The sequence below is a fragment of the Gigantopelta aegis genome, chromosome 4 (assembly GCF_016097555.1).
Source record: "Gigantopelta aegis isolate Gae_Host chromosome 4, Gae_host_genome, whole genome shotgun sequence".
In the NCBI taxonomy this organism is placed as follows: domain Eukaryota; kingdom Metazoa; phylum Mollusca; class Gastropoda; order Neomphalida; family Peltospiridae; genus Gigantopelta; species Gigantopelta aegis.
In genome coordinates this window covers 4,427,667-4,543,262 of record NC_054702.1, presented here as the reverse complement: position 1 = coordinate 4,543,262, position 115,596 = coordinate 4,427,667, and the positions used below count along the sequence as shown (strand labels likewise).

At 35.9% G+C, this 115,596-nt stretch overlaps 4 protein-coding genes and 1 long non-coding RNA gene across 7 annotated transcripts; 2 read left to right on the top strand and 3 right to left on the bottom strand.

Annotated features, from left to right (window-relative positions):
* Positions 1 to 5,856: 5,856 nt before the first annotated feature.
* Positions 5,857 to 28,556, bottom strand: LOC121372518 (glucose dehydrogenase [FAD, quinone]-like). 2 transcript variants are annotated; one of them, XM_041498874.1, is made up of 13 exons: positions 27,858 to 27,891; positions 27,251 to 27,364; positions 22,426 to 22,577; positions 20,425 to 20,633; positions 20,023 to 20,212; positions 19,168 to 19,296; positions 17,944 to 18,068; positions 17,265 to 17,432; positions 15,358 to 15,508; positions 13,515 to 13,666; positions 12,762 to 12,933; positions 12,014 to 12,236; positions 5,857 to 6,279 (listed from the first exon to the last, which is right to left on the bottom strand). In XM_041498874.1, exons 3-13 carry the CDS (start codon positions 22,571 to 22,573, stop codon positions 6,144 to 6,146), a joined length of 1,803 nt encoding a protein of 600 aa, XP_041354808.1. In that variant the 5' UTR covers positions 22,574 to 22,577; positions 27,251 to 27,364; positions 27,858 to 27,891; the 3' UTR covers positions 5,857 to 6,143. The 2 variants fall into 2 exon arrangements, with proteins under 2 accessions (XP_041354808.1, XP_041354809.1); XM_041498875.1 differs by lacking the exons at positions 27,251 to 27,364; positions 27,858 to 27,891 and adding an exon at positions 28,403 to 28,556.
* A 10,827-nt stretch (positions 28,557 to 39,383) lies between these two features.
* Positions 39,384 to 61,393, top strand: LOC121372083 (glucose dehydrogenase [FAD, quinone]-like). Its single transcript, XM_041498346.1, is given in 14 exon segments — positions 39,384 to 39,464; positions 40,835 to 40,952; positions 41,809 to 41,960; positions 43,908 to 44,113; positions 53,026 to 53,177; positions 53,463 to 53,671; positions 53,991 to 54,180; positions 56,025 to 56,149; positions 56,782 to 56,949; positions 57,540 to 57,570; positions 57,573 to 57,632; positions 59,597 to 59,742; positions 60,565 to 60,728; positions 61,193 to 61,393. Coding segments are annotated over 14 exon segments (1,938 nt in total). The 3' UTR covers positions 61,329 to 61,393.
* Positions 61,394 to 61,824: 431 nt separating this feature from the next.
* LOC121372516 lies at positions 61,825 to 70,834 on the top strand. Its single transcript, XR_005957938.1, has 3 exons — positions 61,825 to 62,056; positions 68,134 to 68,319; positions 70,457 to 70,834. It is a non-coding gene; the product is annotated as an uncharacterized LOC121372516 (long non-coding RNA).
* Positions 63,047 to 78,642, bottom strand: LOC121372515 (glucose dehydrogenase [FAD, quinone]-like). Of its 2 annotated transcripts, none has more exons than XM_041498870.1 (12): positions 78,554 to 78,642; positions 73,619 to 73,780; positions 71,964 to 72,172; positions 71,619 to 71,808; positions 70,856 to 70,984; positions 70,401 to 70,525; positions 69,597 to 69,764; positions 69,061 to 69,211; positions 68,086 to 68,237; positions 66,564 to 66,735; positions 65,835 to 66,057; positions 63,047 to 63,283 (listed from the first exon to the last, which is right to left on the bottom strand). In XM_041498870.1, the coding sequence occupies exons 2-12, from the start codon at positions 73,764 to 73,766 to the stop codon at positions 63,130 to 63,132; spliced, it is 1,821 nt and encodes a 606-aa protein (XP_041354804.1). In that variant the 5' UTR covers positions 73,767 to 73,780; positions 78,554 to 78,642; the 3' UTR covers positions 63,047 to 63,129. The 2 variants fall into 2 exon arrangements, with proteins under 2 accessions (XP_041354804.1, XP_041354805.1); XM_041498871.1 differs by having other exon boundaries at positions 63,150 to 63,283; positions 65,819 to 66,057.
* Positions 78,643 to 80,656: 2,014 nt separating this feature from the next.
* Positions 80,657 to 112,247, bottom strand: LOC121372078 (glucose dehydrogenase [FAD, quinone]-like). Its single transcript, XM_041498340.1, has 11 exons — positions 112,100 to 112,247; positions 111,307 to 111,515; positions 109,572 to 109,761; positions 108,888 to 109,045; positions 108,075 to 108,266; positions 106,891 to 107,058; positions 106,188 to 106,338; positions 85,804 to 85,955; positions 83,062 to 83,233; positions 81,825 to 82,047; positions 80,657 to 81,432 (listed from the first exon to the last, which is right to left on the bottom strand). The coding sequence occupies exons 1-11, from the start codon at positions 112,245 to 112,247 to the stop codon at positions 81,297 to 81,299; spliced, it is 1,899 nt and encodes a 632-aa protein (XP_041354274.1). The 3' UTR covers positions 80,657 to 81,296.
* Positions 112,248 to 115,596: the final 3,349 nt, after the last annotated feature.

Here is a 115,596-nt window from a genome sequence, read left to right as displayed (position 1 = left end):
TTTAAGCAAATAACTAAAACACCTAATATGCTATAAATACCGCAAAAATACAAAGAAATCGTAAATATGTTCAGCTTTCATTGTCATTAAAAGAAATTCTACATCTTAACTACTGATCAAGAAAAACAGTTTTCCTTCATTATCTCGGCTTTTTAAAAATGAATTTTGATGCACTTACGTCCTTCTGGCTCTCACGCGACGACATGGCTCTGTAATGAGACCGGTGTGATGTTTCAGGAGCACAACAACTATAATAATATTGAATAAGATCGGAGGTCGAGGTCGATATTTATTTTTGGCACTCAATAAAAGATCAAATGGGTCTCAAAACAGTGGCATTGTTGTTTTATTACATGAATTAATCGTACTCCCTCCAATTATTTTCGTGCTGGGGTGTTGTTAACATTCATTCATTCATTCACTCGCTCCAATTATAACTTAATTATAGAGTTCCTAGTGTGGTTCGTCATTACAAATGTTGATAAATGCAACACTTTTTAAATGTTTTTTAAGACAACGTATAATTTTTGTGTGAATGTGTGTACGCTGATAATATAAATATCACAACCATGTTCTAAACTACTGGATTAGCAATACTATTTACTTACAATGACCAGCTTAGATTCAATGAAATAATTCGTGACAATTACATTCGCAAGTATCCTGAATATTAAAACATTTAGCTAAACTGGCCTGATTCCCGTGGAAGCGTGTTTACCTTCATATGTAAATGGATTCTGCTCTTGCAGACAATTTGGAAAATACAATTCTATTATCTTTTAACATGCAATTCCTCGCATTCTACAAACACAATTCATAATGGTAAATGTAAATAATGGGTATATATATATATATATATATATATGTATATATACACCTATTATGAGTAGAGTATAGTGAACCAACACTGGAAGTCAAATTGTGGGCACATAAATGATATAATATGCGGTATCACGTAGCACTGACTTCGATATGTCTTCTGTTCAACAAAGATAAACATTTCCGTTTCTATGCAATTTTGGTTTGACACATATTCTCACACATGTATGATATACTTACAGGAGTCGTCTCGTCGTAACCACAACAGGAAAAATAGAACGTTGACAAAACTCCAGTTGTTTGCCCTTCGTTATCTCCGGACACTTGTGTTGAGGTGACCTTGACCGCACTAGCTCAGAGTACTTTACGCTCAAGGAAAATATTTTTGTATATCCATGACGTTGATTATTATGCAATCTGACCTTGAACGTGTTGAAACTGCCGAAAATGGCATGACCTACATCACGCAGTACCAATATAATAGAGGTACATTAATATCTAGTAATTGGTTTTATGGCACATAAATATACAGAACTTCGCATACGTTGTTTTTGCTTCCTATTTATTGCACGAGTTTATTTTGCGTAAGAATATATACCACGAGACTGCGTAGCGGTCGAGTGATATGTTCTCTCGCAAAACAAACGAGAGCAATAAACAGGAAGCGAAAACGACGTATGTGAAGTTCTGTATTTATTACATACCTTATTTTATGTTTTACAAAAACGGTTTTTAATTTAACGTCATAACAACTCTTTGTTAATTCTATGATCGAAGCTTCTTTAATGGATTTATTTAACGTTAAGAATCATAATCTGCGGCAGCCTTGTGTAAAGTTGCAAATACGATATAACGTCATTTGTAAATCATATATGACGTATGTAAATAAAAGGCACTAACTGCAGTACAAAGAAAAAGGGAATTCACCATTTAAAAGTTCCAGTCCAGATTTGGATGATTTTGTGATTTTAGGACCTCCTAATTCTGACATTTGTAACAGTAGCTCGAACATGTTTCTTGTGCAACACTTTGGGAGTCCCTATTAAAACAGGGAAAACTGAGACAGCTTCATCTTCAATGGTTTTCCTAGGAATTGAGTTGGACTCTGTAGCAATGGAAGCCAGGTTACCAATTGATAAGATCAAAAAACATTGGACAAGTTATCTCCAGTATGAAATTTAGAAAGAAAGTAACCTTGCGCGAACTTCAGCGAGTTATAGGACTTCTACATTTTGCATGTTGTGTGATAGTCCCATGTAGGCCCTTTCTACGACGGCTAATTGATTTGACAAGGGCATTACAAAACCTTCCCTCCACATCCGCCTAACTACGGAGGCTCCTTTAGACTTGGCAGCATGGGACTTGTTTATTCACAAGTTCAATAGGAAAACTATGTTTCTGAATAGACTTTCGTCTAACTGAGAAGATTCACTTGTTCTCAGATGCAGCTGGTTCTCTGGGTCTTGGAACTATTTTTGCTATCTACTGGTTCTGTGTAGAATGACCAGGTTGCACTAAAGGCTATGCCATTACTCTGAAAGAACTATATCCAGTTGTGTTGGCTATTGACGTTTGGGGGGCCATTATGGCAAATTCGTGTGTGCTGTTTCATTCTGATAATGAGGCAGTCGTTCACATCAACAAAATGATGTCAAAAGTTCCATTAATCATGATACTTGTTAGGTGTCTTGTCTTGGCATGCATGTGTTGTAATATCTTGATGAAAGCTGAACATATTCCTGGTCTTTACAATACATTACCTGATCTTCTCTCCCGTTTACAAATCGAGGAATTTCTGAGGCGTGCACCTCAAAGAACCCACAACGGTGGACCCCCAATTACGTCATGTCTGGTAAAAACGGCAACTTTCCTCCTGGATGCGGCTATAGCTCCTAATACAAAGCAGGTGTATAGTAATGTGGTACGGTCATTTACTTCTTTTCCGAACAGGTTTTACCCAGGGTACTCCATAAAAACCTCAACCCTTGAAATCATTATGATGTTTACTTCATTTTTGTTTCAGAAAGAAAAGTCACCTAACACTATCTCCACGTATTTGGCATCATTATAATACATCTTCAAACTTAATGGTCTGTTAGATTTACCAGGACATTTTTAGTAAAAACGATGGTATGTGGTGCCCTTCCCCATATTGCTATTTCATTCTATCAGTGGAGACTGTTTGAATCCATGTTTCTTTTGTAGAATTGGGGAAATCACAGTGTGGTCGTCTGACTTGACTGACTTGATCATGTTAAAAGATATAACTGTAAACTTGGGATCAGATCAAGTGGTTCTTTGTATGTCAAATTTTAAACAATTTCACAAACAAACTGTTTTCTGCAAATTCACAAACAGCAGCTTTCAAAATGGTGTCTCAAACTTACTGGAGTATCTGCGTTTAAGAGGTAATGCTGCTGAACCATTGTTCTGCTATTGGGATTTGTAACCCATTCGTCGTTCTGAATTCTGTGCAGTATTACATCCAACATTATCCTTTGTCAAACTAGATCTCACAATCTATACATCTCAGTTTTCGGATTGGTGCTGCTACTACAGCTCATATGTTGGGGATCTTGGAAGGAAGGAAATGTTTTATTTAACGACGCACTTAACATATTTTATTTACGGTTATATGGGGATCCTGGATGCCCAAATAAAAATAATGGACCATTGGCATTCGGACTCCTATATATGGTACATCAGAGTACCATTGTTGTCGGGTTTATAGGTGGCTTCTGGCACTGGGGATTATTAGTCAATCTTGGGACTGACTAGGGCAGCCTGCAGAGTTGGAGCTGTATATTTAATTGGACATTGCTATCACGTTAGTATATTTTTGCAGAGATAACAGGTTGGGACTGATTGAATCTAATACTTAGCTGATTTTTGTAGTCACAAATTGGGGCAGGTTCTGTTCTTCTCTCGGGACTGACTGAGGCAGCCTGCAGAGTTGGAGTGGTACACTTAACTGGACTTTGTTATCACGTTAATTAATTTTTGCAAAGATATCGGGTTGGGACAGATTTAATCCAGTAGTTCACGTGTGTTTTGTGGTCACACATGGTTGCAGTTTGTTTTTCTCTCGGGTCTGACTGAGGCAGCCTGCAGAGTTGGAGCGGTACACTCAATTGGACTTTGTTATCACGCTAATTAATTTTTGCAAAGATAACGGGTTTGGACCGACTGAATCCAGTAGTTCAGACGATTTTGTAGTCACGTATGGGTGCAGGTTCGGTTTCTCTCTCGGGTCTGACTGAAGCAGCCTGCAGAGTTGGAACAGGACATTTAACTTAACTATGTTATCAGATTAATTAAATAACTTAAAGTTCACAGGTTGGAACTGACTGAGGCAGCCCAGCATGTTAATTTTTTTAACAAATTGTTCTCACATAGATACGGTGAGCTCATGGATTCGTGTTATATGTGTTAGTTGGTTTATTCTTTTTCTACACTGCCTACATTTTGTAGTTTTTGCAATATTTTGAATGTAATCAGATTGTGTTATGTTCTACTACGACTGTATGGTTCATGAACCATGGTTGGCGACCAGTGGGGTGTCGTGTTGTCAGAGTATACAACATGAGTTTGTGGTACTTTGATTTATGTATCTGCCACGTGTGTGTGAAGGAACTAGTGTTGTCAGAGTATACAACACGAGTGGGTGGTACTCTGATTTATGTATCTGCCACGTGTGTGTGAAGGAACTAGTGTTGTTAGAGTATACAACAGGAGTGGGTGGTACTTTGATTTATGTATCTGCCACGTGTGTGTGAAGGAACTAGTGTTGTCAGAGTATACAACATGAGTGGGTGGTACTATCTGCCACGTGTGTGTGAAGGAACTAGTATACTTTTGCATTACATAATGGCAGGTTGTACTACCAGTACTGTCTCAAACATTCCTATTAACTTGTTTGTTGGTTTGACTGTATCTACTACCAGAGGCATATTTTGGGTGGGGCACCTTTGTGACCTTTTTAGGCCCCACCTTCGCTCTTTTTAGGTAGTACTAAACCAAATAACTTTCGGCTGGGACAAAGTTCGAGGTGTACCGAACTTTTGATAGAGAAGTTAACACCACAAGTCTTGTGACTGGTGATAAATGTGAGTGTGTTGGGTGTAAAAAAAAAAGAAAAAAGGTTTCATCTGGGAAACAAAGATGTATGCAATTTCACTTCATCTAGTACCACTGTGTCAAGTAGCCGTGTGTTTGAAACATTAAAACGCGCAGCTCCAGCTCCTCACACTCTGGATCGACGACTGACAAAGGATAAAGGTGGCGCAGAACTATTCACAGTAATTAATCCATTGTTCATCACCGGCAAGACTGATGATGCAAAACATATCAAATACATTAAAATATTCATGCATAAAAATAACAGCCAGTTCCTTGTAAAATCCAAAATGTAACACCACGTCTTGACCTGTGGGTCATCCTTATTGGATGTTTCAATAGTATAAATTAGAAAAAAAAGTAAATCAAATTATTGGGATGTATTTTTTTCTTGGGGTGTAATTAGTTCCAAGGTATACTATTTACACTTCATCAGAAAAAATTATATTTTGGTCATTATTCAACTTCAAATGAATGCATCTTAAAGTTGCAATTCGGGGGTATATGCATTATTTATCTACTTAAAGGATCATTCCTGAGTTTGCTGCATTGTAAGATGTTTCTTACTAATAAAATATTTCTACGATTAAATTTACATATTAAATATATTTTCTTGTTTCGAATATCAGTGTCTGTACATTCAATGTGTTTCTGGTCGTCTTAATATTTGTAAGAAGCCCAAACTGGATTTGGTCTTCAAATAATTTCGTACGTACGAAAAAAAATAGTTTAGTACAAAAATTAGAACAATCAGAATATACATGTAATTACAATCGTTAAAAAGTATCTTTTAGTCCATAACATCTTAAAAATTGCAGCAAACTCAGGAATGTCCCTTTAACAGTGGCCATGTTTTTTATCTACATCGGTGAGATTCTGTCATTTGTTATAAATTATACAAAACAAATAAGTAGATTCGTATAATATTAAAGGATTCCTAATTTAGGTGTTTAATCAGATTGTAGAGCTTAGAATAATGTACAGCATTTGTTTTAGTGCAATATGTGTACGTTTGTTAATATGTCTGTTAAGTGTAAAACAAATATTGGTGAATACATGTTTTAAAACCATATTGTGTATGAGATACATACAGTTTTCTAGTGTGTGCGTGTGTGTGCGTGTGCGTTTGTAATACTGCTTGGGTAGACTTCATTAACACTTGTTGGAATCTCTCAACTGTAATGTTTGTCTTATAACGTATGTTCTTGTCACACAGAGTTCTTTCCCTTGATCAGATCAGCTGCCTTTTCTCCAATCATAATGCTAGGAGCATTAGTGTTTCCGGAAATGACGTTGGGCATAATGGAGGCATCACCTACTCGCAGTCCCGATATACCTTTCACCCTGAAATAAACAAATATATATTTCTAAAGCAGAGATACGATGCATTTGAATTTCAATCCTTCCTTTGAAATAAGGCTATTAATACAATATAGGAATGGAACCAAGGGAGGGGATGGCGAGTTCGGGTGTACACCGAATTAATATACCGCGGCCTTTAATATACCAGTCGTTGCCACTGGTTTGTATAGATAGAAACGATCCTTGGACCCAACGTATTTCAGACGAGCTCGCTATCTCTGAATCATATCCCACCAGGATGATGACCCACCGCACTGCACTGTGAGATTCCAATTCAGAGAGGACTGAGCTGTTTCGTAACAAATGACATTCTCATCAATTTGCTCATCCACTGAAATAAGCGAATAAAACAGACACGGCCGTACCTGTCCTATAGTAATAGAAAGGAATGGTAGTTAAAGTTTGTTTTGTTTAACGATACCACTAGAGCACATTGATTTATTAATCATTTGGTAATTGTGGCATATAGTCTTAGAGAGGAAACCCGCTTCATGTTTCTATTAGTAGCAAGGGATCTCTTATATGCACCATACCACAGACAGGATAGCACATACCACGGCCTTTGATATACCAGTTGTGGTGCACTGGCTGGAACGAGAAATAGGCTAATAGGCCCACCGACGGCGATCGATCCCAAATCGACCGTGCATCAATTGAGCGCTATGTCACGCCCCAGAAAGGAATGGGTCACAGTCTTATAATACATATTCCAAGCAAACAAAGAGGCGCTTTTAAACGATCGCTACTTACGTTCTTGCAATCTTATTGCATTACGATATTTTCTCTATAACAGTCCACCCATTAGTATCTCCTCTGTCAACACCACAATTGGTCAAATGCCATGGTATGTGCTTTTCTGTCTGTGGGAAAGTGTATATAAAAGATCCCTTGCTGCATAAGTAAAAATGTAGCGGGTTTCCTCCGATGACCGATGTTTGACATCCAATAGCTGATGATTAATTCATTAATGTGCTCTAGTGGTGTCATTAAACAAATCAAACTTTAACTTTATCTCCTCTGTGTCAAAGTTCGAAGTACATCCAAGTTTTGATGCAGCATTTCCTCCTGCTATGTGCCAGTGTTGAACAGGTGACATGTGTTAGTTTCTGTGGTGAGTAAATTCTTGTAATTTGCTTAAACTAGTATCACTGTACCAGCTACTACCCTGCATAACACATGTACAGGGTCGTACTAAAATTAAGACATTTGTTTTTGGATTTGGTAATTATGGACGTTTCCTTATATCCCTGAAACAAGGTGCATTAGGCTCGATTTAAAGGACTAGGTGTTGTATTTATGTTTTTATGTTAATTGACATAATGCATATAGCAGCTATATACACACGTCATGTTACTACGGTCGTGTTTGGGATTGTATTTATGTGCTTATGTTACTTGAAATGATCCATATAGCAGCTATATACACACGTCATGTTACTACGGTCGTGTTTGGGATTGTATTTATGTGTTTGTTACTTGAAATGATCCATGTAGCAGTTATATACACACGTATATACATGTTATGTTACTACGGTCATGTTTGGGATTGTATTTGGTGTTATACCTAAGGACAAAATAGGCTAAAGCGGCGTCCTCATTATGCGATTAGTCGCACCAACTTGTCGCATGCAATTTGTTGAAGCGACTCGAATCGTGTGTGTGGGAAGACGTTATGTCATAACATTTGATGACATCAGTTTTAAAATATTTTGCGAGAAATGTAAGTGCTTACAAATTTCCACTGAAATAAAGAAAACATGAATGTAGACATTTACTGATGGTATTATGTAACAACTCAATTACTGATACATCTGGACAATAATAGGTTTTATGGACCCATGAAATCCAGACATTTTGACATGTTTATAAGCAAATGAAAAAAACACGGAAGTGACAGAACGGTTGTACTTTAATGTGATTTGATTGGCTGAGAGCGTACGATTTGTCGTGAGACATATAACATGTTCTAATTGGTACGATTCCGACACGACTTGTCGTGTAAGACTAAAATCGTTCCGATTTGGGAATTCTCACAGTACGATTCAATCGCATGCGACAAATCGGTACGACTGATCGCGTAATGAGAACGCCCCTAAACCAAGTCCATAGAAACCGGACGAAAATGTACGTTTTAGCCCAACCAACTTAAGACTGTGGTGCCCCCCCCCCCCCCCCCCACACACACACACTCAACTAGAGGTTGAATGAATGAGTGAATGTTTAACGACACCCCGGCACGAAAAATACATCGACTATTGGGTATCAAACTATGGTAAATGGAAACAGAAAGTGACGATCAACATCAACATAAAAATTCAACAGTTAAATTAAAAAACAGTGTAAAGAACTGTGTAAAAATACAAATATCACAGATATATAATATTAAAATTTCGAATAAATAGAGGTTATTACCAGAGTGTTTTTCGGTATCGTCAATATCATATATTAGGAATAAAAAACCTCATTATCATATAATATCTTACATTTTCAGTGCAATCAAAGTATGTGATATTTTTCAGATGACATACTTTAAGAATTTGATAACTTTGCAAATTAGATGCAAATTAGTCAGGTCTTGGCACTAGGTTTATTGACATTTAAGCAAACGTACTTGGGTGACACTCCATGATTGACGTATGCATTCATAGTCATCAAATAAAAAGATTTCAATGTCAGTTTGACACTGAAAGCTGTCCAGCGTTCAGAAAACAAAAAACGTTAGGCATAACTTTATTTTGATGTAAGGACATCCACAATGACGTCATTCGAGTTTGACGTCATTTCTATTCCAAAATACACCGCGCCACATATTCTTACGTCATTTGAATATCTAGTAATGGCAGAACGGAATTAAAGTTGCGTGAACTGCTTACAAAAACATGTTGTATTAAGCTTGAGCTTATATGATAAAGAGATTATTACCCTCGTGTATTTCGGTATCGTCAATAGCATATATTAGGAATAAAAATAATGTATTATGCTCGCCAGAGGCTCGCATAATATAATTTTTATTCCTAATATATGATATTGACGATACTGAAATACACGAGGGTAATAACCTCTATGTATCACGTAAAAACTGCCATAAAAGTTCTGGATGGAATCGAAATGATTCCATCACATTTCTTTGTCCAAGTAAATCTTTTCGAGTTGCTGACAAATACTTACACTCCACCAAAATGTACACTGAGGTGGAGGTCCTTCTTCAAAAGAAATGAATGGGTCAAGTAAGTATGACCGATGCGAGCACGACACAAGACTATTTCATCCTTCCTGCACTGTTTATAGGAGGACTGCCACTCTCCCAAGACTGGCTTGATAGCATGAAGTTTGTACCCAACCGCACCGTCTCAGTCATGTTGCCAAGTCGAAAAGATAAATTTATTGATACTATATTTAAAATCAGTATAAGGTACACCAACCATGGCTTTAGGCAAATCCAAAGCAGACTTGGCAGCAGAATCTGTCTTTTCATTACCCCTGATGCCAACATGGCTGGGCACCCAACAAAATACAATATGTTTATTGGCAATAGATAAAAAGACACTCTTTCGTATCACCATCCGAATTAAAGGATGGTCCAGCTTCATATTGCGTAAAGCTTGGAGACAAGAAAGTGAGTCGGTAAAAATAATAAATTTGGATGCACTAGACTCCTTGATTTCTTCTAAGGCTTTAACGACTGCCCAAACTTCAGCACTAAATATTGATGCTGAGTCAGGCAATCTCATGGAAAGTATTGTGTCTGATGGAAAAACTGTAGCACAAGCCACAGAATTCCCATCCTGTGATCCATATGTATAAACAGGAATGTAATCACGGTACTTGTCTTGAATTTCCATGAAAAACTGTTTATACACAACATCTGTACGATCTTTCTTCAGATGTGCAAGATCAAACACAATGTTAGGTGGTGTAAAATACCAAGGTGGTAAAGCAAAATATGAAGGAGTTTCCAAAATGTCATTTAAATCAATGTTGGAAAGCAACAAAAAAAGGCTTAATGCGAAGACCAAATGTACGAATAGCATTTGGCGTTGCATCAAACAACTTCATATATTTGTTATCAAACACCGCATCGTGTGTAGGATGTTGTGGTAAAGAGTTAATCATGGTAGCATACTGCAGAGAAAGCTTTGCACGTCGAGCACCAAAACAAGGTTCGTGTGCATCAACGTACAAGCTATCTACAGGAGATGTTCTACATGCACCAAGACATAGCCTAAGTCCCTGGTTGTGTATAGGATCTAGCATATGCAAGTAAGACCCATATACAATGCATCCATAATCTAGTTTAGACCTCACAAGAGATCGATACAGACGGAGCATAACCTTTCGATCTGCTCCCCATTCTGTATTACCACTAACTTTTAAAATATTAAGAGCTTTCAAGTCCTTCTTTTTAACATCTTTAAGATGGGGCACAAAAGATAGCTTCCTGTCAAATATAATCCCCAGAAATTTAGTTTCCTCCACAACTGGAATTGGATTTTTGTCCAGAAACAATTGTGGATCTAAGTGGAGACCTCTTTTCTGGCAGGTATGCATACAAACCGTTTTTGCCTTTGACAATCGAACGCCATTTTCAGCTGCCCATTGATGAAGTTTATTCAAACAAAGCTGCAACTTACGTTCAATGATACTCATATTGGACGATCTATAGCAAATCTGAAAATCATCGACATATAACGAGCAATCCACACCAGGTGTTAAACTCTGGGTGATGCTGTTAATATTCACAGAAAATAAAGTTACAGACAGGATGCTACCTTGAGGCACACCCATCTCCTGTGGGTGAATGTCAGACAAGTCGACCCCAACCGGATTTTAAAAGATCTATCTCTTAAAAATTAAGATATAAAAATAGGAAGTCGATCTCTAAGGCCCATGCCATGGAGGTCGTTTAAAATCCCATACTTCCACGTGTTATCGTAAGCTTTCTCCAAATCCATAAAACACTGACACCAAGTGCTGATTATGGATGAAAGCCTCCCTACAAAACGTTTCAAATCTAACAAGATGATCAACCGTGCTACGTCTAGATCTGAAACCACATTACACGTTAGTAAGCAATTTGTGGGATTCAAGATACCATACAAGTCTACGATTGATCATTCGTTCCATGGTTTTACAAATGCAACTTGTCAAAGCGATAGGGCGATAACTAGTAGGATTAGTTGGCATGGGAATAGGAATGATAATTGCTTTCCTCCAATCAAAAGGAAAGTCTCCAGAAATCCAGATGTTATTAAAAATATTCAAAAGAACCATCAAAGATGATTCAGGTAAATGCTTTAATAACTGATAATGAATTTCATCTGGTCCTACTGAAGTATCATGGACTCTACGAAGAGCATCCTGCAATTCCTCCATAGAGAAATGCCTGTTGTATACTTCAGCATTTTCGGATGAAAAATTAATGGACTGCTTTTCAGCTTTAGTTCTGACAGATGTAAATTACTAGAGGTTGTGCACCTCCACTCCAGATATAGTTCCAATGGGCCTGCTCACTCAATCGAACAATGGAGTGGGTGGAGCATACATACAAATAAAAACATAATATTGATGCTGAAAGCTCACAAGCTTTAGAATTCGGTTAGATTTCGAGAACATGGTATGGGCCATTTTTAACTAAGAACTTCTTATCATTTTTATAAGTGGTACAAAATGTATCAGACATTATCCCCAAACTTAAGGCCGAAGACAATCTGAGCTACCTGAGTTGAGGGTCGACTACAGTGGAGGGGTCTGTGAGCTCCCCCATTTTGCAGGTACCAGTGTGGTGGAACGCAGTTGTAGTGATTGACCTGACGTAACACTGCCAGTACTCGTCAGAGTCGTAGGTGTACTGACTACACGTCGGGACCCTCGTCGTGTCCAGTCGGGCTCCGATATCTCTCAACGCTTTAGTCTTCAGTAGTTTCTGCAATATTCGAACACCTGAAAACGAAGAGATTATTTAATGCTACTCAATGCTCTAAAATAGTTTTATTTCTTCTCTGAGTGCCTACTATCCTCATACAAGTTAAATGTGACTAGCTAGCGAAATAGAAAATGATCAGTGTGTAGGTGTCAGCTTTAAAAGTTAGGAAATCTGAAACGGAAGCTACGTTTGATTTATGAAAACTGAGCGTTTCGTGATTTTAAATAGTATAGACACGGCATCACTCCTATAAACTTAGAAACAAGATTCGATTGTAGTTATTCCGTTATGTTATGTAAGTAAACACGCATAAAACGTGTCTACGGGGCAGATCCAGTATTAGGTGGTCTTTAGAGATTGTTCGGCTTGGACGAACTAATAATGGCACATCTGACCATATAGCATCAGTCTGCACATCTCAAACACAACTCTATCTTCAAGAAACCTAGAACATCGGTCCTCATCAAATAATACATTTTGCTACAGAAAATCACAGGCACAACCACTTTTTTAATAAACAAATACTCTCCACCTTTATTTACCTCTGTATATAACCATCATGTCCTCGGTCTCAGTGAGGTAGTTGGGTTGCATTAATGGATATTCAAACGGATTCGAGCTCTGTAGACGAAGTGTGCCGACACTCTGAGGTCGTAACAATACAGAAGTAACATAAAAGCCTTCACCTTCGTCCCATTTCATCTGCTCGCCAACCTATAATAATATACAGTTTTAACAAACGACAACAACGGACAACTGAGGTATGGGATAATCGGTTTTCGGGAAATGTTCGGGAAATCTTAATATTAGTTTATAACATAAGGATCAATTTATAAAATAACATATCTGATTGGTTGAACAATTTCCACCACAGATCTGATTGGCTGCACAATTTACGCAACAGAACTGGTTGGCTGAACAGCAAGGCTGGGCATGGTAACAATAGATTATGCATGATACAAAGGTCATTGGTTATTTTTGTCACTGAATAAAAATTAGCACTGTAAGAGTAACATTCTTAGTCAAATTGGATATCGCAATCAGTGGCGTAGGCGGGGGGGTAGGTGGGGGGACGGGGTTACACACCCCTATCAAACCATTTTAGTTTTTAACTGTATTAAATTTTATAGAAGCATACATACATATATAATGTGGGTTGGCCCCACCCCACCTCACCCCCAATATGGGCTGCTCCCCCTCCCCCCAGTATAAAATCCAGGCAACGCCAGTGATCGCAATTAGTGTTCCTTGAGGGAAATATTAACCATACTATTACAAGGCAACTGCGCTGATACCTTTGAGTCCAGGTTATAGATCTGCTCGATATTTGTTCTTGGTGGCAAGCCTACAAGCATGTTGCATTGCACATCGGGATTTCCATATTCCAAGTCATTCTGGGTTCTAGCAAAACCAGTGAACTCCAAACCAGATGGGGTTGTGCGGTAACCTATAAATTGAATAATAAATTGTCCATGCTATCTGTGCCATTTAAAAAGATATTTTATTCAAATGAAGGTTTTCATAGTAGAAATAATTTAGTCAAAGAAATTTAGAACAGTTGACAGATAAACATATTAATTGTCATATTTGTGACTCCTCTACAGATGTGATATAACTGAACATGTGTCTAGAATATGACAAACATATTAATTGTCATATTTGTGACTCCTCTACAGATGTGATATAACTGAACATGTGTCTAGAATATGACAAACATATTCCTTGAAAAACCTCTGTCTAAGCAAATTACTTTTTTGTTTTAATTGGGGAGAATATCACCCGGTCCCCGGGACATTTCGCTTCAAACAGTCTATAACCGCCCACCGTGCGTGATTTCCAACACACGCACATAATATATTGGAGATATTAACATGATATTTTAGATCGATATAGTGATGATAGTGTTTCTTTTATTATACGCATCAACAACAATATAACTTTGTAGCGCATTTCGTCATAAACAGTCATATATACACGGAATGCTATATTAAGTATAAAGAAAATCACAGAACACTGTAGTAATAGTGATTGTACCACGCTTACGCTGTTTTCACATTCTCACATATTTATGCAAAAAGAAAGAAAGAAATGATTTATTTAACGATGCACTCAACACATTTTATTTAGGGTTATATGGCGTCAGACATATGGTTAAGGACCACACAGATTTTGAGAGGAAACCCGCTGTCGCCACTTCATGGGTTACTCTTTCCGATTAGCAGCAAGGGATATTTTATTTGCGCTTCCCACAGGCAGGATAGCACAAACCATGGCCTTTGTTGAACCAGTTATGGATCACCGGTCGGTGCAAGTGGTTTACACCTACCTATTGAGCCTTGCAGAGCACTCACTGAGGGTTTGGAGTCGGTATCTGGATTAAAAATTCCATGCCTCGACTGGGATCCGAACCCAGTACCTACCAGCCTGTAGACCGATGGCCTAACCACGACGCCACCGATGCCGGTCATATGTATGCAATGCATGTGTATAATCGCACATTTCTGAAACCCCGCCTCTAACTGCGCCAATTGCCTTCATCGCGTCACTTGGGGCGCGGTACAAGTCAGGTACCGCATATTTGATTGGCAGTCAATAGACCATCGTCGTGTGACACTCGGACTATCGGCTGTTAACCAAAATAACGTAAGTGTACAAATAGCCATGCATACCATTCTTAAGATAATACAGTAACTTTAACTTCGTACACACACACATGATAAAGGCATTGGCGGTGATCTTCCGCGTATATGAGATATCAATTTAAAGACATCACATATCGCACATGGTTTGGACCCGGACACAAAAACCACATAGTCAAATGAAATGAGCACCACAGAAGCTGGTTATACTTTGACGTAAAAATTAACTTCCGACGTCCAAGTGCTGTAAATACGTTTTGGTTGGGGAAAAAAATTGTAATATTCTTTTAAGCCAGGTTTTGGATGAAATGTTAGGAATACAATACTATACTCGTATCAGTTATACATTATATTATTATTACATTTCGTATCCAACTTCCTTTTGCTTCTTGTAAGATACATCTAATGGTATCTAGCGGTCATTCGTGGAGTGTGTTCCGTGTATACACCAATGCTAAACAGTGCAGTTATATTATTCCACGTATACAAACAAACGCACCCGTTTTGAAAAGATCATACTGTAACTTGGTCCACGGATTAGTTAACTTTTGTGTATTTGTTGACAAGGGCTGGTCTATGAGAACTCTGAGGAACGTCATCACGTGATCTTGAAGGTTGTCTCCCACTGGCAAATCAGCTACCACAGGGATCTACGTGACAAAGCAGTACAAACATATTTATCAGAATCTGTGAAACAAAGCAGCATAAAGACGAAACAGCAGAATGAGTTGTTAGAATATATAAGACAGAACTGTAGAACAATATTTATCAGAATATATATGACAAAACACATTAACTAAGTTTTAACAATCGAAAAGACAAAACAATGTAAACGTTTTCTCACAATTTAAAAAAGGCGAATAAAACCAAGCCGTATATACATATTTATCAGAAACTGAAAAAAAAAAAAAAAAAAAAAAAAAAAAAAACCAGTATGAATTTTTCACCAGAATTTATACGACAAAGCAGAATAATTATCTTTATCAGAATTGTATATATTTATCATATAATATCTTACATTTTCAGTGCAATCAAAGTATGTGATATTTTGCAGATCACATACTTTAAGAATTTGATAACTTTGAAAATTAGATGTAAATTAGTCGAGGTCTCGGTACTAGGTTTATTGACATTTAAGCAAACGTACTTGGGTGACAATCCATGATTGATGTATGCATTCATAGTCATTAAATAAAACGATTTCAATGGCAATTTGACACTGAAAGCTGTCCAGCGTTCAGAAAACAAAAAACGTTAGGCATAACTTTATTTTGATGTAAGGACATCCAAAATGACGTCATTCGAGTTTGACTGTATCGTCAATATCATATATTAGGAATAAAAATAATGTATTATGCTCGCTAGAGGCTCGCATAATACAATTTATATTCCTAATATATGATATTGACGATACCGAAAAACACTCTGGTAATAAGCTCTATATAAATATATATATATATATATATATATATATAGAGAGAGAGAGAGAGAGAGAGAGAGAGAGAGAGAGAGAGAGAGAGAGAGAGAGGGAGGGGGGGGGACAGGCAGCAGACGGAGTGTGTGAATGTGTGTGTCTGGTGGGTGGGAGAGAGAGAGAGAGAGAGAGACAGAGAGACAGACACACACACACACACAGAGAGACACAGAGAGAGAGTGTGTGTGTGTGTCTGGTGGGTGAAAGAGAGAGACAGAGAGAGAGTGTGTGTGTGTCTGTTTGGTGGGTGAGAGAGAGAGAGACAGAGAGAGAGAGAGACAGAAAGACAGGCAGCAGACTGAAAGAGTGTGTGTGTGTGTGTGTGTGTGTGTCTGGTGGGTGAGAGAGACAAACAGACAGAGAGACAGAAAGACAGGCAGCAGACAGAGATAGTGTGTGAGTGTGTGTGTCTGGTGGGTGAGAGAGAGAGAGACAGAGACAGAGAGAGAGAGAGAGAGAGAGAGAGAGAGAGAGAGAGAGAGACAGAGAGAGAGACAGAGAAAGAGAGAGACAGAGAGACAGATACACAGAGAAAGAGAGAGACAGACAGACAGACAGAGAGAGACAGAGAGAGAGAGAAACAGAGACAGAGAGAGAGAGATACAGAAAGACAGGCAGCAGACAGAGAGAGTGTGTGAGTGTGTGTGTGTGGTGGGTGAGAGAGAGAGAGAGAGACAGAGAGAGAGACACAGAGAGAGACAGAGACAGAGAGACAGAGACAGAGAGAAAGACAGACAGCAGACAGAGAGTGTGTGTCTGTTTGGAGAGAGAGAGAGAGAGAGAGAGAGAGAGAGAGAGAGAGAGAGGGGTGTTCCCACATCTTCTATAGATCACCGGTTGTTAGATCACACGATAATATTACAATATAACTGCACTGATTAGCAACATAATAACACATGCTACTCTATATGCCATGCAACTCGGGGTAATACCTGTAATTTTTCAAGATGTTCTTTGGGTCCTAATCCAGACAATATCATTATCTGTGCAGATCCAATAGTTCCAGCTGACAGAATTATCTCCCTTGTGGCTTTCACTCTTTGTAAACGGCCATTTTTGACAAACTCCACAGCCACAGCTTTTTTATTTTCTATGATAACCTGACACAAATAGAATATAAAACTTTTTATCAAAGGGTACCAACAAACTTTATGAGAGATCTTTTGATGCAGATTAATTTTATGGCTTTCTTTTGTTTGCGTTATAGTAAAACATTATATATGTACACTGTACACTGCATCTGTTTTATGTAGGCATGGGATTTTTAATCCAGATACCGACTCCAAACCCTGAGTGAGTGCTCCGCAAGGCTCAATGGGTAGGTGTAAACCACTTGCACCGACCAGTGATCCATAACTGGTTCAACAAAGGCCGTGGTTTGTGCTATCCTGCCTGTGGGAAGCGCAAATAAAAGATCCCTTGCTGCCTGTCGTAAAAGAGTAGCCTATGTGGCGACGGCGGGTTTCCTCTAAAAAAACAGTGTCAGAATGACCATATCTTTGACGTCCAATAGCCGATGATAAGATAAAAAATCAATGTGCTCTAGTGGCGTTGTTAAATAAAACAAACTTTACTGTTTTATGTGTTTTTCTTTACTATTTTTGGCGTTACCTTGGTTACTTGAGCTTGTACAGCAATATGGAGATTATTTCGGTTTCTTCTTGCTGGCCACAGGAACGACTTCGATGTGCTTGATCGTTCACCATCTCCCAGTGTGGACTGCAGAACAGCAAAACCTGAAACAATTGACAGACGCTGACTTCTTTCCCACTGACTACTAATCCAGTGTTCTAGACAGACAGCCCAGATAAAAGATGTGTATATACAGGATAGCGTGTTTTAACTTTAATTGGATATAAGCATGACAACAAATGGAAATGAACTATCAGGGTAACAACATGCAAATACAAAGTTACATGCAAATACAAAGTTATTAGGATATCATAAATATTTCTGATATTGGTGATTCTGTATAAAAACAAAGTCAGCGTCTTCTCAATGAAGCTATATTTGTTCACTGGCCGAAAAATAGTATATTCCCGATCCTACTGCCCCGAGGATGCTATGTCAAGCGTAGCGTTGCAGTGTAAAAATAATTGCTGTATATTAATACAAATGTTTACATTAGTTTGGAGTGGATTGCCTTCCAGCACACTTTCTTAATCACGGTTAATTGGACTTCCATTTCTGTCGAAAACCTGGTTGGCCCAGTGGTTAAGGTAGCGGACTATCAAATATAATGCGAATCTGTGCAGCAGGTTCGAATCCTGCCAATTGACACGCTGCGTGTTTAAATATCAATAGCCACGTACACGTATCAAAACCTATATTAGCTCGGCCATTTACCTTTCGACCGACCGTTCAAAATTGCGCCAAATTCCCTCAATCAAAATTGCGCACCCTTTTCTCTTCGGCATTTAACTGCTCCATTCAAATTCCATAGCACCCCCACCACCCCCACCCGCCTGCTACCGATTTGATCGGGCTGCTGGTGCTCCCTTGCACCTGCCAGTGCAGACGGTCCCTCCTCTCCCCTCCCCCCACCTTTCCTGTCATGGACGGAGGAGCCGGCCAAGGCCGGCTCATGTGCCCACGAGAGGCGTGCGCTACAACAGCTTGTTCTGAATGTGCACGTAAAACCCTATGACATGACATGACATACACTGAGTGTATTTTAGTACGAGGTATGGATAGTACAGTATGATATATGGTCCTTATGACGGTTTTAGAAATGACCTATTTCCGTTGATAACGTCTCACGCGTAACATATTCTGATAAAACAGGATCCTGGGACATTGTTGGAAAATTAAACAAACATTCCTTTGCTCGGTTACCTTCCTGACATTCTCCGTTGTAATCTGTCTCGTTGTATCCAGCCTCTTTGGCCGCGGTCACCATCACGCTGGGGAGAGAACTCGTGGGATTTCGGCTCACCTTCAGTGGTCCCCCGCTGCCGTGATACTCTGTCAAGTACGACACACACCATTAAAACAAGGGTACCGAATGTAACCGTACTCTAAAAGCATACCTATGTACCCAGATCCTTTTCCCAGTGTCCCATTGTGACTCCAAACAACCCTATCTGGTTCCATGTGGGAAGACATCTCTTAACTGTATTTGTTTCTTTTGTAACCGTACGAGCGCATGAAAATCATGACACATTATCTTTACTTTGAGTAAATTGTTGATTTATGACTCAGTAAATATATACACTACTGGTATATCAAAGGCCGTAGCATGTGCTATCCTGTCGGGCTGTTTGTGCCCCCTTGCACATGCCAGCACTGGCGATCCCATCTCCCATTCCTAACCTGTTCCTGTCCTGGACGGAGGAGCCGGCGAATGTCGTCACCTGCGCCCGTGACAGGCGTGCGCTACAGCTTGTTCTGAATGTGCACGTTAAATCCTATGACCTGACTTAACGTGGCTAATGGGAAAATGTAGCGGGGTTCCTCTCTAAGACCGTATGTCAAATTACCAAATGTTCCACATCCAATAGTCGATGATTGATAAAGCAATCAGCCCTAGTGATGTTGTTAAACATAACTCATTTTTAATAAATCTCTAATGAAATGTTTTATTGTTTGAAGACTAATTTTGGTCTAAAGAAAATTAAAACAATTTAAAAGTTAATATAATCGTCATATCCATTACAATAGCTAACTCTACGATCATCATCACCGTCTGACCTGATTTGGCGAGCTCCTCGTCCTGCATGTCCTCTGATTTCTTGAAGTACGGAAGAACATCTTTGTAGCTCCACCCGTCACACCCCTGAGCCGCCCAGCTGTCATAGTCGAACTTGTTTCCCCGGACATACGCCATATAGTTCATCTGACTGGATCCACCCAACACTCGACCTCTAGGCCAGTATGACCTCTGAACAAACAAATAAACAAATAAATAAATAAATACAAATATATTATAAACAAACAAACAGTAAACCAGTCAGCCAAATAATCAATCAATAAATCAATAAATCAATCAAGACAGATTATACTAGACATATATATATATATATATATATATATATATATATATATATATATATATATATATATATATATATCAATAAATAAATGGGCGTGTACCTTGTCTTTCGAAAGCCAGCACGCCTGTTTCTGCGGTTCAGTGTAATACTCCCAGTCGAATTTCGATTTCTGAGTTGCTGGTGTTTCTGCAGGTATGGAAAGTATAGCTTCATTTCTGTCATCCAGCCCAGCTTCCAAAACGAGGGCTGTGACGTCACGATCTTCTGACAGACGAGCAGCAATCACAGACCCAGCAGAACCGGCACCAACTAGTATTAAAACACAGCAGCCAATAAATATACAGAACTACTGGTATAAATATTGCGCACGATAAACGAGTGCAATAAATAACATGAGGAAATGTACAGCAGCCAATAAAAAGGCGAGGGAAATGACGATAAAGACGAAAAAGAAGACAACAATTTAGTTTTAAAGTACCCTAATTAGACCTAGCGAGAGAAGACCCTAACATACGGTACCCTAATTATTTGTTTTATTTCGTTGTTTTTGTTTTGCATTTTGGTTTTTGGTCGTTTTTACTATTATTTTTACTTCTTCTATTTCGGCTGTGGATCACTATTGTTTGTTGAAATGATCACTATTGTTTGTTGAAATGAATTCTATTGTTTATTGAAATGATCACTATTGTTTATTGAAATGAGTTCTATTGTGTATTGAAATAATCACTTTTGTTTATTGAAATTATTGCTATTGTTTACTGAAACGATCGCTATTGTTTATTGAAATGATCACTATTGTTTATTGAAATGATCACTATTGTTTATTAAAATGATCACTATTGTCTATTGAAATGAACACGACTACAACAATTTCCTTTCTGAAGACCCATCTGCAAGAGTGGAATAAGAAAAACGCCGCATATTATAAAACTAATTTGCATCAGGGAACTGGCGAAAGTTTGTTTGTTTTGTTTAACGACATCACTAGAGTACACTGATTAATTAATCATCGGCTATTGGATGTCAAACATTTGGTAATTCTGACACGCAGTCATCAGAGGAAACCCGCTACATTTTTCCTAATTCAGTAATGAGTCTTTTATATGAACTATACCACATACAGAAAAGTACATACCACGGTCTTTGATAAGTTGTGGTGCACTGGTTGGAACGAGAAAAAAACAATTAGTTGAATGAATCCACCGAGGTGGTTCGATCCTGCGACGCAAGCACCTCGAGCTGTGTTTGTTTTGTTAAACAACACAACTAGAGCACATTGATTTATTAATCATCGGCTACTGGATGTCAAACCTATGGTAAATTTGATACAGTCATAGAGAGGAAACCCGCTAAATATTTCCATTAGTAACAAGATATCTTGTATATGCACCATCCCACAGACAGGATAGTAAATACGACGGCCTTTGATATACCAGTCGTGGTGCATCTCAAGCTAGCTCTCATCCAACTGAGATAAATGGCGAGAGAGATCTTCGTTACGTTATAAACACAATCACCAAGAACACGATGTGTCCAATAGAGAACTATCCAAAGATGGTTTTGACCAATATAATTTTCTAACGACTAGTATTACATATTAAATATATTTCTTGATTAGAATATCTGTGTCTTCATATTCAATATGTCTCTGTACGGACAAGCTCTCTCCAGCCAGTGCACCACGACTGGTACATCAAAGGCTGCGGTATGTGCTATCCTATTAAATTTTATGGGTTGGTATATATAAAATATCCTTTGCTGCTAATCCAACAGTAGCCCGTGAAGTGGAACTATTTCGTGTACTGACAGGCTGATTTTTACCCGAATTAAACAAAAGTGCCCGAATCTGCTGTTAAAGAATCGCCACGCATACAGTCGTTATAATGATGAAAATACTTGGTGAAAAGTGTTCTGGCCATCTCATTTCCACCGAATTTCTTCATTGTTTCAGGCTTTTTAACGATCGACGAAAAATCAAGATAGTTCCTTTAAATAAATTAAAATAAACTAAAGTAAAAAAAAACAAAAAACTAAAAACCAACATTCGCACATGTTTAATGTACGATAATATTCACCTGTGTCAAGTCGTGATCAGACGTACCTACAATGTAGTCGTAGGAGTCGTTCACCTTCTCAACTAACAGATCATCGTCGTCGACGTTGTTGCTCTTGTTAAAGATGTACGATCTCATCAGAAACGCCAGAACAGCGACGTTGACAACGGCAAGAACGGATGCTGTGACTGCCATTTATCTGAAAGTATAGCTGTTATAATGTTAAATCAGAACCGTGAAATATTGGTGTTGGCAGCAGGGGTATGGGGTGGGTTGAGGCGAGGCGAGGCTGATAAGCAAATAGTAGTGGATGCTGAGGCGGCCAAAGAATATTTTGCCTCCCCGAGTTGAAAGGTGTATTAATAACTGACCCTTCCCTTTTGCTGGCATCTTCCAACGTTTACGGAAAGTTGGAAGAGGGAGAGAGGAATGAATGAATTAATGAAGTAATGTTTAACGACACCCCAGCACGAAAAATACATCGGCTATTGGGTGTCAAACTATGGTAATAGGGAGAGAGGATGACGGGTGCGGCCGGTGGGGTAGGATATGCTCATCTTTCGCGAACACCTGATATCATCACTGTTCTTACATTGGTTTATGAGTGCATACAGTCGCAGCTGTACATATTCCACTGATATCATCACTGTTTTTACAGTGGTTTATGAGTGCATACAGTCGCAGCTGTACATATTCCACTGATATCATCACTGTTTTTACAGTGGTTTATGAGTGCATACAGTCGCAGCTGTACATATTCCATTGAACTCTATCCTGTGCAAATTTGGGCTTTCTAAGCTAGTCTCGAGAGTGGCAGTGCACGAGAGGTGAAACAATGTCAGTAACGGTCCTCCTAAGGACGAGCACCTGATAGTGGATCTGGATCTGATCTGGATCTGCGAGTGTTAGACTGTGTTCATATACCGACGAGTCTATACACTGCACCCCGGAGATCCCACTGCTCTGACTATCAGTTTATCCCGAGGTCAATGTACACGTAAAAACCTATGACCTGACCTGACCTGATGACAACAGGGAACACGAATTGAGTTTTGTCTGTGAAGAAATCCATCCCACAGACTGGATAGCACATAGCACGGCCTTTGACATACCAGTCGTGGTGCACTGGCTGGAACGAGAACTGACGTAAAAGTGCACCGAGATAAAGAACTGCACACTGTTCAACTCGGTTAAACGTAAGTGCATTTCATTTCAACTTCTGTTCATGCTTATATCCAATTAAGGTTCAAGCACGCTGTCCTGGGCACACACACCTCAGCTATTTGTGCTGTCTGTCCAGAACTGTGGGTTAGTTGTTAGTTGGTTTCTGGTTAGTGGGAGAGAAGACGGTGTAATGGTCTTACACCTACCCATTGAGTCGTTGAAGTCAAAGTTCGAAGTTCACCTAACAATACAGCATATAAAAGAGTCTATTTTGTCATTATGGCAATCGTGACAGGACTACATGTCATAAGTATTGTTTTATCTGACCAATGAATTACAGTGATTTTATTTGAAGCACTGTTAGTGTGCCAGCTACTATACTGTTTGACAATTATGCTGGATGTCATAACAATCAACTTGCCAATTTTTGTCTAGGACTGGGGTTGTCGAGGACTCTTCGTGTTATTTTAGAAACTAGCAGTTCACCCCTCAGTTGTTATGATTTGTTTAAACGGTGACGTGTCGTATTTGTATATGTGGTGTAGCCACATACACTAATAAGGTCATCGATGGAATCTAGTTGGTGTTATGCAACCTATAAATGCTGCTTGCTCACGAGAATATACATTTACAAACCTTATTAACCTGGATTAAACCTTTACACCACTACTGATGTATCAAAGGCCGCAATATAGTTTTGTTTTTAGTCGACGGGCATATTAACAAATGGTAACTAATACTATATGATGGTTATTTTGTGAAATGATTGGACAAAAACAAAAGCCACAAACGCTAACAGTTCATCGATTTGTATTTGACGTAATAGTACATATAAATCAACAGCCATAAGAGCGCAAACTGTATGCCTGAATAGGTATACTTTTCATAAAGGACTCACAGACATTGTAGATGATCACCGAGGAATACTGACATTGACAGTTTATGGAAATGTCTTCTACGCAGCATCAATAGATGATGCTAATAAATACTAGCATAAGATATTACGTATATACTATTACGCGAGAAAAATGCTAAACAAAGCTATGACGTTTGGATGTAGTTTTGTGGCTGACGCTCCCTTGAAGCGTGTTGGTCGTCTTTGGTGGACGTGGGCATTTCCCTCGTCCCAGCCAGTGCTTCATTATGGCACACTAAAGACCGTCTTACACACTTTTGTTGTTAAATAAACATATACTGATGACATCATGTTATATCATTTGTTAAAGGCATACTGTCACGGATTTAAGACCTTATTTCTCTAAAAATGGATAATAACTAAAAAAATTGCATTAATTGTTGGAAACCAAATCTATCTATTGCATCACCTTAACTGAACCATGATGGAGTGAAATCCATGTTAACCCTCTCGACAATATTAGTTTTTGAATTATGGACCATTGCCATAATTCAATTATTTTTACAAAATATCATTAATAAATGGAGTATGGTGCTTATGAAGATGGTTGAATAAAGTAAATTTAGGGACAAATCAAATTATTATTTGTTCTGGTAATACTTTGTTAGACCATTAAATAGGTCAGTGGTCTGTGACAATATGCCTTTAACGTTTTGTATTGTTTAGCATTAGTGCCCTTAATAATCATTTAATATCGTTTTTCTCTTTACATAAACCTGAAAACAAACTCCAAATCCAGCATATATATATATATATATATATATATATATGAATCTGATCATCTAAACTGGAGGAACAGTTATAGTCAATCTAATTAAAATTAACGCCACTGGTAGACCAGTAGAGCTCGTTTTAATCCGATTGAGTTATAGTTAACATTGTTGCACACAATCGATTACGTATGTTTGGTATATATCATCAGATTACAGTTGATCGTCGGAGCATCACTAGAACAGTGTGGTGAATTTATTCAGACAGTTAATCTGAACAACAAAACGGCAATGCATGGTCAGGGCCCCGTTTTATGTAGTGATATAAGCTCTAAGATCATCTTAAGTGCATAAGGTAGCTATGCACTTAAGGTGATATTGGCGCTAAGATCATTTTGTCTAATGGGCATTTGGCAAACTAGTTGTTGATTCTATGTAGTGCCTCGTTTATAGGAGGACAGCCACTCCCGAGAAGATATTTTACTGGAGATTACATCGCTCTGATCAAACTATACTTAAAACAATATAAACTACTTGTGACGGGACATGCTCTTAATTTTGTTTTCGCCTGTGGCGATATTAATTGTTTTAGAAGGCCGTGTGCAGTTCCAATATGCACTTAAGCCCAGGTGGGCACTTTGTTACGTAATACTTCTGCGCGACGGTGGTCGTGCTGTTTTCAATACACACCCAGACCAGGTGCGGAGGCCATGTGGCCAGTAGTTACGTAATACCTCCGCGAGTGCGGTTTTTACGACCGTGATTTGGCGACTAGGCGACAGTCAGTCTGGCCATCTAAGAGAAAATTCCCGTCTTGGTCGCTGTGGAAATATCACTTGTAGGTATTCGGTGCCGCCTTGTACCCCCAGGCGATATTCGGGTTTTATAATAAATAGCTAGGGTTTTAGAGATATCAGGGAGAAACATAGGAAGGCTCCCAGGGAACGTTGTCCGTCCGGACTGGTAAATATATATTTCTGCTCTGTTGTATAACCTTGATGTGATTGATGTGACTTTAAATATTTTAATACTGTATTATACCAATATTATTTAGACAGTGTTTCCGGTAATCTGACGAAGTAAACTGTAGGATTCATTGTTCTAAAAATTATTAAAGCTTAACCAGTCATCCTAGAGGACCTAGGTAAACTGTATGTTATTGTCTTTATTGTGATAGGTACCAGTATTAATTCTGTATTACAAGGTTACTGAATGAGTAGTCAAGGGTTAATTAAAAATTAACCAAGTTAGGAATAGAGTTGTAATTCCTTTATTAATTAAGTTCCCCTGGAAGCGTTTCTCAATTGTCACACGTGTGGGTGTTGTGTCACGGTGAAGTGATTAGAATATTGTGTAAACTAGACACCTAGAGATTAACTAATTAAGTGATCAGTTCTGGGTTGTTATTATTTGTCGTTGTTAATTAACTACTGCGGCAGTACATTTGTCAGCGCAGTATTAATACAGATTCCAAAGTGTATTGTGTTTTTGTTGTGTTTTCTAGTGAACTAAACGCGCTATAATAACACATATTTATATAAGATCTTATCTCTGATCATACCTAGACGAGCCACTCGGGTTTTTGAACTGCCCGATACAGAGAGATCTAATAGATATACAGTTAGGAGAGATATTTGGATAATCGTGTTTTATTCAGTTACGGGTATTATAGGATCCCCGTGACACTACTTCTAAATAATAACAGGTTACTGTCTCAAGACATCGGCTTTATCCTGAGATGGTTAGAATAGTGAATGCTGCGAAGCTTTGCAACCTAGGCCATTTGTACGAATCCCGTGATTTGTAACGCAGATGTTTAAGCATTGTAAATGAATGTAGTTTTCACGAATGTAACACATAAACAGGTTTTGTAAATTCCTAGATGTCCTGAAATACAATATTGAAGTAACAAAATTAAAGTGTGTTTTGTTTAACGACACCACTAGAGCACGTCGATTTATTAATCAGCGGTTATTGGATGTCAAATAGTTGGTAATGTTGACATATGCTACTAGTCCGCTACGTTTTTGCCCCATTAGTAGCAACTTATATGCACTTTTTCACACACAGGATAGCACATACCTTAGCTCTTGTATTACCAGTCGTGGTCCTCTTGCTGGACGGGGATCGATCGTAGACCGACCGAGCGCTTTACCATTGGACTACGTCCCGCGTGTTCTCGAGATAAGCGGAGCGCTCCAGATAATATTATATTGAGCGTTAGAGATCGTAACGTAAGAAATAAGTGTAAAATAAGTGTAAAATAAGTGTGTACCCTAAATAGACCTGAGCACGGAGCTGAATGCTAGCTATGTAACACATTTGTCGATGATTTGTTCCAGTTATTCTCACTGCAGTCGTATATATATATATACTATGTTCAAGGCCAGTGTCAATCTAATTAAAATTAGCTCACTATTACATGTGAATCTAACACCAGCCAGTTGAAGCTCATGTCCACCAATCAAAACCTTACTTGCAGAATCCTGCCAGTAATTTAAAAATAATTTGAAAACATTCCGAATTATACTGCGGGTATACATGTTTCGTGTGAATTACGAATGCCTTAAAACATGTTTTATTTTATAAAATAAATAATTTGTAATGTAAAACTGAAGACTGATTTAGTTTTAGTTTTTTATAAATAAATAAATAATTTTTAATGTAAAATTGAAGACTGATAACCCACCCCGTACGTATTGGTATGGTTTCGCTGTACTGCGGCCACTAAAATAGAGTCACCCGATATTTTTAGAATTTGTATGCTCCCAAATAACGTTATAAAAGGCGAAGTGTGATTGGTCAATATTTAAATTATTATTTACAGACGAAATGTTACCTGGACATTTGGGACTACGCAGTGTTGTTAGTTGTAAATCACTGGCAGGATTCTGCAAGTAAGGTTTTGATTGGTGGACATGAGCTCCAACTGGCTGGTGTTAGATCCACATGTAATAGTGGAGCTAATTTTAATTAGATTGTGCCAGTGTTGTATATATATACCATGTTGTACTCAAATAAACAGGCACAGCGGAGCGGGGGGGGGGGGGGCTGGGAGATTTCTAGGCCCCCCCCCCCCCCCCCCCCCCCCATAATTCAGAATAAAAAATATAATTGGTAGTACTTTTTATGGCAGAGATGAATTTTACTTGTAATTGGCGAGAATTGCATTTCAGGACATCTAGTTTTCAAACTTTTTCGGGGAATTATACCCCCGAACTACTTAGGACTCACCCTCGTTCACAGTCACCTCCCCAATGTCTACGTGCTTCCGCCGTGCCTGAATAAAATATCTGTCTGTCGTTCTATTTTCCTTGAGCGAAAGTACTCTGAGCTAGTGCAGTCAAGGTCGTAGTTTATTCACCTCAACACAGGCGTTACGAGAGAACGAAGGGCAAACAACTGGATTTGTGTCAACGTTCTATTTTCCGTGTAGTAGTTACGTCGCTAGTGTCATAGCGAGACGCAGCGAGTAAGTATATCATACATGTGTGAGAATATATGTCAAACCAATACCAGGCATAAATTGCATCGAAACGGAAAATGTCGAATATTTGTATGCTGAACAGAAGACATATCGAAGTCAGTGCTACGTGATACCGCATATTAGCTCATTTATGCTCCTCCAATTTGACATCGAGTGGTGGTTCACTATGCTCCACTCATCATAGGCGTATATATACTCACGGAAAAAAGTTCCTGTGCATCATTAAAATTTCAGTGAGACTTATATTATTTACATAGATGTACTATTTATCTGTTAAAGGTACGGTGATCCTCTCCCGTCTTCTGAACCTGAAGTACGATCTACACAATGCTTGGTGCGCCGTCAATGACGATGTAACAGATCAACGTATTGCTGTGCGGTCATGGCCGTACTTCGTGATCACCTAATTGGTTGCGTACAGTTCTTCCACTGATTGGCCTTAACTCAGGGATGCAATGGGGTGTTAAAGTGTCATTTTCAAATAATTCCATATGTGTACCCGCTTAATATTGACGATTTGCTGACGTGACGTCACGTGTCGACTCCCTAAACATGGAAGACCCCTAGCATTCCTAAGCTGCTGAGAACATCTCCGCAGACATTTCATAGTGTTCTTTTGAAGACCAATGAACACCAAAATTACTGGCAACAGCGTTTGTGCCATTCTAACCTCAACCATGCCCATCGTTCGAAGAAGTTTATTTTCTGGGAGGCGTGCCATCACACTGACGATGATCAGATACCAACAAAAATATTTTTCTGAGTGATGAGAGTCCATACAATAGTTTTAGAGTCCAATGATAAGAAACATGACGTCAAACAGGAGCACTAGACCAAGAATGCTAGTGATGCAACTTGTGATCACAAGCATGAATAGCTCGTGCTATTGACAGGACACCGCTGGAATATCGAAGGGAGTGGTTACATGTTCATTTACTGAAATTGTTATGACCAGATTTCAAGTAAATTATATTCTATACGCAATTATTTGGTGCACAGGGACGTTTTACAGCGAGTATATTATTTGCGTTTACCATGATGAATTTTACTTGTCGAATGCAGGAAATTGCATTTTAATATATAATACAAATGTATTTTCTAATATTTTTGCGGAAGCAGAGCCTCTTTGGAACTGTGGTAAACACGCTTCCACGGGAATCAGGTCAGTTTAGCTAAATGTAGTCACAAAATTCTCAAAAGGGCAAGCCTGAGTTTACAAGACGCCTTTTAGAGCAGCTTACAAGTGGCGGATCTAAGGAGGGCCCCCTAAAGTTTGCGACAGTTATATTTTTATTTGTTTTCTGTCATTGTTTACGGTTGAGAATCCGAAAAATCCTTTCAGGAACGTTTGTGGCCACATGATTAAAAATGTTATTTAAAATTTCACTACAAATGGAATATGGGATCATTGGACGCCTGTGGGCACCCCCCCCCCCCCCCTCGCACACACAGACCCCCCCACACACACACACACACACAGACACACCACCCTTTCTCTGGATCCGTCAGTAGTGTAAGACAGTATTTGATACTAAAAGAACGATTCCAGGGTGAACTTTCTAATCTCAAGGTCGGCGCACGACATATGCCAGTACTGAAGTACGCACACTATGACAATAATTCCTATCTGTGTGCTTTTGTGCTGGGTTTGTGTATTCCTAAAAACTATTTTTAACACACATTTTGAAGCTATTACACGGCATTTGTTTCATGATCTGAAACGAGATTACATAACACGTGGGGACAGATTGCCCCCCCCCCCCCCACACACACACACACACAAACTACCACCATCACCGACCCCTCCCTCCCCACACACACGCCATCACCATTTGACACCCACTGCTAACTTTTTTTTAATCTACTATGCTTAAATTATAATCTTTAAAACATCTCTTTCATCAATTACGTCATCTATGATGTTTATTAGCTGCTGTGTTTTAATACTAGTTTGTTCCGGTTCTGCTGGGTCTGTGATTGCTGCTCGTCTGTCAGAAGATTGTGACGTCAGTCCTCGTTTTGGAAGCTGGGTTGGATGACAGAAACGATGCTGTACTTTATACTCCTACAAAAGGACCAGACAGCCAAAAATCGAACTTCGACTGGGAGTATTAAACCGAACCGCAAAAACAAGCGTGCTTGGCTTTGAAAGAACAAGTAAGCTTTATTTATTTATTTAATTATTTATTTACTTACTAATTCGTTTATTTTGTTGTCCTTGTTTATTCATTTTATTATTTCTTCGCTAACCCTAGTGTCCACGGACTATTTAATTATTTGTTTGTGGTTGTTTTGCCGTGTGTTTTATTTTTGTTTTCCTATATCTCTATCCTAATAAAGGTTGATAACTTCAATTAGTTGTTGTGTTTAAGCATTCAAATGTCCCATTGCTTAACGAAGCTGAAGAAAGATTTTACTTTTTTCTGGTTTTGGGGTCCTGTTATTGCGTGCTACGTAGTTGGAACCATATATCATAGCAAGGATCGCTCTCGTACCTTCAGTCGTGTGTAAAGACAGAGAAGCAATACACAATTGAAAAGTATGCAATAGATTAGAAGTCTGTCGTTAGTATATTCTGCGTCGTGTGAGTAATTAAAGTATTTTATCGTCAGTTTGTTTAAGACAAAATACCTTCCCTTTGAGCGAAGTATCTATAAATGTTCGTTTTACCTTTTTTGTTTCAAATGTTACGATAAACATATTGATGTAATTACCTTGTTTGACACCCGATAGCCGATCTCTGTTTTTGTGTTGGGGTGTCGTTAAACATCCATTCATGCATTCAAATGTCATGACATTTTTTTTTTTTTTTTTTTTTTTTGGGGGGTGGGGGGTCTGTGTGTGGTGGAGGTTCATCTGTTTATCTAGTTAGCGATCTATTTGCTTACTTCATTACCTACTAACCATATTCTCTTTTGTTTAATATTGTCATCGCTATGTATATACGTATGTATGTATATATGTGTGTATGTGTCTACTCTGGGTAAACACATTATATTTGAAAGTAGCTGCATGTTACAATCACAGAATAGATCAATATTCCAAACCAGTCTACCTTTTTTGTTTTATTCTCTCTCTTTCTCTCTCTCTCTCTCTCTCTCTCTCTCTCTCTCTCTCTCTCTCTCTCTCTCTCTCTCTCTCTCTCTCTCTCTCTCTCTCTCTCTCTTTTATTCTCTATACACTGTCAAATAATGTAACTTCTTTGCTTTTTTATCATCTTTCGAACGGTTTTGTCATCCGGGTATTGCTCTCGACAATAATATAGGAATAGTAAGCGTCGCCCCCGTTTTGCCCATTCTTGGTATATTTGTGTTCACGGTATTTGATGGTGGTTGATATAGTAACATATCGGCAAGAGTGGGGCTCTTCTATAACTGTACAACAGGAAAGCATACGGTAGATCTTGTATTTATGTTGTCACCGCTGGGTACAGACGGGTGCGATATTAGTCCTTCTCCTTGTATTCATGGCTGGGGATATTTACAAAAATACTGGCCAGATTCCAAATACAAAACAAAAAAATATTTAATCGAAAGCGAACGTAGCACCTTTGATATAACAGCAGTTACCGAAACCCATCTAAATCAACATATTCCCAGCGACAGTATATTGATCAAAGGCCACAAAGAACCGTATCGTAGAGATCGACTAGTAAACGCCTGGGGTGGTCTAGAAGGATATATTAAAAACCATATTATCTCTAAACAAAGAACTGAACATACCTGGTCTAGAAGCTATTTGGGTGGAACTAAACTATAACAATTACAACTTACTACTCGGTATTTTTTACAGAGCGCCATCCACTTCAGCTGACATTTGGAATTTAATAGAAGAATCGTTTAATTACGCAATAGATGACCCTGTGGGCAACATACTAATTGTTTGTCATTTTAATGCAAACGTGTTTGAATACTTTAACTCAAAACTAAATCATTTTTGTATTCGAGTGCAGTTGACACAACTAATCGACAAGTCAACAAGAATCACAGAAACCAGTAAAAGTACTTTAGACCTGATTATTGTTTCTTGTCCCCAACATGTAAAATACTTTAACGTGCTGACCCCTTTCTGTAGTGACCACTCGCCAGTCTCTGTTCAGCTTGGTAACAAAGGTAATCACGATGCAAACCACAGATTCCGACGAACCATATGTGATTATTCCTTTGCAGATACCTGCAGTCTAAAAACCTATTTCTCTGAGTTTGATTGGGACCCCATTTTTATAACAGTCGGCCGATAACATTGTCACTAAAGGGTGTATACTACCAAATCAAATCCCATAGACGACAATAGTAACATATACGGCTAAAACTCCTACCTGCAACGTATCAACCGACATAAACGGCACGGATATAAATACTACCACCCCTTACACTTAAAGTGAATCAGAAAAAAATGGGGGTCAAGCTGTTCGTTTCTGAGATAACGGGTAGCGTCTATGACTACCCTAGTTTCGCACAAAATTTTAGTACTTTTTTTTACAGGTACCCCATACATGTTTCAAGCACAAGGCTACTTGACACATTGGTACTAGATGAAATAAAATTGCACATTTATTTTACCCAGATGAAACTATTATTTTTTACAACCAAGACACTCACATTTATAACCAATCACAGGACTTGTGTTGTTCACTTCTCTATCAAAAGTTCGGTGCACCTCCAACTTTGACCCAGCCGGAAGTTATTTGGTATAGTACTACCTATACTGATAACATACATTTTTCAAAAAGTGTCCAGCTTTGTGTCTTTATGACAACCAGGATCTGGTGTATTCTGACATAAACTGACAACCTCACTGAAACTGTTGTTTCTACAGTGCAACCTAATATAATGTACACCTCAAAAAGTATATATATTGCATATAGTTTTGTACAAATGCAATATGTCATATTAAACAACAAAATGTTTTAAAATAAAACTCCTGAAGATATTTACTTTCAGTTGGGTGTGTGTACTCAGGTATATATGTAGAGACAACAAAGATAGTCAGAGTACCCCTACCCCTTTAAAGAATTCCATTAAAACACATGCACTTGATTGATCCCTAGATTATGAAGACCTTAACAGGCACATCAAAGAAATATCAGTATTAAAAAAATACACTGTCTGAGGAAGGAAACACAAACATGACTGTACCTGTATGAAGTAATGACTTAATGTCCTGAACATTAGTGTTGGGAGGAAATCCTGTATGCTGGGTGTGGGTGTCTTCAAGTTACCAGGTGTGGGAATTTCAAATCCATCGGCCATGCTGATTTTCATAATGAACCATCAAAACCATTGGCAGCCACCAATATTCCTGACTATATTTTATTTATAGCCTACTGTAGTTGGAGGTTTTAATAGTTGTGATATCTGGAATAATCATGCAGCTTTAAACACATTTATTTTTGATTAATTACTGAAAAAAAACTATTTTTAAATGACAAAATTACCCGAACATCTATTTTCTTGCATTATTTTCTAATCCGGATGAATACAATATGTACATTAGATGTATTCCTACAATCTGTAATCCAGCATTTTATTTAGCTAGTAACATTAGGTAATACAGCTTTAACAATAAAATAAATTATCAACTTAATCCAAGGCAGATAATCAAATCTGAAAAAATTGGTTCTGAATCTAGTATAAACTCAAAATGCTTTTCATGAGAGCTAACTAAGTGATTATTAAGGAAAAAAAATGATCTGGAGATCTAAGTATATGTTTAACAACCTTATTGTTATGTACAAATAAGAACAGAAGGCACAATAGTGACAACAAATTTAATTATGTTTTTGGTAAAGTTTTTCTTCACATTTACTTTAAATTTTGCATAAAACTACAAATTTGTCTAAAATATAACTTAGCACCCTATAAATATGTCAAAATGATAATAAAAATCAACTTCTTTACAAATTTTAGTTTTTCAGAATTTGATACATACAAAATTAACAATGTTAATGGAAACTAAAGACATTAACCCACTATTGGCACATGCTATTTTTAATATAAAAATAAATTGCTATTAAAATCTTAGTTCAGGTTGCCTATATATAATACCATATTTAAGAGCAGTTGTATATGGCAAGTCAAATACCATGTAAAAAGAAATTATTGAAATCTTTACAGTATGAATTATAGGCCAAAACCAACTTTTCTTCAGTGCTAACTTTGATTCAAACTCCATTCAGAGCCATGTACAGAGATTATTGTCAAGGCCAAGGTCATTGTGAACTTGCATGATCGAGTGATGGCTAATTAATCAACGAGTATAGTTTAATTAAATAAAATGACAAAATCATACTATTTTTTATTATGCACTGAATATGTGCTATAGGGTGTATACTACCAAATCAAATCCCATAGACGACAATAGTAACATATACGGCTAAAACTCCTACCTGCAACGTATCAACCGACATAAACGCCACGGATATAAATACTACCACCCCTTACACTTAAAGTGAATCAGAAAAAAATGGGGGTCAAGCTGCTCGTTTCTGAGATAACGGGTAGCGTCTATGACTACCCTAGTTTCGCACAAAATTTTAGTACTTTTTTTTACAGGTACCCCATACATGTTTCAAGCACAAGGCTACTTGACACATTGGTACTAGATGAAATAAAATTGCACATTTATTTTACCCAGATGAAACTATTATTTTTTACAACCAACACACTCACATTTATAACCAATCACAGGACTTGTGGTGTTCACTTCTCTATCAAAAGTTCGGTGCACCTCCAACTTTGACCCAGCCGGAAGTTATTTGGTATAGTACTACCTAAAGTAACAGATATTATCTTAAATGCAGCAAAACGCTTTATCCCATACACAAACGTTTTAATTCGTCCGAAAGATCAGAAAACAAATCAGAAAGAGAATCGAAACATAGCAATTTACCCAATGATTGAGCACAGTTTAGAACCCAGCGTAAACTGGTTATTACAGAAATTACAAAAGCAAAATCTGACTACTATAAAAAAAAAATTAGATGCGAATATTAATACAGACAATGTTAACGATAAGCAATGGTGCAAGTTAGTGTCTTCTTTTATAAAGCAACGAGGTTCTGCCAGTCAAGTGGTACCAGTCTACTAATTAACAATGTCTCTGTTCTAATCTATATACAAATATTTATATTTTGACAGGTTAAATATACAATAGTTTTACATTTTTCAACACTAAATGCACATCTGGTACTTTTTAAAATGTCCATGTTGACCAGCTAATATTCCAGTTGTATACTGTGAGGAAAGGTCTTTATATAGGCTATGCCTGTTGACCAATGCCATCTGTTAATATAAACAGAAATAAATAGTGTTTAAACTACATGTTATGTCTTCTTAAATCATCATTTTAATCCCACTGTCCCGTTCCTGTTCTTTCAAGATTGTGATCTCCATTTCATTTCTTACTGACATCGAGCGAATGCAATATGGTGTCTCTTGAACATGGTTATTAGACGATGCAGATGGGTGGTCTAAAGTGGTATCGGTTTACGAGTTACTCGTTCAGCCAGATCTAGGTTCGATTCCCCGAACTGCATGCACAGAAAGTTAAAATCCCATTGTTCACAGCTGTAGATTCTTCAAACATAATTAACAGTTAGAACAATAGTGTGACGTCACAGTGATGAATTACTAAAGTGCTTTTGGGGAGAATCCTTTGGCATCTGCCTTGTGCAGAGATAAGACTTTACAAGCTTTGATTTTGCCAGGGGTTCAAGTTATAGGGTGACACCTGTTAGGCACATTTGATATTAAAACAGGTCTATACATTTTACATATTAAAAAAGCCGCTGAAATCACTTTAAAATTAAATGTACATGTAAATATTTAAAAGATTTTACGTTTCGTCAATGTAAAACTATTATCCACAGGAGAATAAATGAATCAACTGCTGGGGTGTAAACCATTTCGGTATAAACAATTTACAAAGAAGGCTACCAATATGATAACAAAGAATTATGTAGAGCACAACAGCCAATATATGTCATATTTTGCATAATACCACAACCGTGGAAGCCCACTTAAAGGGAGGGTAAACTTAAATAAGAGCCTTATGTGTTGGAAACATGCATACCCGAACCACCAACACATACTGACACTTTAACAAATGAAAAACGCGTAATTTTAGAATTAATAAAAAAAAACCATGATTATTCCTTCTAACTGGAGGGCAGCCATTTTGTTTCGTTTTTGTGACGTACGGTGGTATAGCTTGGGGCGAAGTGACGTCAGCTCCGCCCAACCCCTCTTAAGCACAGTGTAAACAAACGCTCTAATTTACGATAAGGCGCTTCGCTTTCATCAACCTGACTTGTAAAACAACATAAATGACTTGATAGTATAATAAACTATTTAACTATATATATTTCAATTTGCATCAATAGAACGAAATGGAGTTATAGTATTTTTCTCTTTAAAAAAAAAATCCAAAGAAAAAATGCTTATTATTAGGCCTATTGGTAGGGTGCGTTCGAGCAAAAACGAACACTCACGATACCCAAGTGATAATTTTATTTTATTTGGGACTACGTAATTGGTCAGTTTTGTGATTTTAGATGGGAAAGTCTACTTAATCAAGGGTTTTACAGAATTACTTACAGTAATAAAGAGATAATGTCCATTACGATTTGAGAGGCGTCCGCGCGGCTAACAGACAATACCTTATGATCTTAATAAAAGAGGCACGTCTTTTTAGTGTGTCTAGACACAGTGTCTGGGGACCGTCTAAATATACACCTGCCAATCAGGAACCACAGGTACAGGCCACGGAAAGAAAATACCAATTAACCAAGAACACACTCCGATTATTATTTCAGTACGTGGGTTAATGTATGTACAAAACAAGTATATATTATAATATTTTTCAATAAAAATAAGCCACCATTGTCAAAGTGTTGAAATAACTGTATTATATTGCCAGCTTACTGTGATGGATATTATTACAGAACATTGCGATGCATCTGCAAAAAATCAGGTATGTTTTACTTCTTCATTTCGAAGACTAATTCCTGACGTGACACGTTCGGTATCACGTAACCACCAACTTGCCAGAGGGCGTATTCACTGGGATGGTACAAAATGGCTGCGCCCGTTGTATATATAGCCGTCACATTTAAGCGTTTTATTAATTAACTATATGATTATACTTGTTGATATTAAACAATAATGTGCGTTATATATCGTTGAATATGCATACCAGGTCAAATGCCTTAACTGTCCCTTCCTTTAAGGTGAGCCGAGCTCCCACGAGTTCTCTCCCTTCGATACTTCTGCAGGCTGCCAAAGAGACAACGAGACAGACCACAACGGAGAATGTCAGGAAGGTAACGGAAAAAAGAAATGTTTGTAATAGTTGACACGTAAACAATATCTCAAGATAACTTTCAGTAACGAACATAAATCACTTAATTAGTTAAGCCTCCAAAACTACTAGAGTTAGTCTAAACGACAAACTCGTAATACGTGATAAGAGGCCCAATCCACTCAACTCTCGCATCTTGGCGATCTGGCAGTACAACACAAAGCGACTTGTAAGGACGATCAAATTTTGTTTAAGAGAGCTAGGACCAAGTCTGGGGAAGCTATCGTAGTGCTAAAACATTGTAAAAACCATCGCAGGGTATGACGTCACTATAGTACACAATTTTCATTTTACGATTTCGTAACGCTAAGATTGCTGCGAAAATAGGGGCCCAGGAGGCCGTATCTCTGCACAATGCAGGGCCAAATGGGTATTTGGCATCATAGAGTCTGATTCCCTAAACTTCCTACTTACATATTGTTATTTATTGGTGTATTTTAAGTAGGGCAATATCCTCGTACCTCTCCATTCCTAAAAAAAAAAAAAGGCAACTCGCCACTATCCAGCCTCGTCTTCATTATTTTTTAGGAATAGAGACTTTCTCAGACATTCCCCCATGGCCATACATAATGTTTAATCAGAGTCGGTATTAGACCAGGAAGTATAATTCTTAGTCAAGAGAGTCATATGACATGAAAGTCAAATTTCCAAAGAAATCGTTTATAATATTTGAAACAGCATCAGCAGTTTTTTGGAAAAGTTATAAAATGTCTATAATGCGCTCCAGGTTTTGCTATTGGACAATCCACTACGGGGGATGGTGAACGGTCAAGCACGTTCAAAGCCTTTTTGTGGCCTGCAAGAAGAACACGAACTAATCTCCATATTGCTGTACACGCTCACGTAACCAAGGTGAAATGTATTAAAATGATATATATTGTCTCGTTTTTGTCGATTTTGATTACCATTATAAACATTATATTTCTGTCTATATATTTTATTCTTCTGTTGTTGTTGTTGTTTGTTTTTTGTTGTTTTTTTGTTTTGTTTGTTGTTGTTTTTTTGTGTTTTTTTATTGTTATGTATTTGTAAGGTTATAATAGAATATAAGAAATATTTATATATACTAATTGTGTATCAAGTGTCTGTGGTTAAAATGCACCAACATATTATTAGAATGAATGAATGAATATTTAACGACACCCCAGCAAAAAAACTACACATCGGCTATTTGTGACACCCAATAGCCGATGTGTATTTTTGTGCTGGGGTGTCGTTAAACATTCATTCATTCATTCATTCATTCATTTTAATAATTAACATTTAAATTGTGTCAGGTTATCATAGAACATAAGAAAGCTGTGTCTTTGGAATTTGTAAAAAAAAAATGGCCGAGTTCAAAGAGTGAAATCCACAAGGGAGATAATTATGTTAGCTGGAACTATTGGATCTGCACAGATAATGGTGTTGTCTGGATTAGGACCCAGAGAGCATCTTGAAGAGTTAAAGGTATCATTCCGCGTTCCATATGATACAGCTAACATCGAGTTTGTTTTATTTTAGTTTTGTCTGTTTTATGTTTTGTTGTATATTTGTTTTAACAGTTTACTTTGTAATAATGACTCAGTTACCAAAGTATTCTATTTTGTCACATTTTGGTTTAAACTTGCCGGGAAATATTTACAACCTTTTTATTTCGTTGTGTTATAAAAGAAAACATAACAAGTTTTAACAATACACATTACAGTCAATTAAATCTAGCACGTGGTAATTTTAACACTTGCTGAAGACGAAGATAGCCGTTTAACCAATAATTTCAGTTATATTAATGTAGATCCATGGAGTAGACGTCAACTAGTTGATCTGGGACAGACGTTGGCCCTATATGAACGAAACGTCGTTGCCATGTCTCTTTACACCATTTGAAAAGTGAAATGTTACACAATGGCTGATCAAGGCTGTTTATATGGTTTCTAAAACAATGGCTGATCAAGGCTGTCGATATGGTTTCTAAAACAATGGCTGATCAAGGCTGTTGATATGGTTTCTAAAACAATGGCCGATCAAGGCTGTTGATATGGTTTCTAAAACAATGCTGATCAAGGCTGTTGATATCGTTTCTTTATTCGGCCAGATTAGTGTCGGTTTAATTCTGCTATACATACCAAGGCCAGTTTCATTGTGTCATTTAACTAATGTGCGTCCAGCCCAATTATATAACTGTATAACAGGTAACACTAAGGTCGGGTATATGTAGTTTGTTTATTCTGTCAGATACACTAATTGTATTGCCGTATCTTTTATATTCTGATAAACTAATTTTGTGCCTTAGATTCATCGGCTATGTTTTGTTTTGTTTTCTCTTATATTATCTGGTAATTCTGAACTGTTATGTCCAATACATTTTGTTATCACTCTACTGCTCTGTCTTATATCTCGTGACAATTATCTTTTTATTGTTTTGTCTTTCAGATTGTAATACTTATCTTTATACGGTTTCGTCTTAAACATGTTATGAAGATCGTTGTAGTTTTTGTTGTAGATGGTTATAAAGTCTGTATATTGTATTGTCTTATATGTTCTCATAAAGATCTATATACAGTTTTTCTGATATATCGTGATAAAATATATTCATACTGCTTTCTTACGTATTCTAATAACGATCGTTATTAATCTTAACGACAAAACCGTAATACATGGTTAGGGTCTTATCTCTTCACAATGCAGATTCCAATGGGCATTTGGTAAAATCTCCGAGAAGATTTCTTTGTGTAGATCGTCGCTCTTATATATTCAGACAATCATCTCTATACAGTTTGTTTTGTAGATTCTGTTTAAACTCTTTCTACAGTTTTGTTTTCTATATTACTGCTTTACAGATTCCAGTGATTTGTGATCTTCCAGTGGAAGACAACCTTCGGGATCACCTGATGACATTTCTTAGAGTTCTTATAGATCAACCGCTGTCAACGAGTCCCGAAAAGTTAAATAAATCGTGTACAAAATGGTAGTATGATATTTTCAAAACTGGTGAGTTGGTATGTACAAGAAAACACTGGGGTACTCATTGCCGATAATACACAAACATAATTCCATTAAATAATTTCATCCATCAAAATGTTTAATGATTTACTGTCGGAACCAAATTGTTAACAACTACAATAAATTGCTCTCCTACCTTTATTTTTCGTTAGATTTTACCCACATTTTGTCCAGACAAAAAACTTGAAAAAAAACATTGCATTGACATAGATTCCACATACTAGATGATAACCATGTCACTTATATCGACTTCGCTGAGATCGCATAGGGCAAAAAGCATGTAATTTTGTGCTGGCTGCCATTTTGACTTTTTATGAAATATTCTCCAAGAGGGGTGTAAGGATATGATTTAATGTAACAACGTCTTGACATGTTATAAAAGCAAACGTGATGACGTCATACTAATTTTTTGTATTAGTATTTTTTGTTTGTTTTAAGATACCACTAGAGATAATTGATTTTATATTACTTATGTCACATAATGTGGAGCCTTTCACCCCTCTTGAAGAGTATTCCATAAAAAAAAAAAAAAGGCAGATGGCAAAAAACTGCATGTATTTTGCCCTATGCTATCTCAGCGAAGTCGATACTGGCGACATCGTTACAGTCTCGTATGTGGAATCTGTGTCACTGTAATGGTTTTTTCACAAATTGTGTCTGGATAAACTTTGGGGGAAATGTAACAGTAATTAAAGGTAGGAGAGTAATTTATTGTAGTTGTTAACAATTTGGTTCGGACAGTAGTTTCATTTGGATGAATTATGTTAAATATTTCGTAGTGTGTTTGAATAACGCATTGCTCTGTCTAAAGCTTACCGTACATCACCCTGCGGCAGTGAAGCTATTGCCTTTGCCAGGACTCGAGATGACCTGGAATATGGAAACCCTGATGTGGCATTCCACATGCTTGTTAATTTGTCGGAGAGAAAACATATCGAGCGAATGCTTAGTTTTTACTCCAAGGTAACAAAGTATTTCAATTAATATATTTCAATATCCACAAAAACGCCAACTTTGTCAAAGATCTTCTAATGTTTCCGTTACCTTACGCAACCACATGAGTATTGCAGAAGACCCGATATGAGCGAAATAGTTCCTCGCAAGTATCATTAAATATGCAATATGTTGTATACTAATGGATTGAAACACTTTCATAGAGTTACGGTCAACAATCTATCTTGGGTAAAATGCATAGATCTAAGTAACTAGAAGAGGATTCAGGGTGGAGTGATGAAGGTTTCCTCGAGGTAGACAAAAAGTTATCTTATAAATTAAGATGAGCACGGTTTTGTATTTTTCTTTCAGGTATGTTATTCAATCACCTTAATTACCCATTGTGTCTTTTAAAGTGTATTAGGGGCGGGACGTAGCCCAGTGGTAAAGTGCTCGCTCGATGCGCAGTCAGTCTTGGATCGATCCCCGTCGGTGGGCCCATTGGGCTATTTCTCGTCACAGCCAGTGTACCACAACTGGTATATCAAAGGCAGTGGTATGTGCTATCCTGTCTGTGGGATGGTGCATATAAAAGATCCCTTGCTGCTAATCGGAAAGAGTAGCCCATGAAGTGGCGACGGCGGGTTTCCTCTCGTCAATATCTGTGTGGTCCTTAACCATATGTCAGATGCCATATAACCGTAATTACAATGTGTTGAGTGCGTCGTTAAATAAAACATTTCTTTCTTTTAAAGTTTATTCTATTGAAAGCAACTGGTATGTCACAAAGATTCTGACCACCTCATTGTAATCACTCGTTTCATTCCATTACAATTGATTTCAAACTATTATGGATCAAGCTCCCTGTCATCTGTTCAGGACATGGTTTAGTGCATATTTAGATATGTCAAACCAGTACTCGGTGGCAGTATTCCTGCATGCGGCGTAAGGATATAGTGTTCAGGGGATTAGTAGTCCCACAGACGAACAGTTTGAGAGCCATTCGTGGAAATAATTACAACCCTGTCAAAATACCCTTTGGAATCTGCTTTGTGCGGAGATAAGCTTTTAATCACAATAATGGTTTTATCGTTCAGATTAGTGTTTAAGTACCCATAGTTTTGCACACAATTGTTATATGTAGTTTACCCCATTCATGTTTCAAGCGCAAGGCTAGTAGACATAGTCGTACTGGATTAAATAAATTGCCCAGATACAATTAATATATTTAACAATAAACCCTGTCACATTATTACTAATGGCAGGAATGGTGGTATTAACTGATCTGTCAAATATTGAATGCATATCGAACTTCGACAATGCCGAATGTTATTTGGTTTAGCTCTAGAGCATTATTTTATTGTAGGTCAGTGAACAGTTGAAATGGGTGACAGAAGATATGATGGTCATATACAGAGGTATAATTGTGTTAGCATTTGTGTGTGTTTGTCATGAGGGGTAGGGATTGTAGGGAGTTTATGCCACTGTCAGATACTACCCATTGAGCAAAATCCATGGTGATACTACCCATTGAGCAAAATCCATGGTGATACTACCCATTGAGCAAAATCCATGGTATCCATGGTGATACTACCCATTGAGCAAAATCCATGGTGATTTTCTAGCAGAATGAGCTAGCCTACAAACCTTTTATCATGTATTTTCTTCATTATACTCACAATATTAGTAACTCTTTGTTGTAATACATGTAAAAAGACATGGTGGTTGGTTTTTGTCTTTTGCATTAGTCAAAGGTGGTGGATCGAATGTAGGTTCAGTGGTAAAGAGTTCCTGTTTAGGCGCAATGGGTCGCTCGATCGACAGCTTCCAGGGTCCCATGATTGGTACATCAAAGGCCGTATTATCTACTGTGCTGTCTATGGAAATAGCTATATAACCTACCCTTTGCCGCTACCCAGAAGATGGAGTGGCGAGTTTACTCTCTCATTTTTTTTTCCAGGTGTTTGGATATTTCAGAAACAGCTGAAGACTAAAGTGTTCAGAGATATCGGAGCCCGACTGGACACGACGAGGGTCCCGACGTGTAGTCAGTACACCTACGACTCTGACAGGTACTGGCAGTGTTACGTCAGGTCAATCACTATCACGGTGTACCACCACACTGGTACCTGCAAGATGGAGGCGATCACAGACCCCTCCACTGTGGACAACCCTCAACTCGGGTAATACTCATCGGATATTTAAATATATGTTCTGTCCTCTTCCGAATTGAGCCCAATCGGCATGCTTGATTACATTTCACATTGGATTACCGTTGTTTAATTTGGTCATTTGAATAATCCCATTGAAGCCACATTGGCAACATCTGCCAAAGATGAAACGCAGTGTAATTTATATGTACTTCCCGGAAGACAGGACAGTACATACCACAATCACTGATGGATCCGTTGTTTCACCGATCCTGTTACCCGTCACACTTCGGACACTACCACTACATCCCGTTCCCTAATTCTGAATGTACTATGTCTTCAATACAGAAACCGTTTTTCATGTCATGTGTTTATATAAACATATTCCTGATGTACTATAGCTTCTACAGAGTGACCGTTTTGAATGTGATGTGTTTATATAAATATATTTTGAATGTACTATATCTTCAACACAGAGACCGTTTTTCATGTGATGTGTTTATATAAACATATTTCTGATGTACTATATCTTCTACAGAGTGACCGTTTTGAATGTGATGTGTTTATATAAATATATTTTGAATGTACTATATCTTCAACACAGAGACCGTTTTTCATGTGATGTGTTTATATAAACATATTTCTGATGTACTATATCTTCTACAGAGTGACCATTTTGAATGTGATGTGTTTATATTATAAATGTACTCCATCTTCAACACACTATTCATTTTGAATGTGATGTGTTAATGTAAACATATTTCAAACGTACTATATTGTATCTGTTTTGAATTTGATGTGTTTATATAAATATATTCCAAATGGTCCATATCTTCAACACAGTGACCGTTTGGAATGTGATCTTTTGTATATCCACGCCATCTTAGTATTAATAATTTTATTTTAAAATGGAGAGATATTGTACTGTCCCTTGTGCATGACAATATTGTTTTAGAAATGAATCGAAGTCCGAGGAATGTACTATATTCTGTCAACGGGAAAGAACTTTTAAATTATAATACCTCGTATTAAGGAACTGTAGGGATATTATATGGTGGCAGTGAGTCTTCTCTCTCTTTCTCTCTCTCTCTAACTATTGCATATTATATGAAATGAAAGGCATGTTTGTATATTGAATGAATATCTGCATGACAATAACTCACATTATATGTCTCATATTACAATTCTGATATTCCACACACAGCAACAGAGGCAATGAAAATAATTAAATGTAATGTCATCTCACCTCACCTTATTAATGTCAGAAATTCAGAAATCAAATTATGGTGAGAGTTTGTCCGTCTACTACGAAATAATGCAATAACAAGATTATACTCTAATGCTATCACGAAAATAAACATCTTCTTTTAGTTTTATTGTATAAATAATAAAAATGTACACTACGATTTATCTAGCGTTGGTGTTGTTTGTACAGTGTGGTGTGATTATCGTGAATTAGAGCCGATACAAGACAGAAGAGTGTCCGTGTTCACTCGTTCTATCGTTTAGTGTGAGTATCAAAGCCGTGAATCTTATAGGTAGCAGTCTACCAAATATCATCACGTCTGCTGGGTCAAAGTTCCAAGTTCACATAATTTGTGACACACCATTTAATAGTGTCTTGAAGAAGAAGAAGATTGTTTTGTTTAACGACACCACTAGAGCACATTGATTTATTAATCATCGGCTATCGGATTTCAAACATTTGGTAATTTTAACAAATAGTCTTAGACAGGAAATCCGCTACATTGTTTCATTAGTAGCAAGGGATATCTTATATGCACCATCTCACAGACAGGATAGCACATACCACTGCCTTTGATATACCAGTCGTGGTGCACTGGTTGGAACGAGAAATAACCCAATGGGCCCACCGACGGAGATCGATCCCACGCCGACCGCGCATCTCGCGGGCGCTGTACCACTGGGCTACGTCTCGGCCATCATGAACTATGATGCTTGAAAATATGTTGGACGTCATAAAAATAAACTTGCCCATTTTTATGCGGGATTGGGATTTTTAAAGACGCTTCCTGTTATCTAGATTAATACTAGCAGTTCACCGTTCGATTTGTATTATTTACTTAACAATATAACAACTTGTAATCTACGTTTAACTTTGGTAAACCTATATTGTCCAAATACAGATAGTCAGGATTTTTACAAGCAAATTTTACAACAAGTGAAATTGCTTAATAATACATATTATCTACTCGGGGGGTGACTGGAATCTGGTTTTAAACCCACACATAGATACACTCAACTACGTAAATATTAAAAACCCAAATGCACGTGAAGCAGTATTAGAGATGATTAGTGAGCTAGATCTTGTTGATATCTGGAGAGACCATAACCCCGAACTTCGTAAATATACATGGAGGAGGAACACACCATTGAAACAGGCCCGATTAGATTTGTTCTTAATATCAAATTCATTATATTCTTCTGTAATAAACTCTAGTATACATTATGGATATAGAACAGATCATTCTATGCTAAGTCATAAGTTCGAATTAACTGAAAATATAAAACATAATACCTATCGGAAATGTACTAGTCTACAATCTGGAAGCAATCGATAATATTCCCCTAACGGAAATTGATTTTCAAATTAATGATCAATTATTTTTAGAAGTTTTACTTATGGAGATACGAGGCAAGACGATTTCCTACTCATCTTATTTGAAAAAAGAAAATAGTAAACGGGAAGAAAAATTAATTGAAGAAATAGAATCCTTAGAAAAAAAGCGACCATTTAGACTTTGAAAACATTAATTCAAAACGAAAAGATTTAGAAAATTTGCGTCAAAAAACAATGGAAGGTGTATACATCAGATCGAGAGCTAGATGGATAGAAGAGGGTGAACGCATTACTAATTACTTTTGTAACTTAGAAAATAGAAATTTTATTAGTAAATCCATAACAGTTATTGAAAAAAACAATGGTTCTATTATTACAGATGAAAAAGAAATTATGAACGAAACAAAAGAATTTTATCAAAAGCTTTATTCTCCTAAAGAAAATATAAGTGACGCCAATCTAAATTATTTACTTTCAGATCAAGATTTAAACAAATTAAGTAAAGAACAGGCTGATTCTGTAGAAGGTTTATTAACCTATGAGGAATTATCAAATGCATTGAAGCGCACAAAAAATAACAAAAGTCCAGGATCAGACGGCTTTTCTGCAGAATTCTTCAAATGTTTTTGGAAAGACAGGCTATTTTGTTCTCAGATCCCTTAATTATGCTTTTATCAGTGGTGAATTATCTGTTACTCAGAAACTGGGAATAATAACTTGTATACCTAAAGGTGATAAACCGAAACGTTTTCTTAGCAACTGGCGACCGATATTACTTCTAAATGTTGTCTATAAATTAGCATCTGCGTGTATATCCGAACGAATTAAAGAAGTACTTCATTTTCTTATTAACGAAGACCAAACTGGTTTCATGCCGGGTCGTTATATTGGTAAAAAAATCTATTTTGGAAAGACTGTATCATTGTATTCCGTGACTTCTCGTTATTAATTAATGTTTCATCTTTTGAAGACTTTTATCAGAGTCAATTTTTTATAATTCCAATATAAAAATTAACAGTAAATCTTTTTTTTTAAAAAGAAATGGCTTGGGAAAGGTGTATCTCAAATCTGTGATCTTGTTGATGAGTACGGCAACTTTTTAACTTTAACCGCATTTAATAATTTATACAAATTAAATGCATCTTTTTTAGAGTATCAAGGAGTTATTAACTCACTTAAGGCTTACATTAGGAAGACGAAACTGAATATAATAGAAACAAATATTCCTTTAGATGATTCTCCTGTTCAAACAAAACTTTGTTCTATCAGAAATGGCTCGAAACTATATTATTACACACTTGTAACTTCTGAAAAGCCAAATTCTGCAATATCAAAATGGCAATATTATTTAGATTTCAGACCTTAATTGGCACACTATTCATTTAAAACCATTTGTAACCACGCAAGAAATAAAACTTAGATGGTTCCAATATACAATACTTCATAGAATATTAACTACTAATAGTTTCGCATATAAATTAAAATTAATTGACAGTGAAACGTGTACGTTTTGTCATGAAGGAAAAGAATCTATAGTGCATTTATTTTGGGAATGTAAAATTGTTCAGAACTTTTGGAATGATTATTTAAATTAGTTATCAAACGCATGTAAGCATATATGTAATTTAAAGCTTTCTCTTGAGCTAGTGATATTTGGATGTAAAGATAATATTAAAACAGATAATGTTTTTGACCTACTACTATTATTAGCTAAATATTTTATATATAAATGTAAAGTGCAAAGGGTCCAATTAAATATTATACACTTCCAAAACGAAGCTAAACAAAGATATAAAGCAGAAAAATTTATTTATCTTAGTAAGAACAATCTTAATACTTCACCAAGTGGTCAGTGTATTATTCTCTCTTTGAACAGACCTAATTTTTGTAACTTTCCTTGTGCATCGTCTTGTTCCCAGCGGTCTACGCATTAATAATGTAGATACATACATATGTATATGTATGTGTGTTTATGTGTGTATATGTGTTTTATATATATATATATATATATATATATATATATATATATATATATATATATATATATATATATCATGTGCGTATTTTAAATATTTATGTACGTCGTTCATAGAATGGAAAAGGATGAAAGTGTGTTGTTGTTTTTTTGGCGTGAGAGAAAGATAAATGGATAGCTACATTGATTAGATATGTAGAGAGAGAGAGAGAGAGAGAGAGAGAAGAGAGAGAGAGAGAGAGAGAGAGAGAGAGAGAGAGAGAGAGAGAGAGAGAGAGAGAGGCTGTGATGGAGAGGGGGTGGGGGGTGGGGTGAGGTGGGGTTTGCAAGCCAGTACCCTAAAGTATTATATTATGTTGTTTTATTATTTTTATGTACACAACCCATGTTTTACCCTTGGCATGTGTTGTTCTAATTGTAAACAAGGGGCTGGCAATAAAACTTGTAAAAAAAATAATAAAAAAAAAAAAAATAATTATTTACTTAACGGGCGATGTACTGTCGTATTTATATCTATGATATATAACGTTGTATGGATCAGTTATGAGATTGTATTTGCTGTTTTATGGAGTGGCCACAGAACAAACTTTACTCTTCTTTACTGATTAATAACTTGGAAAGTATTCATTCTATGATAACAATATTTTGAACCTTATATTACATGGGGCCGGGATATAGCTCAGTCGTTTAAGAGCTCGCCTGAGGTGCTTGCGTCACAGGATCGAACCACCTCAGTGGAACCATTAAACTGATTTTGTTTTTATCTCTTTCCAACCAGTGCACCACAACTGATCAAAGGCCGTGGTATATAATTTCCTATCTGTGGGGAAAGTGCATAAAAGTTCCCTTGCTGCCAATGGAAACAAATTTAGCGAGTTTCCTCTGATGACCACGAGTCAGAATTATCAAATGTTTAACATCCAATAGCACACTACTGTACATTACTGTGAGAGTTTTTAAAATTATGCCCAATGAAGGTCATATAGCTGCCATTGAAGCTTGTTTTGAAGCTTTTTTACTGAAAAAGGATGGATAGAAAAAGGAATATTGAAGGAATATTCTGGAAACGATTTTATTTTTTTAAATGTATCCCACTGCCCCCATTCCTTTGAATTCCATCTCATTTCTTCCCGATCTGGCAACTCTTCCTATCTTTCAACTTCTTTCGCTGTCCACTTCCACATACCAGTCCTCGTCACTTCAACCGCGACAGGTGCTTGTCTCTTGTGGCTATCCGTGCCACACACCTGTCATTCCCCATCAGTTTTTAGCTGTGGACTCAGTCTGACCACTTCAGAGAGTGTTCAGTAGTTACTTCTGGCATTGTTAAGAGGCACTTGTAACTACCTACTATGCTCCCCTACTACCGGCGGTTGTTAGTGCCGTGGGTCAGACCAGCTTTATTAGCGGCAGAGGACGAGGATGCACCAATGGAGGAAGTTGAGACAGGTAGGCGACGGTGTGGACAGCTCAGAAGACAGAGTTGGAGGACACTGGCAGAAAGAGTCCAAACAGATTGACGAAATGGCAGTTCTATAACTTGTCTTATTTTAAAGATTAACGACATTGGATCAACAATAGACTGCAGTCAGTGTGTGACACATTGATCGTCATTCTAAGTAAAATAACGTAATCTTGCATCAGCTCTTTGGCATTACATTTTTAACATGCAGATTTCATTCTGTCACTATTTAAAAAACCATATGATATCTGGTACAAAAACAAATGTCTTGATATAAATGCTTTCCAAGGTTTTTTTTCTCGGTTTTCTTTTTCCCCTTTGTGTGTGCCACATTGATCATAGAAATATTTCTTTACAGATACGTTTATGAAGCTGGAAATATTTATGTCTTTGCTGGTATATCAAAGGTCGTGATATGTGCTGTCTAGTTTGTGGGGAAATACATAAAAGTCCTTGCTGCTGAGGGCAAGGACCCATTGCCCGTATGTGGAGCTCCGGGTTAATAACCGTGTTACACAACACACTGAGGTCATGAGTCACGTCAGTTGACCTGTCAAGTACCTGCTGTGATGACCTCCGCTGTCGTGCTTCTTTATCTCAGAGATTTGTCCTGCATCAAGATGAAGTGATCAAGGTGATGTTGTCAAAGTGACATTTCAGTGCATTCACTGCAACCGCTATCAATAATGATATACTGACATTCGCTTGAGACGCATCACCTGAGTAATCTAGCTATTAGAACAAGAGTTCAAAGAGGCATGCAAGGGCGTTTTCGCAGCTACACCATTATGTTTACGCATACCGATAGCTAATCATAATGGCGTCCGTGTTTTACTCTGTGTATCACGATCTAACATCACGGGAATTATATATTCAGCACTGTGTCAAACCTATGGCTCGTTGAGAAGGTCGAGCGCCCGTGAACAATTTGTCTGGCACCAACAACGTATTATCAGATCATATCCATCTACAGTTAGGCGAAACACCAGTACAGCGAGCGGACGCGATCCCTCGCCATCCTGGTCTTACCTCTGTGTTATACATTATTCCATACAACAAAGGGGGGGTGCGCTGCTAATGGAATTCAGTATACATCCATCCACACAACGAATGAAAGTCAACTATTCCAAGGGACTTCGTGCCCAATTCCTTCTCTATTGCAAATATATACCTCTACATTGTGATAGCGTCACGTCGTATGTAACTCCCATTCCTTTCTCTCTTACCGTCTCCATTCTATCATTTTCTCTCTCTTAATCTCTCTCCCTCTCTCTCTCTCTCTCTCTCTCTCTCTCTCTCTCTCTCTCTCTCTCTCTCTCTCTCTCTCTCTCTCTCTCTCTCTCTCTCTCTCTCTCTCTCTCTCTGCCACGGTGCAGCATAGTAGGCCGGCATTAGAGTATAAATTCTCAACATCACAAGGTATGTGGATCGTTCACATTTTGATTAAAGCATCACATTCGGTATCTATGTACTGTAACAGATACTAAATAAAGCATCACATTCGGTATCTATGTACTGTAACAGATACTAAATAAAGCATCACATTCGGTATCTATGTACTGTAACAAATACTAAATAAAGCATCACATTCGGTATCTATGTACTGTAACAGATACTAAATAAAGCATCACATTCGGTATCTATGTACTGTAACAGATACTAAATAAAGCATCACATTCGGTATCTATGTACTGTAACAGATACTAAATAAAGCATCACATTCGGCATCTATGTACTGTAACAGATACTAAATAAAGCATCACATTCGCTATCTACGTACTGTAACAGATACTAAATAAAGCATCACATTCGCTATCTACGTACTGTAACAGATACTAAATAAAGCATCACATTCGCTATCTACGTACTGTAACAGATACTAAATAAAGCATCACATTCGCTATCTACGTACTGTAACAGATACTAAATAAAGCATCACATTCGCTATCTACGTACTGTAACAGATACTAAATAAAGCATCACATTCGCTATCTACGTACTGTAACAGATACTAAATAAAGCATCACATTCGCTATCTACGTACTGTAACAGATACTAAATAAAGCATCACATTCGCTATCTACGTACTGTAACAGATACTAAATAAAGCATCACATTCGCTATCTACGTACTGTAACAGATACTAAATAAAACATCACATTCGGTATCTACGTACTGTAACAGATACTAAATAAAACATCACATTCGGTATCTACGTACTGTAACAGATACTAAATAAAACATCACATTCGGTATCTACGTACTGTAACAGATACTAAATAAAGCATCACATTCGGTATCTACGTACTGTAACAGATACTATATAAAGCATCACATTCGGTATCTACGTACTGTAACAGATACTAAATAAAACATCACATTGGGTATCTATGTACTGTAACAGATACTAAATAAAATAAGAGGTGAATCTCAAATAATTATATTATTACAGAGGCTGTGGTATGGCATGAAATTTCGAAATACATTTTGTCTTAACATATTTCCTTTTAACGAAATTTAAAGTGATCGACTATATTGCTATTGGCACGAGGCGTCGATAAATTTAATATGATTCCATATTTTCAATTGCACACACCTACACATTTGCTTATAGATTTACTCATTTACATGTTAAGCGCCTGTGCCATAAACTACGATTCATATATGCTTAAGATGTATGATATATACCCGTGATCGTATAAGCTCAGTGGGAAATGTTGGAGCTACCTCCCTCGCCCTGTCTTTCAAGATATCCATTAAGTATTATAATAGCCAATTAAGATAATGTCTACGGCAAACAAGCAAGCAAACAACAACATTAATGTGGAGAATTACAAACTGTTCGGCAATCTCCACGGCATTGCCGGTTGCCGTGAGTAATTGCAGGATTTGTGTAACAGCTATAGGGTACTATAAATGTATTTTAGACCGATGGCAGGTCCGGCGTCCATCCTTGCCGTTGTCAACGTCGCTGTTCTGGCGTTCCTAATGAGATCATACATCTTTAACAACAGCCACAACGTCGACGAAGATGACCTGTTAGTTGAGAAGGTGAACGACTCCTATGACTACATTGTAGGTACGTTTCTACATTTTGACACTGGATGAAAGATAAATGTTATACATACATTACAGTCAGTATCATATGAGTAGGGACAGTTTAAGACCACGTCTTGAAATAATCATAATTATGTTAGACACAAAAGTAGCCGTAGTTCAAAATGTGCTGATCTATTGTTAGTTGAGGTGTTTGTTCCCTGTCAAGGATACCAACGTTTATTATTTAAGCAAAATATTAACTACTTAAACGTGTCTTTGGTCATCTTAAAATAACTGATTATGATATGCTTGTATTTAATACTAGTTGGTTCCGGTTCTGCTCGGTCTGTGATTGCTGCTCGTCTGTCAGAAGATCGTGACGTCACAGTCCTCGTTTTGGAAGCTGGGTTGGATGATAGAAACGAGGCTATATTTGATATACCTTCAGAGGCACCGAAAGCTGAGAGATCGAAAATCGACTGGGAGTATTACACCGAACCACAAAAGCAGGCGTGCTGGGCTTTGAAAGAAAGGGTAGCCGTTAATTAGTTAGTTTAGTTAGTTCAGCTACTTTAGTTACTTGCAGTCCATCCCACAGGGAACGCCTTTTTTCATGCTTTGAAATTTATTTCTGAGTCACAAAAATATTCTGCATACAAAAATAGTATTTTTTGGTTATTTCCAAAACACTTTTACTTTTCTTCTTACGTCAGACCAAACTGAAATTATTTACAAAAAAAAAAAATGATAATAATAATTTTTAATTACTTATTTACTTAGGTACGTTAGTTCGTTCATTTATTTTGATAGCTAAAACCCTTTTTCTAAATTATATATTCACTTATTCGTTCAGAGGTCAGACTGGCCTAGAGGTTGAGTGTTGGGTGGAACCAGTCAGATGAACTATATGGCGTATGTCCGGAGAAACCGGTTTGACTATGACAGCTGGGCGGCCCAGGGGTGTGACGGGTGGAGCTACAAAGATGTTCTTCCGTACTTCAAGAAATCAGAGGACATGCAGGACGAGGAGCTCGCCAAATCAGGTCATACAAAGAACACGTCAGACAATTATAATTCATCTAACGTCAGACGCAAAAACCATTGTTAACCTGCGAATGCAGTAGCGGATCTAGGGAGGACCCAGAGGTCCGCCCACCGCTCTAAATTTTGAGACAGTTATTTACTTTTATTTTTATTTTTTACGTTGGAGAATCCGAGAAACCTGGTCGGGAACGTTTATAGCCTTTGGCCTTATGTCACTGGGGCCCCCTAAATGGATGTTTGGATCCGCCTTTGGAACGCAATAACTCCGCAATAACTCCGCAATAACTCCGCTCTTCATCATGGTCATTTGACGATGTAGATGTATGGTCTAAGGAATCGAAGGAAATGTTTTATTTAACGACGTACTCAACACATTTTATTTACGGTTATATGGCGTCAGACATATGGTTAAGATGTATGGTCTAAAGCGCAGTATTAGTTTTCGATTTACTCGTTCAGTAAGATCTGGGTCGATTCTCCGACCTTGTTTTTTTTTTTTTTTTTTTTTTTTTTGGGGGGGGGGGGGGGGGGGGGGTGATATCCGTGCTTACTTTGACCATAACCAACACTGTATGGATTGCGTCGTGGCCAGCTAGTCCATTCTATTGTGGTGGTAGTGAGGATGGTTGTAATTGTTGAAGGGATGGTGGAGATTTTGATGGTTATAAAGATGCCTATGACACGATGATTTTCTTGTTTGAATTAGTTGCACAAGCATAGGTAAAACAAAAAAATCCCTCAGTTTTTAAACGACTGAAATATCGAATACAGTTGATTAAAACCATTGATGTATGGTACTATCAGTCTGTGTTAATTGTATGACCACCAAAGACGTCATAAGTTGATCTGAAGAATATTACGCATTACGTCTATTATCATCTCATATGAAGCTAACATCAAAAGTTATTTCAATACAGGTATTTTACGTGCAAAAATAAGCTCTAAATGTAACGTAAACGGGGTGTCTGTTGAGCCAATGTTTTGCTGGTTTGTTGTGTGTTTGGTTGGTTGGTTTAGTTTGGTTTGTTATTTGTTTTCTTTAATTTGTTTTATTATTATAAACATTTCTCATTATTTAAACATAAAGTAAAATGAATTCAAGCATGGCCATTTTATTCCTTAGCAGATCCAGCATTTATTACGAAAGAAATGAAACAAACTGAAAATCCATTAATGTTGATCAAAGTGACCGGTAAGGGAGGGAAATGGTACTAGCAAGTGTTATTTGATTTAAGAGGATAAGTTGTCACAGCGTTACAAAATGTCGCATGAAGGAGTTATAAAATAGAAGATACTGTTCCAACGACACCATAGTATCAGTATTTCAGATTCAAAAGAGGGCTTTAAATGTAACGAGTCATCGTTAATCATGTTGTATTTCCTACCACAATCGTGGAGGCCCACTCAAGGTTAGCCGAAACCCCACGAGTGCTCTCCCTTCGATATTTCTGATGGCGGCAAAAGAGACAGACCACAACGGGCAATGTCAGAAGGTAATCGAGGGAAGAAATGTTTATAGTAAACATTATATTAAACATAATCCAGCATATGGTTTAACCCGAATATATTAAGCACCAAGACAGTAATCGAGGTTTGTTTGGGTTTTTTTGTTGTTGTTGTTGTTGTTGTTTTGTTTTGGGGTTGTTGTTTTTTTTTGTGTTTTTTTTTTTTTTTTGGGGGGGGGGTTCGGGGGGGGGGGGTATTTTGCTTACATTCCGTTTGTGTTGAAGTTTTTAACCCACACCGAGTGCCACAACATTTGCCTTTATTTTTGAAAAATATACTGAACAAATATTGACGTTTTGATAAATATGAATTTACTGTGAGCTATCACTTGTTTCAGGTTTTGCTGTTTTACAGTCCACATTGGGAGATGGTGAACGGTCAAGCACGTCCAAATCATTTCTGTGGCCAGCAAGAAAAACACGAACTAATCTCCATATTGCTATACAAGCTCATGTAACCAAGGTAATGTTACAACTAGTACAGAAACAATATACTTGATGCTTTTATCATAATATTAACTCTTATCATATTACTGCCGTTTGACAATACCTTGGATATGACACGTTCTGTTATAGTAGTAATATAGAAATATAGAACCACTAACAATATGGGAATAGTTCTACCCTTTCGACTGCATACATTCCCTAACTGCAAAGCATTTACTATTTTTAAAAGCAACATTACTTTTAAATGCATCGAAACAAACAAAGAAATGTTTTATTTAACGACGCACTCAACACATTTTATTTACGGTTATATGGCTTCGGACATATGGTTATGGACCACACAGATGTGGAGGGAGGAAACCCGCTGTCACCACTTCATGAGCTACTCTTTACGATTAGCAGCAAGGGATCATTCATATGCATCATCCCATAGACAGGATAGCACATACCACGGCTTTTGATGTACTAGTCACTGGCTGGAGTGAGAAATAGCCCAATGGACCCACTGACGGGTAACGTAAATGCATCAAATTATATACTTTAATTCTTATCGATTTTGAATGACGACTGATTAAAATATCTGAATTGTTTCATTCTATTTTGTTGATATTGTTGCTTTTAATTTAAAAGAAAATGTATTTGTGTCAGGTCATAATTAAAAATAAGAAAGCTGTTGCTGTAGAATTTGTCAAAAACGACAAAGTTCAAAGAGTGAGAGCCACAAGGGAGATAATTCTGTCAGCTGGAACTATCGGTTCTGCACAAATAATGATGTTATCTGGATTAGGACCAAGAAAACATCTTGAAGAGCTTAAGGTATCAGTTTGTGTTCTATTGCATATCGGATTTTAAAAATATAATTGTACTGTTTTATATTTTCTCATTAATCTAAATATAGTTACCCCTTTTGTTAAAAATCCTTTTCTCTTTTTTGTTGTTTATATATTCTAAGCTTTATATTATTTATTCATTTATTTCTTTATTTATTTATTTATTTATTTACATTAAAGACCATTATACTGCATGTCCCTACAGATTCTGATAAATATATGTATACTGTTTTGTCTTATACATTCTTATAAATATTTGTATGCAGATTTATCTTATAGTGCACATTCTGATAAATATTTCTATATTTGTCTTAAAGATTTTGATAATATAAAGGTATTTTTTCCTTTTTGTCTTATAGATTCTGATAAAGATATTTATACTGTTTTGTCTTATTTATTTTAATAAATATTGTTTTTACAGTTTCATTGTATATATTCTAATAAAGATATTTGTACCTGTAGTTCTAACATTCATTAATTCGTTTTAACTTATTTTCGTGCTTATATCCAATGATAAATATCTTTCTATAGTGTAATGTCGTACATTCTAATAAAGATCTTTGTTTTGTTTTATAGATCCCCGTGATTGCTGATCTGTCAGTTGGTGAAACCTTCAGGATCATGTGATGACGTTGCTCAGGGTTCTGATAGATCAGCCGTTGTCAACGGGTGATACAGTGTTATCTAACCCGTTGATAAACTTACAATATGAGCTCTTCAAAACTGGTGTGTGGCTCCGTTTATATTTGTGTGATTTGACTACACTAAACGGACCAGTTTTACAAAGCGATCTTAGCGCTGAGATCACCTTAAGTGTATAAGATAACTATGGATTTAAGGTGATCTTAGCACTAAGATCGCTTCGAAAAACGGGGTCCAGATCTCCAACAATTGCGAAAACGTTTTTTACGTTCGTGACTCGCTGACTCAAGTTTAGTTTTGCATAATGCCGGGTTTCCACCAAACTCACACAGAAATACAATTTTTATGCCAAACGTTTTCTATGAGAAAATCAAACCAGAAAAAAACCACCAAATTTATTTCTGTACTAACACGATATTGTGAAGATGCTACTTTCAAAAACGTTATGAAAAGTCTGATTGTGTGATGATGGAGAAGACACTGTCGGGGGATGTACATGTTCCATTTTGTGCACTTCTGTGCATGATCCATTCTGTGCACTTCAGTACATGATACATTATGTGCACTTCAGTGCATGATCCATTCTGTGCACTTCAGTGCATGATCCATTCTGTGCACTTCTGTGCATGATCCATTTTGTGCACTTCAATGAATGATCCATTATGTGCACTTCAGTGCATGTTCCAGTATGTGCACTTCAGTGCATGATCCATTCTGTGCACTTCAGTGCATGATCCATTATGTGCACTTCAGAGCATGATCCATTCTGTGCACTTAAGTGCATGATCCATTATGTGCACTTCAATGCATGATCCATTATGTGCACTTCAATGCATGATCCATTCTGTGCACTTCAATGCATGTTCCAGTATGTGCACTTCAGTGCATGATCCATTCTGTGCACTTCAGTGCATGATCCATTCTGTGCACTTCAATGCATGATCCATTCTGTGCACTTCAATGCATGATCCATTCTGTGCACTTCAATGCATGTTCCAGTATGTGCATTTCTGTGCATGTTCCATCCTGTGCACTTCAGTGCATGTTTGTGCGTACGGGTATATATATACACATTTGGTGGAAACAGCATATCAGCAACTCAGTTGTTTTGCAAGAGTTTTCACATGCTCTAAATTTTCCGTTTGAATCCGACGGGGAACATACGTGTCTGGGCGGGTTTGGTGGAAACACGGACTAACATATTTTTCAATCTAGGACATAATGCATGGTCACAACGTCTTATGCAGGAAAAAGAAAGAAAAAACAAATGGCTTACATGAATGTGTTTTTGAGTAATAATCCATAAAATGGTTTATGTAAATTTCTCGAGATCCGATACTTGTATGAAATCTTGTTATATAAAAATGCTATTACAACGTTGTGGCAATTCCACCCTGGACCAAGCCACTGGTCATATCAGAGACAGGGGTCAGGGTGGACACACCATAACGTTGATGGATGTCAAAACGGTTTGGATCTAGCTGGAGACTCTCCACCCTGGACCAAGTCACTGGTCGTATTAGAGGCAGGGGCTAGGGTGGACATACCTGAACCTTGCAGGATAGGGGCGTGTCAAAACGGTTTGGATCTAGCTTGAGACCACCCTGGACTAAGCCACTGGCCGTAGCAGAGTGGGAGAGTCAGGGTGGACATGCCTAAACCTTGAAGGATATGGGCGTGTCAAAACGCTTTTGACTTGGACTTGTTATGGTATATACTCTAAACCTAACCTAAACGTTTTATGTATATAGTATAGATGTATATTTAAGACCAGTCATACTCATAAATCATAGCTTATGTCCTGGTTATCTCAAAACCCTGACATCTCGAAAGAGTTCTACATGACATTTAGCATCAGACAACGAGATCTTCTATAAAATGAATTTTAAGATTATTGTTTCCTTTCATTAAATAATTTCTTATATATATATATATATATTATTACACAATAGTTTATAGATTATTGGGATAATTTATTGTTCTATTGATAGGTTACCGCACAACACCATGTGGGAATGAGTTCGTTGGTTTTGTCAGAACCAGAAATGACCTGGAATATGGAAACCCCGATGTGCAGTTTCAAATGCTCGTCAATTTGCCATCCAGAAAATGTTTCGAATTGTTATTTGACACGAAGGTAAGAAACTCTGGTAGAGATGGTCAAACGGTGTTCAAGTGTTTCATTGATATTTATCCTTCAACCACAGTTTCTATTGGCCGATTATAATGAATGATCAACGCAAAGTCGGAAGCGTATATTAGCACATTATGACTTTTGACGTCACGCATAGCTACATTACAAAATCGCTCATTTGACCTCTAGGTCATCGTTAAATATAGCTGAAATAACAGAAATAATAGCTATTCCCCATATGTTTGTATGGTCTGCAGAAAAAAAAAAAACTAGTTAATGACGTACGATATCGGCTTTATCTTGTTCTGGCTGAATGGGATGAAGCCGATATCCACGTCATTAACTAGTTATTCTCTATATACATTTGTCCCATATCAGTAACTGACTATGATCCTGCCTACATCTAGCGTCTAACATTCATTCATTTTAACATATTTTTGTGCTTATATCCAATGAAGGTTCAAGTACGCTGTCCTGGGTACGCGTCTTAGATCTCAAAACGGTCTTAAAGTTTCATATTAAGTACGTTTTTCTGCATAAAATATCAGTGTTGTATATGAAATGTGTTTTGTTATTCATCCCAGTGTTTGTATTTTGTTAAACTTCATTGTATTTTCTACTCGAATTTTTTTTTTTTATGTATGAAATTATTAGGAAACCAATTTCAGTTTGGGCATCTTAAAAACATTATGACTACCATCAACACACTTCGTTTACAGACACAGCTATACTAAATATTTAGTATGTAACTTTAATCGATAAAACATTTTATTTGTCTGAACCATCTTAAAATAGCAGTGTCTTTAAAACATTGCTTTGTTTTAGGTTAGTGACCATCTAGGATGGGAGGAAGGAGAAGGGTTTTCTCTTTCTTCTATAGCGTTGCGACCTAGGAGTGTCGGGACGCTTCGCCTACGGAGCTCGAATCCGTTTGAATATCCATTAATGCAACCCAACTACCTCACAGAGACTGAAGACATGATGGTTATGCACAAAGGTAAATACACAAAGGGTTACCATTGTGTTTGTATAACAAAATGTGTTACTTAGTCAGATGCACGTATATGTGGTGGGTTTGTTAAAACTATTTGGCTGTGTAAGATGTTAGCTGGTGTAGAGACCAGATTCTGGGTTTGATATAACTTTGAGAGAGGGGGACGGAGAGAGAGAGAGAGAGAGAGAGAACGTTCACCGATCTGGTCGTGTTCAGTTTAATAGCCCACAAGATTTCCACATTGGAAATAAGAGGTTAGCATTTTGTCCGGTGGGATTTTGTCTCTTAGAGACCAATGAAGTTATGGCCATTGGATGTTTGTCTTGGATTGGCTTTTAAATCCAAATGCTTAAATTGTACTAATAGTCTAACTTCAAATGGAGGGTTATATGTTTCTGCCGAATGTTCGACACAATTGTTTTTTTAATTCGCCGACATCTTCTCTGTTTGTTATTTCAGAGTAAAAGGAATATCTGGTCTGCGTGTAGCTGATGCCTCCATTATGCCCAAAATTATTTTTGGAAATACCAATGCTCCTTGTATTATGATTGGAGAAAAGGCAGCCGATCTGATCAAGGGAAATAACTTTATATGACAATAATACGCGTAATAGGTGAAATATTACAATTCAAAGATTCCAAATACAGACGAAGATGCGAAGAAAATTATTTTGTAAATAATAAACTTGTAGTCATATTGTTTCTCTGTTTAGTTGGTTTCTTAATAGTCTAATGTGAGCCTGTTTTTATTTACAGTAGTTCTGTACATTTTTCGTTGTTTGGTCATAACGTTCTCTTACTTTAGGTCTTTCGTGGAGCGCCACCATTCACAGCTGCTTACACTGTGTGTTACTCATAATTTGAGAATTATTTTAATATTTATCTCTCAGTATTTGTGCATTTACATTTGTTAAGCACGTGTAAGAATCTGTACCTCAGTTTATCTTTGAATTTTATATTTTGTTGTTGAAACTTTAAAACACCAAAACGAATCTTTCAATGGCACTTCGATAGTTTCCGTATAATACGAACGTTGCCGGAACTTAACGATTACGTCAACAATACGATGACGTTTCAATATGAATATGGACATAAAAAATAAATGTTGTACGTGTTTCTGCTGAATTTAGATTAAATTCAAGAATATTTGAATCATATCGCTATTTGACATCCATGAGCATATTTATATTTAACGTATAGAAGAAATGTTTAAATTATTTAGTATACATTTAATAATGACGAAGCGGTTATAACGGTTAGCTGCTATTTCAATAATGGATGTAGGCAACTATCATAGTATGGATATCACCATTCACCAAGACAGGTTAGTGTACATTTATTAGTATATCTTAGTAAAATATTTTTTAAACATATAAAATAGTGAGGTAATAGTGTTACTAGTGATGATAACATTTCATGGTCGGTCAAGGGATTTTTCTACGGGGTGCAGGGAGAGGTGCAAAGTTTTAAAAGTGCACCAACAGAATTCAAGTAGGCCTAGATGCTACGTTCTACAAGGGCACCTAGAGCATTAAAACGTACACCAAAATGTATGATTTATTATGACAATGTTCCCTAAAACACTAGTCAGATCAACATATTACCGTAAGTCTACCACGGAATAGTCTAACAAGGCGCACACGGACCAGTTTGCCTTTGCGTTGCGTTGAGATTTAAAAAAAAAAATATATATATATAATTTTCTATTTAAAATAAACGCGAAGTCACAGGGCCGGTTTAGCCTAAAATAACTGTTGGGGCGTATAGCAAAAATAAATAAATCGGAGAGCAATAAGAGAGAATTTTCTGCTACACACAAATGGCAAATATTTAGTAATTGTTTAATTTCACTAACTACATTCTACCCTGTTAGTAACTAGTGATCTTTTTGTATGTACTTTCCTGCAGACAGGACAGCACATACCACAGACTTTAATACCCAGATGCCGGGCACTGGTTGGAACGAGAACAATCAGAAGAGCATGTAGCCGAATATACTAAAAGTCAATGGTTGATGTTGATAGGGGTCACAGAGATCCATTGATTCTTCTCCCCCGCCCGTTTGAACTGCCCTTTTTAATTGCTTTCTTTTTAATTCGCCATGCACAATTTACACTAGGTCTAAATTGTACTGAAAACGTGCCTTTGACTATTTTTATTTTAAAAATGTCCCGGGAGCATGACACACCGCCCCACCCCACCCCATATATCATTTTGGAGCTTGGCTCATCTGCTTTTGACAAACTCAAACTTGCCTTTATTTCAATTCTGTCAGTCCCCACCTTGATCTAACAACTAACAAATACAAGGCAACAAAATACAAGTATTTATTCCAATGTAGGCTACACATTTGATGTCGTCTGCAGAGTTTGGAATCCATGAAACGAACCATTCGGTTTACAATGTCTGTTGCTGTCTTACATAATTCTTTCCCTTGATTAAATCAGCTGCCTTTTCTCCAATCATAATAGATGGAGCATTAGTGTTTCCGGAAATGACGTCAGGCATAATGGAGGCATCGGCTACTCGCAATTCAGATATACCTTTTACCCTGAAATAACAAAGAGCACATGTTTGTGTGGTCCAGATGCGGTGTAGTTGGATTTCTCAAAAATAGAAAAGTGTGGCACAATCAACAGTAGAATAGCCGTTCATTTGAATTAACATTAATGCAATGCAACCGTGCATTCGCTATTGTTTAAAGGTGTTTCTCCATCTATAAACCTTGTGCAGTATTTATCTGTTAAATTGTTAAATACATACAATTCCTTGCTTTAAACATTAATCTATGAATATTTAGACGCACTATTGAAAATGTTTCCAGCTTTTGGTAGCGCACACTTAAAAACAGCACTCCTCCTACAGACGGGACCTAACTCTATATCGTGATCATGACGACCTCTTATTCTATAGACAAAGCACCGGACAGTGGTTCACAGCAGCATACCCTCATGACTTTGGTTATAGTTTGTCTTGTGAAGAAAATGTAATAATGGAAGAGTTGTAATTGTAATGAATATTACGACTTCCATTACAAACGTTTTAAAAATATTATGTTGTCTTGGTGTATTATTGGTGATTATTTTAACATACTGTTGCCAGTCCTTTTGAAAAAAAGATCTTGGTTTTGAGGGCCAAGGCCTTTTATAAAATCAAAATCATTCTAAATATATACTTGTTAAAACGAAAAATACAAAACACTATAGGATTGAGCCTTTACCATCATTGAGGTCCAGTATCTCTGATACATAACATTTTTAAACCCACAATGTCAGAAACCACTAGAGCTATTGGATGTCAAGTATATGGTTATTTTGACATAGAGTCTTTGAAAGAAACCTGCTCGCAGACCAACCACGCATCAGGCGAGCGCTTTACCTCTGGGATACGTCCCGTCCCTGTCAGAAATAAGCACGGAGTATAGTGATAGTGGATGATGCATACAATTGTTTATAAATTGATATTATTACACAGGTTTAATACGATTTTCACAGCTGTCGATCGTGGAATTAATATTTTTTGTGCATCAAGATTCAAACCCACATTCGTCTGAACTACGTATTTCACCTCAGACCTGTTTTATTAGCGGTCGAGGCCGAAGATGTCTCGTGAATGCAGGAAAGTACACAGAAATTACACACGTAGGTAGGTGATGGTGTGCACAGCTCAGAAGACAGAACAGGGACGATAGATATTGAAATCATATGAGAATTTTAAAGGTGTTTTTTTTTGTGTCGTTGTTATGGGTTTTGGGGAGGTTTTTTTTTTTTGTTGTTTTGTGGGGTTTTTTTTTTTTTTTGGGGGGGGGGTTATTTTTTTGGGGGAGGGGTAATGCGAATAATCACCATTTAAAAAAAACAACAAAAAAACATGCTCATGTTAATAACTTCATCAGCAAATAGCTTAACAAATGCTTTATATATGGAAGGTCTAAATAATTCGTGGGAGTCCAACAAACATTCAGGTACATTAAAGCCCTGAAAAAGTGTAAACCCAAACTTCAACTGGAATTACAGTTGTAAAATGGCGAAAATTGCATTACCTAATAATCAAACAAAAAGTGTTATGTGAGACCCTAACCTTTAAATGATGTCACTATTGCTTCTATTTCTCAGACGTATATCCCATCAACTTTGTCTACCTTTAGGTTTGCCATGTATATCTTAATAAATATTGTATGATGTTTTTATTTAGTTATCCTGTTAACAATTCCTTTCAAATACTGCTTTTGAGAAAACGGGGTAGGGTTATCAAAAGGGTTGTTACACAAAAACACTTCCAAAAAACGTTTTATATATGATGTATATATTAACTAGATGTCAAAACAAGCTTCTGCTGCAATAAGATCCTTCAAAAAAATATTTGAGGTGCTGAGCCTAAACTTTATGTTAACTTTTTATTGAAAAATAAAACTGTGAATTATATTTTGTAACATTACAGAAAACGTGTTATATGAGACCCTAATCCTCAAAGGATTTCAATATTGGTAACATATCTGAATTCTCCAATCAATTACCTCCCAATCCTCCAAGTTTTGCATTCCTAAATGCCCTAACAAATATTTTACAATGCTTTTAAACTAGTCACCTTTAAGCAATTCTATAAAAATATAACTGTCGTGGAAATGGGGGTAGGGTCACAAAACGGGTGGATACACACAGAAAGCTGTGAGTCCTGCAATGCTATCATACATTTTCCATTCCTAGAGATGTAGGCCTTGACAAAAATCGCTATGAGCATTCGTCCCCACAGGTGGTACCAACTGGCCAAATTTTGTGTCACTGGTAACCGGTGAAAACAATGCAAAATAATACAAGCCAGCTTTAATGGGTTTACAGGCCTTGGTGGTGTTGTCGACTCAATGGGTAGGTGTAAGACCACTACACCCCGTTTTCTCTCACTAACCCTTAACAACTAACAACTAACCCACTGTCTTGGACATACAGCCCAGATAGCTGAGGTTTGTGTCCAAGACATCGTGCTTGAATCTTAATTGGATATAAACTCGAAAATAAGTTGAAATGAAATGAATGATGGGATTAGGATTACTGCTGTCAGCTTAACATAGACTCTGTTTGAGGGTTACCTGAGTTGAGGGTTACCTGAGTTGAGGATTGACTACAGTGGAGGGGTCTGTCATCGCCCCCATCTTGCAGGTACCAGTGTGGTGGTATACAGTCACTGTGATGGACCTGACGTAACACTGCCAGTACTCGTCAGAGTCGTAGGTGTACTGATTACACGTCGGGACCCTCGTCGTGTCCAGTCGGGCTCCGATATCTCTGAACGCTTTAGTCTTCAGCAGTTTCTGAAATATCCGAACACCTGAAAAAGAAATGCTGTAACATATAAACTTTGATTGCCACACAAACACTTTATGAATTTGTTTTGTTGAGTATTCACTTCACGCGCCACCAATTCTATATTCTTCCATAAACAGTTTGAGTTCTTTTTGGGGTCGAGTGGACTGTCGCCACCTTGTAAGTTAACTTTCACGAGAGAAATAATAAATTATTAAATTAAAGGCAGGGTAACATATATATGTTTGCTACATACAAAATTTTGGTGAGGTATATCCAGTTTGGATTACCACAACAATTAGGACGACGAAACACAAAATGAATTAACAGACATTGATGTTTTAAATAAAAAGTGTATTTTAGATATTTAAAACCTACAATGGCAGAAAACTCGGAACAGTCTCTTTAAATATTACAAATGTTATTATTATTACTCTGATGTGAGGTATCTGGATAATATCCGGATGAACATAAGATTTCCCCCCTCCCACGATCATTCAAGGTTACACACCACAAGTGCAACGTTTTTACCTCTGTACATAACCATGACGTCCTCGATATCTGTGAGGTAGTTGGGTTGTATTATTGGATATTCAAACGGGTTCGAGCTCCGTAGACGAAGTGTGCCGACACTCTGTGGTCTCAATAATATGGGGACAACATAGAACCCTTCTCGTGTGTCCCATTTCAACTGCTCACTAACCTAGAATTGAACAGCGCTTTAACAGAAGGGTACACTGGATAGTCAACATGATGGGAGAACCGACCTACTAAAACTGTTAAATCAAAAGTAAAATGTAAGGTAAAACAAATTAGACGTCTGATTTGATCGGCAGTTAAAACGAAAGTAAATAGACGATTTGATTAGTACAGCCAATTTCATACGGATGTTTGTTTATTGTTGTTTTTGTTGTTTTTTCAGTGGGTTCCATCTCGTCAGCATACGTTTTTTGTATTACGGTACACACTATTCCATCCTATACTGCTATATATATATATAGGTGTTACGGCAATTTAATATCACTTCACCAAAACTTGTGAATTGTATCAAAGTGTGTGTGAATTAGGTCAGAAACTATAATAATTAATAAATACATATTATAGCCAATAAATATATCGCGGTATACGTTGAAATTTTATGAGAAAGTTTAAAAGGAAATATACTACTGTGCATAGTTACGGTAGTTGCGGATCACTTGCATTAGTAGCGGATCATAACATGTGGCGAAAACAAAATGTGCAATCAAACGTCCTTAAAATTTACTACAGACATTCGAAATACTGTACATCTGTAGTATTTGCTTGCGTCCCCTGAAGCCAGGACAGGTGCGGAGGGACAGTGAGTCATTTGTAGTATTTATTCTGGCAAATATTTTCATCTACACTTAATATATATGTTAGCTTCCACAAGCTATAAAATCTTAAAGGAAATAACTAAAAACTCACACAACTTACTTTTTCCTCTTTTTTCATTTGCTACTGTCCGAACCATTTACGTGTATTCGAATTTAAGCAAATCAAAAACACTGTATATTTCTTCAATTTCAGTTGTAATATCCACAACCACATTTAAGATTGTGTCTTATAAAAGACAACTGTGAAATTTAAGGCCTTAAAATGGAAAAAAAAAACCAGACGAAGTTTTCGGAACTGGCGTAAAAGCAATAGTTAAAGGGACATTCCTGAGTTTGCTGCATTGTAAGATGTTTCCGACTAATAAAATACTTCTACGATTAAGCTTACATATTATATATATTTTCTTGTTTAGAATATCAGTGTCTGTATATTCAATGTGTTTCTGGTCGTCTTAATATTTGTAAGAAGCCCAAACTGGCCCAAAAATATTTTAGAAAATAAAATGAAATTTACGCTAGTACAATAATTAGAACGATCAGAAACACGTTTAATATATAGCAATTAATATATTATGCAGGAAAATATATTTGATATGTAATTACAATCGTTAAAAAGTCTCTGTTAGTCGATAACATCTTAAATATTGCAGCAAACTCGGGAATGTCCCTTTAAGTTTAAACTTGAAATACTTTGTTACCTTCGAGTCTAAGCTAAGAATTCGTTTGATTTCTTCTCTCGTTGGCAGGTGTAAGAGCATGTTAATCTGCAAGTCAGGGTTCCCATACTCCATGTCAGTCCGAGTCCGGACATAACCGACAAACTCATTGAGGCACGGTGAGGCCAGGAAGCCTATAAATAGAGCAGTGTATATTTCAGATAATCTATCTATTGTTTCGGGTAAATGAAGAGGAATTCTTGAAATATTTTGATGGTAAACATTATTTCATGAAATTAAATATTTCGTTTTCAGATACTTCACCCAAATAAAGCTAAAATGTTTAAATAGTTTGATGGTAGAAATAATATGCTCAACATGTTATTTTAAACATTTTCTGTTTCTGAATTTCTGATGTGATACAAATGGATTTTAATATACAACTTGATGGGATTATGAAACGTATTTGTATCCAAAACATTTGCTACAACATATTGACGTTTGTTCTCTCGGTCTCACTTTTTAAACTGATATATTCTCAACATTCACATGCCTACGTTGATTATACACACTATAGCACTTATCTAATATTGGGAATTCATTATAAACAGACATATAATAGTATAATTTTCTTTGTTTTGTTTAATGTCACCACTAGAACACATTGATTTATTAATCATCGGCTATAGTCTCAGAGAGGAAACTCGCTACATTTTTTCATTAGTAGCAAGGGATCTTTTATATGCACCATCCCACAGACAGGATAGCACATACTATGGCCTTTGATATACCAGTCGCGGTGCACTGGCTGGAACAAGAAATAGCCCAATGGGCTCACCGACGGGGATCGATCCCAAACCGACCGCGCATCAAGCGAGTGCTTTACCGCTGGTTTACGTCTCGCACTTGTAATAGTATAAATGAAATGGTTAGATGGTCTACAATACAGACAACAACATATTGTTTTAATATTTTATATCACAAGGTTTAGGAAGATTGCTAAATAATGATACACACCAGTTTTGAAAAGATCATACTGTAATTTTGTCCACGGTTTCGTCAACTTTTCTGGACTCGTTGACAACGGCTGATTAATAAGAACCCTGAGGAATGTCATCAGGTGGTCTTGGAGGTTCTCTCCCACTGGCAGATCAGCAACCATGGGGATCTATCAGTATAAGACAAGGCAGTATAACGATATTTTTCAGAATCTATATTAAACAGTATAAATAGGTCATAATAATTATATATCATGTTAAACAGGATAAATAGTTTATGATATTTCACATGACAAACCAGAATAAAAATCTTTTATTTAAAATCAATTAGAAAAACACTTTAAAGATCTCTATCTGAATATATAAGATAAAACAGAATAAATATCTTTGTTACAAATCTACCAAACTAAACAGTATAAAGAACATTATCATATTATATATGGCAACACGTGAATTGTTATCGGAATCTATAACAAAATATAATTGTTTGACATCATAACAAAATATACATTATCGATACATACAATTCAATATTTATTTACAACGAAATGATACCTTTAATTGTTCGAGGTGTTTTTTAGGTCCTAATCCAGACAACATCATTATTTGTGCGGAGCCAATAGTTCCAGCTGACAGAATTATCTCCCTTGTGGCTTTCACTCTTTGTAAACGGCCATTTTTGACAAACTCCACAGCCACAGCTTTTTTATTTTCTATGATAACCTGACACAAATAGAATATAAAACGTTTTATCAAAGGGTACCAACAAACTTTATGAGAGATCTTTTGAAGCAGATTAATTTTATGGCTTTCTTTTGTTTGCGTTATAGTAAAACATTATATATGTACACTGTATCTTGTTTTTATTATACGAGTCTTTATTATATGAGGGTAGATTTGTATAGTAATAAATTTGGTAATTCCTAGAATGTTAGTTTTGAAGAATGCAATGGTACTGAGTCTCTAAGACTCTGCATTGTATAGATATAAGTCCTTGACATTTTAGATAACATCCAAAATGTGTCAAACGCTCACAAATATTAAATGTTGTCGAAGAGAAACTAACATCACAAGGCAGTGTTATCCAAAACTGCATCCAGATTTTCTAATAAATTTGTCTTTGTCATATTTGTCCCTCAGGGTATCCAGTTGAGTCATATATAGCCGTCTTCCTGGCAGTTTGCCTGGAAATATGTTCTGATGTATATTAGATCCAAGAACACAAGTTACTAAGACCGTTTTGTCTGACTCTAAAACTAACACTAGTCATAATGTTCTAACAAAGCAAAAAACGGAACCACTACTTCCGTTACAGTGAATGTCCGGAACATATCATCGCTTACATCAGTGTAACATTACCTTGGTTACATGAGCTTGTACAGCAATATGGAGATTATTTCGTGTTTTCCTTGCAGGCCACAAAAACGAATTGGACGTACTTGATCGTACACCATCTCCCATAGTGGATTGCTGAATAGCAAAACCTGAAACATATTATAGACACTCATATTCTAGTTGAAAAGTGTGGCAAATTGTAATATATATATATATATATATATATATATATATATATATATATATATATATATATATACTGTATTTGTAAAATTCACATGGATGGACAGCCTGATGAACAAGTGCAGCATCAGGTAAATACAAAGAAGTCGGTGGGCAGTACAAAATAAAAGAAGAAGAGCGGCCAGAATGACTGGAAACTGTTGAACGCCCTTGCATCTTATATTATAGTTACTTTCGTGGAATATCATTAATATCGTTATGTCAGTGCTACTACTGACATTCCTGTCCTCGATTACCTTCCTGACATTCCCCGTTGTGGTCCGTCTCGTTGTATCCAGCTTCTTTGGCTGCCTCCAGGAAGATCCTCGGAATAGTACTAGTGGGGGATCGGCTCACCTTGAGTGGTCCTCCGCGGCTATGGAACTCTGTGAAAGATCAAACACATGTTAAGACTAGGGGATATGTATGACTATTGTAGTTTGATAAAAGTGTCAACGAACGAGTTGTGCGACTATATATTACTTTCATCCTCATTAAAACATTGTCGGGTTTGAGGTGTCGTCAACTTTATTCCTTGGGGACAAGGAGCAACGCCCCCACCAATTCTAAAAAATATATACCCTTCCTTTTATTTGAAACTAACCATTTCTTTTCTTTTAATTTTTTTTTTCTTTTCGGGGGGGGGGGGGGGGGGGAGAGAGGATAGTTTTGAAAGTAAAATTATTTTAATCACTGAAAATATAAAGAAAGAAACTATATCGGTGAAAAATAGTGAGGTGTGTGCCGAGCATTATGAAAAATTATTGAGGAAAGAAAACAATGTAGCTTAAAACGTCGACATCATTGTCACCTTCAGATTTAACATCATCATCATGAACATCATGATTACTCCCCTCTTGCATAGAACACTTGAACGATCCACTGGACAAGACTCGTGCAATGGTCTGTATATTTTAGTAACAGTGAATATCCCAGTGGTAAATATTTATATTGTCCTGTCTTACAGGTAGGCTACATGTAACGTTGTGACACGTCTGTCTGAGGTGTTCTGTGTCTCACCTGATTTGGCGAGCTCCTCGTCCTGCATATCCTCCGATTTCTTGAAGTACGGAAGAACATCTTTGTAGCTCCATCCGTCACACCCCTGGGCCGCCCAGCTGTCATAGTCAAACCGGTTTCCTCGGACATACGCCATATAGTTCGTAGTACTGGATCCGCCCAACACTCGACCTCTAGGCCAGTACGATTTCTGAACAAATAAGGGAGCAGATATTTCATGTACACAGTATTTAGACATAACGAGCCAGAACAAAGACGTAAACAGGTTTTCCCATGTTCTCAACATTTAGACGAGTCAAAATAAATAAGTGAAAGATATTTCATAGTCTCGATAAATGTGTATACCTTTTCTTTCAACGCCCAGCACGCCTGCGTCTGCGGTTCCGTATAATACTCCCAGTCGAATTTCGATTTCATTAGCTCAGCTCCTTTTGCAGGTATGGAAATTATAGCATGATTCCGGTCATCCAGCCCAGATTCCAAAACGAGGACTGTGACGTCACGATCTTCTGACAGACGAGCAGCAATCACAGACCCAGCAGAACCGGAACCAACTAGTATTAAAAACAAACGGCTAATAAGAGGATATGGCAGATAACGATATACATTAAACAAAATGGTACATTGTGTATAGGACAACTCTGAATGACAAAAACATTCATCCTTTCTGAAATGGTACCTCTTCAAACGATCGAGTCAAACGGATGATTTGGCAATGCCACGACTAATCCAATAAATCAGTGTCAAGTGTTGTGCATATAGGAGAACTGCCACATCCTAGGACGATACATCCTCAGGCATCGAAATAGGCATACTGTGTTGTAACCCATCACCATAAATAATTATACGTTTGGTAACCTACATGTTACAACACATTTAACAAGTTTACAATTTCCATTACTATTATTACAGTAACTATAAAATCCCTTGACAGAAACTGATATACTTTTATGCATTCATATCACTGTTCTTGTACTCATTGTATATATTTTAATGAGACAAATGATCCAAATTTAGGTTGTGGCCATACGCTTTGTTTAATAAGAGTTTGTGAAGAATGAATAAATGAATGAATGAACGAAACCCCAGCACGACAAATACATCGGTTATTGGGTGTCAAACTATGGTAAATGCAAACATTGTGGAGAACGAACTACCGTTCTCGACTTTACGGACACATGGTAACCTCGTGGTAACTTGAACGACCGTCCTCGACGTATTTTTAGTGTCTGCACTCTTCCTACCTTGTATGAGTACTGTCACTGCCAAGACTGGGTCGGCGAATCTAACCCTACACAACACAGAACGTATTAGGGATTTAAGCAGTTGTGATGACATATACCGTCCAACCAGCGATGCTATCATGACAAGGTGTTCGCGAAAGATGAACAAACCCTGCCCCACATGTAGCACTTCGTTGTTTTCATCTCAATGATTATTTATGGGTGCAAGATTTCACCAAAAGAGGAAAACTCATGTACACGGTTAACATGGGGACATTGTATTAAATGGACATTCCTGAGTTTGCTGCAATTTTTAAGATAATATCGACTAACAGAGACTTTTTAACGATTGTAATTACATATCAAATATATTTTTCTGCATAATATATTAGTGGCTGTATATTAAACGTGTTTCTGATCGTTCTAATATTTGTACTAGGTTAAATTTCATTTTATTTCCTAAAATATATTTTTTCGTACGTACGAAATTATTTGAAGACAAAATCCAATTTGGGCTTCTTACAAATATTAAGACGACCAGAAACACATTAAATATACAGACACCGATATTCTAAACAAGAAAATATATTTAATATGTGAGTTTAATCGTAAAAATATTTTAGTAGTCGGAAACATCTTACAATGTAGCAAACTCAGGAATGTCCCTTTAATCATATTTGAGTTAGTGATGCGTCATATTTGACAATAGCATCTAGATATTTATCCAAAAAAAATAGTATTTTATCAAGTTCCACCCTGTACTATTATAAAACGTACCTACAATGTAGTCGTAGAAGTCGTTCACCTTCTCAACTAACAGGTCATCTTCGTCGACGTTGTTGCTGTTGTGAAAGATGTACGATCTCACCAGAAACGCCAAAACAGCGACGTTGACAACGACAAGGATGGACTCTGTGACTGCCATAGATCTGAAAGAAGCTATAAGAATACTAAATCAGGACCGCGTATACCATGGTGGATGAGGGTGGGCAAGTTCTATACAAGGACGGACGCTATGCCTGCCATCGGTCTGGAACTAGGTCAAAGTGTAACGCCTAGACTATGAAAACATGGACATATTCCATACATCTACCCGCAATTACACTTTTTTTGTCCATACTCACATAATAATTTTTATAAGCAGCTGAATAGTATTTTACGGCGAATAAAGAAATCTAACAAAAATGTGTTAGTACACTTCTTCTAGTTACAAGGTGGGGAGGGAGTTAAATCTTAGCCAATCTAAGCTGTCGCTAAAGTCGTCAACTTACGTTACGGCAGTTGTCGGGACCTACTAAATCGCCCAACAAGATATTGCTCAAACATTTAATTTGTCACAAAAAGTATTGTATTCGACCAGTTACATATTGGTAATGTCCCACGTGATATATATGTACATGAATAGGCCAGAGAAGGCACCACATATTGCGGTCAAGACCAATTTTCTTTCTACAAAGTACCTGGCAGTGTTTGATGGCTGAATGCACTCACGACATTGTCAACTTCTTTTGTAATCTATCTTGTGTAGATATATTGAATAATATGCAACTGGAAAATTTGTAATCTATCTTGTGTAGATATATTGAATAATATGCAACTGGCAAATCTGTAATCTATCTTGTGTAGATATATTGAATAATATGCAACTGGCAAAACTATAATCTATCTTGTGTAGATATATTGAATAATATGCAACTGGCAAATCTGCAATCTATCTTGTGTAGATATATTGAACAATATGCAACTGGCAAATCTGCAATCTATCTTGTGTAGATATATTGAACAATATGCAACTGGCAAATCTGCAATCTATCTTGTGTAGATATATTGAACAATATGCAACTGGCAAATCTGCAATCTATCTTGTGTAGATATATTGAACAATATGCAACTGGCAAATCTGCAATCTATCTTGTGTAGATATATTGAACAATATGCAACTGGCAAATCTGTAATCTATCTTGTGTAGATATATTGAATAATATGCAACTGACAAATCTGTAATCGCCATGTTAGCTCGATTCATCTATAGTTCTCCCCTTATTGACATTTTGTAGGGGATATCAATAAGGGGAGGGCTAGATGTAACTAGAGATATCGCCATATATGATACGGCTTGTATAGTACTAGTGAGTAGATTAACACATCTTAACTTTTCTCTGAAAAACAACCTTCCTTTTAAGAGCGAAGCCCCTCACAAAAAGGTTTATTATTTGCTAGAGAGTGTTAGCTGGAGAGAACATACTCGCAGTGTATATGTCCAGTCACGCAATGCGTGTGACCGTCTTTGGGGGAGGTGGGGGGGGGGGGTCAGCTGTCGTACAACCATCTTTTAATCCACGATGTAAATATTCGCACCGGTGTAGGTATTCGGTATTATATGGTTTCGTCGCTACATTAATAGAATCGTATTCTTTACAGGGATATAATGTTAAAGGGGAGGTCTCAAGGTTGCATAATGATCAACACTATTTGTTGTTTTCTTGTGAAATATAAATATTTACCCTGATTTGCATGCCCAAAAAATTAGATACAAATAATTCATTTATTATTACAGTATTTTATTAATTTACATTATTGTAAACTCCAAAAAGGTGAATGACAGGTTAACGAGTGACGTCGTTTTCACTGCATCGCGACCAGTTTCAGAGGCAGGTGGCTTGTTGCAGGTTCTAATAGACCAAATCAATTCCTATTGCCGATAATGTTAAAGTTACAGTGTCTGGTTACCATATAATAATATCATGCACAAATATGAAATACAAGTTTAACTGCACTTTTAAAAAATTCGTGTGTGTTCGCTATGAACGGAGAACGTGCAAAGTATACGCTCGATTCGTCGTCTGTGCGGCCATTGGTCGGCAAACCACAAACAACAGCCTGTTGTCAATTTCAGTTAACAGTTGCGTTTGCGGATTTGAAATTGTAGGGTTCGTATCAAAAAATTAAATGAGAATTCTTGCGCTGTACAAAGAACGTTCGGTTGAGGATACGTACTATTCTTTCGTTAAAACCGGTTTTGATCTTGACAACGTACTATCGACAATCGTACCTTCCTATTTAAGAATTAATATTTTATAAAGTGTTAGTAGAACTTTCAAAGTTTAGTTTGTATAACATATTGATCATGTATATATTTTTAATAAAATATACTAAAGTAGAAAATGACCGTTTTCACTTTTTAATTTTACGTGTGGTAAAATCGACATATATATTCAAATAAATACTATTTCGTTTGGAAAGGGTAAAGTTAGTTTGTTTTGTTTAACGACATCAGTGTTAGAGTATATTGGTTTAATAATCATCTGCTTTTGGGTGTCAAACGTTTGGTAATTTTGACATATAATCTAAGAGAGGAAACGGGCGCATGTGCAGGGGGAGTTTATTGGGGGTCGAAACCCTTCCCTGACCAAGATAAAAAAAAAATGAAATATATTTTCTGGGGGAACATGGCCCCCATATAAACTTCGCTCAACGCAGTCTATAACCCCCAACCCCGCTGAAATCCCTGCACACTCGCCTTGGAAACCCGCTACATTAAAAAAAATATATATATATATTTTCTTTTTTTAGCAAGGGATCATTTATATGTACCATCCCACAGACAGGATATCACATACCATGGCCTTTTATATACCAGTCATGGCGCACTGGCTGGAACAATCCCGCCGATGGGGATCGATCATAGACCGACCGCGCATTAAAAAAAACCCCACATTTTTAGGTCTGTGTAATGAATAGAAATAACATATAGTCTTCATATATGTTAAGTATATCGAACATACCGCCCTCTTCCTCTACCCCTAGAGCGTTACGTAATTATTAACACCCCTTACATGTAACGCGTATGCCAACCACTGGTCACTGTCAAAATTCCAAGGCAAATCCCCCACCGACCCCTGGAAAAGTATTGTACCATACCTCTATGGATATAAATACATTTTGAAGGTATGAGACGACCCCTCAATCAAGACAGTTAAACTTGTTCAAAATCACGTGAGAAGCTCAGCGCCTGCGCAAATCGCGTAAATTCCCAATTCTATTGGCGTCCCGCTAATTGAAGAAAAACAAAGCTGGCCATTGGTTTTAGTTGACCTAGATAATGTAGATAAGCGAGCATTACGAAACTATAGCGATGTGGTGGGCCTTTTATGTACCAAACAGAACTGGATCATCTATTCTAAATGCTTAAATAATAAAAAATATTCCAGACACTGCAGCTTTAACGTTTACTAATAAAACTGATATAAGCAGCTTATCAACACACCCAGGAAATACAGCAATAAAAAGTGTGGCACCTCGAATGTAATCTACCTGCAAGAAAATGGGAGGGGGGGGGGGGGGGGGGGTCACATACCATTTAAGAGATTTAATTAATGTTTTTAATAGCAATCGTCATTTTTGCTGAAAATTGCACTTCCATTTTTGGGGATACCCCGCATTAGTTTCAATCTCTGGTATATCTGCATAACAACTGTATAACAAGTAAAAGTATATTTATTTATTGTCAATGAATAATAGTATTTGCACAAATAATCAATGTCACATATTACTACCAATCACACCCACAGCTGCTTTTACTCCGAACTTTGACACGGAACTCTCATTTTTGGTACTATGCAACCTGCAATTACATGTCTCGCATCATTTCGGTCCGTTTCATTGATTTGTTGGACCGCTCCAGTCCCATTCTCGTTTGTTTCGGTGATTCGTTAGACCGCTATGTTCGCTATAATGTTACTACATATAGAATACTATACGAGTTTTCGCTAGATATCATTTTTACGAAACGAGTGAACTTCCCAAACGTATCTGACCGAACGAAAGTGAGGTTGGGAAGTTCACGAATTTCGTAAAAATTATATCTAGCGAAAACGAGTGTGGTATTTTATTTATTACCCTCATTTAAATCACGCAAATTATAAAAAAAAAAAAAAAAAAAATCAATTTTGCATTTCAAGACCGGATGTTGATTTGCATAACTAGCCGGCGCACGACTACGCACCGCCGCATTGAGAAATAGTTCGTTGTACTTCCGCTACTTCTCAGTGACGTTTTCAGGGGAGTGGTGTAGACGTACTTCCCCATAAATTTCCATCGGGTTTTATTTTTTTAATTTAAAGAAAGCTGTAAGGTACATGCATAAATATATGTTTATTTTTATATTGGGTGAAAAATGGGTAAAACATGACATTTGTAGTAAAAGTTGTGGAGTGTTACTGACCTTGACATTAATTATGAATGAAAAAAATTGTCCCTTTATGCTAATAAGGTCGCAGTCCAACCAATCGAAATTGACTCTGTTCCCTGTTGACGAATCAAAATACAGTTTGTAATACGCACCTGGTGGTGCGTACAAAATTTGTACGACACCGCTATATCTTCACCAGGAAGGTAATAATGCTACCGGCCTCGGTGGCGTAGTGGTTAAGCCATCGGACTACAGGCTGGTAGGTACAGGTTCGCAGCCCGGTACCGGCTCCAACCCAGAGCGAGTTCTTAAGGGCTCAATGCTCAATGGGTAGGTGTAAGGCCACTACACCCTCTTTTCTCTCACTAACTACTAACCAACTAACAATTAACCTACTGTCCTGGACAGACAGCCCAGATAGCTGAGGTGTGTGCCCAGGACAGCGTGCTTGAACCTTAATTGGATATAAGCACGAAAATAAGTTAAAAAGAAAAGAAAAAAAGAAAAATAATGCTACTTACACGATGTGTCTTGTTGTTACAGTGAAGATATATCGGCCGTAGTAAAGAAGAACCTTGACACAGATTGCAGTCAGCTAGGACAGTTGTTATTTATCCGTTATGCAGACACTTTTGTTATTGTTGTCAATGTTGAGGTGAGTATTCTGGGGTGACCTTGACCGCACCAGCTCAGTAGGTTACACCGAGATAAAGAACAGCAGTACACAGCGTTAAGCTGGATTCATACTTCACCATTGACTCTTGTTGGCGAGTAGTTGACTCGCCCAGTCCTGCTTCTGTTCAAACCCAATCCTCATTTTTTCAGTGAATTCAGTGTGGTTTTACCACACTGACTTCATATTAATTAAAGTTTAGTTCGACGCTTTTCAGTGTACCTAATAAAATGAAAAACATCAATTTCGCACGAGGTCGGCAATCAAGGTATGAATTGATTGATACTAAAAAAAAAATTTTGTTTAACGAAACCATTTAACGAGAACAATTGATTAATTAATCATCGGCTATTGGATATTAAACATTTGATAATTTTAGTCATCAGAGGAAACCCGCTACAATTTTTCCATTAGCAGCAAGGGATCTTTTATGTGTACTTTCACACAGAAAGGGAAACATATACCACGGCCTATGAGTTTTAAAGTTTGTTTTGTTTAACGACACCACTAGAGCAAATTGATTTTTTAATCATCGGCAATTGGATGTCAAATATTTGGTAATTTTAACAGTCTTAGAGAGGAAACCCACTACATTTTTCCTTTAAAGCAAGTATATAAAAAAAAGTTTGTTTTGTTTAACGACACGACTAGAGCGCACTGATTTATTAATCATCGGCTATTGGATGTTAAACATATAGTAATTTTGACAGTCATAAGGAGGACACTCGCTACAATTGTTTCCATTAGTAACAAAAGATCTTTTATATGCACCATCTCACAGACAGGATAGCACATACCACGGTCTTTGATTGATATACCAGTCGCGGTGCACTGTCTGGAACGAGATACAGAGAGAGAGAGACGCGCGCAAAAAATAAAATAAATAAATAACTTGATTGAATTTTATTTTATACTTAGGCCGAAGTCTTCGGCATATGAAGATATACAGCAATCGATATAATTATTGTATAACAAGATGGTGGGTGTACAATAACGTGCATAAGTACAACAATATACTGAAAATCGGGATTGGAAAATATTCATTATTATGCTACAAAAAAAATAATATTTTTTTGTCAGGATACCAGCTTTCGTAAGACTTAAATCATTTGGTTTAGACCGATAGAAAAATAATAACAATTACTTTCATTCTTGAACTATTTTAATAAAACTAAGCATATCAATATAAAATGAAAGTCGTGACATCTCCGATGTAATTATTACATACTAGACAAGAACAACAAAAGTACCCTAAACAATTCGTTCTCGCCAACGCACCTACCATGATTCTGTATTCCATCCCAATACATACATTATCTCGTTTAGCAAGGTCTAGTGTTGATCGAATTATTAAACTGGCTCTACATCTTCACCCTCCTGGCTTTGGCATAGCTCCGATTGTATATTGGGCGACACGAACATATAAAAGGTGGCAGAAAAAAGAGGTGATATTGGAGGGTCATGGCCTCTTCATGCATCCCGCCCCTCCCCTGTCTACGCCAGTGCCTGCTGGTGAATTGTGCATTCCTGGGAAAACATTCCCTCTCTATCAACTTCAGTAAGTGGCACATGTTCAACATTGTCATATTACTAAGTTAACGGTACTTACAAATATAATCTCCATTATTAAAGCATTTTTGGACATTATTTTTTATACTATATACCATTTTAACAATACGTTTTGTATAAAAATGAAAAATTGACTATCTATACATAACTTAATAAACTGCCTTTGTGCAACATTTTAATATTCTGCACAACGCACTTATTCCGTTATTGATCTTCAAAAAGTGGATTTGTTTCCAATTACTCGATATATACATATACATATACGAGGACTCATGATTATAAATTATTGTTATTATCAAACAAGACAAAACACCAAACAATAATATTATTAACTCAGCATACGTTTATTATGTATAAAAAAAAGCTTACTCGATGTGTTTGTTTTGATTGTTTTACTTATAAATGAGCTTGTGTTTAGAACACTACTATTTATTGCTTGGACTATATACCAAATATAATCCCATAGCTGACATTGTTGCCGTATGTGGCTGGAAATGATATATACAATACGGTACGCCAATATTAATCTAACTTATGACCCACAAATAGTGTAAACAGTTTTATATGGAACTTTTGATGGTTTATTTTTTATATAGTGGGATGTTTTCACAACAAGCTTGGTTTCTCACATAATTCGAAGTAATTGCAGTACTTAGTTCTTTAGGTACCCATACATGTTTTAGGTACAAAACTACTTGCAGACATTTATTTTCCAGATAAAACTCTTTAGACAAAAAACACTGTCACATTTATAACCAATGTCAGCACTTGTAGTTTTAACTTCTGTGTTAACCATCCGGATATTATTTGGTATATTGGCTAGCCTACTTATACATCAACTTGTGTTTAAAACACTCTACTATAGAAACGTGTGTTGTAATATTTCACAGCATACTAACACATTTTCAGCATCTTACAATTGCCTGCTGTCCGAGGTTAATGAAGCAAGAGATTAATAGCCATTTCATGACGTCTGCTGAACATGTTTATAGAACTTCTCAGTTGTAATGTTTGACTTGTATTCACACAGACTTCTTTCCCTTGATTAGATCAGCTGCCTTTTCTCCAATCATAATAGATGGAGCATTGGTGTTTCCGGATATGACGTTGGGCATAATGGAGGCATCAGCAACTCTCAGTCCAGATATACCTTTTACCCTGAAAGACAAACATATATTTCTGTAATTTGGGTACAATGTAGTTGAATTGCTAAAACCATGGGGTTTTTTAACAAACTGCATGTAGGTTAAGTCTTCTTTCGAAATAAACCTATTAATAAAATACAGTAGCTAATTCTAAGTTCGAGAGAGGATGTACACCCATTCCAATTCCCACCCCAAGTTAAGTTCTGAATTGTAAATAGTTTGAAGTATATTCTGAATCATCTTAAAATCAGCCTTTCTAGAAATGTGTAAGTGTGCAGAGAAGTGATTCAGAAATTGACCGTTCCTAACTCAGAAAAACCTGGATTTTCTATCATTTTGTAAGTAGTGCAGAAGTTATTCAGAAATTGACCGTTACTAACACAGAATAACCTGTAGTAAAGATACCTAAGTTGAGAGTCGACTACGGTGGAGGGGTCTTTGATCGCCCCCATCTTGCAGGTTCCAGTCGGGTGGTACACAGTGATGGTGATTGACCTGACGTAACACTGCCAGTATTCGGCAGAATCGTTGGCGTACTGACTACACGTGGAAACTCTCATCATGTCCAGCCGGGCACCGATATCTCTGAACGCTTTAGTCTTCAACATTTTCTGAAATATCCGAATACCTGAAAACAAGATAAGCACGATTTTAATTGTAGGAAACTGTATAAATGTTTTGTTTTTCTTTTATACATAAGTGTTCTGCAACCATACAACTTCATCTCTTAGTTGTTTTTAATATTTCTCAAAACTGTATAATATTTATTGTATTCGTAACGGACTGCAGTCTGCATGGCGGGCTCAAATTTTTATGAAGGAGCGAAGTCAAGCTTTTGTGAAGGGGTGGATTTGGGATGTTTTGAAAGGGCGCACTGAAGATTTTATGAAGTGCTATTCATATATCTGAATGGAATTGATACTTAAGACACAGACAGCAATGATGTATCTGTCAAGAACACTTGCCCTCCAACAATGTGGCAAGATGGGTCCTGTTAATCTGATGGTCCTAGATTATACATCGAACTGTAAATGAAACGTTTTAACGGAAACTATAAGGAGATGGCGTAATGTGTAGTAGCAGATTTAGAGCTAACGTCAATGTCTTGTCCCTGGACAACTTTCTCTAATCGAGACCAAAAAAAACCCAGTTACATTTTATATGCCTCTGTACATTCATTGAACATTCACTGATCAAAACAATAACACTACATCTTTAATCTATCCACCTCTGTACATCCACTGAACATTCGCGGATCGAAACAATAAACACTACATCTTTAATCTATCCACCTCTGTACATCCACTGAACATTCGCGGATCGAAACAATAAACATTACATCTTTATTCTATCCACCTCTGTATATCCACTGAACATTCGCGGTTCGAAACAATAAACATTACATCTTTATTCTATCCACCTCTGTACATCCACTGAATATTCGCGGATCGAAACAATAAACACTACATCTTTATTCTAGCCACCTCTGTACATCCACTGAACATTCGCGGATCGAAACAACAAACACTACATCTTTATTTTAGCCACCTCTTCTGTACATCCACTGAACGTCTAATCTAATCTAAGACAACAGCTACATTCTGTATATACATTCGTTGAACAACATCCACTGATTCTATACCTCTATACATGACCATCATGTCTTCGATCTTTGTGAGGTAGTTGGGTTGTATTATTGGATATTCAAACGGGTTCGAGCTCCGTAGACGGAGTGTGCCGACACTCTGCGGGCGTAGCAATATGGGAACGACATAGAACCCTTCTCCTGTGTCCCACTTCATTTGTTCATTAATCTGTAATATAGAATAATGTTTCATCAGACGACACTTTTCAAGATGGAAAAACCAACTTCAGGGTCAGCTGAATAGAAGAGAAATAATGTTTTATTGAACGACGCCCAACACATTTTAATTACAGTTATCTGACTGGGCATAAGTGTGGTTAATATAAGGATCATAGATTAAAAGGGGAAATCTGCTGTCGCCACTCCGTGGACTCATTTCCCAATGGACGTGAGGGAAGAATCTTTCATATGTATAAATAGTAACACATGCCACAGTTCATCATACAGTTTAAATCGAATAGAGGTAAACATCAAAAGAATATCTCGACAAAAGTAATAATTTGACCCAAAAAAAACCCTCCACAAAACAACAACCTAAATATATTGACTTACTACTTCAACAAATTATCTGATTACAAATGGATGGTCGTGTTTGCATTTTGTAGTAATTTGTGTAATCTGAATGACCTTCGATTTATGTCGAAATAAGTAACTTGTTTAATAGACCTGATTGATTTATCAAACTAAATAACGGATCTGATAGATTGACCAGATCGACTATGGTACGTGTGTGTCAATAGGGAACCGAGGAATTATATAACTCCATAATGAATAATGTTGAAACTCGTGTAGAAACGTCCTTTTAAGTTTAAGACCCATACTTTATGCTTGACCTTGGCTGTTCCTTCAGCTGCTTTCCGTGTATCAAGAATAAAATTTTAATCTATGGAATTTGATGTCGGTTTGTTAAGTAACTGGGGTTTGTTTTTGTTTATTTCATTTGAGATTGTTTTGGAAGTTAGTATGTGTTTAAAACGTAATACTAATATGTTTTTATATACAAGGGGCAGTTCAAAACTAAGTTTACAAGGCATATAACGTCATTAAAACTGAGGCTAATCTCATCGGATTTGATTGCAGAAAACGTTTTTCTCTTAGCTGAAAAACTTTATGTCAGGCGGCAGCACTGTACTGCGCCTGCGTGGTGACAGCCGTTTGTCAAAGATGGCCACTTGATTGGAATAGTGTCCAAAGAGGGGGACCGTGCAGTAATTAGTTTGTTTAAATGCTAGGGATATGTCTACAGCAGACATTCATTGCCAGTTGCTCAAAGACTATTGGAACGAAATGATGAGTCATCAGAGTGTGGCAAAGTCATGCGCAGACTTTACAACCGAACGAATGAGAACAAAAGATTGTGAGAAAAGCAGCAGAACCAAGGTAGTGGTGACAGCAAACACGCTAAACAACATGACATTGTTAAAACAATAATGTTTGAGAACAGAAGAGTTACGATAAATCAATCATAGCAATATTTGAGTCTGTGATGAGGAGCAGTTGTCAGGATTATTGAGGATGTGAAGACTCATGTGAGATTGGTGTTGAACTTGCAGGACACAGTATTATATGATGAAGGAATTGAAAAACTAGTCTAACGTTATGACAAATGCCTCAACTGTGGTGGGGATTATATTAAAAAATAAAGAGATGAGCACAGAATAAAATATGTATTTATTTTGTTGTAATTTAAAATATATACTCCAGAATATATGTCTTGTAAACTTACTTTTGAACTCGTATATTTTAACATTATACCAATTCATCGGCTCTTTTGACGCAAAAGGACTGTACTTATAGTATATGTAGCGTAGCAATGCCTCGCTGACACAAATCGTCTCTCATCTCTATTCGGGATCGACACTGGTCGATACTGGTGATATCAACTTCTGTATATTATATTTCCAAAATGTTTTGTTTATTGAGATTAGGTTTGGTCTAAATGCCTCCGCGTCAGACAAACAACTTCTAATGTGCTATCAGGTATGTTGTTTTCATTTCAGATCCACAACAGAGAAATAGGCTGAATAAGATATCATTTAGTAAATTTACAAATAACTGTTCACATGTATAAGTTAGCTATTAGCAGGAAATCTGTCGCCATGGTCTTGGACAAAACTACGAAGCTCGAAACAATATTTTAAAATTGTTTTACAGAATTCTATTGACGAAGGTATTCTACACTCAGTGTACTGATTGTATTTAACGTACCTTTGAGTCTAAGCTAAGAAGGCGCTGAATATTTTAAAATTGTTTTACAGAATTATATTGACGAACGTATTCTACACTCAGTGTACTGATTGTATTTAACGTACCTTTGAGTCTAAGCTAAGAAGGCGCTGAATATTTATTTTTAATTATTTTACAGAATTCTATTGACGAAGGTATTCTACACTCAGTGTACTGATTGTATTTAACGTACCTTTGAGTCTAAGCTAAGAAGGCGCTGAATATTTATTTTTAATTATTTTACAGAATTCTATTGACGAAGGTATTCTACACTCAGTGTACTGGTTGTATTTAACGTACCTTTGAGTCTAAGCTAAGAAGGCGCTGAATATTTATTTTTAATTGTTTTACAGAATTCTATTGAAGAAGGTATTCTACACTCAGTGTACTGATTGTATTTAACGTACCTTTGAGTCTAAGCTAAGAAGGCGCTGAATATTTTTTTTAATTGTTTTACAGAATTCTATTGACGAAGGTATTCTACACTGAGTGTACTGGTTGTATTTAACGTACCTTTGAGTCTAAGCTAAGAAGGCGCTGAATATTTGTTCTGGTGGGCAAATTGATGAGCATGTGAAATTGCACATCAGGGTTTCCATATTCAAGATCATTTCGGGTCCTGGCAAAACCAACGAACTCATTTCCACATGGCGTTGTTAGGTATCCTTTAAAATATAACAATGCGTTATTCACCAAATCCTTCAATTTATGATATTTCATACAACGGAAAATAAAATCTTGAAACAGTTTAACAGTAGAAATGAAGGAAGGAAATGTTTTATTTAAAGACGCACTTAACACATTTTATTTACGGTTATATGGCGTCGGACATATGGTTAAGGACCACACGGATATTGAGAGAGGAAACCGGCTGTAGCCACTTCATGGGCTACTCAGAGTAGTACTCTTTTCGATTAACAGCAAGGGATCTTTTATCTGCACCATCCCACAGACAGGATAGTACATACCACGGCCTTTGTTACACCAGTTGTGGAGCACTGGCTGGAGCGAGAAATAGCTCAGTGGGCCCACCGACGGGAATCGAACCTAGATCGATCGCGCATCAGGCGAGCGCTGTACCCCTGAGCTAGGTCCCGCCCCCTAGTAGAAATGATTTAATGAAATAATATAATGTTTGTTAACTGTTTTATGACGTATTCATACTGAATGACAGTTATAATGTTTGTTAACTGTTTTATGACGTATTCATATTGAATGACAGTTATAATGTTTGTTAACTGTTTTATGACGTATTCATATTGAATGACAGTTATAATGTTTGTTAACTGTTTTATGACGTATTCATATTGAATGACAGTTATAATGTTTGTTAACTGTTTTATGACGTATTCATATTGAATGACAGTTATAATGTTTGTTAACTGTTTTATGACGTATTCATATTGAATGACAGTTATAATTTTTGTTAACTGTTTTATGACGTATTCATATTGAATGACAGTTATAATTTTTGTTAACTGTTTTATGACATATTCATACTGAATGACAGTTATAATGTTTATTAACTGTTTTATGACATATTCATACTGAATGACAGTTATAATGTTGTTTGTTAACTGTTTTATGACATATTAATATTGAATGACAGTTATAATGTTGTTTGTTAACTGTTTTATGACATATTCATATTGAATGACAGTTATAATGTTGTTTGTTAACTGTTTTATGACATATTCATATTGAATGACAGTTATAATGTTTGTTAACTGTTTTATGACATATTCATATTGAATGACAGTTATAATGTTGTTCGTTAACTGTTTTATGACATATTCATATTGAATGACAGTTATAATGTTGTTTGTTAACTGTTTTATGACATATTCATATTGAATGACAGTTATAATGCTGTTTGTTAACTGTTTTATGACATATTCATATTGAATGACAGTTATAATGTTGTTTGTTAACTGTTTTATGACATATTCATATTGAATGACAGTTATAATGTTTGTTAACTGTTTTATGACGTATTCATACTGAATGACAGTTATAATGTTTGTTAACTGTTTTATGACGTATTGAATGACAGTTATAATGTTTGTTAACTGTTTTATGACGTATTCATACTGAATGACAGTTATAATGTTTGTTAACTGTTTTATGACGTATTCTGTTTTATGACGTATTCATATTGAATAACAGTTATAATGTTTGTTAACTGTTTTATGACGTATTCATACTGAATGACAGTTATAATGTTTGTTAACTGTTTTATGACGTATTCATACTGAATGACAGTTATAATGTTTGTTAACTGACGTATTCATATTGAATGACAGTTATAATATTTGTTAACTGTTTTATGACATATTCATACTGAATGACAGTTATAATGTTTGTTAACTGTTTTATGACGTATTCATACTGAATGACAGTTATAATGTTTGTTGGCTGTTTTATGACGTATTCATACTGAATGACAGTTATAATGTTTGTTAACTGTTTTATGACGTATTCATACTGAATGACAGTTATAATGTTTGTTAACTGTTTTATGACGTATTCATACTGAATGACAGTTATAATGTTTGTTAACTGTTTTATGACGTATTCATACTGAATGACAGTTATAATGTTTGTTAACTGTTTTATGACATATTCATACTGAATGACAGTTATAATGTTTGTTAACTGTTTTATGACGTATTCATACTGAATGACAGTTATAATGTTTGTTGGCTGTTTTATGACGTATTCATACTGAATGACAGTTATAATGTTTGTTAACTGTTTTATGACGTATTCATACTGAATGACAGTTATAATGTTTGTTAACTGTTTTATGACGTATTCATACTGAATGACAGTTATAATGTTTGTTGGCTGTTTTATGACGTATTCATACTGAATGACAGTTATAATGTTTGTTGGCTGTTTTATGACGTATTCATACTGAATGACAGTTATAATTTTGTTGACTGTTTTATGACGTATTCATACTGAATGACAGTTATAATGTTTGTTGACTGTTTTATGACGTATTCATACTGAATGACAGTTATAATGTTTGTTAACTGTTTTATGACGTATTCATACTGAATGACAGTTATAATGTTTGTTAACTGTTTTATGACGTATTCATACTGAATGACAGTTATAATGTTTGTTAACTGACGTATTCATATTGAATGACAGTTATAATGTTGTTAACTGTTTTATGACATATTCATACTGAATGACAGTTATAATGTTTGTTGACAGTTTTATGACGTATTCATACTGAATGACAGTTATAATGTTTGTTGACTGTTTTATGACGTATTCATACTGAATGACAGTTATAATGTTTGTTGGCTGTTTTATGACGTATTCATACTGAATGACAGTTATAATGTTTGTTGACTGTTTTATGACGTATTCATACTGAATGACAGTTATAATGTTTGTTGACTGTTTTATGACGTATTCATACTGAATGACAGTTATAATGTTTGTTGGCTGTTTTATGACGTATTCATACTGAATGACAGTTATGTTTGTTGGCTGTTTTATGACGTATTCATACTGAATGACAGTTATAATGTTTGTTGGCTGTTTTATGACGTATTCATACTAATTGACAGTTATAATGTTTGTTGGCTGTTTTATGACGTATTCAAACTGAATGACAGTTATAATGTTTGTTAACTGTTTTATGACGTATTGAATGACAGTTATAATGTTTATTAACTGTTTTATGACGTATTCATACTGAATGACAGTTATAATGTTTGTTAACTGTTTTATGACGTATTCTGTTTTATGACGTATTCATATTGAATAACAGTTATAATGTTTGTTAACTGTTTTATGACGTATTCATACTGAATGACAGTTATAATGTTTGTTAACTGTTTTATGACGTATTCATACTGAATGACAGTTATAATGTTTGTTGGCTGTTTTATGACGTATTCATACTGAAAGACAGTTATAATGTTTGTTAACTGTTTTATGACGTATTCATACTGAATGACAGTTATAATGTTTGTTCACTGTTTTATGACGTATTCATACTGAATGACAGTTATAATGTTTGTTGGCTGTTTTATGACATATTCATACTGAATGACAGTTATAATGTTTGTTAACTGTTTTATGACGTATTCATACTGAATGACAGTTATAATGATTTTTAACTGTTTTATGACGTATTCATACTGAATGACAGTTATAATGTTTGTTGACTGTTTTATGACGTATTCATACTGAATGACAGTTATAATGTTTGTTAACTGTTTTATGACGTATTCATACTGAATGACAGTTATAATGTTTGTTGACTGTTTTATGACGTATTCATACTGAATGACAGTTATAATGTTTGTTAACTGTTTTATGACGTATTCATACTGAATGACAGTTATAATGTTTGTTAACTGACGTATTCATATTGAATGACAGTTATAATGTTTGTTAACTGTTTTATGACATATTCATACTGAATGACAGTTATAATGTTTGTTGACTGTTTTATGACGTATTCATACTGAATGACAGTTATAATGTTTGTTGCCTGTTTTATGACGTATTCATACTGAATGACAGTTATAATGTTTGTTGGCTGTTTTATGACGTATTCATACTGAATGACAGTTATAATGTTTGTTGGCTGTTTTATGACGTATTCATACTGAATGACAGTTATAATGTTTGTTGACTGTTTTATGACGTATTCATACTGAATGACAGTTATAATGTTTGTTGGCTGTTTTATGACGTATTCATACTGAATGACAGTTATAATGTTTGTTGGCTGTTTTATGACGTATTCATACTGAATGACAGTTATAATGTTTGTTAACTGTTTTATGACGTATTCATACTGAATGACAGTTATAATGTTTGTTAACTGTTTTATGACGTATTCATACTGAATGACAGTTATAATGTTTGTTGGCTGTTTTATGACGTATTCATATTGAATGACAGTTATAATGTTTGTTAACTGTTTTATGACATATTCATACTGAATGACAGTTATAATGTTTGTTAACTGTTTTATGACGTATTCATACTGAATGACAGTTATAATGTTTGTTGGCTGTTTTATGACGTATTCATACTGAATGACAGTTATAATGTTTGTTAACTGTTTTATGACGTATTCATACTGAATGACAGTTATAATGTTTGTTAACTGTTTTATGACGTATTCATACTGAATGACAGTTATAATGTTTGTTGGCTGTTTTATGACGTATTCATACTGAATGACAGTTATAATGTTTGTTGGCTGTTTTATGACGTATTCATACTGAATGACAGTTATAATGTTTGTTGACTGTTTTATGACGTATTCATACTGAATGACAGTTATAATGTTTGTTGACTGTTTTATGACGTATTCATACTGAATGACAGTTATAATGTTTGTTAACTGTTTTATGACGTATTCATACTGAATGACAGTTATAATGTTTGTTAACTGTTTTATGACGTATTCATACTGAATGACAGTTATAATGTTTGTTAACTGACGTATTCATATTGAATGACAGTTATAATGTTTGTTAACTGTTTTATGACATATTCATACTGAATGACAGTTATAATGTTTGTTGACTGTTTTATGACGTATTCATACTGAATGACAGTTATAATGTTTGTTGACTGTTTTATGACGTATTCATACTGAATGACAGTTATAATGTTTGTTGGCTGTTTTATGACGTATTCATACTGAATGACAGTTATAATGTTTGTTGACTGTTTTATGACGTATTCATACTGAATGACAGTTATAATGTTTGTTGACTGTTTTATGACGTATTCATACTGAATGACAGTTATAATGTTTGTTGGCTGTTTTATGACGTATTCATACTGAATGACAGTTATAATGTTTGTTGGCTGTTTTATGACGTATTCATACTGAATGACAGTTATAATGTTTGTTGGCTGTTTTATGACGTATTCATACTGAATGACAGTTATAATGTTTGTTGGCTGTTTTATGACGTATTCAAACTGAATGACAGTTATAATGTTTGTTAACTGTTTTATGACGTATTGTGACAGTTATAATGTTTGTTAACTGTTTTATGACGTATTCATACTGAATGACAGTTATAATGTTTGTGTTTTATGACTGTTTTATGACGTATTCATACTGAATGACAGTTATAATGTTTGTTAACTGTTTTATGACGTATTCATACTGAATGACAGTTATAATGTTTGTTAACTGTTTTATGACGTATTCATACTGAATGACAGTTATAATGTTTGTTGGCTGTTTTATGACGTATTCATACTGAATGACAGTTATAATGTTTGTTAACTGTTTTATGACGTATTCATACTGAATGACAGTTATAATGTTTGTTGGCTGTTTTATGACGTATTCATACTGAATGACAGTTATAATGTTTGTTGGCTGTTTTATGACGTATTCATACTGAATGACAGTTATAATGTTTGTTAACTGTTTTATGACGTATTCATACTGAATGACAGTTATAATGTTTGTTAACTGTTTTATGACGTATTCATACTGAATGACAGTTATAATGTTTGTTGACTGTTTTATGACGTATTCATACTGAATGACAGTTATAATGTTTGTTAACTGTTTTATGACGTATTCATACTGAATGACAGTTATAATGTTTGTTAACTGTTTTATGACGTATTCATACTGAATGACAGTTATAATGTTTGTTAACTGTTTTATGACGTATTCATACTGAATGACAGTTATAATGTTTGTTAACTGACGTATTCATATTGAATGACAGTTATAATGTTTGTTAACTGTTTTATGACGTATTCATACTGAATGACAGTTATAATGTTTGTTGACTGTTTTATGACGTATTCATACTGAATGACAGTTATAATGTTTGTTGCCTGTTTTATGACGTATTCATACTGAATGACAGTTATAATGTTTGTTGGCTGTTTTATGACGTATTCATACTGAATGACAGTTATAATGTTTGTTGGCTGTTTTATGACGTATTCATACTGAATGACAGTTATAATGTTTGTTGGCTGTTTTATGACGTATTCATACTGAATGACAGTTATAATGTTTGTTGGCTGTTTTATGACGTATTCATACTGAATGACAGTTATAATGTTTGTTGGCTGTTTTATGACGTATTCATACTGAATGACAGTTATAATGTTTGTTGGCTGTTTTATGACGTATTCATACTGAATGACAGTTATAATGTTTGTTAACTGTTTTATGACGTATTCATACTGAATGACAGTTATAATGTTTGTTAACTGTTTTATGACGTATTCATACTGAATGACAGTTATAATGTTTGTTAACTGTTTTATGACGTATTCATACTGAATGACAGTTATAATGTTTGTTAACTGTTTTATGACGTATTCATACTGAATGACAGTTATAATGTTTGTTAACTGTTTTATGACGTATTCATACTGAATGACAGTTATAATGTTTGTTGGCTGTTTTATGACGTATTCATACTGAATGACAGTTATAATGTTTGTTAACTGTTTTATGACGTATTCATACTGAATGACAGTTATAATGTTTGTTAACTGTTTTATGACGTATTCATACTGAATGACAGTTATAATGTTTGTTGGCTGTTTTATGACGTATTCATACTGAATGACAGTTATAATGTTTGTTAACTGTTTTATGACGTATTCATACTGAATGACAGTTATAATGTTTGTTAACTGTTTTATGACGTATTCATACTGAATGACAGTTATAATGTTTGTTGACTGTTTTATGACGTATTCATACTGAATGACAGTTATAATGTTTGTTGACTGTTTTATGACGTATTCATACTGAATGACAGTTATAATGTTTGTTGACTGTTTTATGACGTATTCATACTGAATGACAGTTATAATGTTTGTTGACTGTTTTATGACGTATTCATACTGAATGACAGTTATAATGTTTGTTAACTGTTTTATGACGTATTCATACTGAATGACAGTTATAATGTTTGTTAACTGTTTTATGACGTATTCATGTTTGTTAACTGACGTATTCATATTGAATGACAGTTATAATGTTTGTTAACTGTTTTATGACATATTCATACTGAATGACAGTTATAATGTTTGTTGACTGTTTTATGACGTATTCATACTGAATGACAGTTATAATGTTTGTTGACTGTTTTATGACGTATTCATACTGAATGACAGTTATAATGTTTGTTGGCTGTTTTATGACGTATTCATACTGAATGACAGTTATAATGTTTGTTGACTGTTTTATGACGTATTCATACTGAATGACAGTTATAATGTTTGTTGACTGTTTTATGACGTATTCATACTGAATGACAGTTATAATGTTTGTTGGCTGTTTTATGACGTATTCATACTCAATGACAGTTATGTTTGTTGGCTGTTTTATGACGTATTCATACTGAATGACAGTTATAATGTTTGTTGGCTGTTTTATGACGTATTCATACTGAATGACAGTTATAATGTTTGTTGGCTGTTTTATGACGTATTCAAACTGAATGACAGTTATAATGTTTGTTAACTGTTTTATGACGTATTGAATGACAGTTATAATGTTTGTTAACTGTTTTATGACGTATTCATACTGAATGACAGTTATAATGTTTGTTAACTGTTTTATGACGTATTCTGTTTTATGACGTATTCATATTGAATAACAGTTATAATGTTTGTTAACTGTTTTATGACGTATTCATACTGAATGACAGTTATAATGTTTGTTAACTGTTTTATGACGTATTCATACTGAATGACAGTTATAATGTTTGTTGGCTGTTTTATGACGTATTCATACTGAATGACAGTTATAATGTTTGTTAACTGTTTTATGACGTATTCATACTGAATGACAGTTATAATGTTTGTTCACTGTTTTATGACGTATTCATACTGAATGACAGTTATAATGTTTGTTGGCTGTTTTATGACGTATTCATACTGAATGACAGTTATAATGTTTGTTAACTGTTTTATGACGTATTCATACTGAATGACAGTTATAATGTTTGTTGACTGTTTTATGACGTATTCATACTGAATGACAGTTATAATGTTTGTTGACTGTTTTATGACGTATTCATACTGAATGACAGTTATAATGTTTGTTGACTGTTTTATGACGTATTCATACTGAATGACAGTTATAATGTTTGTTGACTGTTTTATGACGTATTCATACTGAATGACAGTTATAATGTTTGTTAACTGTTTTATGACGTATTCATACTGAATGACAGTTATAATGTTTGTTGACTGTTTTATGACGTATTCATACTGAATGACAGTTATAATGTTTGTTGCCTGTTTTATGACGTATTCATACTGAATGACAGTTATAATGTTTGTTGCCTGTTTTATGACGTATTCATACTGAATGACAGTTATAATGTTTGTTGGCTGTTTTATGACGTATTCATACTGAATGACAGTTATAATGTTTGTTGACTGTTTTATGACGTATTCATACTGAATGACAGTTATAATGTTTGTTGGCTGTTTTATGACGTATTCATACTGAATGACAGTTATAATGTTTGTTGGCTGTTTTATGACGTATTCATACTGAATGACAGTTATAATGTTTGTTGGCTGTTTTATGACGTATTCATACTGAATGACAGTTATAATGTTTGTTAACTGTTTTATGACGTATTGAATTTATAATGTTTGTTACTGTTTTATGACGTATTCATACTGAATGACAGTTATAATGTTTGTTAACTGTTTTATGACTGTTTTATGACGTATTCATACTGAATGACAGTTATATGTTTGTTACTGTTTTAGACGTTTCATACTGAATGACAGTTTAATGTTTGTTAACTGTTTTATGACGTATTCATACTGAATGACAGTTATAATGTTTGTTAACTGTTTTATGACGTATTCATACTGAATGACAGTTATAATGTTTGTTAACTGTTTTATGACGTATTCATACTGAATGACAGTTATAATGTTTGTTAACTGTTTTATGACGTATTCATACTGAATGACAGTTATATGTTTGTTACTGACGTATTCATACTGAATGACAGTTATAATGTTTGTTAACTGTTTTATGACGTATTCATACTGAATGACAGTTATAATGTTTGTTAACTGTTTTATGACGTATTCATACTGAATGACAGTTATAATGTTTGTTGGCTGTTTTATGACGTATTCATACTGAATGACAGTTATAATGTTTGTTAACTGTTTTATGACGTATTCATACTGAATGACAGTTATAATGTTTGTTGGCTGTTTTATGACGTATTCATACTGAATGACAGTTATAATGTTTGTTGGCTGTTTTATGACATATTCATACTGAATGACAGTTATAATGTTTGTTAACTGTTTTATGACGTATTCATACTGAATGACAGTTATAATGTTTGTTGGCTGTTTTATTCATATTGAATGACAGTTATAATGTTTGTTGACTGTTTTATGACGTATTCATACTGAATGACAGTTATAATGTTTGTTGACTGTTTTATGACGTATTCATACTGAATGACAGTTATAATGTTTGTTAACTGACGTATTCATATTGAATGACAGTTATAATGTTTGTTGACTGTTTTATGACGTATTCATACTGAATGACAGTTATAATGTTTGTTGACTGTTTTATGACGTATTCATACTGAATGACAGTTATAATGTTTGTTGACTGTTTTATGACGTATTCATACTGAATGACAGTTATAATGTTTGTTGACTGTTTTATGACGTATTCATACTGAATGACAGTTATAATGTTTGTTAACTGACGTATTCATATTGAATGACAGTTATAATGTTTGTTGACTGTTTTATGACGTATTCATACTGAATGACAGTTATAATGTTTGTTAACTGTTTTATGACGTATTCATACTGAATGACAGTTATAATGTTTGTTGACGTATTCATATTGAATGACAGTTATAATGTTTGTTAACTGTTTTATGACGTATTCATACTGAATGACAGTTATAATGTTTGTTAACTGTTTTATGACGTATTCATACTGAATGACAGTTATAATGTTTGTTGGCTGTTTTATGACGTATTCATACTGAATGACAGTTATAATGTTTGTTGACTGTTTTATGACGTATTCATACTGAATGACAGTTATAATGTTTGTTAACTGTTTTATGACGTATTCATACTGAATGACAGTTATAATGTTTGTTGGCTGTTTTATGACGTATTCATACTGAATGACAGTTATAATGTTTGTTAACTGTTTTATGACGTATTCATACTGAATGACAGTTATAATGTTTGTTGACTGTTTTATGACGTATTCATACTGAATGACAGTTATAATGTTTGTTAACTGTTTTATGACGTATTCATACTGATGATGACAGTTATAATGTTTGTTAACTGACGTATTCATATTGAATGACAGTTATAATGTTTGTTAACTGTTTTATGACGTATTCATACTGAATGACAGTTATAATGTTTGTTGACTGTTTTATGACGTATTCATACTGAATGACAGTTATAATGTTTGTTGACTGTTTTATGACGTATTCATACTGAATGACAGTTATAATGTTTGTTGGCTGTTTTATGACGTATTCATACTGAATGACAGTTATAATGTTTGTTGACTGTTTTATGACGTATTCATACTGAATGACAGTTATAATGTTTGTTGACTGTTTTATGACGTATTCATACTGAATGACAGTTATAATGTTTGTTACTGTTTTATGACGTATTCATACTGAATGACAGTTATAATGTTTGTTGGCTGTTTTATGACGTATTCATACTGAATGACAGTTATAATGTTTGTTGACTGTTTTATGACGTATTCATACTGAATGACAGTTATAATGTTTGTTGGCTGTTTTATGACGTATTCATACTGAATGACAGTTATAATGTTTGTTGACTGTTTTATGACGTATTCATACTGAATGACAGTTATAATGTTTGTTGACTGTTTTATGACGTATTCATACTGAATGACAGTTATAATGTTTGTTGGCTGTTTTATGACGTATTCATACTGAATGACAGTTATAATGTTTGTTAACTGTTTTATGACGTATTCATACTGAATGACAGTTATAATGTTTGTTGACTGTTTTATGACGTATTCATACTGAATGACAGTTATAATGTTTGTTGACTGTTTTATGACGTATTCATACTGAATGACAGTTATAATGTTTGTTAACTGTTTTACGTATTCATACTGAATGACAGTTATAATGTTTGTTAACTGTTTTACGTATTCATACTGAATGACAGTTATAATGTTTGTTAACTGTTTTATGACGTATTCATACTGAATGACAGTTATAATGTTTGTTGGCTGTTTTATGACGTATTCATACTGAATGACAGTTATAATGTTTGTTGTTTTATGACGTATTCATACTGAATGACAGTTATAATGTTTGTTGGCTGTTTTATGACGTATTCATACTGAATGACAGTTATAATGTTTGTTAACTGTTTTATGACGTATTCATACTGAATGACAGTTATAATGTTTGTTAACTGTTTTATGACGTATTCATACTGAATGACAGTTATAATGTTTGTTGGCTGTTTTATGACGTATTCATACTGAATGACAGTTATAATGTTTGTTAACTGTTTTATGACGTATTCATACTGAATGACAGTTATAATGTTTGTTAACTGTTTTATGACGTATTCAATGACAGTTATATGTTTGTTAACTGTTTTATGACGTATTCATACTGAATGACAGTTATAATGTTTGTTAACTGTTTTATGACGTATTCATACTGAATGACAGTTATAATGTTTGTTAACTGTTTTATGACGTATTCATACTGAATGACAGTTATAATGTTTGTTAACTGTTTTATGACGTATTCATACTGAATGACAGTTATAATGTTTGTTGGCTGTTTTATGACGTATTCATACTGAATGACAGTTATAATGTTTGTTAACTGTTTTATGACGTATTCATACTGAATGACAGTTATAATGTTTGTTAACTGTTTTATGACGTATTCATACTGAATGACAGTTATAATGTTTGTTGGCTGTTTTATGACGTATTCATACTGAATGACAGTTATAATGTTTGTTGACTGTTTTATGACGTATTCATACTGAATGACAGTTATAATGTTTGTTAACTGTTTTATGACGTATTCATACTGAATGACAGTTATAATGTTTGTTGGCTGTTTTATGACGTATTCATACTGAATGACAGTTATAATGTTTGTTAACTGTTTTATGACGTATTCATACTGAATGACAGTTATAATGTTTGTTAACTGACGTATTCATATTGAATGACAGTTATAATGTTTGTTAACTGTTTTATGACATATTCATACTGAATGACAGTTATAATGTTTGTTGACTGTTTTATGACGTATTCATACTGAATGACAGTTATAATGTTTGTTGACTGTTTTATGACGTATTCGTACTGAATGACAGTTATAATGTTTGTTGGCTGTTTTATGACGTATTCATACTGAATGACAGTTATCATGTTTGTTGACTGTTTTATGACGTATTCATACTGAATGACAGTTATAATGTTTGTTGACTGTTTTATGACGTATTCATACTGAATGACAGTTATAATGTTTGTTGGCTGTTTTATGACGTATTCATACTGAATGACAGTTATGTTTGTTGGCTGTTTTATGACGTATTCATACTGAATGACAGTTATAATGTTTGTTGGCTGTTTTATGACGTATTCATACTGAATGACAGTTATAATGTTTGTTGGCTGTTTTATGACGTATTCAAACTGAATGACAGTTATAATGTTTGTTAACTGTTTTATGACGTATTGAATGACAGTTATAATGTTTATTAACTGTTTTATGACGTATTCATACTGAATGACAGTTATAATGTTTGTTAACTGTTTTATGACGTATTCTGTTTTATGACGTATTCATATTGAATGACAGTTATAATGTTTGTTAACTGTTTTATGACGTATTCATACTGAATGACAGTTATAATGTTTGTTAACTGTTTTATGACGTATTCATACTGAATGACAGTTATAATGTTTGTTGGCTGTTTTATGACGTATTCATACTGAATGACAGTTATAATGTTTGTTAACTGTTTTATGACGTATTCATACTGAATGACAGTTATAATGTTTGTTCACTGTTTTATGACGTATTCATACTGAATGACAGTTATAATGTTTGTTGGCTGTTTTATGACATATTCATACTGAATGACAGTTATAATGTTTGTTGGCTGTTTTATGACGTATTCATACTGAATGACAGTTATAATGTTTGTTGGCTGTTTTATGACGTATTCATACTGAATGACAGTTATAATGTTTGTTGACTGTTTTATGACGTATTCATACTGAATGACAGTTATAATGTTTGTTAACTGTTTTATGACGTATTCATACTGAATGACAGTTATAATGTTTGTTGACTGTTTTATGACGTATTCATACTGAATGACAGTTATAATGTTTGTTAACTGTTTTATGACGTATTCATACTGAATGACAGTTATAATGTTTGTTAACTGACGTATTCATATTGAATGACAGTTATAATGTTTGTTAACTGTTTTATGACATATTCATACTGAATGACAGTTATAATGTTTGTTGACTGTTTTATGACGTATTCATACTGAATGACAGTTATAATGTTTGTTGACTGTTTTATGACGTATTCATACTGAATGACAGTTATAATGTTTGTTGGCTGTTTTATGACGTATTCATACTGAATGACAGTTATAATGTTTGTTGGCTGTTTTATGACGTATTCATACTGAATGACAGTTATAATGTTTGTTGACTGTTTTATGACGTATTCATACTGAATGACAGTTATAATGTTTGTTGGCTGTTTTATGACGTATTCATACTGAATGACAGTTATAATGTTTGTTGGCTGTTTTATGACGTATTCATACTGAATGACAGTTATAATGTTTGTTGGCTGTTTTATGACGTATTCAAACTGAATGACAGTTATAATGTTTGTTAACTGTTTTATGACGTATTGAATGACAGTTATAATGTTTGTTAACTGTTTTATGACGTATTCATACTGAATGACAGTTATAATGTTTGTTAACTGTTTTATGACGTATTCTGTTTTATGACGTATTCATATTGAATAACAGTTATAATGTTTGTTAACTGTTTTATGACGTATTCATACTGAATGACAGTTATAATGTTTGTTAACTGTTTTATGACGTATTCATACTGAATGACAGTTATAATGTTTGTTAACTGACTGTTTACTGAATGACAGTTATAATCGTTACTGAATGACAGTTCATACTGAATGACAGTTAAATGTTTGTTAACTGTTTTATGACGTATTCATACTGATTGACAGTTATAATGTTTGTTGGCTGTTTTATGACGTATTCATACTGAATGACAGTTATAATGTTTGTTAACTGTTTTATGACGTATTCATACTGAATGACAGTTATAATGTTTGTTGGCTGTTTTATGACGTATTCATACTGAATGACAGTTATAATGTTTGTTGGCTGTTTTATGACATATTCATACTGAATGACAGTTATAATGTTTGTTAACTGTTTTATGACGTATTCATACTGAATGACAGTTATAATGTTTGAATGACAGTTATAATGTTTGTTGACTGTTTTATGACGTATTCATACTGAATGACAGTTATAATGTTTGTTGACTGTTTTATGACGTATTCATACTGAATGACAGTTATAATGTTTGTTAACTGACGTATTCATATTGAATGACAGTTATAATGTTTGTTGACTGTTTTATGACGTATTCATACTGAATGACAGTTATAATGTTTGTTGACTGTTTTATGACGTATTCATACTGAATGACAGTTATAATGTTTGTTGACTGTTTTATGACGTATTCATACTGAATGACAGTTATAATGTTTGTTGACTGTTTTATGACGTATTCATACTGAATGACAGTTATAATGTTTGTTAACTGACGTATTCATATTGAATGACAGTTATAATGTTTGTTGACTGTTTTATGACGTATTCATACTGAATGACAGTTATAATGTTTGTTAACTGTTTTATGACGTATTCATACTGAATGACAGTTATAATGTTTGTTAACTGACGTATTCATATTGAATGACAGTTATAATGTTTGTTAACTGTTTTATGACATATTCATACTGAATGACAGTTATAATGTTTGTTAACTGTTTTATGACGTATTCATACTGAATGACAGTTATAATGTTTGTTGGCTGTTTTATGACGTATTCATACTGAATGACAGTTATAATGTTTGTTGACTGTTTTATGACGTATTCATACTGAATGACAGTTATAATGTTTGTTGTTAACTGTTTTATGACGTATTCATACTGAATGACAGTTATAATGTTTGTTGGCTGTTTTATGACGTATTCATACTGAATGACAGTTATAATGTTTGTTGACTGTTTTATGACGTATTCATACTGAATGACAGTTATAATGTTTGTTGACTGTTTTATGACGTATTCATACTGAATGACAGTTATAATGTTTTTTAACTGTTTTATGACGTATTCATACTGAATGACAGTTATAATGTTTGTTAACTGACGTATTCATATTGAATGACAGTTATAATGTTTGTTAACTGTTTTATGACATATTCATACTGAATGACAGTTATAATGTTTGTTGACTGTTTTATGACGTATTCATACTGAATGACAGTTATAATGTTTGTTGACTGTTTTATGACGTATTCATACTGAATGACAGTTATAATGTTTGTTGGCTGTTTTATGACGTATTCATACTGAATGACAGTTATAATGTTTGTTGACTGTTTTATGACGTATTCATACTGAATGACAGTTATAATGTTTGTTGGCTGTTTTATGACGTATTCATACTGAATGACAGTTATAATGTTTGTTAACTGTTTTATGACGTATTCATACTGAATGACAGTTATAATGTTTGTTGGCTGTTTTATGACGTATTCATACTGAATGACAGTTATAATGTTTGTTGACTGTTTTATGACGTATTCATACTGAATGACAGTTATAATGTTTTTGACTGTTTTATGACGTATTCATACTGAATGACAGTTATAATGTTTGTTAACTGTTTTACGTATTCATATTGAATGACAGTTATAATGTTTGTTAACTGTTTTATGACGTATTCATACTGAATGACAGTTATAATGTTTGTTGACTGTTTTATGACGTATTCATACTGAATGACAGTTATAATGTTTGTTGACTGTTTTATGACGTATTCATACTGAATGACAGTTATAATGTTTGTTGACTGTTTTATGACGTATTCATACTGAATGACAGTTATAATGTTTGTTGACTGTTTTATGACGTATTCATACTGAATGACAGTTATAATGTTTGTTAACTGACGTATTCATATTGAATGACAGTTATAATGTTTGTTAACTGTTTTATGACGTATTCATACTGAATGACAGTTATAATGTTTGTTGACTGTTTTATGACGTATTCATACTGAATGACAGTTATAATGTTTGTTGACTGTTTTATGACGTATTCATACTGAATGACAGTTATAATGTTTGTTGGCTGTTTTATGACGTATTCATACTGAATGACAGTTATAATGTTTGTTGACTGTTTTATGACGTATTCATACTGAATGACAGTTATAATGTTTGTTGGCTGTTTTATGACGTATTCATACTGAATGACAGTTATAATGTTTGTTGGCTGTTTTATGACGTATTCATACTGAATGACAGTTATAATGTTTGTTGGCTGTTTTATGACGTATTCAAACTGAATGACAGTTATAATGTTTGTTGACTGTTTTATGACGTATTCATACTGAATGACAGTTATAATGTTTGTTGACTGTTTTATGACGTATTCATACTGAATGACAGTTATAATGTTTGTTGACTGTTTTATGACGTATTCATACTGAATGACAGTTATAATGTTTGTTAACTGTTTTATGACGTATTCATATTGAATGACAGTTACAATGTTTATGACATATTCATACTGAATGACAGTTATAATGTTTGTTAACTGTTTTATGACATATTCATACTGAATGACAGTTATAATGTTTGTTGTCATGTCTCCCTCATAATGTGTGGGGGCGGGACGTAGCCCAGTGGTAAAGCGCTCGTTTGATACGCAGTCGGTTTCGGATCGACCCCCGTCGGTGGGCCTATTGGGATATTTCTAGTTCCAACCAGTGCTCCACCAATGGTGTAACAAAGGTCGTGGTATGTACTATCCTGTCTGTGGATGGTGCAAATAAAAGATCCCTTGTTACTAATGAAATAATGTAGTGGGTTTCCTTTCTAAGACTATAGCAAAATTACCAAATATTTGACATCAAATAAATCAATGTGCTCTAGTGGTGTCGCTAAACTAAGAAAACAAATTCTCTCATGATGTGATGCAAGTGAACGTTCATCTAGAATCTGACAGAAGTGATGTAAATATTTTGATATTTCGGGGTTTTGACATAAACAAAACATGATGATATATTAAATGGTATTCATATATATTATCTTAGTAAGACAGCTGAACCTGCGATCTACGGGGTATCTGTATGATATTTTACTTCAGTCAGATTAAGTTTAGGCTATTATTGTCTTGCTACAACAGACACGTCTTAACATTCTCACTGGAAGAATCGCGTCTGGCCTATTAAATTTGACCTGGAGGATGTTAAACAAGCCCCTCTTCCAGGAAACTGCGCATCTAATATCTTTAAATTCCATCAGGTCAACTTACTTTATCCATTTTTAAATGGGAAAACCAACTTACTGATATATACTACTTGCCTAACATCCATGTGACTCAATGTACAGAGATATGATGTTTATCAGGGAATACGCTTAGGCCTAATCGTATTGGTGTCGGCTAGGGAAGTGTAAAATCTTATTTTGGGTAGTACCGATAAGCCGAATAATAAATGTCCCGGGAAGTAAAAGGGTCTAAATGATTTGCATATTCTTCATTGCTGTACGAGCCGTGTTTTCTTTAACAACGAAATGAGGAAGCGTATTCGCATAGAATTAGTAGTTACGGTTGTTTTTGTTTGTTTGTTTGTTTGTTGTTATTTTTTTGTGGGGGGTTTCTAGGATTACATTCGGGGTATCACTTGTGCTTATGCATGATTTATTTTCTTTTTGTTGTTATTTCATTTAAATTTCTCCTTTACCAAATGTTCGAACAACCGAAACAATGCAGAAGCAACCTTATTCGGTGTTTCGAGAAGGATGAAAGTGAAGAGGCTGAATACATGAGAAGGATGAAAGTGAAGAGGCTGAATACATGAGAAGGATGAAAGTGAAGAGGCTGAATACATGAGAAGGATGAAAGTGAAGAGGCTGAATGCATGAGAAGGATGAAAGTGAAGAGGCTGAATACATGAGAAGTATAGCATGAAACATCAAATGTTTTGGGTCATTGTCATTGGATTACTGATCATTTGGGTGGTGCACTTTTAAATAAAGTACTGTGATACAGTATCAGCAATCTTTTTTGTCGTTATTGGAATGCTGTGAATATATGGCATACCTATAATTGCCACGTTATCATTGTCATGGTGCGAACTCTTGTCGTCGCACTCTTACACAATTTGTGACATAAATTATCTTTGTCAAGAAAATGCAATGATTATATATATATATATATATATATATATATATATATATATATATATATATATATACTGACACAATGAAAACGCAAAGCAGACATTTATCAATATTTTGTTGTGATTAATGAAAAATATATTTATTGGACTTAAAATAACAATTTATGAGAGGAAGATGGTGGATGATTACCATTCTGGAGAGTAAACTGTAGTCTCGCAGCACGATGTGTCGGTGTCATGATGTTACCGTTGTACGGGTGTCAAGCCGTTCTGAGTCGACGGATGACCGTCATCGGATGGATAGGCCTTCCATGACGTCCTATCGTGTTGCTTGCTGTCATCGTCTCAGTTCTGAACCGGTCACGGAGGTGGTGTCGTCGAATCTGCCGATCTTGTCGTGGGGTCGTAACGGGACGTTGACCAGGTCGAGGTCGATCACGAACACTCCCAGTCTGTTGATGACGTTCAGCAAGTCGTCCAATAGTTGATGGATTGACTCTGTAGGTCCTAGCAACTTGGATTTGCGAAGTGCCCCCTTGAACCATGCCCAACGCTCGCTCCCTTTGTTCTTCTCGGAGTCGTGGCATTCTTAATGTGACGAGGAATATGACACCGGTACGTGACTTTTATGTGTCCACATCCTAGAGTTTCACGTGCATTGCATGTAGCATGATTGAGCATTTAGTGAACGAATTTCACACCATTTTGTGTGTTTCTGCTATTGTATGTGTAACGAGAACAAAACCAGGATTAAAAGTACCAATCAATGGCTTCCTCTCATAAATTGTTATTTTAAGTCCAATAAATATATTTTTCATTAATCACAACAAAATATTGAAAAATATCTGCCGTGGAGTAGATGGTCATAATTGGTAAATACCTAGTTGTTGCATTACGTAGAATTAATTTTAGGACCATTTATACAAGTTTATCTACTTCCCAGGCCATATCCATAGTGTTCAGGATGAGATTATTTTGTAAAGCGCAGTTCCCCTTCCCGGATATTCTGTTGAGTGTAATGTTTCATTACCGTGGGGGTTTTTCAAAGTCAATACTGCATTGTAATCCTATTTTTACATAATATTTAGAAACACAAAATGTTAACTGGCAGGATTCGAATTTACTGCACCGATTCGAATAGCATTTGACAGGCCGCAACCTAAGCTACTCAGCCAACTAGGTCTTCCACATAAATGGAACCTGAATTAAACGTAGTTACGAAAGTGGCAGAAACTCGATTCAAAACTAAAGTAACACGTAGTATGGTTGTCTTACTTCTAATAAACACCTACATAGCTACACACCGGTCTTTAACATATCATATTGCCACTTCGTCCACGGTTTAGAAATCATCTCAGCACTCGTCGACAACGGCTTGTCTATGAGAACCCTGAGGAAAGTCATCAGGTGATCTTGGAGGTTCTCTCCCACTGGCAGGTCAGCTACCACGGGGATCTGTAAATCAGTATAACGACTTTTATCAGCATTACAAAAACAAAAGAGAAGAAAGAAAGATACTAATGAGTCGGTATAAGTTCAGATGTTTTGTGTGTTGTTTGGGGGTGGGGGTGTTGCGTTGTTATATTTTGTTGTTGTTGTTTGTTTAATTTGTTTAACGAACCAGCTAGAGCATTTTGATTTATTAATTGTCGGCTATTGGGTGACAAACATTTGAGAATTCTAACAGTCTTCAGTGGAAACCAGCTACATTTGTTCCATTAGAAGAATTGGGTCTTTTATACGCACTTTCCCACAGTCAGGATAGCACACATTACTGCCTTTGATATGCCAGTCGTGAAGCATTGGTTGGGACGGGGAAAACTAATAAGAGAATGGTTCCACCGAGAAGGTTTGATCCTATGACCCAGACACCACGAGCAGCCAAAATCAGTCTAATGATTGAATAAGAATTTGTAGCACACCAGTGATATTTATCAGAATATATAAGACAAACAGGAAAATAATATTTATCAGAATCTATACTCAATATGTAATAGATAATGATACCTTTAATTTTTCAAGATGTTCTTTGGGTCCTAATCCAGACACCATCATTATCTGTGCAGATCCAATAGTTCCAGCTGACAGAATTATCTCCCTTGTGGCTCTCACTCTTTGAACTTTGTCGTTTTTGACAAATTCTAAACCAACAGCTTTCTTATTTTTTATGATAATCTGACAAATATAATTTTTAAACATTAGAATCTACAAATAAAAAGAAGAGATGTATTTATGCATTTTAACTATAATTGCTTTTTTCTGTACTGTAGCAATTAAACATATTACTTTAGTTGTCTATTAAAGGGACATTTCTGAGTTTGCTGCAACTTTCAATATGTTGTTGACTAACAGAGCCTTTTTAACGATTGTAATTACATATCAAATATATTTTTTGGCATAAAATATTAGTGGCTCTATATTAAACGTGTTTCTGATCGTTCTAATATTTTTACTATGTTAAATTTCATTTTATTTCGTAAAATATTATTTTGCTGTACGTACGAATTTATTTCAAGACATAATCTAGTTTGGTCTTCTTGCAAGTATAAAGACGACCAAAAACATATTGAATATACAGACACTGATATTCTAAACAAGAAAATATATTTAATATGTAAGTTTAATCGTAAAAATATTTTATTAGTCGGAAACATATTACAATGCAACAAAGTCAGGAATGTCCCTTTAACGTGTGTTGATTTCTGTCCAAAGTATCGGTGAAAACGAGTGTCACAAATAAATACATGCTAATTAACAAAGTAATATGTATAGGAAGAGTGATCCTACGTATAGTGGGGAAATATCGATTTACCTAAATATACACATTTGTGTTAAATGCCTGTGATTTTATGAAATTCATTATTACGAAATTTGAAAACAAATAAGGATACACATGGAATTGTAAACCACATTATTTCACTATTTCTAGTAATGTTTGTATTTCGTTGATGTAAGGTGGGATTGAATGGCATGATGTCACATTTACTACCAGTAACATGGTCAACTTATTAAACTATAGATCGATGGTTTTGGTTGCAGTCACTATTAGCTGTTGCTATTTGTGTGATCCCTCACTTCTTTCCATCAGTACATATGATGTTTATAATAAACTGAAATTTGTAAGACGTCGCAAGTAAATATTTAATGAAAGTGCGTCCATGATTTGTGTGTTTGTTTCAACTATATGTTACCTTAGTTACATGAGCTTGTACCGCAATATGGAGATTGTTTCGTGTTTTTCTTGCAGGCCACAAGAATGATTTTGAGGTGCTAGATCGTACTCCATCGCCCACTGTAGACTGCTGAATGGCGAAACCTGAAAGAGTTGACACCAGTGTTTCCATGGTTTTCCATAGTTCTCTAGCCATGTCATGTGTACAATGCTAAGTCAGGGATAGAGTGTGCTTAGTGTTAATATACTGTAGCTGTCAGTGTTGATAAAATGTATACGACTAAACATCTGTTAAATAATGTGTCTAAAATACATATACTTTCTTATATCTGACTGCATAAACCTTTTAATAACTAGTACGAATGCTAGAGGAAGAAAGTAGACACCGCTACCCAAAACACAGAGTCAGCCAGTTACGGGCAAAGGGTGGGTTTCGTCTTGTAGTATGTAAGTTGAATGACATGAGTGAGCTCGAACAGTGTGTATATAAGAATACATTAAACCTGCTACTGGATGTACTCGAACTATGTGACAACATCACCAACTCTCGTACCTTTGAACCTAGATACAGATGTCTTTCCTTTTGTTTTGTCTTAGCCATTATCAATATGAGAAATATTACATGTACCATACCAAAACGAACAGACACCAATAGCAGCAGATGTCAAAAATACAGTATAATCTCCCCTAGCAACACGACTCTACCAAAACATGTGAAAACAAATAAATTCAATATGGACCCAATTTTTTTCTAAAAATATAATAACACGGGGAACTTCCTTATTAGATGGAGACACTCCCCTGTGAATACCTTTAAAGTGCCATTACAAACGTTAACGTCATTTTTTTTTAATGGGTTACCTTCTTGGCATTCTCCGTTGTGGTCTGTCTCGTTGTATCCAGCCTCTTTGGCAGCCTTCAGGAATATCGAAGGGAGAGAACTCGTGGGGGATCGGGTAATTTTTAGTGGTCCTCCGCGATGGTGATAATCTGTCAAATGTAACACAGAAAATTAATGTTACTCTCTGTAACATACACGACATACTATTCACTATAAAGTCGAAGAAGAGCCTGCACAGTATATTTCCACGACTACTAAGTAATTACAGATTTGAACCCATATACCGGTAGATATGTCTGTAAACAGTAATAATGATGTGTTATGGACATATTTGTGTTACCCGCCTCAGTGAGCTGAACGAGCTGAGTAACCTTGAACATTCCCCTGACTCCTGTTACATGATAGAGAGAGGATACATGTCCTCGTGACCGGATCTTTAGTTTAGTATCTTAATTTTCACCCACTCCTTTTGGACATATATAGTCTTTTCTCACACACGTGACCTCGGCTGCAAGTATGGTAACCGTGAGTGTAACCAGTTTAAAGAGTAATTGTTTGTTTTACTTCATTTCAATTACCGTGACTCTTATTCTGTATTTACAAAATGTTCTGCGTGGTTACTGTCCGTAAAAGTAAAGTGTTTTGTGAATTTGGCACAGATGTTGTTTGTCTGACCTGATTTGGCGAGCTCCTCGTCCTGCATGTCCTCTGATTTCTTGAAGTACGGAAGAACATCTTTGTAGCTCCACCCGTCACACCCCTGGGCCGCCCAGCTGTCATAGTCAAACCGGTTTCCCCGGACATACGCCATATAGTTCATCTGACTTGATCCGCCCAACACTCGACCTCTAGGCCAGTATGACCTCTGAACGAATAAATGAAGAGATGTTTCATGTATTCAATAGTTAAACTTTGCAATATACCAATGTAACTGGCAATATTTGTTGACAACAAAACTGCAGTTCAGACAGGAAAAGTGTCTAGAATTGGTATTAACATAATTTAATTCGATAGAGCTGGGATGGGTAGCTTAGCACACACACACACACACACAGCTAAACTTTTGAATTATTTTAACCAAATACTGAAGAAAATCTTTTTTTATATACAAATGCAGACAGACACGGACACGGGCACAGAAAGACAGACACTATACACAAATATTGCTCATTTGGAACTCCATTTCTTCCAGAAAATATCTAGATTTTCATATACAAATTCATTGGTGATGCCTATCAATGAGAGAGAATCTGTGATTTCGTTAAGATTGTGTAAGCGTAGTAGCACATAGTGGTTCGAAATTTTTTAACTTTCTGCAACTATATCTTTCTGGACATTTGAAATCTTCCAAACCATGTCTAGTGCGTTCATGTCGATAGTTTATTGTCGGGATATTCTGAACGCCACTTTAGGAAGTAACTATCCAAACTCGACTCGACAAGTATATGTTGTTCCAATGGTTTAAGTTCTATAGTCCATATATGCCATACACTTTTTATCGAAATACTATGGCCAGGTTGATAAGATCCGTCTGTATAATGTAGTAGAGTTAGGATATAATAGTGCAAAATGTGATACTAACATGCCACTTTGCATTCAGTTAGACCATCATGTGTCGAGTATAGGACCAACCTGGTAGTGACCCCTATTGGCCAGGTGACGTCACAATTCAAAATGGCCGCTGATTAACTATTTCTTACTATGTTTGTATCACTTTTAAAAGTGTAAGGTATAAAATATTGCCTCCAATGACACATTTTAGACAATAGTATTGCTATTTATTATTTTTTTAATATGAATATGCTGAGCAACAAAAGAAACGCGTCTAATCATTAATATCTCTCCTTGTGGCCTCCATTCTGAATTTCAAAATGGCCGCCACCAGTTACAATTTGTACTGAAAATCTCGGATTCTAAGGCATGATTCCAAAACCTTTTCTCGTGTTTTAATGAGCTGAGAATTAATCAGTGCATATAAAAAGTAGGTAATATGTTCGCCATATTAGATTTAGTAGAAGTGGCGACAGCGGGTTTCCTCTTTCAATATCTGTGTGTTCCTTAATCATATGTCCGACGCCATATAACCGTAAATAAAATGTGTTGAGTGCGTCGTTAAATAAAACATTTCCTTCATTTTAGGATATCAGTTGGTCAATCTCTACTAGGCGAGCATTCCCCTACACCACCAGAACTCCACCCCCAAACAGCATTAGAATTGCGGGCGCTTCGCGTTCTCGGTTTCAGTGAGTCACCCCACAACATGGTTCCGCTGTGTCTGTAGAGCAGTGAAATTGTAGAATAAAAAAATAAAACCTACCAGCCAAACATAGTTTATGGAGATTCAGATAAATAATAATAATAATAATAATACGATACAAATATATAAATAAAATAAAATGAATGTGTATACCTTTTCTTTCAAAGCCCAGCACGCCTGTTTCTGCGGTTCGGTGTAATACTCCCAGTCGAATTTCGATCTCTGACTGTTTGGTCCTTCTGCTGGCGTGCTAAGTACAGCTTCGTTTCTGTCATCCAACCCAGCTTCCAAAACAAGGACTCTGACACCACTATCTTCTGACAGACGAGCAGCAATCACAGACCCAGCAGAACCGGAACCAACTAGTAGTTAAAAAACAGCAGCTAATAGTAACTGTTGTCTTAGATATAACCATATAATTTCACATGCACAATAAACTAATATTAGACCAAAAGCTAACAGCTGTCTTAAAGACAACTTGCAAGAAGTGAAAAAAACATTGAAATGCATTTCTCCATTTTATAACTTTAATTAATATCAATAAATTAGATATACCAAGAAGAGAGAAGAATTGTTCATTGCTTTAATTTGTCCCAAGAGGGTCAAAATGTCCCAATTCCAAACATTGGTTTCTAAATGTGCCAAGAAACATTTCCACACCATTTGGATGGAACTGAAGATGTAGAAAACGAAAACATTGTATGCGTGCGCGTGTGTGTGTTTGTCTGTGTGTGTGTGTGTGTGTGTGTGTGTGTGTGTGTGTGCGTGCGTGTGTGTGTGTGTGTGTGTGTGTGTGTGTGTGCCCGCGCGCACGTCTGCGTGAAAATTCAAAATGGATACATTTAGGGTTTTTTCTCTTATGTCAGTGTGTAACCTTTATATGACTATTGTATAATTAAAACGTCGCACAAAACCAAGAGTAAGTATGTAATACAAGTAAACGTACCTATGATGTAGTCGTAGACGTCATTCACCTTCTCAACTAACAGATCATCTTCTTCGACATTGTTGCTGTTGTTTAATATGTATGATCTCATCAGGAACGCCAGAACAGCGACGTTGACAACGGCAAAGATGGACGCTGTGACTGCCATTTATCTAAATAATATTATTACACAGCCATTAGAGTTGTAATCGGTTTTGTCCAGATTCAGTGTATGTTTAGACAGTGTTGTCCCATGTTTTGTCGACTATCAGTGTATGTTTAGACAATGTTGTACCATGTTTTGTCGACTATCAGTGTATGTTTAGACAATGTTGTACCATGTTTTGTCGACTATCAGTGTATGTTTAGACAATGTTGTACTATATTTTGTCTGCTATTAGTATATGTTTAGACGATGTTGTACCATGTTTTGTCGGCTATTACTGTATGTTTAGACAATGTTGTACCATGGTTTGTCGGTTATTAGTGTATGTCTATACAATGTTATACCATGATTTGTCGGCTATTACTGTATGTTTAGACAATGTTATACCATGTTTTGTCGGCTATTAGTGTATGTTTAGACAATGTTGTACCATGTTTTGTACGCTATTAGTGTATATTTAGACAATGTTATACCATGATTTGTCGACTATTAGTGTATGTTTATATAATGTTGCATCATGGTTTGTCGACTATTGGTGTATGTTTATACAATGTTGTACCATGCTTTGTCGACTATTAGTGTATGTTTAGACGGTGTTGTATCATGCTTTGTCGGCTAATAAGACCGGCCTCGGTGGTGTCGTGGTTAGGCCATCGGTCTACAGGCTGGTAGGTACTGGGTTCGGATCTCAGTTGAGGCATGGGATTTTTAATCTAGATACCGACTCCAAACCCTGGCTCAATGGGTAGGTGTAAACCACTTGCACCGACCAGTGGTCCATAACTGGTTCAACAAAGGCCATGGTTTGTGCTATCCTGCCTGCGGGAAGCGCAAATAAAAGATCCCTTGCTGCCTGTCGTAAAAGAGTAGCCTATGTGGCGACAGCGGGTTTTCTCTTAAAAAAAACAGTGTCAGAATGACCATATGTTTGACGTTCAATAGCCGATGATAAGATACAAAATCAATGTGCTCTAGTGGCGTCTTTAAATGAAACAAGCTCTTTTTTTGTCGGCTATTAGTGTATGTTTAGACAGTGTTGTATCATGTTTTGTCGACTATTAGTGTATGTTTAGACAGTGTTGTATCATGCCTTGTCGACTATTAGTGTATGTTTAGACAGTGTTGTATCATGCCTTGTCGACTATTGGTGTATGTTTAGACGGTGTTGTACCATGTTTTGTCGACTATTAGTGTATGTTTAGACTGTTGTATCATGCCTTATCGACTATTGGTGTATGTTTAGACGGTGTTGTATCATGCCTTGTCGACTATTGGTGTATGTTTAGACAGTGTTGTATCATGCCTTGTCGACTATTGGTGTATGTTTAGACGGTGTTGTACCATGTTTTGTCGACTATTAGTGTATGTTTAGACAGTGTTGTATCATGCCTTGTCGACTATTAGTGTATGTTTAGACGGTGTTGTATCATGCCTTGTCGACTATTGGTGTATGTTTAGACAGTGTTGTATCATGCATTGTCGACTATTGGTGTATGTTTAGACAGTGTTGTATCATGCCTTGTCGACTATTGGTGTATGTTTAGACGGTGTTGTACCATGTTTTGTCGACTATTAGTGTATGTTTAGACAGTGTTGTATCATGCCTTGTCGACTATTAGTGTATGTTTAGACAGTGTTGTATCATGCCTTGTCGACTATTGGTGTATGTTTAGACGGTGTTGTATCATGTTTTGTCGACTATTAGTGTATGTTTAGACGGTGTTGTATCATGCCTTGTCGACTATTAGTGTATGTTTAGACGGTGTTGTACCATGTTTTGTCGACTATTAGTGTATGTTTAGACAGTGTTGTATCATGCATTGTCGACTATTAGTGTATGTTTAGACAGTGGTGTACCTTGCTTTGTCGACTATTAGTGTGTTTAGACGGTGTTGTACCTTGCTTTGTCGGCTGTTAGTCTGAGAGAGAGAGAGAGAGAGAGAGAGAGAGAGAGAGAGAGAGAGAGAGAGAGAGAGAGAGAGGAGAGAGAGAGACAGACAGAGAGAGACAGAGACAGAGAGACAGAGACGGAGAGAGAGAGACAGAGAGAGGGAGAGATAGACAGACAGACAATGAGAATGACTGCGAGAGAGAGAGAGAGAGAGAGAGAGAGAGAGAGAGAGAGAGAGAGAGAGAGAGAGAGAGAGAGAGAGAGAGAGGAGAGAGAGAAATAGAGAGAGAGAGAGAGAGAGAGAGAGAGAGAGAGAGAGAGAGAGAGAGGGAGGGAGGGAAGGAGGGGGAGAGAGGGAGGGAAGGAGGGAAGATATGAGGGAGTAATTAGAAATAGGGTACATGAAGGAAGGAACCGAGGACGAAAGAAAGAAAAATAACTGATCGTTATACCTATTATTATAGTTTTGATATGTCAATAGTTGTATTCACTACACCTGTTTTCTATTCTACTTACACGATAAATCTCGTTATTACAATATTTTGTAATTCCTGTAGTAGAAAAAAACCTTGACACAAATGTAAGTCCGTTAAAACAGTCGTCCTTCCTCCATTGTGTGCATGCTAGTAAATATCGTTGTGGTCAGTGGTTGGGGTAAATGATCTAGAGTCCGACCTTGACCGCTCAGCGCAGTACATTAGGCCGCGCTAAAGAACCACAGTAGCCGGGGTCAATAGTGCAAGCAGATACGCACCATGCACCTTGGTTGTCCACACGCGGATCGATAGGTCCTAGGGTCGAGACTCGTCGGTAGACCGATTGCATTTTTCTCTTTGTACTTGTGGTGTGTCAAGGGGCGGGACGTAGCCCAGTGGTACAGCGCTCGCTCGATGCCCGGTCGGTCTAGGATCGTTCCCCGTCGGTGGGCTCATTGGGCTATTTCTCGTTCCAGCCAGTGCACCACGACTGGTATATCAAAGGATGTGGTATGTACTACCCTGTCTGTGGGATGGTGCATATAAAAGATCCCTTGCTGCTAATCGAAAAGAGTAGCCCATGAAGTGGCAACAGCGGGTTTCCTCTGTCAGTATCTATGTGGTCCTCAACCATATGTCTGACGCCATATAACCGTAAATAAAATGTGTTGAGTGCCTCGTTAAATAAAACATTTCTTTCTTTGTGGTGTGTCAGCAGCGGTGGCATATAGTAAAATGCATTTAAATGACCAAGAAGTGTTAAAGTGGAAATAGTACTCCGTATGATAATTGGTGATTTTCTTTTAGTAGCTTAACGTACATCATCACTTATCTTTATTAAATATATATATATATATATATATATATATATATATATATATATATATATATATATATATATATATATATATATATATGCCCACGTAATGTCATGCGAATAAAGAAGAAACGTCTCCGACCATTTTTTATTAGTAGTCGAATTTTT

What these genes read in the sequence shown, in the direction of transcription:
- LOC121372518 (XM_041498875.1), bottom strand. Translation starts at nt 22,573, where the DNA reads ATGGCAGTCACAGCATCCGTTCTTGCCGTTGTCAACGTCGCTGTTCTG. An exon ending in CTCCTACGACTACATTGTAG is followed by an intron (nt 20,634 to 22,425) that starts GTACGTCTGATC and finishes TTTTAATACTAG; the next exon opens with TTGGTGCCGGTTCTGCTGGG. An exon ending in CAACGGAGAATGTCAGGAAG is followed by an intron (nt 18,069 to 19,167) that starts GTAACCGAGCAA and finishes CAATTGTTTCAG; the next exon opens with GTTTTGCTGTTCTGCAGTCC.
- LOC121372515 (XM_041498870.1), bottom strand. Translation starts at nt 73,766, where the DNA reads ATGGCAGTCACAGAGTCCATCCTTGTCGTTGTCAACGTCGCTGTTTTG. An exon ending in CGAGGAGCTCGCCAAATCAG is followed by an intron (nt 70,985 to 71,618) that starts GTGAGACACAGA and finishes GATCTTTCACAG; the next exon opens with AGTTCCATAGCCGCGGAGGA. An exon ending in TACAAGCTCATGTAACCAAG is followed by an intron (nt 69,765 to 70,400) that starts GTAATGTTACAC and finishes TATTTGTGTCAG; the next exon opens with GTTATCATAGAAAATAAAAA.
- LOC121372078 (XM_041498340.1), bottom strand. Translation starts at nt 112,247, where the DNA reads ATGGCAGTCACAGCGTCCATCTTTGCCGTTGTCAACGTCGCTGTTCTG. An exon ending in TAAAAAAAAATGACGTTAAC is followed by an intron (nt 108,267 to 108,887) that starts GTTTGTAATGGC and finishes TCCCTGACTTAG; the next exon opens with CATTGTACACATGACATGGC. An exon ending in CATGATGGTCATGTATAGAG is followed by an intron (nt 82,048 to 83,061) that starts GTATAGAATCAG and finishes TCTTGTTTTCAG; the next exon opens with GTATTCGGATATTTCAGAAA.